Consider the following 144,179-nt stretch of genomic DNA (forward strand, 5'->3'; position numbering starts at 1 on the left):
CAACCAATCCTGGCGCGGCGCGGCTTAGGGCACGATTATTCTTCGTCCACCGCCTGCCCATTAGGAGACCGAAGGGCTCCTAAGGGGCATGTGCAAACAAGTGAAAACACAAGTGCGCATGACTGGGCACAGGCAAAAAATTCGCCCTCCGTCCCCACTCATGCGCACTTGTGTTGTGCTGCAGCCTGTTGCCCCCCCCTGGTCTGACAATCATGTCAGTAAACATGACGCCAGACAGCCCACCCCCTTCAGACTCTGAAGGGGTGGGCGGTTCGACATCATGCTGACTAACATGATTGTCAGTTCTCCCTCGGCGTCTTTGAACTTAAGTAAACTGATTCAGTTTGCTTAAGTTCAAAGACGCAGAGGGAGCTGCGGGCGGGGGGGCTACGCCCCCACGCCCCAATGGACTCACTTTGCCTGCAACCAGCTATGAACACCTTCAAACTTCAATCCTACTACAAAGAGCATTTAATTCCATCCCATCTACTGACTTCCTGGTGCGAAACTAGCTTTCTACCCAGAAACATGTTTTTGAAGACTTACACCTGTCAGGCGATATAACAACCATGAATGTGAAGTAGTGCCTATAATAAGTGTAAGCCACCACTGACATCTTCCATCTCAATGCACCATCAACCAGGGCCGGTCCTAGGACTTTTGGGGCCCGGGGCAGAAAGGGAATGTGTGGGGCCCTTCTAATTTGCATAAAGTGTGAAATCCCAGAAAATGACATTAGAGGAAGTCCCGTCAATTGACTATTGTTGAGCGACTTGCAAGAAGCACTTATCTTGGTGCTCATTACAGTAAAACAATAAAGCATAAATATTAGAACTAATAAAACAAGTATAGATATTTTAAAGTTCAATACATGGAAATACATTATATTAGTCATGTGGTATAAATCCTGCCTCCCAGTTATCATGTTAGCAAATGCTGGCCACCTCTGCATAGTGGTTGTTCCCAGAATCAGTGCTGTAGCATACCGCTGGGATGGGCTGCCCCAGACTTACCAGCTAATCTATTTATTTTGCACCACATATTGATTATCCTGCTTGCCTACATCAATCCATTGGCCAGCAAAAAAAGGTGAAAATTTGGCATCCACAGGAGCTTGCAGTAGGATCCGGGACAAACATCTAAGATAAAGAACAATCCTGCACCCTGCCACTCTACTTTGGTAGGCCTCAGAGCACTGGATCATGGCTGTGATGTACAGGCGAGAGGAGGACTCTCTTGGGCCATGCTGAACTGGATAATGCTGCGTGGTGCAAGAGAGCGGGAACAGTGGTGCAGCAATGCCATGCACCATCGTGCAAGCAAGGTTAATTGTATCTTTCCACTACCTCCTGGTCACTGACTGGACAATAAAATACAACCATAAGTTGTGTGCATTGGGGCTATAACTCTTCTAGACCACGGTCCCAATGCACTTCCTACACTAGTGCTAGGGACGCCCTTCAGAGGGCTCCTCTTGCCCTTGGCATGGAATCCAGGAACTGTGCTGCAAAGCCGCAGGCAGCAGACTCCCTGACTCGGGCCTCCCAGCACTGGACTACGGTTGTGAGGTTTAGGGGAGATCAGCCTTGTCTGAACTCCGCAGTTCTGGATCATGGCTGTGCAGTGCATGAGAGAAGGATCCAGTGGCAAAGTAGTAATGTAGACATCAGCCCTGATGTAATAAAATGATGCCAGATGGTAAAACAGCCATAATTTGAGTGCATGGTGTCCCTACCATCCTTGAGCCTGTTGCAACTTCACCTGCTGCACTATTGTCAAGTCAAGTCAAGTCAAAGAATTTATATAGCGCACTACATACCCAGAGGGTTTCAAAGCGCTTAGGGAAGGGAGGAGGATTACTTGTCAAATATCCACGTTTTAAGTTGCTTTCTGAATGCTAGGTGGTTCTGGGTAAGGCGGAGGTAAGTGGGGAGTGAGTTCCATGTTTTAGCTGCAAGGTATGAGAAGGATCTTCCTCCCATAGAGGTCTTGTTGATGCGGGGTACAGTGGCGAGGGCTTGGCTGGAAGAGCGAAGTTGGCGGGAGGGGGTGTAGAAGGACAGTCGAGAGTTGAGGCATTCTGGTCCGATGTCGTAGAGTGATTTGTGTGCGTGGGTCAGCAGTCGGAAAGTGATCCTCTTATCGACGGGCAGCCAGTGGAGGTCTTTCAGGTGGCCAGAGATGTGTTCATTTCGCGGGATGTCTAGTATGATCCTGGCTGAGGCGTTTTGGATTCGTTGGAGTTTCTTCTGGATTTTAGCGGTAGTACCTGCGTAGAGGGTGTTTCCGTAATCCAGTCGGCTCGTGACCAGAGCATGGGTGACTGTTTTTCTGGTTTCGGTGGGGATCCAGCGAAATGCTTTTTTGAGCATGCGAAGAATGTTGAAGCAGGATGAAGATACGGCGCTGGCTTGTCTGTTCATTGAGAGTGAAGAATCCAGGATGACGCCTAGGTTCCGAGCGTGGTCTGTCGGGATCGGTGCTTTTCCAAGGGCTTCCGGCCACCAAGAGTCATCCCATGCAGAGGGGGATGTACCTAAGATGAGGACTTCTGTTTTATCTGAGTTCAGTTTCAGACAGCTGTCTTTCATCCATTCGGCAACTTCTTTCATTCCTTCATGTAGGTTAGTTTTGGCGGTGCTGGGGTCATTGGTGAGAGAAAGGATCAGTTGAGTGTCGTCCGCGTAAGAGATGATGTTGAGATTGTGTTGGCGAGCGATGGCCGCAAGGGGGCTCATGTATACGTTGAAGAGGGTGGGACTGAGTGATGATCCTTGTGGTACACCACAGATGACTTCAGTGGCCTCGGACTTGAATGGTGGAAGGCGGACTCTCTGCGTTCTTCCGGTGAGGAACGAGGTGATCCATTCAAGTGCTTTTCCTTGTATTCCGATGTTTTTGAGGCGTTGTAAAAGGGTGCTGTGGCAGACTGTGTCGAAGGCTGCAGAGAGATCGAGGAGGATGAGGGCGACTGTGTCTCCATTGTCCAGTAGAGTTCGAATATCGTCTGTTGCTGCGATGAGGGCGGTCTCCGTGCTGTGTTTTGCTCGGAAGCCAGATTGTGAGGAGTCGAGGGATTTGTTGGCTTCGAGGAAAGCGGCGAGTTGGTTGTTGACAGCTTTCTCGATTACTTTGGCCAGGAAAGGAAGGAGCGATATGGGGCGGTAATTTTTGAGTTCGTTGGGGTCCGCTGTGGGTTTTTTCAGAAGGGCGGTGAGTTCAGCGTGTTTCCAGCTCTCCGGGAAGGTGGCGGAGTTGAAGGAGCAGTTGATGACGTCTCGGAGGTGCGGTGCTATGACGGAGTCAGCTTTGTTGAAGATGTGGTGAGGACATGGGTCTGTGGGGGATCCTGAGTGGATGGAGTTCATCAGGCGGATGGTAACTACACTTGGTGATAGAGGACTCATGGGCCTCACAACCATGGTGTCCACATGTGCTAAGCTCATGGGTGCGTGCCTCCTCCCCTGAGTTTCCAGCCATGGCTGCGAGAACCAGGGAAGGGATGGCCTATTCCAGGCCTCACAGCTCTTGAACATGGCTGTGAACCCCATAAAAGAGAGAGAAGAACCACAACAAAGGTGCCACAGTGCAAAGTAAAAGTAAGTGTTCCTTCACCCTCGTCCACTGGCTGCCCAGTAGAGTAAAGCCATAATTTGGGAATATTTGGATTCTTTCTATCCTTGTGCCAGGTGACAGTGCACCTGCTGCACTACCGACTGCTATACCCCTCACATAGACCCATACACAGGGCCAGGATAAAGTGCTGTGAGACAAATACAATTGGGCCCACGGGGGTCCCAACCAAGCCACCCTCCTCTCCTGGGCTTATCAGTCATGGTGTAGCATTGAGAATTAGGAGAGGGAGCCCACTACCCATGGGTCTGACAGCACTGAACCATGGCAGCAAGGCCCAGGGAAGAGAGGCCCTCTGCAAAGTGTTTCATTGCCCCACCATGGCTACGAGGTGTAGGGTAGGGGCCTTCAATACCTTAGGCCTCGCAACCACGGTCTAGTGATGCAAGATCAAGGGGGAGAGTCCCAGAATAGGAAGCCCTCTTCCATGTCCCTTGCAGCAATAGTGTAGCACTGTAAGCCAAGGGAATGAGTGCTCCCTCCTCTGAACTACTCCACTATGATCCAGAGTGGCGGAGTGCAGGGAAGGTTGGTCCCAACCCCTTTGCTTAACAGCTGTGGTCTAGTGCAGCAAGGCCCATTGGATGTGGCCTACTGCCCTGGGCATCACATCCATGGTCTGGTGTTTCAAGGCCAAGAAGAGGAGAGGCCCATTCCGTAGGCCCCGCAGCCTTGGTCTCCAGACATTGTTGTGCAGGCCAAGTAGGGTGACCAATTTTCCATTATCACTTCACAGGACAATAGAGGGTGTTCAGTCGCATGGTATAGTCATGTAAACGCATCACAGTGGTAAATATATAGTCTTTCCCCATGTAGGAGTGCAATGCAGTCCTGGTACTACTAATGTAACCAACTGTTTGATATTCTGCAAATAATTATTTCCCTCTGCCTCATCCACTGATTTGACAATATGGCAGTACTTTAAAACATGTTTGAAATGGATATTAAAAGCATGCACCCTGGACAGGTCCTGAGCATGGGTAGAGGATGGGAGAAGATGGAGCTTGAAGTCAGAGCTGCTGACTTTGGAACTGAGGAATCAGGCTCGAATCTTGTCTTGGCTCAACATCCTGTGATCCTGGGCAAATCACTTAATCTCTCCCTATCTAAATAAGGAATCTGTCCTTATGAAATGTAATTAGTGCTCATGTAAAGCACACCAATACCTTTGGGTTGCGCTATATAAAAACTGCAGGAACAAGCATTTACAATGCAATAGGTCTCGCAGCATTAAAGTTTGAGTTATTGGCATTGTGTATGACAATGCCAATAGTTATAACTTTTGCAAATGTGACACCTATAGAATTTGTAATGCAATATGTGTTGTATTTAAGTGACTTAGATGTATTGATATTACAAATAACAATGGCTTTTAATTTTTTTAAATAATTAATACTTAAATAAAAGTTATTGTAATTGTCTTGCCTTCTGATCTTATACCTTAGGTGATAGTTATGACGATGATGGGAGCTGATGTGTGAGTCAGCCAGGTGTCTATCAAGATAAGCAGGTAATTTGAGTTGTGTGGAACACACAGTTGCCATAAACACCAGGACCTCAAACTTCCCACAAAGACTATAACTTGCTTTGTAAACTGGCGAGCTGTGTAAAGAGCACAGTGAACGTAATGAAGCCAAGGGGAAAAAAATGTGTTTGTCTATTCAAGTCCACAGAAGTAGGGATGAAGAAGGCCAGTAAACGAAAAGTGCATGAAGCCACTAACCAGCAGAGGGACAGGGTGGTTGGTAAGTGACGCACATCTGGTGCTGCTTCCGTCTCCATGACCTGCTGTGATTTCACAAGCTGCACAAGTGAGACACAATTAGAGAACTGAAACAAGAATCGGTGCCCTCTTAAATTCACACCAGTGGTGGTTAAAATAAAAGACGAGTGCTTCCTGTCAAATATGCCTTCCAGCTTAAAAAAAAAGTGAAAGCACACACCGTCAGCATATGTATACCGCGAATGTACGGGTAAATCGGCAGCGTGCATTCAGCTTAAAGAGCTTACTTATCTGGCAAAGTATAGTTGCAAGATTTGAGCACGGAAAAAAGAACACGGGAAAAGAAGGACGAAAAAGGCTGTTCTGCGTTTTTGCAACGTGTTTTTCTTGCAATGCTCAGGATATATAGCCCTGAGCGATAATAAAATAATTTGTAGATCTCTAAATTCGACTGCAGGTCTGTGAGCAGACTCAGTGCATTTTACACCCCAGAAACGAGTGCAACACCTCGCACGTTATCAATCCCATGATTTAAAAAAGCAACAAAAAAAAGGAAGCAGCCTGCTAAGTGCCATCTGTGACTGAATAAACAATGGTCCGTAAGTATTCTGGAGACAGCATACAAACATTAAAGGGGAAAGTATTCATGTACTGCAATCTGAAACGCCCATTAAAAAGCTGCGCTTACTGTAGCCAGGGAACTTCACAAACAAAGGTGAAGGTTAGCGTTGGGTTTTACATTTCTGCTTTCGTTTTTCTGCTGCACAGACCGTGTAGCCAACAGTCAGCTGTACATTCTGTCATTACATTTTCTCAGCTATCCGCCGTCAGAAAATCGTTTTTGTGGGGGTCCATATATAGGCGCAGACCCCTTTGCAGCAGAATTATGCAAGTCCTAAGCTTTATTTTATACTGTTTGTGTGTAAACACATTTCACACAAATTAAACAAAACGTTTAGAGCTAGAACTGCAACGGAAATACGCGAGAGCACCCAACACAATGCGTGTTGATATTTTCTCCACTCCCTCCCCTCAATCCTTTTGTAATCTAATTCACTTACTTTTTTCATGCTAGCTTTCGCTGTGGAAGGCTTTCTTCCACCCCACATGCAGAGTTCCAAATAGAATCAGCCAACTAGCCAATCAGAGAGGAAGTTGAACCCTAGGCTTGCTGGAAGCTGTGTTTAAATACAATGGTTTGACATTTATTTGATGACTGTTCAGTGGAATTATGTTTTTTTGCTGGATTTTTATTCTTATTCATATCTGGAGAAAATCGCGTACGTCTGTTTTAGACCAGTATATACACACGAATAACATCACGTCATACAACAGCAGATGCCAACAAAAAAGTACGACAACTGTTTAAAAACGAACTGCATATTTATCTCTTAACTTATGCGTTCAAGGTTTCCCCGTCTCACGAGCATAAATCGGGTGTATATAGTTATACTTCAATTAAGATATGGAGAAAAAGTTACTCTTAACCTTCAGATTGTTTAATCTATCACATTACCCAAGTGTTAACCTCTTTGCTCTGTCTAAGCTGTCTCTCTTTTAACAAACAAGGGTGATTAAATCAGAGCTGGATTCACCTGCTGCTCGAAATGCCTGAGACACGCAGCTGCGGAGGGAGCGTCCTACGCTGGCTGGAGCTTTCAGCTGGACGGCTCTGCTGCGGCGGGCTCTCTCCTCATTTCAGGTAACAAGCATTGGCGGCCGCACAAGCATTTGCGGCCGCGAAATTAATTAAATACAAGCAGAAACAAGTGAAGGACGTGAGCATGCACCTCAGCTGTACGTGAGCATGCACCAGGGCCGGACTGGGAACTGAAAGCAGCCCTGGCAAATTTCTGCAGACCAGCCCCCACCCGGCGCGTAGCGAGCGAGCGCGCTCGACCGCTACTAGGGGGTTTTAGGGGGGTTCTCCCCCCAAGAAAATTTTGGAAAATGACAAACCAAAAGGGTGAATTTTACAGCACATTTTTCATTACATATTCAATTGTATCAACTTTCAAAGTACAGTAAATAGTAGATGATGACCTTAAAGAGCACCAGGTTAGCCACCCAATCATATGTACCCATAGACATTCTTTCAGAGAGCACCAAAAACACGAGTAATGAATCAGAGAAAACAAAGCTACTACTAGGGGGAGTTTGGGGTGTTGAACTTGTCCCCCCCCCCAAGAAAATTTGAGACTCAAAGGCCAAAACAAAGCATTTTTCAACACATTTTTCATTACATATTAGATTGTATTAACTTTTAAAGCATAGTAAATTGTCATTCATGTTGTCACAAATTAAGCACTGATGTGATGTCACACATGAGCCCACAGGCCACTGACTGAGGCCAGAAACTGTGGAAATGTCACACATAAGCACCAAGGCACTGACCCAGGCCTGGTCACACCACCAGGCCAGTAAGCATGCAAACGTCACATATAAGCACCCAGGCCGGAAGCATGGAAATGTCACACATGAGCCTCCTGCTGCAGGTCACTGAGGCCAGCAACTATGGAAATAGCACACATAATTGAGCACCCAGGCCAGAAAGCATGCAAACGTCACACATAAGCACCCAGGCTGACAGAAGGCATGGAAATGTCTCAAATGGCACCCTAGCCAGAAAGTATGAAAAATTAACACAAAGGCCCTGGCCTTGACATGACACATCTTTAAATAGCCTACTTAAGTGGGTGGCACAATAAGTGTTGCAGGCCCACTAGCAGCATTTGATGTAAAGTCCCTGGGTACATGTAGATCCACATTTATAGGGACTTACAAGTAATTTAAAATTGCCAATTCGGTGTAAGACAATTTTACCATGTTTGAAAGGAAAGAGCGCAAGCACTTTAGCACTGGTTAGTGGTAGTAAAGTGCACTGAGCCCTAAGAGCCAACAAAAATGGCCTTTTTTGAAGCAATAAAGCAGAAGAAATCGGATTATAATTTAGAGGAATCTGAGGCTGACAGGGACTTATCTAACAATGTCTCAGCAGTCAGTAACAACAATATGTATCTAAAAAACATTTTACATGTGCTAATGGCGCTGGGACTTTTTCTGTAGCTTCTCCTTTTCCGCTCAGCTGTTTCAACACCTACAACGTGCGCATCTGTAATTCACATGCAAACAGTGAACAATGGGTTATGGGCTACATGCCGGAAGATATCGACTGGCTTCACAAGCTGTACCACACCCTGATCATGGAGAAGATCTCAGCTACAGTAAACCACCAGCTGCAACAGTTTGAGAAGCAGTAGAGCCCCTGCGTGAATTTTCTCACAAATGCATTTGAGAACTCTCTTGCCAGGATTATCTATGAGTGCTGCACCTCACAGACCTGGGTTACTGTACAATGGGGTACATGGACCTGCTCCTAAAGGGTAAAATGAATCCTTTATCAAGCTTATGAGTGAACAGGACGTCTTTCTTGTTATCTCCCCCTACTTTCTCCTCCCAAATTTCCATTATTCACCCCTTTCCTTTCCCTTCTCCCCAGCATTTCCTGGGTTTAATGGCGTCACTGGGTTTTAGATACGACACCGGCCTTGTAACCATAACATACAATTATCTCCTACTTTATCAGTACAATTCAGTGATCTCATGTGTGGGGGGGTCGCAGTGGGGGCATTTAGTGTGGTACTGTAAATCTGGTCCCATTCTCAACAGATCAGTATTACAATTATTCAGAGATAGCAACGATATTGTTGAGCAGGCAATGCAATGCAAACTGTAATGGGAACGTTTTGAAAAGTTAGGTAGAAACAACAACGCGGAAGGCCGGTGTTATTTCTACGAGGCTGCGTGTTTTCTGCTACTGTACGGTACCTGTACCAATCAATGCCTCTTAAGTGATGGATGTGGTCTGGCCTCAGGCTCTCCTTACTGCAGCATGATGGTTTCTTTATACCATTTTGTAGTGGCAGGCAAAATGGAGTGAGTCCGTGTAAAATTGCTATAGATTTCGCGTATTTGTTTGATTACATATTTGACTGCCGACCTGAGTGAGGTAGCAGTACTGATGAGATAAACAACAGTGCGGAAACAGAAGCCACTGTTTCGGGGCAGATCACAGACTATCTTGTTGAATCAATCATTGTGCTGCTTCAACATGTAGAACTGCATAAAAAGATGCATCGTATAGAAGTGCGCGATGCGGTCCCTCCCCCCTCCTCTTTAGATACTGCTGTGCAGCACCAGTAGTCTGAAACAATTCAAATATTGTGTTTTATTAGTCGCTCTTGCTTCTGTGTTGTTATTCTAAGTGTAGAAACAATACATTTTTTTAAGCTACTGAGTGCACAGCAAGTGAAATGAGTTGCTATCTAGAGCGCCTTGAAGATTACTAGGAGAGTTTGAATTATTTATGCTGCATGGAATCTCAAATTATGCGGAATATTATTCGATGAAATAAGCATTGGCTTTATTATGTAAATACATTTACATGTCCTCATTCAGGAGAGAGCAAAGTGCTATACAGAGTACACACGATCCTTAAGAAATAGCCCTGTAATAAAAGGTTTTATTTGCTCATCGAGTCCCAGTTATGGGGAAACGGTTATGTTATGTAACTTAAGGCTAATTTGATCTTGATTATAGAGGCACCTACTTAAAACAGCCTCATTTAAGATGTATTTAAATCCAGAAACTAGGGGCCATGCACGAATAAACAGTTGCTTTCTATCGTGCTCATTAAGAAATAACTCCTCAGGCAGCCTAGCTCAGTGCATTTATTTGTATAGCGTGTGTGGCAACAGTGGCACTCGGAGACACGTTTAGGGTTTTAGCTCTTCAACCTTTCAAAAGAAAGTTGGACACGTTTGGGGTTCTTTTCGGGTGCACTTTCGAGATACCGGCCGGCTACTTGGAGAAGTGTCCAATAGCAATTGGTTTCATCATGACAAAGATACCCCTCCTGGAAAGGTATTACTTCTTTCCTCCCCTTTAACATTGAAGCGAACTATTTCGGCTTTAACTTGCTGGTATAGAGGAGACGCAAAATGCTCGGGGAAGCACCAGTGCACTGTGGGAAGCACTTACTGCCCCACAGGGCTCAGCATCCCAGAGGAGACACAGAATGCTCAGGAGAAGCACCAGTGCACTGTGGGAAGCACTTACTGCCCCACAGGGCTCAGCATCCCAGAGGAGATACAGAATGCCCAGGGAAGCACCAGCGCACTGTGGGAAGCACTTACTGCCCCGCAGAGAAAGGGGGAGCTGACAATGCAACCAGCGGGGCTTTGGTACTTACCTAAAGAGCGGTAGAATCTCGCTGAAACCGTAGAACGGTCCTGACCAATGTTCCCTCTAATTTTTTTCTCTGTGTGCGGTAGTGTATGGTCTCTGTGCGCCGCAGCCAAGGCTATGTGCGCCAACTATCTGACCATGCAGGCGAGTGCAGCAACAAATTATCAGGGCAAATACTACTCCAAGCTTTTACTTAACGTGAAAAGAAAGTGAATTTTCACATATACAGCACCATATGAGGGGTCTTAAGACAGATTTGCAATTTAGATATGCATGCCATGGTCTTGATGGGACAGTCCTTCCAAGAAATGGCAAGCCATGAACGCCCCACAAAAAGCACTGATTGAAGTGAGCCGACCCAAAGCCCTCTCTCTGCATTAATTCTGGTCCATCACAGAAACTGCCTAATAGTGCTGATTCACCTGGATAGAGCTGATGTCATTGGCTTCACAAGTCACTCTCTGTGGTATGTGGAGAGGCCAAAGTTTGGAGGTGCATGTAGTCTTGACACCTCTAGGACCCTTTGACAGGCACTGTACGAAACTAGCTCTGCATTCTACCTCAACTCCAGAGCTCTCAACCAAGTCCTGCCATAAAAATGCACCCACAACTTCTTTTCAAGACACTTGAAAGCATCTCAGTTCACAGTATGCATAGTACAAATCATATGCTGCATAAAAAAATACCTATTCGCATCATCTTGAAAAGCAAATCCTCTTAGGAAACTCATGATGAAAAACAATGTGAAGCATCCATATACCGCTATGTATTTTGTTTTAAATAGCCTTTTAATGGGGTGACAGAAGCCATGAAGCAGCGCACAACTGTTGCCCATAACAAAAATTGAAGTCAAGGGACCATAAGGCCTCTTGTTATTGGAGTATCCTGGCTGGGAGCCTCACACCTAGATGAAATGGAGGGGAAACAAAGGATATATATATATATCCCTGATGAGGCATCAAAGCACTTTTCGGCGAATAGCACACTACTCCTGAACCTAAAAAGGATTAGTGGTGGGTTAGTATAAGAAAATCTGTAAATATATGTTCATTTGAGTGGTGGACATGTGAGTCTGTTGGATTGAATAGTATAATGGAGGGGTAGAAGAGGGAAGAGTCTAGAAAGTGTTATTTGGGAGATCATAGCCGTGAGATGAGGATTGTGAGGTGTAAAAGGAAAGATGGAGGTGGGACGAGTTTCTAGAAAGGGATTAGGGAAATCACAGTAGTAAAATGAGGTTTGGGATAAATGAGGGGTGGATTCAGAAAGAGTTGTTTGGGAGATCATAGAAGTAAAGTTAGGTTTCCTTAAAGTGAATATATTGAGAACAACACCAGAACATACTTCAACTAATTAAGCTTTCAAAGTCTCTGCCCGTCCTAAAACCCATAAGATGTTTTAAAAATAAACTCAATGAAAGAAATTCAACACTGGAATTTACGTGCTTTTACGCTGTGAACAGAATAAAATGTACCCCCATGTTAAACCGACCCATGTGCATAAACCAATTGTGACAGCTTAATTTGATAACCGTTGAACCAACTCAATGGTGCACAAAATAAACTGGTCATTGATTACCAATTTCTAACACTGCAAGTGACGCTACTTCATTCAAACTATGTGGTTTAAATTAAACATGTGACTCTAAAGGATATACAAAACATAAAAAAGACCAATCCAAATCATGAAAAAGGAAAGAAACATTCAGACACACCCTTCACATCATACCCAATAATGAATCAAACGTGCTGTGATGATAGGATATTAGCATAACATTCCTTTGACCTTGACATTAACAAAAACAGTACTCTGTAAATCACGGTTCAAAGCTTTGATGATGTAAAGATAACTCCCACTGATGGACTAGGTGCAGCCCAGTATTTCCAAGAGGCCTCCGTGATAGCATTTTCCTTGTTTATTCCGTCTTCTCTTCCAGAGAATGTCAGAATGTCAGATTTGTTGGTCTCCCTCGTATTTACACAAATTATAATTTAAATACCACTATTTTGTTTTATTTCTTTTATAGCGGTTTAGCACTACAGAAATGGTAAAGTGCTATAAAAGAAAAAGCAAAATAGTGGTATTTAAAATATTTGTTTACTTGTGATGTAAAGTGCTCTGACATCCTGCATTGGGATGGAAAGTGCCACAACTCATCCCAATGCAGGGTATCAGAACGCCTTACATAACACAACAGCCTTTTCATAAACATTTGCTGTGATCTTTATCTTTCCAGGAGCAGTTAGTGGATCGGTTGCCAACTCGTAAATCACACCACAAGTAGAACGCTTTTTTTAAAGAAAAAAAAGACAGACGTGCTCTGCAAGAAGAACGCGGTGCAATGCAGATTGTGTGGCCTTTTAAATATATTTTGGGATTGTGAAAGCGCATCATGCTTTGAGACAGCGCAGCGCTGCTATTGGGTGACTTTTTAAATATATCAGTGTTCATGAAAGTGCTGTCTCAAAGCATGATGCGTACTTTCATGATCACTAAGATATTTACAGGGCCATGCAATCATTTGTTTCACAAGCCCCGCAGCCACGTTCCAATTACTAAATAGAATCGACTCCTGACCCAAACTCGATGGAAACTGGTAAAAAGTCGGTAAACTTTCGAGGAGCGAACAGCATACAGCTTCTACAATGGTTATGAAAGCAGACAATCAGCGTTCTGGGGCTTGGAATACGAAGAATGGACCCGACTTCGGTGAGTACATAGGAGGGATTTTCTATTTGCAAAAATATAACCACACTCACCTGGCGGTGGGAGGCACTGGCAGGCATTCAGCGGCAGGGACACTGGGACAGGCAGGGCTAGGGGGAAGCTAGAAATAATTAAATTATGGTGCGGTGAGAGAAGGCCTCTCGTCACGGTCCCGCGCGAGCCCCAATGCGCATGTGTCACCTCCAACAGCCGCGCCCGCCCCCTCCCCAGCCCTAAAGTGGGTGAACTGAAACTAAGAGCAGGCAGTGCGGAGGTGGAGACATCTGCGCACACGCAACCCATCCCCTAAAATGGCACTGCTGCTCTCTCAGATTAGATTCACTAAATTGTGCTTTTTTTCACACGGACCGAGGAGAGAGGCGGGCACGCAGCAGTGACTACTACTGTACCGAGTGTCCAAAAAATCGGCCCCACCCACACCCAGCGACAAAACCGGCCCCCGTCCCAAAAACCGGCCCCCACCCCTGGCAGCCGACCGGGGGATTGCCCGGTGCCCGGCATTGTCAGTCCGGGCCTGGCATGCACCTCAGCTGTACGGGAGCAAGTCACGCTGTGCGCGTTTCCATGTGCCGTGAGCATGCACATCGGACGTCTAGGGAGCTCGTCATCACCTTCTGCGTCGCCTGCTGTTGCCGAGCCTGAGCCGCTAACCCTGCACACCTGAGGAGGAAAGACCGGCCTCGAGAGCAGCGGGGGACTCCTGAGTCAGCCCGGTGAGTGGGGGGGGGGGGGGACGACGACGTGTAAATACTGTGTTTTTGGTGCATCAGGCTAGCGAGACAGGAGATGGGCACTTCGAGTGTGTGGATGCGCGTGTGTGACTGTGTGTGTGTGTGCGCGTGAGCCAGTGAGTAGGTGAGGGTGTGTGTATGCAGTGTGTGTGCCTGCGTGTGTGTGTATGCAGTGTGTGTGTGTCTGCGTGTGTGTATGCAGAGTGTGTGTGTGTGTGCGCGCAAACGAGAACTGAGAGAGGCATGGCTGACTCTGACTGAGAAGTGCACGGCTGGGGGGGCGGGGGCTGGGCGTGCGCGGTCACGATGGGCAATCGGCGCTCGTCCACCTGTGAAGGTCGCTTCACAGGCAACTCGGCAGCAATAGGTCTACGAGACCTAAAAATGGGTTTCATTTACTCGTTCAAGGCTATTTGCACCTAAATAACAGAAGGTGCTCCTGACCCCACAAGGAGCATGACCCCTTCCTTTCTGTCTATGACAAGCATCTCTTTCACAGCTCATCAGCGGCTGAAAGAGAGATAGAGATAGGCCTGTCTTTTTAAATGGTTAAAACTGCCAGGCGCTAAAATGCTTGATAATGGGCATCACGTTTTGCCTTTCAGTAGAAAGTGGTCTGGATCTCAATTCGCATGCCAAATGCAGAGGGGCCTCAGAGCTATGTCTCGAGCTGCAAGGCCCAGGTGAGGAGGGGCACCTCCCCAGTGTTTAGCAGCCACAGTGGAAGTGGGCCCTTTCCCCTATTTCTTGCAGCACTACACTTGCCTGCAAGGCCCAGGGAAGAGATAGCCCTTCCCTGGGCCTCCCAGTGCTCCACCATAGGTGCCAGTCCTAAGACGGAGACACACTTTTGCTGGGCCCTATGTTGGGGGTAAGAGCTGAGGGCCCTGGGCAGCTGCCCATGCTGTACAATAAAACAAAAGAGCTCCACCTGTATTAAATCAATAAGTGCTTATAAAGTCACTTGATATGTAGGTCTCCCTCCCAGGAGAAAGAAGGTCAACAATGTAACAAAGAGTTATGGATACATGGGTTAATTTAATCAAAATTCATGGAAAAACAATTCATGCATTTGCAAAACATTAAATGACAAAACACATGAAACGGTTAATGATCCCCCACACAAGAATAAAACATTCACACAAAAGCTTACACTCTCACTCATTCATTCACATGCCTCCCAAAACTATAAAGATCCATTCATTCAAGGGAACTAAAATTCAAAAACTAATCAAAGAGGGGCGAAAACCTTTGAGTTAAGGTACAGTGAAGAAAATATAAATTGAAATACTCCAAACGAGTAAAATGTTGTAGCCTATCATTAATGAATCAAAATCCAGACTAAAAGAATTTATCATTTCAATAAATATTGTCACAAAGTAAAAATAAGGGTAGACAATAGGGAATATCTTTCTCCACATGTAGTAACAATGGGGATGTAGGGAGAAACTGCGGTTAACATAGGTTTTGCCAGATAAGGTTCGTAGTGCCGACGTACGTTTCGGTGTGCAACCTCAGCGAGGTCTCACCTTCATCAGGGCACGTTTCAGTAAAGAGACACCGGTGGGGGTATCTGGAGAGTCAATAGGAAGGCGCGCAAATGTACAGGCGGCAGGAAAACAAATCAGAGCACTTGGGAAGGGCAAGGGTGGCTGGCTCGGGAGATACGCTGTCAATTAACTATGCGGCACGTCAGGAGGAGTAGGGAGATTCCCGAATAGGAAGGTCCTTATAGGCAGTACAGGAGTTAAAGCTGGAGCAGTTAGCTGAAATGAAGGACGATGGAGGATACGGGTCGGCCGTGGGGCGGAGAGTTCAAAGGGCAGAGTAAATCTGGTAGCTCTTCAAGAGGCCCAGGTGGGGTCCTCCTGAAATCAAGGAGCACTGGCATTCGATCTGAGTGGGAGGTAGTGTTTGGCTGAGTATGAGAATCGTCAGGTCCGCGAAATGGATGGCTCATGCTGCCCATGCCTAGCCCCGGTCCTGCCATCAACACAACTCTGTCTAACAGCACATGCCAACCACGCTAGCCAATTTATTGATTAGGCCAATCACTTCAGCATAGCATCTGATCTTGTACATAATTCAAGCACCTTAAAAGGTCAAACATATCCAGCTAAAACAATGATCAGATTCATAAAAAACTTCCCAACCACTTCACCTAACATTAACCTGACTTCACATACAACCATTCTGATTTAAGTACAAATGTTGAAATACTCCTTAAGACCATAGACATCCCTGTCCCACTCAAATTACAAGCCATGAAATCCAAACACTCCAGACCTTGATTCAGGCAATCAATCAATCAATCAGGGGTTGTAGAGCGCGCTACTCACCCTTGAGGGTCTGATGGTGCTGTAGGGGGGAAACAGCTCTGGGTCAGCCAAAGAGCCAAGTCTTGATGCTCTTTCTGAAGGTGTGCATGGTAGGGGAGCATCTGATGTTGACAGGGAGTTTGTTCTAGGTTTTGGCCGCGATGTAGGAGAAGGCTCTTCCCCCGGCTCTGGATCTGGGGATGCACAGGGTGGTTTCTAGGGTGAGGTCGGCAGAGCGGAGGTGTCTTTTGGGGGCGTGGAAAGAGATTCTTTCATTGAGGCATGTGAGTCCGATGTCATGGAGGGGTGAGTAGCTTGAAGATTACTCTCTTCTCGATGGGGAGCCCGTGTAGGTCTCGCAGGTTTTGGGTCATGTGTTCCTGTCGTGGCGTGCCGAGGTTGAGCTTGGCTGCGGTGTCTGGATGGGCTGGAGTATCTGTAGCAGGGATTTGTTTTTTCCGCTAAGAGGGCTTTTCCGTAGTCCAGTATTCTGGTGGTGAGTGTGCGGGTGATGGTTTTTCTGGCTTCCGGTGGGATCCACTTGAAGGTCTTGCGGAAGGAGTTGAAACAGCGTTGACCTGGCGAGTCATGTTGAGGGTGGAGTCCAGAATGATGCTGAGGTTCTGGGTGTGGTCTGTCGGGGTGGGTGCGCTTCTGAGGGCGGCGGGCCACCAGGATCTGTCCCATGCGGTGTGGGAGGGTCAGAGGACGAGGACCTCTGTCTTCTCCAAGTTCAGTTTTAGGCAGCTGTCATTCATCCAGGCTGCAACATCCATCATCCCTTCTTGGAAGCTGAGTATGGTGTCTTCAGGGGTCTTCGTGAGGGAGAGGGCAAGCTGGGTGTCATTGGCGCAGGATACTATGCTGAGCCCATGCTGTCTGACGATGGCGGCAAGGGGGCTTGTGTAGATGTTGAAGAGTGTGTGGCTGAGGGATGATCCAAGGGGTACTCCACAGTTGATGTCTGTGGGTCTGAGACAAGATCTTACTTAGACCAAACACACACTCAGATCATAGATAAGAAATGTATAGAGAATAGAACCAGCACAGCCTGACAGCATTGAAGAATTTGCACCACACAAGCAATTCATTGCAGAGGCCAGAACTTCCTACTATATAATTATAATCATTCGAGCCCCAAACAGAAGCAAATCCTTTTGTTATGTTATAATATGTTATATTGATTGTATAGCGTACTAACCACCCAAAAAGGTATCCAGGCACAAGGGCAGAAGTGTCGGTTTGTGGTCTTCAAGGTGCTTATACAAAGAGACAGGTCTTCAGCCTCTTGCGGAACTCAAGAAATGAGGAGGCTCTGCTGTGTTGAGGGAGGTCGTTCCATGTCTTTGCCGTGATGTAGGAAAATGAACAACCTCCAGTTTTGCTTCTCCAGATGCGGGAAATGTGTGCGAGTGAGAGTGAGGCAGAGTGTAGGTATCTGGTGGGTTGGTGAAAGTGTAGGCGGATGTTCAGGTATTCTGGTTCTGTGTTGTGTAGGGCTTTGTATGTGTGTGTGAGAAGTTTGAATTGGCTGAACTTGTGACTGGGAAGCCAGAGCAACTTCCTGAGGTGTGGTGTGGGTGTGGCATTGGAGGTTAAGAATGAGTTTTGCAGCAGTGTTTTGGATGATCTGGAGTCTGTGTATGAGTTGTTTGGAGATTCGGGCATTGAGAGTGTTGCCGTAGTCCAGTCTGCTGTGGATGAGTGCTTGCATGACGGTCCATCTGATGTTCTGAGGCAATCATTTAAAGATTTTTTGCACCATGCATATGAAGTAGAAGCAGGAGGTGCACAATGCATTATTGACTTGAGCCATCATGTTGAGCTTGTCATCCAGGATGATCACTAAATTTCTCTCATGGTCTGTGGGTGTTGCTCTACACAACAATCAAGCATTGTGTCAACCCTGATCTATCTCAACTCTTATCTCTGCCAAGTAGAATACATCATCTGCAAAGCACAAAAGGGTCCAGCTGGAACACTTTCTCCTCAAATCAGTTGGCCAAGCTACTTCGATCCACGAAATCCACTTCCTTTGCAGTGGGTCTCAGTTAATCTTCCTTTGCAAACGAAGCACCGGGGGGAGGCATTGTCATCACTTCTGAACATAAGTAATGCTTCATTAGGCCTAGGCATCTTGCTGGATAGCATAAAGACGAGTCACATTCTATCTGGAAAAACCCAGCTTGAACACAGATAATTTCACTAGCTTGATCTTATCACTAACCTACCATTCCTGGGGAAAATCATCAAAAAAGCAACTACCTCCCAACGGCAATCCAAAACCACCACATCAACCAATTAAAACTAAATTGCCAATATTCAAGCAAGGATGGTTACATCTTTCCTCAAACTGAATCCTAACAAGAGAACATTTATTATCATTGTCAATGACAGCAAGCAATATTAAAAACAAATCTGGGCAGCTTTTTTTCTTTGACTCCTCATTTCTGTAGAGTCCCTGGACATTCCCATCAAAACCAACCTCAGCTTCAACACTCACAGTACACACAAAACAAAAACCACCTGGCACCAATGCTGGCTGCAATGATTTGTTGGCTGGCATCCCATAGAATCACCTTACATTCTTGAGTGGTATCCACTGTATAATCCCTTGTCACATCAACTGCCATTGCACACTAAAGGGGAGTGGATTTTTATAAAATATCTACTTCAGAAATCGACTTGTCCTGTGAAAAAAAATCCAATTATCCCTTTTGGTGTCAGTCAATAAGGTGATGAGAAAAGAAAGAATTTTGGTAGTTAGAAACTGTAGAGGATGAAAAGGAGAATGCAGAAGGTGAAAGTATTGAAAGGTGCAAAGAAGGAAGGACATTGGAAAGTGAAAGGAATGGTTGTTGAAAAGTAAAAATGAAGAGTGAGTGCAGGGATGGATGGTTGAAAGGATGAATGGATGGATATAAGGGGAAAGGATCATTTGGTGCAAAGATTGGAAGAAAACATTGCAAGAGAGATGACTAAGTGGATGGAAAGGGGGACAGAAGAGTGGAAGAATGAATTGAAAAAAGATTGAAAGTATGACCGATTTTCATTTGAAGTGAATGGTCATTGATTGGCTGGATGGATGGAAAGGTCAAAAGGTGGATGGATGGGTGAAAGGATTGATGAATTTGGGCCCCATTCACAGAATTATCTTAAGACAAAATCCTAAACTTACTACTTTTGGTATTCACAGAAGGCATTTATTAGCAGTAAAGTTAGGATTTTGTCTTAAATCTGTCTTAAGTCTGTCTTAAGTCTGTCTTAAGTCTGTCCTAAGTTTGTCTTAAGTTTGTCTTAAGTCTGTCTTAAGTCTGTCTTAAGTCTGCCCTTCCTATTTCAAGGCATTTAGTAGTAGTGAAGTTAAGATTTTGTCTGAAGTTTGACTTAAGACAGACTTAAGACAGACTTAAGACAGACTTAAGACAGAATTAAGACAAACTTAGGACAGACTTAAGACAGATAGATAGATAGAAAATGCTTTATTCAATTTCACAAATTGATAAAAAACATAAAAGCAGCAATTCATTCAGTAATTAATACAGTCGTGGAAGTTGCAGTTCATTACACAGACAGACTTAAGACAAAATCCTGACTTTACTACTACTAAATGCCTTCTGTGAATACCAAAAGTAGTAAGTTTAGGATTTTGTCTTAAGTTAGTTCTGTGTATCGAGCCCTATGTGATCAAAGTGATGTACTAATTTCAGTAGCTGGTTCGAATAATGAAACATCAGATGGAAAGGTAAAAGCTTGATGGATGGGTGGGAGAATGGCAGGATGAATGGACAGATGAGCGGATGCAAGGGTGAAGCAAACAAATATAGGTAGGACCAGGCTTGCTTTCTTCGGTCGCTCAGTTTCATTAGAGGTTTGGTTCAAAGTCGGGGATATTGGAATTTTCCGCCTACTCCCTTGATCAGTAAGCATTATAAACAAACTCAGGGGTATATTCCCAAGAACGTGTGATAACTACTGCAAGAGTAGCGTAACGCAACTTTCAAAATCGCGGCCCATCGCGGGAAAATAACCCTGTGTCAATGTGAAATTCACAACAAGGGGCAAGCATGCGATAGACACCAGACAATGCAGCAAATGTCTGCGTGAAAATGAACGCCACACCGCAAAAATGCGATACACGAATGCAAAAAAACATGCGATGATGTCAACCGTGGAAAAAAAATGTATCAAAAACCGGCCACAGGCCTACAAATCCCATGCCTCTGGCTTGACAATGCACCATAAAAACCCCGATAAAAATACACCATAGACAAGCTAATGCGCGTAGCAACATGGATGCACCCTGACCCAGCACAGAGCCCAACTCGAACCCCAGAATCCCCACATACTACCAGCAAGGAACAACCGGCTTGGGGAAAGCCAAGGAGAAGAGGGAGAAGAAGACGGGGTGCAGACCAGAGGAAAACAAGACCAGTGTCACGGAGTTCACAGAACACTACCAGCAACTTACCCACTAGCAGAGGAATTCAGCACCCACCAAACAGTCACAATGTACACTGCCAAACAGTCAGCATGCAAACTAGCACAGTGAGCCAACATATATGCTAACACAAAGGCAACACTCACCTCCCCTTCATATCTCAGAGGGCCACACACACCTGCAGCAGAGCACATAATATAACACATCAGTGATGCCGGAGAGGACCACCACACCGTTGACACTGGCGCCTTACAATAGACCATGGATATCCCACGGAACCCCCCACCAGGACATGGACAGCCAAGATACACAGAACAGAACACCGAGCCTGCAACAGACCACACAGCAGGAAGCACCCGCAAGCACGGCTGGCACACAACACTTCACCGACCCACACATGGCACCCCAATGGCATGTGTCAGCACGCCAAAAGGAGGTGGCCCAACAGGTGTGGGAGGGGGCCGAACTCATGGAATGCGAACTACAACACATACGTAGGGGTCTATCATCCTACAGGGCCCATCCACACCCCACTAAGGAGACCCACGCTGCCATAGAGACCCATGCAGATGCACATGCACCGCACAGAACCACGCCCCGGTGCGCGCAATTAGCAGTCACACATCCATGTTGGCTGTGCGTACGTAGGCCCTGGCCACTCCCCTCAAGAATGGAGTGGGTGACGACAAAGCTACATTTCCAAGCCCCACCCCGCTGGCTCTGGTGTCATGTCTGCATCCGTGGTACACCGCACAATGTAAAGTCATAGGGCCCAGGGACCAAATGTATACTACAAGACCACATGAACATATGCAGATATCATGTTGAACTGGCTATGGGTATGTGTGCCCGGCCCCTTTATTGGCAGGTCCACATGCTCAGTGATGCCTGTGCTGGATGTGTGTGGGGTGAGAGTAAGCCGAGCCGCACGGAATGTCTGGTGTTGGCAAGCACTTGGAAATTGCACACCAGTGTAAAGCAAACAGAAAGCACATGCAATACAGAGTCAACTGATGAGCAGCATGGGGTGATCGGATTAAATCCAAAGGACAGCCAACGTGCAGAGGTGTCCGTGAGTCACAGTGCACTGGGCTGTGAACAATAGAGATGAACGCGCTCATGTGCAGAAAAAGTCTTGGTTTGTGTCCCTTCGATATATTCCTGATGCAGATGCAGTGGTGTGTGTCAGACCTGCCTCATCTTCACCATCAACGTCTCAGGCCCCCCACACTGTCTGAGGTAATATACCTGCACAACCGCTCCACAGCACAAAACACGATCAGCTACGGACAATGACCTGCGGTGTACTGAGTCAATTGCACCTGGAGTGCTGAGCAGGGTAACATGCAGATGAGGGCAGCCACGACAGGCCTGAGCAACCACAAGGTCTGTCTAGACCACCGCTTCAAATCTGGCATATGGCATTTGGAGGTGGTCCTTGCGGTGGTGGTGTGTGCCTCCCGCAGTGATGCGTCGTCCAAGCCGGTCTGGACTCACTTTGGTGTGTGAGCCCTGGTGGGACGCATTTGGGCATGGAGGCTGTGTACAGCGCAAGGCCACAGAGTCATGGGATTGATGAGCCCAAAGCCCACACCTCAGGGACCAGCCTATGGCCCCCGAGAAGGGGTCCCGGATTTGAGCAGCACAGAGTTAGTGGCCCCGGATGCACTGCAGCCGGCACAGGCAACCAGCCATGGGACGGTGACTTGAGGTGCAGTCAGATGGGCCACGCGACCTGAGCGGGTAACCATCATTGTCCGAGATGTATGTTTCGGAGTGTTTCGTGGTACAGTGAAAGGTGTCCTCCAGGGCAAGACGCTGAAAGGTTTGATTTTTATCAGTAAGCAGCAAATGGAGGAGTGGAATGCGACAGCCCTTTGCCACCACCAAGTCCGTATCAGTACATGAGGGTGAAAACTGCCCCCTAGTCCATAGACTCAGACGCCCCCCTACTCTGACCAAAGTGTGTCCATGAATGTCGGGGAACAGACTTAGTGGCACCGGGGCTCAGTGGGGATGCTGACTGTAATGATGCCGGTACACCGATGTGGACTCTGCCATTGCTGAATAATGACTCTGTGACCTACAGGACCGCAGCGTAGGCCGTAGGCAGTGGTCAGAAGTGGCCCATAGATTCGTGTCTTCGGCTCGCAATGCACAGCGTTAGTGACACCATGCAGTTGTCAGTAGTGTACGATCTCCTCCGTAACGCTGATCCTTTTCTCTCCGCCAAGCAGCAAGGCGACATCCTCTTAGGCCTATCCTTGCGTGCAATGATGTGTAATCTGCCTTTGCATCATCGATGTTCAGTTCCAAATCTGTGGCCTACTCGAGCACAGCCTAGGCCGACAGCAGTGTAGGCCGGAGGCAGCGGACTGCATGGGCCATTCACCGAGTGTCGCCGGCACAGGTTGGTGGCCCCACCGGCCTACATTGTTCAGGTTTAGTGGCACCACGTGTTTGGTCACCTCTGTGACTGTGGCCCGGCTTTCGTCGGGACTGAGCCGCATCTTCCTCTTACTCCTCTCCGTGCGACCACTGGTGTGGACTCTGCCATTTGTGATTCGTGACTAGGTGCTGGATGTGAGACCTACTGGTCCGCAAGGTTGTCCTGGTCCCTCATCTACGGTTTGCCGGATGGGGCTGGACAGGGTTTGTGGCAGCACTGCTCGCCGGATGGTATTGGACAGGGTTTGTGGCAGGATTTATCGCAAGATGAGCCTATGGGACTATGCCTCACTGATTGAAGGGAGTTTGGTGCTGTGGCCGCAGTCCCGGATTTTGGGTCATAGCCATTCAGGAGCCAGGACACAGTCTCACAAATGGGACAAACTGGGCTGCAGAGATTGCAGATAGGCCATGTTAACGAGAAAGGAGTAATGTGGGCCAGTGGCGAGGGGACAGCGGTGGTCTGAAAGGTTGGCTGGGTCACGGGCCTCGGGCTTGGGGCTTACACTGGCACGTGGTAGGCCCTCCATGACACATGCCAGTGTCGGATTCTGATCAGTGTGGCCGGGCTGAGTATGGTCGGCCTTGATGGGTTTGTGGTCCAGCGGGCCGGGGTATGGCAGGCACACAGGATCTCAGGCAACGCCGCTAACAAGGACGGCGACGACCTCATGGCGGGATGGGAGGCGCTGTCCTGGCAGAGACGTTGGCCTTTCTGGATGAGGACAACGCACACGGCTACATGCTTTTTATTCACACCCCTAGCTGGCCTGGCGTACGCCAGCCCACCCCACTCTGCTCACGCTTATGGGTGGGGCATAACAGGCAGCTTTTCCGCAAGGATCCCCACTGACTGGGGTGACATGGTTGTGTCCCCCGTCCACTGCACTCAGTTCACCAGAGGTGTATGTTGCTGTGGATATGGGTGTGTTCTGCATACTGCGGTTTCTTTTGCACTTCGCCGCCACTCTTGGCACTGTGTACTTTCCCAATCATGGTTCTACTGCATCCTTCACATATGCCTGGTTGCCAACTCTCCCAACATTCATCTTTTGTGTGGCTGAGGTGCCATGCCGTAAATTGGTCATGTTTACGGCTTGCCCAGGTTACCATTGTGAGTTGTTATATTGTGTCTGGTGGGTTGGCATGTTGTTGCGCATCTTGGTGGTGGACTTGTGACGTGTGCATTGCCAGAGTTGTGGATTGCATGGATCTGGAGTTGAGTTGAGTGGGGTGTTAATTGGGAAGTTGTCAAGGGGCTGTGCATTTCCCTTTGTGCCTTGCTGGGATGGCTGGTTGCTGTTGGACTGTCGGAGGGAGAAGGGATCACCCACACTTACTGTGTATTTGGAGGCGACATTGGTGAAGGTCCCATGGTGTTCGGATGTGGCCTGCACATTGATGTGTCACGTGTGCTTCATGTTGCATAGATTGTGTGCTGTGTCACTAGGGGGCACAGGTGGGACATGTGTGCAGTGGATTTCCCTCTACACGTGCGTGCATCTGGCTGTGGCGTGTGGTCCTTGCTTGGTCTTCAGTGGTTCCTGCGCATTGTGTTGGCCGTATGGGTACTGGGTTGCTAGGATGATGGGGATGTCCAGGACAGGCGTGGGGGTCTTGGATGTCGCTGGCTGTGAGACTCCACGGACTCTGGTGGGTGTTGTTTGGGGTGTGCCAGGGGCCAACAGGTGGGGCACGGCCAGCAGCTTAGTTGGGGCGGGGTGTTGGTTGTCCGCTGTGTTGGTGGTGTAGGCCTGTTAGGCGATTATGGCCAGGTTGCGTGGTATGGTTGTCCCATTCAGCCCATAGTGGACAGTGACATTATCAGGTGTTGGGCCTGTGATGCACGTGCATTTCCTGGGGGGCCGCTGTAATTATCTGCGCTGAATCTCCAATAAAAGAGAGAGGGACCCCAGAACCAAAGGGATAGGGTTCCACAATTGACACAAATCAAACTATAATTCCCTTTGGGCGAATTACCGTAGAAAAACAAATTCTTACAAACATACACATATAAACTCACCAATATCAAATCATAACAAGGAAGCAAATATAAAATATATTTAAAAAAGCAGTGAAAACACTATAATAAAAGTAAATCTGCACAGTTTATTAGCATACACTATATTTTGTTAAAAATGGGAAACATATACAAGACGGAACACTATAAGAGATATAAATCCAACATTCCTATAAAAAAAGGAGGTACAAGTGAAGGACTAAATTCCAACAAATACTCAGAATTTTCCTTACTTAGTCTTTCTCGTATTACTCCTTGTGCATTGACGCGTTTCGGCGGTTGTTTAATGTTTAACCACCTTCATCAGGACAATTAGAATAAATGTTTCCCAATGGTTCTGAAATTCAAACAAAACCAATCTTAGTTACGGTGTTGCACCGTTACAATGCAACTTTTACAACGCACTACTATTACATCGCAACTTTTACAACGCAGGATCCATTACAATGCATGCCTTTACAACGCATGACATTACATAGCAGATGCTATTACAACGCATGCCATTACAACGTAAGTATAGGTAAGTATATAATTTTATTTTATATGTTATTTAACATTATTTAATTAATTTAATTAATTTTTAAATTAAATAAATATATTTAGTTATGTATTTTAAAAAAATAAATTAAATATATTTATTTAAGTAATTTAAAAAAATAAGTATTTGTAAAGGAGTATATGTTTTGGGGTACTGAGGTATATGTTTTGGGGAGTTTGGGTATTTTTAGGGTTCAGGGCTAGGTTTGGGTTATGGGGTACAGGGGTATTTTTAGGGTTCAGGGCTAGGTTTGGGTTATGGGGTACAGGGGTATTTTTAGGGTTCAGGGCTAGGTTTGGGTGTTGGGGTACAGGGGTATTTTTAGGGTTCAGGGCTAGGTTTGGGTTATGGGGTACAGGGGTATTTTTAGGGTTCAGGGCTAGGTTTGGGTTTTGGAGTACAGGGGTATTTTTAGGGTTCATGGTTAGGTTTGGGTTTTGGGGTACAGGGGTATTTTTAGGGTTCAGGGCTAGGTTTGGGTTATGGGGTACAGGGGTATTTTTAGGGTTCAGGGCTAGGTTTGGGTTTTGGGGTACAGTGGTATTTTTAGGGTTCAGGGCTAGGTTTGGGTTTTGGGGTACAGGGGTATTTTTAGGGTTCAGGGCTAGGTTTGGGTTAAGGGGTACAGGGGTATTTTTAGGGTTCCGTTTTTTAAACAAAACCACTTTAAATAAATTAAATTAATTAAATTAAATTAATTAAATTATATTTTTAAATTAAATAAATATATTAAGTTATGTATTTTTAAAAAATAAATTAAATATATTTTTTAAGTAATTTAAAAAAATAAGTATTTGTATAGGAGTATATGTTTTGGGGAACTGAGGTATATGTTTTGGGGAGTTTGGGTATTTTTAGGGTTCAGGGCTAGGTTTGGGTGTTGGGGTACAGGGGTATTTTTAGGGTTCAGGGCTAGATTTGGGTTATGGGGTACAGGGGTATTTTTAGGGTTCAGGGCTAGGTTTGGGTTTTGGGGTACAGGGGTATTTTTAGGGTTCAGGGCTAGGTTTGGGTTTTGGGGTACAGGGGTATTTTTAGGGTTCAGGGCTAGGTTTGGGTTATGGGGTACAGGGGTATTTTTAGGGTTCAGGGCTAGGTTTGGGTTTTGGGGTACTGGGGTATTTTTAGGGTTCAGGGCTAGGTTTGGGTTATGGGGTACAGGGGTATTTTTAGGGTTCAGGGCTAGGTTTGGGTTTTGGGGTACAGGGGTATTTTTAGGGTTCAGGGCTAGGTTTGGGTTTTGGGGTACAGGGGTATTTTTAGGGTTCAGGGCTAGGTTTGGGTTTTGGGGTACAGGGGTATTTTTAGGGTTCAGGGCTAGGTTTGGGTTAAGGGGTACAGGGGTATTTTTAGGGTTCAGTTTTTTAAACAAAACCACTTTAAATAAATTAAATTAATTAAATTAAATTAAATTAATTAAATTATATTAATTACAATTTTTAAATTAATTAAATTAAATTAATTAAATTAAATTAATTACAATTTTACAATAAATTTAATTTAATTAAATTAAATTAATTTAATTAAATTAATTACATTTTTTAAATTAATTAAATTAAATTTATAGAATAAAATTAATTAAATTAAATTAATTTCAAATTTAAAACTAATTAAAATAAATTAATTAAATTAAAATAATTATATTAAATTAATTACATTTTTTTAAAAAGATATACTTACCTATACTTACGTTGTAATGGCATGCGTTGTAATAGCATCTGCTATGTAATGACATGTGTTGTGAAGGCATGCATTGTAATGGATCCTGCGTTGTAAAAATCGCGTTGTAATGGTATACGATGTAAAATTATGCGTTGTAACGCCATACATCCCTTAGTTACATATAATTCTATCTTTGTTTTAAAAAAACATAATGTATACAGATTTCTACAACCCTGAGCACATACAGTATAAATAACATTGCTTCCATGTTACACTAGACAAACAATACATTCTATTACAACATAACAGTTATTACTATCTCATATATATAAAAAACTAAATCATAGACAGTACATTCATTGGTTTTGGTCACATTGGTCTATTCCTCGTCATCACAACATCTCATAAGATCTATACATGTTGGTCATCTATTTTTAAGTACCTTATACAGTGCTCCAGTCACTGAACCTACAACATTGAGTCCATAGCTATACACTTCTTTAAAACACTATAGCCAGATTGCACCTATTAGGTTTATTTTGGACAAGAGAGGCAGCTATAAAAAGAACTTGATACATCACCTACCTCAATTATTCTATGTCATTCAATAAATAAATTCATCCTTCTCAGTCTCAAAAGATATTCGTCCAGCGAATTAGCTCTTCAAAGTTAAAATAGTGTTATCCTATATAAAGTAGATAAACAACTTATTTTAGTATCAGCAAACACCGTTGTCTGTGGGGGGTGGTATTTTTTATCACACTAAAATATTTTCTAAAGATATTCGGGTTCTATTAATAATAGCCCCATTAAATATCTATGTTAACTAATGGCGAGCAGTTATATTAACAATCCACACATCAGCCTAAGAGCGACAAGTATCAAGATATATCTATATTGCACCTGCGACTTTTAAGATTGACAAAAACGGTGGCAGGGAATTAAAGTTTTCAATCGCCACAAAAACGCTCACCTCCTAGTGTGTCTTGATAGAAATTAGAGGACAGCGACACTTGTATTCTGCGTCGTTTAAAAGCTTTGTGACTGGCAACATGTGCTAATATAAATCTGTGGACATATAAACAACGCCTTTATGGACTGCTAAGGATGCATAGTTCAAACAACTCTACCTGTTCCCTATTGTACTTACATCAGTGTAGAGTAATAAAGCCAGGCACGCGGTATCAGTGTGGTCGTTTACACACACTCGATCAAAACTTGTATTTAAAAATCCACTGAAAGAAAGAAGAAGAATCCGTATCTTACTCCCTCATCTATACTTAAAAGCTCGCTATTTTTACAGATACCCAAATCTTTTATAACAGTTACGAAATGATGTAGCTTACTTGCTGATTGACAATCCCAGGATCAGGGAACCATTAGTAACACGTGATTTTACCAGCCTGCACTCCCTGGAAAACATATAAGCAAACACGACACGCTGTCAGTGACTAATTCAAAGTTAATAGCATTTGCCAAAGCAAAGCACCGCCAGTTCCTTACCTATCGGCGCTCAGGCAAAAGTGTCCCGCGTGCTGGCAAACGAAGCTGGAAACGGCAAACAACAACGCTGTTCCAACCGCCGGTTTAAATACCCGGTCCCTCCAAATTGTTTTTCAGTAGTTCCTGTCACATGACCTGATAGGTAACAGGCACAAATGACGGACTTCAAGACGGAAAATGGAGGCAGAGCTAAAAATACTCACTTCCTCCCAAATTTCAACAAGACATCGTAATCTGCAATCGATGCTATGACTGCTTATTTTTTCATTTGGACATTGCGCTATATTTAAGAACAATTTTTAATGAACACAGAATGTTATTGTAGGTTTCAATCAACACACAGTATTGTGCTGTATTCGTGCTGTATTAAAAAGTAGTTTGTATCCGCCACAGATGGAGTCGACAGGTTACATTGACCAACACTCCTAGACTTGTTTATCATTAGCTGCTTGTCATAAGCTGCTTGTCATTTGTATGTCGGGCTATATTAAAAATACACTATTCAATCGACACACAATATATATTTTTAAGTGAGAATAATTAGCACTTATAGGGATATAGTGCTGTGTTCAAAGCGGTTTTTATTTTACATAGGTGTTTGTAAATAAGGTTGCCAAACACTCCCAAGATAATTACGGCTTATTTTCAAGGAATATAGGTCATATTAAGAAAGGGATTATTCATCATTGCATATTCAGACTTTTATGGATATAAATCCTACTCCTAACTACTTTTAATTTCCTATGTTTAGTTAAGCCATACTTCAATCAGTATCAGAGACGTCAGTCCGGTATACATAATCCCTATCAGGCTCTCCCAGTTCAAACCAAGAATTGGGAAAGGACGGAGGGAAGGTATTATAAACTAACAGCTCTTAAATTCTATAAGATGAGTCAAATCAATAAGACCTAGTTAGACCACTCCAATAATACGGTCCCATTCTTCTCTCGAGTTGAGTCCCCTTCTTACCGTATCGAGATAGGAGATATACCATTGCTCTCTCTCTTTTCTTCTAGAGACAATATTGCCACCTCTCTTGCCTATTTTGATTTTCTCCAAAATAAACCAATTGAAATCAGATTCTCTATGTCCTTTCTCTAGGAAATGGGCAACAATTGGAGCAGTGATCTTTTTTGTCTTAATAGCTGATCTGTGTTCCTGAAACCTCATGCGTGCCTCCCTCCCTGTCTCTCCAACGTAACAGAGGCCGCACGGACACATGAGGAGATAGATAACATTCTTGCTCCTACAGTTATTGTGGGTCTTACATTTAACTGTCATGGTGTTACAGACGATTTCTGACCCTACAATACATTGAGCACAGATGTTACACATACCGCACCTAGTTGTTCCAACCACCTTCGTACCATCTATTGTTCTTTGATTTTCCAACACCTCATCTTTATATGTGTGTACCAATAGATCGCGCAGGTTTTTATTCTTTTTAAATGCGAACAGCGGTTTCTCTAGGGTTGATTCCTCCTCATGATTTAAAATATGCCAATGCTTGTTCACCACATTTTTTATCTGGTTACTTATGTGGGAAAACTTACTGACAAACACGACTTTGTTTAGAGGGCCCTTTTCTTTCTTTACATTCCGAATTAATGCCTCGCGGTCATAAAACCTTGCTCTCTTCATTGAATGCGACAGAAGTTTTTTCGGATATCCTCTCTCTTTAAATTTTGTTTTGAGGACCTCAGCATGTTTGTAGTAATCATTGATATCAGAACAATTTCTCCGGAGACTGAGAAATTGGCTGATGGGGATGCTTTCCCTTTGTGATTTAGGGTGAAAACTAGAAAAGTGCAATAGTGTGTTTTTTGCCATTGGTTTCGTGAACAGTTCGACAGCCAGGACGGATTCTGATCAGTGTGGCCGGGCTGAGTAGGGTCGGCCTTGATGGGTTTGTGGTCCAGCGGGCTGGGGTATGGCAGGCACACAGGATCTCAGGCAACGCCGCTAACAAGGACAGCGACGACCTCGTGGCGGGATGGGAGGCACTGTCCTGGCAGAGACATTGGCCTTTCTGGATGAGGACAACGCGCACTGCTACATGCTTTTTATTCACACCCCTAGCTGGCTTGGCGTACGCCAGCCCACCCCATCCCACTCTGCTCACGCTTATGGGTGGGGCATAACAGGCAGCTTTTCCGCAAGGATCCCCACTGGCTGGAGTGACAAGGTTGTGTCCCCTGTCCACTGCACTCAGTTCACCAGAGGTGTATGTTGCTGTGGATATGGGTGTGCTCTGCATACTGTGGTTTCTTTTGCACTTCGCCGCCACTCTTGGCACTGTGTACTTTCCCAATCATGGTTCTACTGCATCCTTCACATATGCCTGGTTGCCAACTCTCCCAACATTCATCCATTGTGTGGCTGAGGTGCCATGCCGTAAATTGGTCATGTTTACGGCTTGCTCAGGTTACCATTGTGAGTTTTTATATTGTGTATGGTGGGTTGGCATGTTGTTGCGCATCTTGGTGGTGGACTTGTGACGTGTGCATTGCCAGAGTTGCGGATTGCATGGATCTGGAGTTGAGTTGAGTTGGGTGTTAATTGGGAAGTTGTCAAGGGGCTGTGCATTTCCCTTTGTGCCTTGCTGGGATGGCTGGTTGCTGTTGGACTGTCGGAGGGAGAAGGGATCACCCACACTTACTGTGTATTTGGAGGCGACATTGGTGAAGGTCCCATGGTGTTCGGATGTTGCCTGCACATTGATGTGTCACGTGTGTTGCATAGATTGTGTGCTGTGTCACTAGGGGGCACAGGTGGGACATGTGTGCAGTGGATTTCCCTCTACACGTGCGTGCATCTGGCTGTGGCGTGTGGTCCTTGCTTGGTCTTCAGTGGGTCCTGCACATTGTGTTGGCCGTATGGGTACTGGGTTGCTAGGATGATGGAGATGTCCAGGACAGGCGTGGGGGTCTTGGATGTCGCTGGTTGTGAGACTCCACGGACTCTGGTGGGTGTTGTTTGGGGTGTGCCAGGGGCCAACAGGTGGGGCACGGCCAGCAGCTTGGTTGGGGCGGGGTGTTGGTTGTCCGCTGTGTTGGTGGTGTAAGCCTGTTAGGCGATGATGGCAAGGTTGTGTGGTATGGTTGTCCCATTCAGCCTATAGTGGACAGTGACATTGTCAGGTGTTGGGCCTGTGATGCAGGTGCATTTCCTGGGGGGCCGCTGTAATTATCTGCGCTGCCCCTGTAGTGGGATGGGTGGTGCGTGCTGGATGGGTATGGTGGCCCTCTTGGGTGTCCGTGCTGCATGTTCACTTGCTCCATTGCATCTATTGCGCTTCCGATAACGCCCTAGTCTGTGCTCCCTTTTGTAGTGCAGACTTTGGTCTGACTTTACACCAGGTGTAAAATTCCTGCTGCTAACGCACCTTATCGTGTGTTTTGTGTTCTTATCTCTGATCTGTCATTGTGAATGTTGAGGTGTGGTGTTGTTGCGGCTTTTTTCACGGGAACGCCTACTCTGCATCTCATTAGCGATAGTTGCGGGGGTCCTCTGTGGCAATATTTTTTGCGGCTGCTATCGCAGATAAACTGGTGCTGTGGGATGTTAGCACCAGCTTGTAAATGGTGGGATAAATTTATCACAACTTTGGCTGCGATAAAGAGCTGTTAACCCCGCAATGGCTCCTTGCGAATATGCCCCTCAAATTGTTACATTTTGCAAACATGAATACATGTTTTTACATCAGAATCGCTGTCAGTAATGCAAGTTGAGCTCACAACTCACTCCATTCACTTAGAGTGCCTAAACTATAGTAGAAGCTTTAGTATTAATGAGTCATTTATGGAAATTTGAGCAAAGTATACATATGTAATTCAAATCTTTCTTTTAGTAGCAGGCAATCCTCCTTCACAGATCCATTCTGTGAAATAGTAAATTGGCAGCTAAATGATTTGTGCTGCAGGTGACGGCCTACTTGTGCAGTGGTCAAAATAAACATTAAAACTTGTTGTCTTTGATCTTAAAGAATATGTCCTGGAATTTCAGACCCCTCTACAACATTGGGTACTCCTGATAGCAGCCATCTCACTCAAACCACCTACAAAGTTCTCAACATAAATAACCCGCTATATATTGCAACCAAGATCAAGACACCTAGGCGAAACACAGACAACACACAGCAGCATCTGCAACATCTCCAACACAGAAGGAAGTTGTTGGAAAATATCCCTCTCTGAAGAGTTTCCCCAAGCTTTTTGCCTTTCTCCTCTTCTTTTTCTGACCTTGCTTTTGTTAGTTTTAGAGCTCTGAACCCTTTACCACTGCTGACCAGTGCTAAAGTGGATGTGCTCTCTCCTCTAAACATGTCAACATTGTTTCATACCTAACTGGCATATTTAATAGACTTATAAGTCGCTGGTAAAGTGCACCACAAGTGCCAGGGCCTGTAAATTAAATGCTAGTAGTGGGCCTGCAGCACTGAGTGTGCCACCCACCTAAGTAGCACCTTAACCATGTCCCAGACCTGCCACTGCAGTACATTTGTGGTACGTAAACCAATGTGGTCCTATTGTCACGTAATTCAAGAGAAATACAATATTGAATTTGCAACGTAGGCGAGCAAAAAAACAAGATTATAAATAAATCACACTTAATACTGAGTCGAATAATCAAACCAAATTTTACATATAAAAATCATTCATGTTCTATTCAATACTCCTAGAGTTTATTCTACAGTGGTTGCTCCAAATAGAGTGAAAAGAAAAGTGTCTATAGAAGTGCTCATGTCCTCAGTGATCAGAAAGTAAAGTAAAAAGAATTAATAACTGTTCACACAGTAATCATAGTTCAACATCCATGGCTATGAGAAACTAAAGTCAGCCAAAGCCGAGAAGCCTGTCAGAGATTTATACACTAATATTTATTCTCTTTGTTCAAAAATGGGTGGTGTCTCAATCAAAACCACACCCCTCAAAGGTATATATATGGTCAATCCAGGCTTGGATGGTCAAGTTGTCGACCTTTTGACCCGACTGTTCCATGAGGTAAATTAGGCCTTGCATGCTGGTCTACATTAGGACTGTAGAGAGTGGGGTGGTTTACATAGGGTAACCTAAAAAAAGACACACTTAATTAATTCTAAAGTGGGTCCCATTAAAAACATTTGCATCGCCATTTGCACAGAGAAGTACTGACTTCACAGCAGTGCAGCCGCACTGCGTGTTGGGGAAGGTGTGCCTTCACTATACACCCTTACCTCTTGATCAGAAATACGAATAATAACGTCTTCCACGTCTCAATCTCTGATTTAAAGAGAAGTGTAAGTTGCTCAAGATAGCCATCAAAAATCAAGTATCAAACACATGTGGTTGGCAACCTAACATGCGGGTTAATTCCAAACATGCGAGTGGTTCACTGGTTAGAGGCGGCAGACCCGAGAGCAGAGGACGGCCCGGGACCAGGGTTCGATTCCCGGCGCGGCAGGTTTCTGGACCAGGGTCAGCGGACTCGATAATTCTCTCGCCTCGGTGCCCACTCTGATCAGCGATCACACTCGGCAACTCTGGGCATTAGCTTGCCTCATCTTCACTAACGGCCCCACCAGACCGCCGGGGATGCCTGGTCTCACCCTGGAGATACCCATTAAGGGACCATCTCTCAGGGAAGCCAGGAAGGGTTTCGCAGCGGTCGAAGCGCCTTGGGACCCTACGGGTAAGTAGTGCGCTATATAAATGCCTATACATTTACATTTACATACATTTACCTCATCAAGTGGGCGATCCCTTGAGGATTCCAGTAGATAACTAGCAATTTTCCATTTGTGGTGGCTGTAAAATGAAGGTCTAAAACGGGCTGCATACATGGAGCAGCACCAGTATTTAAACATTTGAAGCAACAGCACTCACCCAGTGGTTCAGTGAACTTCATGGCATTTCAAATCCCTAATCAAGCCTTATACTCTCCATCTATAACATATAAGTCACCCCTACGGTAGGCCATAGGTAATCAATAGGGCAGGGTGATGTGTAATCAAAGGGTAAGACATGCTTTTAAGTTTTGAATGCTTGGTAGTGAACAACACTCAAATTCATTTTTCACTACTGTGAGCCCAACCTCTCTCATAGGTTAGCAGTGGGAATTCCTAATTGCACTTATAATAATTCCTGATTAAGAAGGGGTACATCTGTCAGTTTGTCATATTATTGGAAGGGTCATATTAAATCATCTTTACTGGTAAAGTCGAATTTATCATCACCATCTAAAAAATGCCACTTTTAAAAAGATGCAAAAGGAACAAATGATTTACGGAATGCTAAACTATGCAAACATTCACCCCCAATAACAAAGATATGGTTTAATCCATTGTTCTTTTGCTCACCACGCCACCCCAGTGTGGACCCAGCCATATGCAAATCAGTCATGACCCTTTGCCTCATGGGAACGGTCCAGCCCAAACTGCCAAGCCAGGTCCTCCCTGGACCAGAAATAAGCATCCTTGGACGGGTTTCGGGGCATCACCCCTCATCAGCCAGGCTAGCTTGAATCCATTGCTGCAGTGAGCACAGGACCCACGCTGGGCATACCCTTTCATTTAGGGTGACAAATGCAAAAGGAACAAATGATGGATGAAATGCTGAACAATGCAAACATTCACCCCCAGTCACAAAGATCTGGGTTTAATCCATCGTTCTTTTGCTTACAACGCCACCCCAGTTTGGACCCAGCCATATGCAAATCAGTTATGACCCTGCCCCTCCCTGGACTGGAAACAAGCATCCTGGGATCGGTTTCGGGGCATCACCCCTCATCAGCCAGTTTAGCTCGAATCCAGTGGTGCAGTGAGCATGGGACCCTCATCTGGGCATATCCTTCCCACTTAGGGCGACAAATACAAAAGGAACAAATGATGGACGGAATGCTGAACAGTGCAAACATTCAGCCCCAGTCACAAAGATCTGGGCTTAATCTATTATTGTTTTGCTAACCAGGCCACCTCAGTTTGGACCCAGCCATATGCAAATCAGTTATGACCCTGTGCCTCATTGGAATAGTCCAGCCTGATCTGCCAAGCCAGGTCCTCCCGGGACTGGAAACAAGCATCCTAGGATTGGTTTTGGGGCATCACCCATCATCTGCCAGGTTAGCTCGAATCCAGTGGTGAAGTGAGCATGGGACCCATGTCTTGGCATACCCTTCCCACTTAGGGCGATAAATATAAAAGGAACAAATGATGGACGGAATGCTGAACAATGCAAACATTCAGCCCCAGTCACAAAGACCTGGGTTTAATCCATTATTGTTTTGCTCACCACGCCATCCCAGTTTGAACCCAGCCATATGCAAATCAGTCATGACCCTGTGACTCATGGGAAAAGTCCAGCCCGAACTGCCAAGCCAGGTCCTCACTGGACTGGAAACTGTTCCCAGTGGGCGCAGGGTCAAGACTGATTTGCAAATGGTTGGGTTCAAACTGGAATGGCATGGTGAGCAAAAAAACTATGGATTTAGGCCCAGATCTCTGTACTGGGGTGAATGTATGACATTGTTATGCAAACTGTCCATCAATTGTTGTTTTTGCATTTGTCACCCAAGTGGGACTGGTATGCCAGGTCCCGGGCTGCCTATGCCACTGGAGTCAAGCTAACCTGGCTGATGAGGGGTGAAACCCCAAAAACGGTCCTAGGGTGCTTGTTTCCAGTCCAGGGAGGACCTGGCCTGGCAGTTCGGGCTGGACTGTTATCATTGGGCGCAGGGTCAAGACTGATTTGCATATGGCTGGGTTCAAACTGGAATGGCAAGCAAAAAAACAATGGATTTAGTTCCAGATCTCTGTACTGGGGTGAATGCATGGCATTGTTCTGCATTCGGTCCATCAATTGTTCTTTTTACTTTTAGAAAGATGCCACTGTTCTGCTCTTAGCCCTGTGTGCCTGCAGCCTATCTCCAATATCTGTCTGGGGAAGGTGACAGATGGAATTTGCGCATTCCCTCTAGACAGCCACACATAAAGGGGGCGTTTTGTGTGACTGCCCATCCATATCCTGATGGGCCATCCTGAGGAGGAAGGGAGGAAGGAGCTGACACGTATACCTGAATAGGCTGTGTCCTTTCCCCACACTCTCCGCATACCCCCTGAAGGGAGTCTGGAGCCAGAGCTGGGAAGGAGGGCCTCTTTGCTCTTCAAAGCCCCACTTGGAAGTCACCTCTACTTCAGCTGGGTATAAGTACCGGGTCTCTGACCCCACCAAATCAGACACTACTGGACCGGTGAAGAAGCTCTGCCGGGAGGAAGGACTGCTGTGGTGCTGCTACAAGGACTGCCACTCTGCTGGACTGCTGCTCTGGAAGAACTGCTTTTCTGCTGTGCTCCCCTTCTGCCTGCTACCCTCTTCCCTGCTGAAGAACCTGAACCTAGGGTGAGATCCAAGGGCATGCTGGCTTGCCTAGTGTTTTAAGACTCAGGGATATCAAAGTCTTACCCCATGCTCCTTTCCCTGGTCTATTGGAAGTGGATCCAGGTGCTTGCTCCAGTGGACCCGAAACATCCTCTGCTGCATGAAGCAAAATTGATGCATGGCTACTGTTGTTGAAACATAACCTGCGTATTGCACTTGAAACCAGCACTTTGCCCTCTGAAACACCACATCGCTGCCACTGCAGAGAGACGATCGACGCATCCCTTTGACTGCTTGGAGAAACCCAGCACATTGGCTTTGGAAACAACTCATCTAAGAACCAGCAGTTTGTCTTCTCAACCGGTGCATTGCTATCACTGTGTGGAGAAAATCGACACATCATCTTGACCGTGGGTTTGACACAGACACACTGCTCGTCTGCACCCCGCTTCTCAATGTTGTGACCAGGATCATCATACTTTTGTTCAGCTGGCCTTGCTTGGCTCCTGTATCCAGTCCGCGCTCCATTACAGTTGGCCTTAACTCTTGATTTTGCCCCAGTCCAGCACGACCAGATAACCCCACAGGCACTCATTGCTTCTCAGCGATATTTTTTACCTTTTATCTTAAAAATTCACATCTCGACTTCTACTTATTGGATGTTTGTCATTTTGGTCTTTTTTATTTTTGTGGTGTTTTCACTGTTTTACTGTTTGAAGTGTTGCACAAACACTTTACACATTACCTCTTACTTTAAGCATGCCTGCTCTGTGTGAAGCTACCAGAGGGTGAGCAAAAGTTAATTTATGGTATGTATCTGGCTTACCCTGACTAGGATGGTGGTTCATGCTCAGACAGGGTGCATACCTTTGCCATCCTTAAACCATGTTTCTAACAGAAGTCTAAAAAAGAAAAGACTGCATGGCATACCTCTCCTGCTATGCACCTAGAATCTAAAACACCAATGCCTTTCTCCAGGTCTGGGAAGAGGTGAAGTCTCCTCTCTGTTCAAACAGCATTTGAATGACTTCAGAGCCCCTAACATCCACTCCTCTGAAATACAACCATCCATCACCTTCCACAGGGAGCACTTTTGGCACCCAGTGCGACAATCATTTTTGGTGCCCCCCCCATGAACTCATTGGATTCCCTCATGACCACTGGGCAAAAGTACCCCTCATCTCTTTATAGACACTCACTAACGTGCACTTAATTTGTTTTAAAGCACTGATAAAGGCTGACTTTAATAATAAGAATGTATATCTACCCAAACAAACCCTTTTCAGCAACATTAGGAACAGATACTGAAACACTGGGGCAGGGGGGAAGTTAAGTCCTAGCCCATTTTAAGCAGTTTACATGCAGCTCTTTGATTACAGTTCATAACAGTCACTGTTCTATATTAGGTTTGTATCTAATGAACAAACTGCGGTGACAAAAGGATCACTGTGGCAAAAGCCATAATCCAATCAGCTATCCACCTAAAATACAGATCGGTGATCTGTAGGGTATGAGTTCTTTGCATCAGGCCTATTAACCGTCTGTGCTACTTTATGGCAATTGAAAACTGCCACTAGACAAAGGTTTAATGTTGCCTGAAAACTTGACTCACAAGTAACTCTGTAGCAGGTGTTTTTAAATCATGTTATTGCTAAACACAGCGTTCCCCACCCCCCCTGAGGTCAGTGCCCCCTCTCCAGGTCAGCGCCCAGTGCAGCCGCGCCAGTCGCACTGCCCTGATCTTCCATTCATTCACCTTCCATCATTCTCCTCTTCGTCCTTACATTCTGTACCCTTCTGGGACAGAGTTCCACCTGATCTTCTAAACAACCTCTGCTCTTCAGTCTCTGGGCTTTTACCACAACGTAAAACAGACCCATGAACAACACTCTGTATCAAGGATGGGTTTGAGCTATATAAACCCAATAGATACATACATACGTTTATACATATCACATTACAGTAGGGGCTGCAGGGGCACTTCTATGATTGCTAATGAGTGACAGCTCTGTCAGTGGAACACATTTAGAAGGTGGCACTGCTGTTCAAATGAGGGAACCAGGAGTCTTTCTGCATAGATTCTGTAGGGCAGCATGTTTTGGGCCATAGAGCTCCGTAAGTGAAGTGCTCATGGGTGTTTGGAGGGGCTTCGGAGTGCCCAATGCACGCAACCTGGGCTTCATCCTGGACTCCTCCCTCTCCATGACCAGACAAGTCAATGCCATCTCCTCCTCGTGCTTCAACATCCTGCGCATGCTACGTAAGATCTTCCGGTGGATCCCCACCGAGACCAGGAAGACGGTCACCCAGGCCCTCGTCACCAGCCGTCTGGACTACGGCAACTCCCTCTACGCCGGAACCACCGTCAAACTCCAGAAGAGACTCCAGAGGATCCTGAACGCCTCAGCACGACTCATCCTGGACATCCCCCGTGGCAGCCACATCTCCGGACACCTGAGACATCTGCACTGGCTCCCGGTCAACAAGAGAATCACCTTCCGTCTCCTCGCCCACGCACACAGGGCCCTACACAACCAAGGCCCAGGATACCTCAACAGCCGCCTCAACTTCTACGCTCCCACACGCCAACTTCGATCGAACGGCCACGCCCTCGCCGCCGTCCCCTGCATCCGAAGAGCCACCACAGGAGGAAGGTCCTTCTCCTACCTGGCCGCCAAGACTTGGAACTCCCTCCCGAACCACCTCCGCCTGACCCAGGACCACCTCGCCTACAGGAAGCAGCTCAAGACCTGGCTGTTCGAGCAGTAGCGGACCCCCCCTCCCCTAGCGCCTTGAGACCCTCCGGGTGAGTAGTGCGCTATATAAATGCTGTGATTGATTGATTGATTGATAGTTCCTCAACAAATGGGATTGCAAGGGCCTAGACCTGAAAGGTTTATGCAGCCATGTTTATTTAAGTTTATTAGTTTGCCATGATGCTTTGCTTGATCTCCGGTACACTCACAGACTGGAACAATATTCGCATAGGGAGAGCTGCTGTAATGGAGTTTTGATGGGAGCAAATGGCAGCCGTTTGTACAGGGTTATGCCGTATGTGCATGTCGGCACCTTGTGTGCGTCATTGCATACATTGTCCATCATGCACTGCTGAAAACAGTCTGAATAAAGGGCTAAACTGTCAAGTGCAATCACACTATAGCATTCATCAGGGGCGCAACTAGGTCTTAATTTCGGGGGGGCCTAACATGGCAGATGAAGGGGCGTGGCTAATGTAAATCAATGGGGCGGAGCTAAAATGGCAAATAATCAGGATCGGTTAATGCTCAGGCCAAGCTGAGAAAAAAATGTGGTGAATTCTGCATTTGAAACTGGACAACAATTAAAGCACACATTTTTGTCAGTTTGATGCATTGCCCCCCAAAACCCATACTCACCCTGAATCGTAAAATTACCCCTGGCACACCAAAACACATACCCACGCTGAACCCTAAAATTAACCCCCTCACACCCTAAAACCCATACCCGCCCTGAAATCTATAATAACCCCTGGCACCCCAAAACCCATACCCATCCTATCCCTAAAATTATCCCTCCCCGGCACCCCAAAACCCATACCCACCCCACACCCTAAAATTACCCCCTGGCACCCCAAAACCCAATACCACCCTGAACCCTAAAATCACCCCCCTGGAGCCCCAAAACCCATACCCGCCCTGAACCTTAAATTACCCCTGGCACCCCAGAAACCATACCCATGCTGAACCATAAATTCCCCCTTGCCCCCCAAAACCCAAGCCCACCCTGAACCTTAAAATTACCCCAGGCACCCCAAAACCCATACCCATCCTGAACCATAAATTCCCATCTGGCACCCCATAACCCATACCCACCCTGAACACTAAAATTGCCCCTGACACCCCAAAACCCACACCTGCCCTGAAACCTAAAATTACCCCTGGCACACCAAAACACATACCCACGCTGAACCCTAAAATTAATCCCATGGCACCCCAAAACCCACACCCACCCTGTACCTTAAAATTACCCCTGGCACCCCAAACCCCATACCCATGCTGAACCATAAATTCCCCCCCGGCACCTCATAACCCATACCCACCCTGAACCATAAATTCCCCGCTGGCACCCCATAACCCATACCCACCCTAAACCCTAAAATTGCCCCTGACACCCCAAAACCCACACCTGCCCTGAAACCTAAAATTACCCCTGGTACACCAAAACACATACCCACGCTGAACCCTAAAATGTCCCCTGGCACCCCATACCCACCCTGAACCCTAAAATAGCCCCCTGACATCCGAAAACCCACACCTGCCCTAAACCCTAAAATTACCCCTGGCACCCCAAAACCCATACCCATGCTGAACCATAAATTCCCCCGGCACCCCATAACCCATACCCACCCTGAACCATAAATTCCCCCCTGGCACCCCATAACTCATACCCACCCTGAACTCTAAAATTACCCACCAGCACCCCAAAAAAAATGAACACTACATTTGCATATTTGGAGGGGACTGTCCTCTTTGACGTTTCTATGTATGTAAGTCAAGAACAACATTCACAGTAACCTTGATATGCAGGCAGTAGGTAATGCTGTGCTGAAAAATGCATTAAAGTTACTGGAACTTACACAAAAAAACTGCTGCCTGCTCTTCTGATACTATACTTTGGAGTCTGGCTGATCAGCAGCACTGTGTCCTGGCATCCAGCCCCTCCCAAAGGTCTCACTGTGTAAATCAATGTGGGTCAAATGCACAGACAGCAGGGGGAAAGGGATGGCCAGTGCAGGTGAAGCTTTTCCTTTGTAAATTAATTCCTGCTGGCGTCATAGCCAAGGGTTTGCTGTCTGTGCAATTGTATGGAATACACATCTATACAAGTGCACAGACAGCACACCCTGGGCTAAGATGCCAGCAGAAATTCCTTTACAAAGGAAAAGCATCACCTTAACTGGCCATGCCTTCCCCCTGCTGTGCACATCTTCACACCCCATGCTCACAACCCATCAAGTGCTTAGGTGAAATCCCTGCCTTCAGGCAAGGATTTCACCTCTGCGCCACTCTAAAGTAAACACAAGAGGTCAGGGCAGGGGGGTTCACTCGCTGAAACTTTTCAGAGGCTCGCTGTCTGGTTCGGGCTGCTGGGCCTCTCAGAAATCATTAAAACAATCACATTCTCGGATCGGATGCGCAGCCTTCTTGCACCATTTCAGTGGTGTCATCTTAGCCCGGGCAGAGGAGGCGAGGGGGGGGGGGGGGGGGGGGTCCTGAAGCCCGGTGAGCCCAATGGGTGTTGCGCGCCTGGCATTCATTCACTCGCTACTCTTTACCATGCACAGCCAGTCCTGCAGTGTTGTCAACAGCACCGCTCATGTTGGGGCTTACAGTCACTCCATTTCCTCAACTACGAGTCCCTGCATGGAAATTGTCTTTGGCTAGCAATACCAAGACCGGCGTATGCAGTCCCTCGCAGTCTCGTGCCTTCAGGATTTCTTCTTCCTGGCCCACAAGGCTCCAAATCCCCACTGGTCGAGTGGTCACATGCCTCCAAAAAACACAACTTAAAAGCCAGCCCCCACCCAGCTCCGGTCGATTGATCGCAGAGAGTGGTGACACGAGAGCGCAGGAAAACACATGCAGAGGAAGGCTCGCATTCCTTGCCAAGGAAGGAAGTAGCGCAGCGCAGAGACTATTCTTATCGCTAGAAAAAAGCTGCTCAAAGAAAAGTAAACAATATGAGAAGGCATGACACAGATGGCTTTGTAGTAATCATAACATTTAGAATCAGCTGGGCTGGCAGTTTTAGGCTAAACATGTTTATTCCATTTTTAGTAGCCACTGAACACATACGGGTGGTGTGAAGGAGGGGGCATCTTCAGCCCACACTACCTTAAGCAAACATTAGGGTTTGACGCGACCGCTCAGTGAACCTTTTGTTTGACAGCACTTTTACTATATTTCTAGTGCTCCTACTTTATTGCTGACAAAAAAAATCGGTTGACTGTCAAAAAATCATTAGGAAAAATGTAATCTGGCAAAAAATATTGTGTTCTAAATAACATTTACAAAAATATTGTCCCACTGGATGTAAGATGTATTTTATTAAGTCCAGTTGGCCAGTATTTTTGCAAAATATATTTAGGACACAATATTTGAGTCAGATGATATTATAATTACGGTATTTCGGGATCATGTCAGCAATAACTAAAAGTATAATTTATCACTAAGTGTGGCCAGTGAAGATAAGGTATTATTTAGTTGTAGAAAACGAATTGCAGTTTATTCTTTTTAATAAAGTAAATAAGTTTGTTACGTGTTTTTAAATGTCGACATTAGTATAAATCCAGGGTGTATTCCCTATCAAAACAGGCTGTTGACAGAGAGCCCGCCCTTGCCAAGGAGTCAGGCTCAGCAGAGGTGAACGTGCACACGAGCACGAGTCCCCAGCACAGCCCTGACATGAACACTGCACACCTCCAGGGCCCGAGGGCCGCTAGTACGAACGCCTTCAATGACTCAACGCAGCTACCTCAGGACAGCCACATTATTCCTGGAGGCACCTTCTTCACTGATGAGCGCCTAGAAGTGTCAGCATATGTTTTGTGTTTCCATGTGCGCCTGTGATGTTGGCATTTGTGACTGTATGCGTTTCCTCTATGTGAGCCTGCAGTGTGGCTTCTGTGCATAAATGTAACAAAGCCAGGCCTACTGTCTTTGTCAGTGTTGCTCCAAATTTCCTACCACAAGTCAGTGAGAGTGATCTACAACAAAAATCAATCGCGTCTGCTAGAAAACACACATTTTTGCTTCTCGGGAGGTGTTTACTCTTTCAATTACTGCATTGTTGCCACCTCTGCAAAAGTGTTACATTCTAAACAGTCCTCATACCAGCCGTAAATATGTGTTTCTTCTTTTTGCAGTACTGTCTCGGTGTGAACATCAAATGTTTAAAAAACAGTAATAATGTCAATAAAGCGCACAACAGTTTCTCGTGTACCTTTTGAAAAGAACAGGCGTTATTTATGAACAATAGGAAGTTGTTTTAAAATGTAACCATTGTATTGGCTGTCCTTTTCCCACACACGCTGTTAAAACCTCATTCCCTTTACCTTTTAAAAAAATTCCCTTGAAAAGTGTCTTCAGTAAATGTAACTTGTAATGTAAATACTGCAGATATGAACCTTTTTAGACGCTGCCAACATGACTCATCTCTACAGGTGCCTAAGCCTCTAGTAAAAGGAGCTGTATTTTGGTGCATGTGTTTGTAGAACAGTTGTCTTGTTCAAAAATTACTTTGTAGACTTACCACAGGAATTTTCATTAACGTCTTTCATCTGCATGACGTTTGCAGCACTATTTCAAGGCTGGGATAATGTGATCCTGTTTCTTCATAACAAGTGATATGGCCATTAGAGACAGCAGTCTCCAGGCCCTGTCTGAGGCTGAGGGCTTGGCCACCTGTCTTTTTGTGGTTTCTGTATAGAGACATTACGAGCATCTGTAGTATAGGCTTGTACCTTTAATACCCCGTTGATTATCATTTAAAGGCGAGACAGGTGGACTTAATTCTGGGCTACTATCACCATTTGAAATGTAACAGAAAAGTACAAGACCACATCAAATCCAACTGTTTTAACTCTTTTTAGTACATTTGAGGTTATTTTCTCTTGGATTACATATTTTTCTACATGCCTCAGCAGTATGTGACCTTTAACACACAGGACTAGCTAAGGTTAAGAGAAGTAGGAGACTCAGAGCAGTACGTTAAATAAGGAGAAACGTTGTTTTCCTTATAAAGCCCTCACCCACCGACCTAGTCGGTGGCATGCTTAATCATCGGGCCCACCGCAGTGGCACCGAATGTGCCCCGGGTGTGCTTCAACGCCAGGTGACTGCGGAGCTGGTATGTTGCTGAGTGTGCAGTGAGTTGGGTGAGTAGGGTGAAGTTTAAAAGCTATACAGCTGGTCCCAGTACCCGAGGGTAAAATATTTTAATGAACTGGGCCTCTGTTAGCGGATAAAAGGCAAGTAGACGTTAATTGAGTGCTAATTATGACCTCCAGCGTATAGTGTGGTCTACATGTTTCAGCCAGTGCCTTATAGATTTTATACTGGCTTTCCTCAGGACCATTTTAATATGTGCAGAACGTGCAGATTAAATAATAAAAATAATAAAAATAATAAAAATTAAATTATAGTGGTTGTGTTATCTTTAGGCTAAGTGAAGCAATAGAGAATTGGGTACTGGAAACAGTACTTACTCTATGAATGGAGTGGTTTAGAAGTTTACTTTATACCATACTGTTTGTAAACAGTGAAACAGTCCTAAGAAACAGACCACAGAGTATTAAAAATATCTATTAAGTGTCAAGCGTTCTCACACGAGGTTCCTGATGTTTCCTTCCTGGCGATGCACGTTCCCAACTCCTCTGTGAACTAATCAGCCAGCAAGGAAGGAATCACTTGCCAAACTATTTTTATTTTTAAACTTTATTTTCAATTTTAATGACACTAAAAACATACACAGCTATTCAACCCCGCCTCCCCCCACCCTCCCTAGGCATCATACATAACATTTGGTCACAGTTCGATAGGGTCCACATGGCACCATACAGGGCTGGACATCACCAGAAACAGCAAAAAAAGCAATTATAGCATGAATTCAAGGAATATAGACATTGTGAAGGTAGATTAGGCACTCCCCAAACTGTCTATATACCAACGAGAGAGATAGGGCTCGAGTAAACACTCCTGTACCCCATAAAGTATATCAAAAACAACTAAGGAGTGCTTATGTGAAACGTAACATACGTGAAAAGCAAGAAACAAAATCAAAGCGACAGGTTGTTCCAGGACCCCTACCTGGTTCAGGCAAAACTGGGATTTAGCATGTCCAATCCTAACAATCAGGAGGCAACAACCCTGTGGACAAGAATGACTGAATCCAACAGGGCAAGGCAAGTAACCTCTCGTTTAGAAGGACCCTCACTCACCACTAGTTGGTGACAAGCTTCATCATCGGGTCCCCGCTGGGGTGGCCGAATGCCGCCCCAGCGTGCTACAACGCCTGAGTTACAGCGGAGCGGGTTGATGGTGAGTGTAATAGTGATTCAACTCAAAAGAATGTGCAAAATATGTGAGTGCCTGGTTAAAAAATACGAGGTTGGAACCCAAAATATTTAATGCGGACCAACCCGTATTAGGGTTAAAAGCGTGAACGGACAACCAAGGGTTCTTTATTAGGAGACCTATGTCCTTAATTACAATATCTGGTCAACATGTCTCTGCTGTCAAAAAGCGGGATCGCACAGCATTCGTCAGGACCACACCTAAATGGCACTCCGGTGGTATGTACGCCCCCAGGTCCACCTCCCAGGCCGCCCACGCCGGCGGAACCGGAGGAGCGGAATCATGCTTCATAGCCGCATATAATAAAGTGATCAGCCTGCGTCCTTGGCCACAGGATAGCAGGATATGTAATGTGTTAGTCATCGGGGGTATCTCCGGGCACTGCGGCCAAACCGAGCGCACCACCGAACGCAGCCCCTGATAATGCAAGTATCAACCCCTCCCGAGGCCGAACGACTCCTCCGCCTGCTCATAGGTTAGAAAACACTCCGAGGGGTACAGGTCGGCAAGGACCTCACATCCCCCCTCCCTTCAAGCCTGGAAGGACATGTGCTGTTCCAGTTCCACCATAGGTGCCAAGATCCAGATCAGCAAGTCCAAACAGCAGCAGTCTGTCTCACCATATAGGGGAGCGCCTTGCCGCGCCGGCCCCGCTCATCAACGCCACTCGGAGCTCCTGTACCAAGGCTCTACCCGCCAGCAATCGCGACTTCCACGTGTCCGTGTCCACAAACCACCGAGCCGCCGGGAGGAGCTGCGCCGCATAATAATAAAGATCAAATCGTGGGGCCTCCAGACCCCCCTCTTCAAAAGACAGCACCATGGTTCCCAGGGCCACTCTACTGCGCCGCCCCGCCCAGAGGAGGGACGTGAGCAGTGTGTTCAGGGTCCGAAACACCCTGGGGGGAAGGGGACACAGGGAGTTTTGAAGGACATACAACATCCTAGGCAGCATCACCATTTTGGCGATCGCTAGCCTCCCCATGAGTGACAGGGGTAAGGTATTCCAAAATGATATGGATTGCCGGAGGGACGCTAGCACCCTGTCTCCGTTACGAGCAAGGGATTGTTCCTCCGTCGAGGTCACATGTATACCCAGGTATCGGAAACTATTCAGGTCCCATTTTAGTCCAAGCTCCGGTAAGTCCTCCAGCAGCATTGCCCCAAAGCCGGATAACGGGAAGACGAGGGACTTCTCCCGGTTGAGGCGAAGACCCGACACGTCCCCAAACTGATCCAGAAGTCGCAACAGTCTCTGCAGCGCCTCCCTAGGGGCCCTCAGGTAGAACAACACGTCGCCTGCATATAAGGAAAGGACATTACAGGTGTTATGTTATGTTATGTTATGTTATGTTAATGGGTGACTTATATAGCGCACGGCTACTCCAAGGAGTGTCCCGGCGCTTTCTGACCCATTACTGAAAAAGGAGAGGATAACAGACATAACAGTATTATTGATTAAAAAGCCACGTTTTCAGGGCCTTTCTAAAGGCAAACAAATTGGAGATGTGGCGGAGACCAACAGGAAGAGAGTTCCATAGTTTGGGGGCAAGATGTTTAAAGGAACGTCCACCAATTCTGGCTTTCTTAATGGGAGGCACCATTGCCAAGCCAAGATTTTCCGACCGGAGAGATCTGGTGGGCTTGTAAAAGGAAAGCCGTTTCCTAATGTAGGAGGCCCCTACCAGATGGAGTGCCTTATGGGCCAGTGTAAGAGCTTTGAATATGATTCGTTTTTTAATCGGAAGCCAGTGCAGGGAGACTAGCAACTCAGATGCTCTGGCTTGCCGGGGTAGGCCGAAGATGGCTCTAGCCGCAGAGTTTTGTACAACCTGGAGTTTGTGCAAAAGATAATCCGGCAAGCCCAGGTAGAGGATGTTTGAATAATCAAGCCTGGAACAAATCAGAGCTTGTACTGTCAGCTTCCTATGGGCAGCGGGGAGCATAGGAAGGAATTTACGAATCATTTTTAGCAGACCAAAACAGGTACCTGTGAGGCCTGTGATCTGCGTTTTCAAAGCAAGGGTGTTATCAATTTTGACCCCCAGGTTTTTTGCAACCGAAGAAGAGGAGGAAGGGGGGGACATGCTCACTGGCCACCATTCCTGCCAGGGCGGCTCTGCCGGACATCCGAAGAAGAGCACCTCAGATTTATCAGGGTTGCATTTGAGGCTGCTTCGCTGAAACCAGTTGAAGACAGCCCCAAGGCAACCACGGATGCTCTCCCCGTCAAACTCCATGCCCTTCTTGCAGGTGAAGAGTAGCTGGGTGTCGTCAGCGTATGATACGATCTGGGCACCCATTGACTCCGCCAGCACCGCCAATGGAGTCATGAAGATGTTAAAAAGGGTCGGGCTCAGCACCGACCCTTGCGGGACTCCGACATCCATGGGCGGAACTTCGGCGGAGTACGGGGGGGCCCAGACCACTTGACGGCGACCCGTTAGGAAAGATCTCAGCCAGCTCAACACCGTCCCTCTGAGACCGATCTCGTGAAGTCTTCTCAAGAGGGCCTCATGCGGGACGGTGTCGAAGGCCGCCGACAAGTCCAACATCACCAGCATTGCTCTTCCGCCTGCGTCGAGAACTTCCTTGATGGCTTCGCTAACTTCCAAAAGAGCGGTCTCCGTACTCAGATTGGAGCGGAAGCCAGATTGGGTAGAGTGGAGTAACCCATGGTCTTCAAGGAAGGAAGACAGCACAAGGTGAACGTGCTTCTCGACGATCTTAGCCAGGGTGGGTAGGAGAGATATGGGCCTATAGTTGGCATGTATCTCTGGATCGAGGCCTGGTTTTTTTAAAAGGGGAACAACCATAGCCTTCTTCCAGGCTGGTGGAACCATGCCGCTGGACAAAGAAAGGTTTAGGACGGGAGAGATTATGGAATTCAGAGTCATGGCATTCCTGGCTAAAAAGCTCGCCGGACAAGGGTCAAGCGGGGAGCCAGATTTAATTTTGAGTAGAAGATCCAGAGAATTAGATTCCAGTAAGGGAGGAAACTCCGATAGAGTGGGACAGGAGTCAGGAGATAAGAACGTCAAATTAGATTCATACATTAAAGCAGTTGGAACAGCAGGTGGAAATGATTCTTGAATCAATTTGATTTTCGTGTTAAAGAAAATGGCCATCTCCCCAACCCAGGGTTCAGAGAACTTGTGCTGAACTATGCTAGATTTAGGAGAGGTAAATTCTTTGACAATGGAAAAAATTTCTTTACTGGAATTTGCCGCAGACTCGATTCTATCTGAAAAATAGTTTTTTTTGGCCTCAAGAATGTCAGAGTGGTAGGATTTAATAGCTAGTTTATAGGCAGACTTAGTTTCTAGATCATAATGCTTCCGCCAGAGTCTTTCGGCTACCTTACAATTACGGCGTGCTAGAGCAAGTGATTTAGAAAACCAAGGGGCCGAACTACGCTTGACGGATGAAGAAGGGGTGGAGAGAGGCGCGAGATCATCAAGCCTGTCCGTTAACCATTCCTGGAAGGTTTCAAGGTCCCTCTCCAGATGGCCGGATAGGATACAGGGATAATCCTGAAGCGTTTGAGCCAGATTCTCAGGAGTAATTTTATGTAGGGGTCTTCTGGGATGTCTGTGGTGGTCTGAGTTAGTATATGTAGTTTTACTTCTGCCCTGGATCAAAAAACTGATCAATGTGTGGTCAGACCAGAGAACAGGGGTGGGCTGGGACATAACAAGGGGAAAGGTGGAAAACACTTGATCAAGCGTGTGACCCTTGTTATGCGTTGCACTTGAGATGTGAGGAATTAGACCAAGAGGAGCAGTAATGTCCTTGATTTTAGTCGCTTCACTATCCAACTCAACGTCCATATGGATGTTAAAATCCCCTAACATTATGCAGTTTTCCACCTTCAAGCAAAGAGAAGTGATAACCGATTGAAGGTCCTCAAAGAAGGAACCCCGCAAACCCGGAGGTCTATAAACAAGAAGCCCGGTAAAAGATTGATGCGGGGAGAGTGCAATGGAGAAGGCGAGGGATTCGCAGCCAGGAATAGACAGAGATGGAATTATTGAGCAGGCAAAAGATCTTAGAACTGCAAGTGCAACACCACCACCTTTTCCCACTGTCCTATCCTGTCTGTAAACAATATAGTCTTGCGGGAAGGCTACCGTGATGTCCCCCACCTGCACGCCCCACTGCTGTAACTCCGCCCGAACCCGGACCGCAAACGGCTCCATGGCCAGGGCAAAGAGATGCGCCGAGAGGGGGCACCCCTGTCTCGTGCCCCTACCCAACCGCCACTCCTCAGACCGAGCGCCCCCCAGACGAACCCGGGCCCTAGGGAAGCTATAGAGGATCTTGACCCAGTGCGCGAAGTTGGGCCCGAAGCCCATCGTTCAGAGAACTTCTTGCAAATAACCCCAGTCGATGGTGTCGAAGGCCTTGGCGAGGTCTATAGAGACCAAAACCGTCTGTTCCTCCCTGGTCCGTGTTTCGTGCTGGATGTGCGCCAACCTTCGTAGGTCCATCGCCGTATTGCGCCCGGGGATAAAGCCGCACTGGTCCTGGTGCACCAGGTGCGTCATATGAGGTGCTAGCCTGTTTGCCAACAATTTCGTAAGAAGTTTAACGTCCGAATTTATCATTGTAATAGGCCGATATGAGGAGGGATCAATTTACAATTTACAATACCAGTAACTCAAACTTTAATGCTGTGAGACCTATTGCATTGCAAATGCTTGTTATTTTAGTGAGCTGCCACAGCATGTTTTGACACACACACTTTTCCTGGGATTTTTTTCTAGACAGTGATGCAGACGTGGGCCATGTTTACAGACTTTTACCACCAATGTCCTACTTTCTTTATGATACACAGTTCACTGTAAATCGCTGACACTGAAGCTGTAGCAAATCACAAAGCCGACTGTGGGTTTAACACATCACTCTTCGGAATACTGTGGGGTTTGTTCGCCTGGATGTGTGTCTACAATCAATATGAGGTCTTGGCAGGCCCTTGAAACCCTGATTGTCTTTGACGAAGCCGGGCTCCTCGGAGTGGCGCGCGCCTGTAGCTCCACGTGCTGCTTACATGAAACATTTCAAGTGAGTTTCTTTATTAATCAAGGACAAAGGGAGATGCGCATCTGCTGATAAAAGTGCTTTCACCAGAGTTGTCAACTCCACCTCCCCCTCTTGGAGCGACGGATTGATTAAGTGTCCAGAAATGATAAATTCATCTGCTTCCTCTCCGCAAAATGTTCTCCATTCTAATGGATTTCAGGGCAGGAAAAATAAGCCCCTCTCTCTCGCTAAACGTTCATTTTGCTTTTAGTAAACCCTGGAACATCTACCACCGGGTTTTGTGACAGGGAGCGCAGCGCTGTCTGCCTTAATGAGAAGCGATTTGTATTTGGTGTGTCAATGCTGGCAGTGTGTTTTATTGTTTGGACAAACACTGAAAGGTGCGGGGAAACAAACCCTTTATCATGTACCCAAAGGGGCCCTACACAGTCAAATGGTGTCTGGGGCGCACTTAAGCGGGTCGCAAACATTAGCCACCACAGAGACTGCAAAAGTGGCGTAACTGCATGATAATTCATCACCCTCTGTAAGCTTCCGGAGTCTGGGCAAGGGGTGGGTAGTGAGGGGATGACTCGATTAGCACCTAATACTGAATAGACTCATTGTGGGAATTAGCGCACCCTTGTTCAGGGTAATGAATCGCTCCTAACAATGTCGCCCAATCCTTCAGAACCTGCCTCTACCCATAAACCCATGCAAGTGAATGTTACCGGATGACTGCATGCTCTCAGACACGCTATTACCTCTACGTCCCTCGTCCTCGACCCAGTCATAACACATGAGGTATCCCACCCGACAGGAAACAAAACGGGAAACACTTTTTAGACTCCACCCACCCTCCTGTCAGGTGCTATAACACACCTCACCACCAGAAGCAAATCCTGTTTTGTTTCCTGTCGGATGGAATTCTGATGGGGGACGCTTGGGTAGGTGCCGGGCACTTACCTGCTTCGCCTGTCCTGTGGTTTCCTCCTTTGCTGGGCATTGGGGGTGCTCATGGACCTCCGTGGGATGTGGACACCGGGCTGCTGGGCTTCCTGTGTTTCCTGGATTACTGGGGACATGGGTTGCGGGGCCTCTCGGGTCCCCAGGGATTTCATCGGTTTCTTGCTGGGAGTGTCTCTGCCTCTGTCCTTGGACCTGGCTGCCGGTTGGTGCTCCCGTTCTCCTTATGCCTTTGTTCTTCTGGCACTGGGGGCTGCAAATGTATGGCTCTCGGGACCATTTCCGGGTTTGTGTTGTTCCTGTTGCCGGAGCCCCGCCCACCGCAGTTCTGGACTCCGGAGGCTGGCTCCCGGTCTCTCTCTTTCCAGCCGCTTGTGCCTCTCGGCTGTGTATGCTTTCCCTCCTGGACGGGTGGCGGGGGGGGGGGGAGGCTGATTCTGCCTGGGAGCCCGTTTTGGCATGTCAGCTGTGTGCGAGGGTGTTTCGCTCGGCAGGCGGGGGCTGGAGTCTCCTTCCCGTGTCCGACGGCGGCCGTGGTGCCAGTTGGATTTCCTGCTCCGCATTGGCATGTCCAGGCGCCTGGGTGGGCTCCGGGCTGCTTGGGTTTTGTTTCTGTTACTGCTGCTGGTGATGTCAACGTTGTGTGGGAGGACTCGTTCCCAGTCCGTGACTCGGCTCCTCCTTCCTGCCTTCCTCCACATTGGTTGGTGAGTGTTTCCTTAAATATTTGGCGGGATTCTGCTGGTTTGCCATTCATCTCTGAGGCTTGTGGTGCTTTGGATTCTCAAGTCTGCTCTGCTTGCTGTTTGATTGTGCTGCTTGGCGATGGGGAAACACCACAGGAAGAGAAAGCATGTCTCTCCTGTTAGGTCTCCTTCTTCCTCCTCGGGTAGTGAGGATTCTGCCCCTGCTGCTCGGAGTGCCGGTTTGGGTGACTCTAAGCATCTGAAGCGCCTGATTTTGGAGACACTGTCTGAGCTCAAGGCTTCCAGTAAGGGTACTGGGGGATGCTCTGAGGCTGCTACTCCTCTGTATTCGGATATTTCCTCCTCTGCTTCCTCAGATGAATCCACCTTAGGCGCGGTGGATCTGCAGGGCAAGTACATTTCCAAGGACCTGATGCCTGATCTTCTTGGTCATGTCAGGGAGAATATGGGATTCCCCGAGGTTTCTGTGCCGGGCTCCTCCCAGGACACTGTTCTGCCTCAGTTTCGGAAGCCTGTGTCTTCTTCTATGCCCATCCACCCATTTGTTATGGATGTCCTCCTTAAGGAGTGGAAGGACCCGGATCGTATTTCTATGCCAAGATTTATGTCTAGACTTTATCCTTTGCAGGATATGGAGGTTGCCCTGCCTGATTCGGTGCAGGTGGACTCCATTGTTGCTTCTCTGGTGGGTCGGCCCTCCATGGCTGATGATAATATCCTGAAGGATGGGGTTGATAAGAAGGTGGACTCCGCTCTGAAGAAGTCCTATGCTGGTTCTCACCTGGCTCTTAGGTCGGGGGTCTATGGTGCGTATGTTGCGCAGTCTTTGCTGGCTGACTTCAAGACTTTGTTTTCTGCTATGCAAGAGGGGGGCACTTGTCCGGAGTTGCTGGAATCTATGGAACGTCAGTCGGAGTTCCTTTCGGACATTGCCTTTGACTCGGTCAGGGCTTCTGCGTTATCTTGTGGTTCCTCTGTTGCTGCCCGTCGGAACTTGCTTCTGCGGGGTTGGAAAACGGATGCTGCGCAGCGTTCTATGGCCATGAGGTTGCCTTTTTCTGGTACTCATCTTTTTGGGGACACCCTGGAGGACAAGCTCCATAAGGTCTTCAAGGAGAGGAAGCATACGTTGTCATTTCGTCATACTCCTTCTCGGAGGGGGTCCTCCTTCTCGAATGCCCGGTCCTTTCGCCAGCCTTCCAGATTTCAGCAGTCCTCGTTTAAGGGCCAGCGTGGTGCTCGTAGGTCTTTTTCTGGGAGGTTCCAGAAGAAGCCCCAGACGGATGGTGGGTCTGGCGCTCCTCGCTCCTGACTACGCCATTCCAGTGCCCATTCTCGCTGGTGGTCAGCCCGCGGTTGGTGGGAGACTGAGACTGTTCTTCCATGCTTGGCTGCTGACGACCTCGGACCAGTGGGTGCTGGATGTTCTTTCCCGGGGGTACCGGATAGAGTTCCTATCTCCCCCTCCTCCTTCGGGTGTGGTGGTAACCCCTGTGCCTTCAGACCCTTCTCGCCGGCTGGCGTTGCTGGAGGGTGTTCAGTTGCTGTTCGACAAGCGGGCGATTGTCCCGGTTCCCGCTCTGGAACGGGGTCTGGGGACTTATTCCATTGTGTTTGTGGTTCCGAAGATCACAGGGGGTTTCCGTGTTGTCATCAATCTTCGGGCCCTGAACTTGTTTGTACAGAAAATCCCATTCAAGATGGAGACTTTGCAGAAGGTGATTCCGCTGATTCAGGAGGGTTGGGTGCTCACCTCACTGGATCTCCAGGACGCCTACCTGCATGTTCCGATGGCGTTGGGGGATCAAAGGTTCCTGCGCTTCTGCCTGGAGGGTCATCACTGGCAGTTCTGCGTTCTTCCCTTCGGTCTCCGGTCAGCCCCCAGGGTGTTCACCAAGGTGGCTGCTCCCTTGGTGGCTCATCTCCATCTCCTGGGGGTGTCCGTGTTTCCGTACCTGGACGATTGGCTGCTGCAGGCTCCGTCTCCGGGGGTCATGTCCCACCACCTTTCCTTGACTATGCGTACGCTAGACGATCATGGCTTCCTTGTCAATCTGCCAAAGAGTCACATGGCCCCTGCTACTCGGAGGACCTTCATTGGGGCAGTTTTCGACTCTGTGCAGGGCAAGGTCTTTCTCCCGGAGTCCCGGATTCTGCGTCTTCAGTCTTTGCTGAGGAGGTTGCTTTCCAAGGTTTCGGCTCCTCTCTTGCAGTGGCTGGTGGTTCAGGGCCACATGTCTGCGACTGTGTTCACGGTGCCCTGGGCCAGGGTTCATCTTCGACCTCTGTTGTGGCATATTCAGCGTTGGGTGCCCTTTCCTGTCCAGGACTTCTCGATTCCTGTTCCTGTGTCTCCAGAGTTGGTGTCTGCTCTCCAGTGGTGGCTGGAATCTTCAAATCTGGCGAGGGGCATGTGGTTCCATCCTCCGCCCCCCTTGGTGTTGACGACGGATGCCAGCGCTTCCGGTTGGGGTGCGACTCTGGGCCCTTGGGCGTTGCAGGCACGTTGGCTTCCTTCGGAGTCACACCGTTCATCGAATTGGAGGGAGCTGTCTGCGGTGGAGAGGGCTCTTCGCCTTTTCAAGGATCATCTTCTGGGGTGCAACGTGTTGGTGAGGTCGGACAACACTGTGACCGTGGCCTACATCAACCACCAGGGCAGTACCCGCTGCCTTTCCCTGAACTTGGTGGCGTGTGCAATTGCGAGTTGGGCCGAGTGTCATCTGGTGGCCCTTTCTGCTCGGCACATCCGGGGTGTGGACAACGTGGTTGCAGATTCCTTGAGTCGGCGGTTCCCGTCCTCTCTCACCCTGTGTCTGTCCCCTCGGATTTTCCGGTTGCTGTGCCTGAGGTTCGGGACTCCGGTGCTGGATCTGTTTGCCTCGCGGAAGGATGCCCTGTTTCCCCTGTTCTGCTCCAGGACTCCGGAGTCGGGGGCTTGGGGAGTGGATGCATTGGCTGTCCTTTGGCCTCCTTGGTTCCTCTATGCATTCCCCCCCTTTCCTCTGATCCCTGCCTTCTTGCTGAAGGTCCAGCGGGTGGGAGCTCAGGTGGTGGCTGTTCTGCCTTATTGGCCTCGCCGCTCCTGGTTCCCTCTACTGCTGAGTCTGGCGGTGGGCCCTCCTTGGATCCTGCCCCGCTACCCGTCTCCTCTGAGTTCCCCGTCAACCTCCCTGTTGGTCCCTCTCACCTTGGCGGTCTGGAGGTTGAAAGGCTGTCTCTTTGTGTCCGGGGTTAGCCTGATCACCTCATCACTGTGATGCAGGCTTCTCGTAGGAAGTCCACTCTTTCCTCCTATTCCAAGCACTGGGTTTCCTTTTCTTCTTGGTGTGCTTCCCTGGGCCTGTCCCCTGCCTCCTGTGATGTTTCTTCTATTCTTCAGTTTTTTCTGGATGGCTTTCAAAAACACTATGCTTTGTCCACTTTGAAGGGTCAGTGGGCTGCTATCCGGGCCTTTCGGGATCCAGCTTCTCTTCTGCCTTCGGACGGGTTGTTGGTTTCCCGTCTGTTTCGGAGTTTCTCTCTTTCTGCTCCTTCAGTCCGCTCCCTGGTTCCTCCCTGGGATCTTTCTTTAGTTTTGAATGCCTTACAGTCCCCTCCCTTTGAGCCTTTGGAGTCCGTGGACTTGAAGTTCCTCTCTTTCATGGTGGCCTTTTTGGTCGCCGTTACGTCTGCTCGGAGGTTGGGCGAGCTTACGGCGTTGCGCTGTTCTCCCCCCTTCTTGAGGTTTCTGGACGATGCGGTGGTCCTTTCTTTGGACCCCGGGTTTTTGCCTAAAATTCGTTCACGTTTCCATTCCTCCCAGGAATTGATTCTTCCTTCTCTCTGTCCTCCTTCCTCGCCTTCTGACATCTTGCTCCATTCTTTGGATGTGAGGCGTGCTTTGTCTGTTTATGTTGCACGTTCTGCTGGGTTTCGGTCTTCTGACTCCCTCTTCGTTACCTTTGGTCTGGCTGGTAGGGGGAAAGCTGCCTCTCGCCTTACTTTGGGTCGTTGGATCAAGGCTGTGATCTCTATGGCTTACCGGGGCTCTGGTTTGCCTTGCCCTTCTGGTGTTCAGGCGAGATCTACCAGGGGTGTTTCTGCTTCGTGGGATGCTTTCCATGGGGTTCCCCTTGATGAGATTTGTAGGGCGGGGACGTGGGCGTCCGAATCCACTTTTGTGCGACATTATCGCTTGAATTGGGCTCTATCTGGCCGCCCTAATTTTGGTTCTGGTGTGTTGCAAGCTGTGGGGGTTCCCCCCCTGTTTGATTCTGTTTTGTTTCTGTTTATTATTAAACTCTGTCTTGCTGCACTCCTTTGTGTCTGTTCTGTTTCTGTATCTGGTGTGCCAAAGGCCTTTTTGGGGTTGCTTTGGTATGCCTCATGTGTTATGACTGGGTCGAGGACGAGGGACGTAGAGGTAATGCTTGGATTACTGGAGGTAATCCCCATTACTCTTAGTCCTACTCGTCCTCGACCCAGTCATACAACCCGCCCGCCCTCCCTTTCCAGGCCTTTGGTGCTTGGTACATCAGGATTTGCTTCTGGTGGTGAGGTGTGTTATAGCACCTGACAGGAGGGTGGGTGGAGTCTAAAAAGCGTTTCCTGTTTTGTTTCCTGTCGGGTGGGATACCTCATGTGTTATGACTGGGTCGAGGACGAGTAGGACTAAGAGTAATGGGGATTACCTCCAGTAATCCAAGCATCACACTGGCAATGGGAAAAATATTTCTAAATATTAAATATTAACGTGAATGATTTCCAGTAGTAACCAGCTTGTTGCATACTGCAGACTGCGGCCCCCGGGGAAAGCAGGTCGGCAGATCAGTCTTTTCCCCGGGGAGTTCGCGCGAGGCTAGGACAGGCAGGAAGTTAGGTAGGGGGTTAGTTCAGGGGTGGGAGGGGTTAGGAGGCTATTTAGGGGGACAGGAGGGGAACGACTTCCTTTTCCTGTCCCCGGTGCCTCAGGGAGAAGTTCGTTTTTGGAGTGCAGGCGGAGTGTGATTTTAGATAGGCGGAGTGCTAATTGGTGTGGTGGACGTCGCAACTGGTGCCCCGGTGCGACGATTAGCTTAATTTACAGTGTTTATAGTTAGGCGGGGTGCTATTTCGCATTACAGTCAGAGTCTCGCCGCTGGTGCCCCGGTGCGGCGTGCGTAGGTGCCAAACCTCACGCATCTCGCGGTCGGACCGAACGCGGGTGCCAAACCTCACGCATCTCGCGGACGGAACGAGCGCTCGGGGCCTATAATGGCAATGCCTGATGCAGAGGCGGTGCGGGCTGCGCTGCTAGTGCTTGGCCGGGCTCGGAGGGCGGATCTCCTCCAGCCCCGTGTCCTGGACCAGGCGTGGGCGGTATAACCCGCACGCCCAGGTCAGCGTCTGCGGGGGTGGCTGCTGTGGTCGCAGAATGTATGGACGAGCCCTCTGGGGCTCGTGAAGGTGTCCGCAAGAAAGGGAAGGGCAAGAAGCAGCAGGAGGCCCCCAAGAAAGGGGGGAGGCAGCTGAGCCTCCCTGCCAGGGTTGAGGCCGGGGTAGCAGTGCCGGAGGAGGAGGGAGGGGCCGAAGGGTAAGGGCATAAGGGCCCCAAGCGTGCTGTTAGAGAGCCCGGGCAGGGCCAGGCTTCGCTGGCGTCACAGGCCAGGGTGTCGAGGAGCATGGGCCAGTTGGTAGGGTATGAAGAGAGCAGTGAGAGCAGTGGGGGGGAGGACCTGGATGAGTGGGAGGTGGTGGCTGGAGAGGAGTTTGCTCTCACGCTGTCTGGGGGAGAGGAGGAGTTCACCATCCTTGAGCAGCCGGTCGACCTTTCGGGGGGCCGGAAAGGGGTTGTTAGGCCCCAGGGTTTCAAGGGCAAGGGCCCTCTGAAGGCACAGCAGCAGGTGGGGGTAGGGCAGGAGGCGGGGAGTGCTGCGGCACCCGTGCACGGGAGGGGAGGCCTGGGGGAGTCAGGGCAGTCTTCCATGTTCGACAGGTGGGTGCACATGACCGAAGAGGAGAGGGCCCGCGACCAGCGTCGCGTCATTGCTGAGTACGAGAGGGAGTGGCAGCGCTTAAGCGACGCCAGGGAGGCGAAGTCGGGTGGGGTGCCCAAGGGCGATGGGGCCCAGGCGCCTGCGCGCGGTCGGGGGTCGGCTGGGGGTCGAGGAAAGGGGGTCCCAGGGGTGCCAGGCCAGTGGGTATGGGTGTGGGTTCAGGGACTGCCTTGACGGATCAGAGACCTGGTGGCACCGGGGCCTCCCCGAGCGCATACGGCTCGGGGGGTGGGACCAAGCCAGCAGGGACAGCTGGCAGAGGCCGGGGTGGGCCGGCGGGGCGCAAAACGGCCTCCAAACGCCGGGACGAAGACGCAGGGGGGTCCGCGGCGGCCTGCCCTCCAACGAGGGAGCGGGCACCGGCGATGTTGGAGTGCGTATTTATGCCTGGAGTGAAAGGGAAAGGTGCTAAGAGAGTTGTGACGGAAGTGGTGCCGCTGGATGTGCAGGATGAGTAGTTGGACTATGTGGATGAAGAGGATACATTTTATGTCTGGAGTGAAAGGGAAAGGTGCTAAGAGAGTTGTGACGGAAGTGGTGCCGCTGGATGTGCAGGATGAGTAGTTGGACTATGTGGATGAAGAGGATAAATTGGAAGAGGATGAGTTGCTTGAACCTGAAAGTGTGTGCAGAGCTAGGGTGGCAACGGCCAAGGTTGGTGCTTTCCAGGAGGCACGGGACGGCGCCAGTCGGGCCAGTAGAAGGAGTTCGAAGCCGGCAGACGCACGGCGGCAGGAGAGGGACGCTCCTGCAACTTTGTCAGGTGAGGGCGCTTGGTGGGACGCCTGGACAGAAGGGGGGAAAGGGGGAAGGAAGAAGCCCTGCCGGTCGGTGGGGGTGGGGGATGGGTCTGTGCGGTCAGGGACCCCAGGTGGGGTGGTGCCTGTGACGGCTGATGGGGGGAAGCAGGTCGCGATGGCCAGCGCGCAGACTGACAAGGCGGAAGACATGGAGGGAAAGGATGAAGGGGTTGAGAAGCTTCGGAGGAAGTTGCCATACATGGGGCTGGCGATGCCTCTGGGATCACATTTGTCGGACAAAACGAGGGCAAGGATCTGGAGGCATGAATATGTTGATGTGTTGATGTGTTTAAGCTCCTGCATAGGGAGATTCAGGCAAAGGAGGGGTCTAAAGAGGAGGAGTGGGAGTTGACCAGGCGGCCGAGGGTGCCGGTAACGATGGAGAATTGGACGTCGGCCTTTTTGATTTATGCAAGTATTTATTGTGAGAAGTATGGGGATCGGGCAATTGCGTTGTTCAAGTATATGGATGTGATCAGGAAGGCGCAGCTTCATTTCGGGGGTTTTGCGTGGTTGAGCTACGACGAGGAGTTCATGGCTAGGGTCAGTGTTAATCCTAACAAGCCATGGGGGGACGTAGATCAGGAACTCTAGATTCAGTGGATGTCTTCGACACAGGCGGTGGCGTCTACGCATACGGCCAGCGGTCTTTCGGTCACTTATCGGTCTTTTCAGTCGCGCCCCGCCCAGTCTGGGGCGGGTAGTCAGGGAGCTGCAGGTGGACAAGGGAACCAAACTGTGTGGTCTGGGGCAGCAGGGCAACAGTACAAGCCAGTGGCTTCCGGGGCCTGCTGGGGGTTCAATAAAGGTTTCTGCAACCGTCACTCCTGTAAGTTTAAACATGAATGTTCGAAGTGCGGGGGGGGTCACCCAGTTACGCAGTGCCTCACCCTGGTTACGCCATCAGAGCAGTGGAAATTTGCCAAGGGTAGGGTCCATGGCTCTCCCGGTGCGCTGCGTTTGTACTGGGGTTTCGTGGAAGGTTTTCGAATTGGTTATCAGGGGCCTAGGAAGAGGCGTGGGTCTGTGAATGATTTTATCGCGGAGGAGGACTCCAGGGTGCTGTATGCGTCGGTGGATGATGCCATTGGTTTGGTGAGGTCCTGCGGGAGGGGGGCAGAGTTGGCCAAGTGTGACATCAAGTCGGCCTTTCGCCTTCTCTCCATTCATTCGGCAGATTTCCCCTTGTTGGGCATGCAGTTTGACGGGGCCCTCTTTGTGGACATGGTGTTGCTGATGGGTTGTGCTATTTCCTGCGCGCTCTTCAAGACTTTCAGCTCCTTTTTGCAGTGGGCCTTCGAGGACCGCAGTGGGCACCGGCTGGTGTCCCACTATTTGGATGACTTTCTGTTTGTGGGCGCGGGTCGCCCAGGCGAATGTGGAACGGCTCTGCAGCAGTTTAAGTTGTTGGCACAGGATTTTGGGGTGCCGTTGGCACTGGAGAAGACGGAGGGGCCTAGTTGTTGCTTAACATTCCTTGGTATTGAGTTGGATTCGGTAACTTGGCAGGCGCGCTTACCAGTGAAGAAGGTGGCGGAGATGCAGGATGCCTTGAGAGGCGCGCTAGAGGTCCGAAAGCTGGATTTGCGGTCTGTGCAGCGCTTGTTGGGATTGTTGAACTTTGCCTGCAGAGTGGTGAGGGCTGGGAGGACGTTTTGTAGGCGGCTCGGCATGGCCATGTCGGGCGTGGTCCTCCCACACCACAGGGTCAGGGTCACGCTGGGAGTTCGGTCGGACTTGCGAGTGTGGCTGGTGTTCCTGGAGGACTTCAATGGTGTGTCTTTGGATTTTGCGCGGGACAGGATGGTGTGGCAGGTTCAACTCTACTCGGACGCGGCGGGAGCGGCAGGTTTCGGGATCTTCTGGGACGGTCGCTGGTGTGCGGAACAGTGGCCAGCTCACTGGCTGCGCCAGGGCAGGAGCATTGCTTTTTTGGAGTTTTTTCCCTTGTTGGTTGCACTGCTGGTGTGGGGCCCAGAATTCAAGAACAGGTCGGTGTTGTTTCATGTGGACAATATGACGGTGGTGGACTTGGTGAACAACCAAAAGGCGAGGGACCTGGGAGTGCTGCGCTTGCTGCGAAGTTTCATGCTGCTGTGTCTGCGTTTCAATGTGCTGTTTTGCGCGCAACATGTGCCTGGCGCGAGTAACCAAATTGCGGATGCGTTATCTCATTCACAGTGGCAGCGCTTCAGGAAGCTGGCGCCGGGAGCGGAAGCTTGCAAGACCAAGGTGCCGGAGGGTATCTGGGCATAGGGGGAGTGAGAGTGATTGGTTTGGTTGAGAGGTCCTTGGCGGAGTCCACTAGGCGAGCGTACAGGTTGGCGTGGGCTGAGTTTGGGGCCTTTGTGGGTTGGGGGAAGGATGAGGGGAGGTTGCCCAGAGAGGTGTGTGAGCAACTGGTGGTGCACTTTGTGTTGGACTGCATGGATAGGGGATTGTCGCAGACGACGATTGCTGGCAAGTAGGCGGGAGTTTCTTTCTACAGCATGGTGTATTTGGGTTTTGATCCGGCTAGATCGGATCTGCTGAGTCGAATGTTAATGGGTTGGGGGCGGGTGCGGGCGGGTGCGGGCGGGTGCGGGCGGAGATGGGTGGGGGGGAGTTGCCCCATGAGGCAGTCACGTTTGACTTGTTGGAGAAGGTTTTGAAGGAGTTGCATTTCTGTTGTTACGACGGGGAGGAGGTGGTGTTGTTTCGCCTGTGCATGATCTGGATGTTTTTTGGAGCATTTCGGGTGTCAGAGTTGCTAGGGACCTGTGGGGCGCTGGGTCGGATGTTTGCAGATGCGCGTGTGGATGGGGTTCGGTTGGGCATCTGGTTGGGGCGTTCTAAGACAGACCAGGCGGGGCGGGGCAAGTGGGTATGGCTGTCGAAGAGTGGGTGTGCAAGTGTGTGCCCGGTGTGAGAGTGGCTGGGGTTAAGCATGGTCGTAAAATCCGTTCCGCTCGCGGATTTTGCGGATTTTCGGTAAATTCGCAATCCGCGAGATTCGCGAATTTCCCACAAAATCCGCAAATTCGCACGCAGCGGATTTTTTTTTTCTTGGTGATACAATTTTGCGGCGCGCGACTTTACTTATCATCATTCATCGTTTGCCGAGTTATTTTTCTTGATATTTTGCGAGTGCTGCGCCATTTTGGATCTTGCTGCGGGATCCTGCGGGAATTTGGCAAGCGCGATTACGTAATCGCGGCTTGCCAACTTGTACAGCGAGAGTTTGTCAACGCGAGTACGCCGTGATCACGTATCGCGGTACTTCGCAATTGCGAGCTTGGAGATGCGGCGAGCAGCAACAATCTTGCACTCGCGAAAATACAAAACTTGCAATTCTGCACAAGAAATCCACCAGCAAGCAGCATAAACCTTCTGGAAATGATGATTTTTATCTGAATAACTCCTCAGGTTGACATGTGCCTGCACTTTTTTTGCGAGGAGTCCATTTTGGGGAGGGGGGGGGTGGGAGGAAGGAAGTGCCCCACAGTCTTCAACTTCCTGTTCCTGTCCAGCAGGCTCCTCCCAGTCCTTTGTCCATCTCCTGGTCACTTTTCATTTGGATCTGGAGCTGGAAGGATTACTTTTTGTGGATGCTGCTGGATATTTGGATTTGAGGCCTTTTTGACTTTCTTTGGATCACTTTTGGATTAGAAATTTCACAAGAAAGTTTGTCTGGGGCATTACAGTTGCTGCAACTACAATTTGGGAATTTTCGATTTTTGGGCAGTTTTCGGGCCTTTTGCCCAGGGGTATTCAGTGGTGGGTGCACTGAGTCTTTCTGTGGGGTGTTTTGAATTTAAACATCATGGAGGGGCTGGATGGCTTGGGATTGTGCTGATTTTTCTGTGATTTTCTTTTTTTGGCCTGTTGTGGCCTTTTCACCAGGGGTAGTGAGTGTTGCATGGGCCTAGTCTTTCTGTGGGTTTTCTTGAATTTAAACATCACGGAGGGGCTGGATGGCTTGGGATTGTGCTGATTTTTCTGTGATTTTCATTTTTTTGGCCTGTTGTGGCCTTTTCACCAGGGGTAGTGAGTGGTGCATGGGCCTTGTCTTTCTGTGGGTTGTCTTGAATTTAAACATCATGGAGGGGCTGGATGGCTTGGGATTGTGCTGATTTTTCTGTGATTTTCGTTTTTTTGGCCTGTTGTGGACAGGCCATGTGGTTGGGGCCATTTTGAGTGCTGCTACAGGCCCTGGCCATGTGCTGTGAGGGAGGGGCCATTTTGAATGCAGGCAGTGTTCTCAGGCCTGCACCCATTTTGCCTAGCTTTCATCCATTATGCCCAGGGGTAGTGAGTGGTGCATGGGCCTAGTCTTTCTGTGGGTTGTCTTGAATTTAAACATCATGGAGGGGCTGTATGGCTTGGGATTGTGCTGATTTTTCTGTGATTTTCGTTTTTTTGGCCAGTTGTGGACAGGCCATGTGGTTGGGGGCCATTTTGAGTGCTGCTACATGCCCTGGCCATGTGCTGGGAGGGAGGGGGCCATTTCGAATGCAGGCCGTGTTCTCAGGCCTGCACCCATTTTGCCTAGCTTTCATCCATTATGCCCAGGGGTAGTGAGTGGTGCATGGGCCTAGTCTTTCTGTGGGTTGTCTTGAATTTAAACATCATGGAGGGGCTGGATAGCTTGGGATTGTGCTGATTTTTCTGTGATTTTTGTTTTTTTGGCCTGTTGTGGCCTTTTCACCAGGGGTAGTGAGTGGTGCATGTGCCTAGTCTTTCCGTGGGTTGTCTTGAATTTAAACATCATGGAGGGGCTGGATGGCTTGGGATTGTGCTGATTTTGTCTGTGATTTTCGTTTTTTTGGCCTGTTGTGGACAGGCCATGTGGTTGGGGGCCATTTTGAGTGCTGCTACAGGCCCTGGCCATGTGATGTGAGGGAGGGGGCCATTTTGAATGCAGGCAGTGTTCTCAGGCCTGCACCCATTTTGCTTATCTTTCATCAATTATGCCCAGGGGTAGTGAGTGGTGCATGGGCCTAGTCTTTCCGTAGGTTGTCGTGAATTTAAACATCATGGAGGGGCTGGATGGCTTGGGATTGTGCTGATTTTTCTGTGATTTTCGTTTTTTTGGCCTGTTGTGGACAGGCCATGTGGTTGGGGGCCATTTTGAGTGCTGCTACAGGCCCTGGCCATGTGCTGTGAGGGAGGGGGCCATTTTGAATGCAGGCAGTGTTCTCAGGCCTGCACCCATTTTGCCTAGCTTTCATCCATTATGCCCAGGGGTAGTGAGTGGTGCATGGGCCTAGTCTTTCTGTGGGTTGTCTTGAATTTAAACATCATGGAGGGGCTGGATGGCTTGGGATTGTGCTGATTTTTCTGTGATTTTTGTTTTTTTGGCCTGTTTTGGACAGGCCATGTGGTTGGGGGCCATTTTGAGTGCTGCTACAGGCCCTTGCCATGTGCTGTGAGGGAGGGGGCCATTTTGAATGCAGGCAGTGTTCTCAGGCCTGCACCCATTTTGGCTAGCTTTCATCCATTATGCCCAGGGGTAGTGAGTGGTGCATGGGCCTAGTCTTTCTGTGGGTTGTCTTGAATTTAAACATCATGGAGGGGCTAGATGGCTTGGAATTGGTCTGATTTTTCTGTGATTTTCGTTTTTTTGGCCTGTTGTTGTGGCCTTTTCACCAGGGGTAGTGACTAGTGAGTGTTGAATGGGCCTAGTCTTTCTGTGGGGTGTCTTGAATTTAAGCATCATGGAGGGCATGGGATTGTGCTGATTTTTCTGGTTTTTTTCCGATTTTTTGGGGGTGTATAACTGAACTGATGTTCCTCTGTCTTCCATTGCTTTTAGGTGCACAAGACTCAAGAGAACCACCAGTGCCAGGAAGAAGTCCTGCAGCGGTGTGTGTGTGCAGCATAACGTCACGCGACGTCACATCTGGCCACAGACAACTCTGCAACTCGTGCAACTGCGGCCTGCTGCTCTGACCTGCTCTGAAGAAGATGGCCCCAAAAAAAGTTCTCCGTAGCTCCTCTAGCAAGAAAGTTGCCAGTAAGGAGCAGAAGAAGCAAGTTACCAAGGAGGCTGGTGTGCCGTTTTTTGGGAGTAAAAAAAAAAAGAACGCCTGCAGCAGCAGCGGGATCTGCTGGGGACCAAGCTGGGAGCAGCACCCCCGCTCCATTGGGCTCAGTGCCTCCACCACCACCACCACGCCAACTTAAGTCAAAGCCCTTGAGTGCTGCAGAGGCAGTCATTGTACTTCTTCAATCACCATCGACCAGTGATGTTGGCTCATCGCAAGAAAGTAGCAGCAATGTCCCTGAATCAACACAGGTTGTTGTAACTCATCTGACAAGTGTTGAACAACCACAGCCGCAACAACAACAACATGTGCAAGTACAAGCCTAAGTACATGTGGAAGGAGAGGCAGCGCAAGGAGATGCGCAAGCAGAGGTGCATGGAGGGTCACAAGTGCCCACAATAGTTGTTCCTCCCGAAGTAGGGGCACATCAGGAAATTGACATGGAGTGTGATGAGGCTCAACAAGAAGTGACGGATACTGCTGCTGATGAAGCCTCTCACGACGACGAGCCAGTCATCATAAAGGTCACTGCAGCCCCAGCGGGCATGCAGCAAAGAGACATTTTGTCCCTATCTCGAGAAGCTGCTGAGCGTGATGATGATGTCGACGAGGAGGCAATGGAAACACAACAATCATTGGAGTTAACTAGTACACCAACACCTACCGCTTCCATATTTCTTCCTCGCAAGAAGGGACCTCCATCCACCTCGACCTCAATTAGTGGTGGTGAAAGTTCAAAACGTACTGCAGTTCGGCAATCCACATCCTCCACTTAATCTGGCATTAGCAGCAGGACCACCACCACCAGTATCGCCGCCTCCTCCGGCCCCCAAAGACATTTCAAGTCTGCAGTTTGGGACTTCTTTAGTGTTTGCCCAAAAAAGGAAAACGTAGCCATTTGTAGCATTTGTAAGCTTTGAGTTAGTCGTGGTAAGTTTGGTACCAACTATGGTACCGGAGGCCAGAGAGGTCATCTTAGGAGACAGCACGCTGTCCAATGGCTTGCGCACCTACAGGCGATCAAGGAAGCCAGAATTGCACGTAATTAAAACGTTGATGTTTCATCTGATGATGACGAGGAGGAAGAAGACGTGTCAAACACTTCACTTACACCCAGTACCCCTGTCAGCAGCACACCCCATGCAAGCCACACTAAGAGTGTGGGATAGAGTGATACCCCAATGCGAAAAAGTTCATCAGCGAGCGTAACTGGGTCGAAGATATCATCATCATCATCCCGTAAATCCTTGGTCCAGGGCAACATTAAAAAGATGTTGTTTACAGAAGCGCAATATGAACGCAACCACCCACTGACGCGTCTGTATAACACTAAGCTGGCTAAAATGTTAGCTCTGGACCTTCTCCCTTTTTCTTTTGTAGAAGGGGTTGGTTTTCTAGAATTAGTGGCAGTGCTCTGCCCTAAATGGAAGGTTCCTAGCCGGTTCTATTTTGCCCGAGTTGCGGTTCCAGCACTACATGAAGATGTTCTGGAGGTGATAGGGGCAGCTTTGCAGAAGAGTGCTGTTCACACTATACATCTGACAACAGACATGTGGACCAGTGGCGCAGGCGCTGATTACATGTGCATCACTGCACACGGGGTCTCTTTTTCAGGGGTTAAAGCAAAGCTAAACGCAGGTGTTGACCCGGACCAAGTTTTTAAAGCTGCTCGGAAACATGCAACACTAGCCATGTTTGGTTTGGAGAAACGTCACACAGCAGAAAACATTTTGGATGTGTTTAACACAAATTCCTTGACTGGCTGTCCCCAAAAAAACGCCAGGTTGGTTATGTTTCCACGGATAACGGCGCCAATGTAGTTAAGGCCATGGAGCTGGGTGACTATTTCAGAGTGCCGTGTTTGGCGCACTGTATAAACCTGGTTGTCAAAAAATTCTTGAGTGATAAAGACAGTGCAGCGTACAGGGTAGTGGACACCTACCGAAAAATGTGCAAACATTTCAGCCATTCTTTTAAGGCCCGGAAGCATCTGAGAAGCCTGCTATATGAACGTTGAATGCCAGTGAAAGCACTCATCCAGGAGGTGGCAACACGTTGGAACTCAACCTTCTACATGCTTGAGCGTCTGTATGAGCAGAATACGGTACTCGATGACTATTTCTTAACACAGGGTACAGCTCAGAAGGAGGACCTGAGGATGGGTGCGGCGCAATGGGACATAGTTAAAAGCCTGACACGCATGCTTCGTCCTTTTGAGTTCTTCACGCGTGCAGTCCGCAAGGAGGACTGTAATTTGGGAAAAGCTATCCCATTGTTGTACATGCTGGAGCACCAACTGAAGGAGGTGTGTTCTGTGTTTCAAAAAGATGAAAAAAACCAAGACCCTTTTGTTCTGGCGGAGAAATTATTAGAGCGCCTACAAGGTGATAAACGTCTTAAAATGATCCACTCAAACCAGCATTACATTTGTGCTACTATTCTAGATCCACGCTACAAAAAGGCGCTGGCAGGCCAAGCATTCTTTCCTTTTGCTGATGAAGATGTTACAAAGTACAAACAGTGGCTAGCCTCCTCAGCCAAGAGGTTTGAAAGAGAACGGCAGAAAATTGAAGGAAAAGGCAGTACATCAGCATCAGCAGGCCATCCCCAGTCACAACAATCCACTTCTGCACCTGTGGCTGCGGCACAAGTGACCTCTCAGCCGTTAAAGACACCGGCAACCGGATCATCTGCACCACCAGACACAACAGTAACATTGGAGGCTGAAGAGGATTGGCTAGCTCGGCTTGGGTTTGGTTCTCAAAAGGTCACAGCAACAGCTAAGCAAAGTGGAGGAACCTTGGAGGAGCACCTTGAGTCGATGGTGAAGGACTATCTGAATGACTCAACAGAGGTCTATGTTAATGCTGACCCATTGGCGTATTGGAATGGGAAAAAAGAATTGTGGCCACAGCTCTCCAACCTGGCTTTAAACTACTTGTCTTGCCCACTCGCAAGCGTGTCTTCTGAACGTGTTTTCAGTGCTGCTGGTGGCATTGTAACTTCCAAACGGAGCCGACTCTCGCCCAAAAATGTGGAGAGGTTAACAATGATCAAGATGAATCAGCACCTCATACCACCAGATTAGAGAGTACGAGAAAGCACGCCGGATGAAGACGAGGTGGACAGCAACATAGATGAGGGAATTTCTTCTCTTTCAGGTGACACTGAGCTCACCCTGCCTGAATTCGCAGAGTATGATGACGAAGCCTTATTCTTATTCGTGGACCGTGACACCGAGCCCTGAAAATGAGACAATGAATCAATAACTTTCTTTTTCGTCCTTATACACTTTTATTCCTGTGTGTCTGTCTTTCTTTGTTGTGCACAGTTAATATAATTCAAACTTTAATCACCTAATCATAAAAACAAGCTGTTGGACAGGCCACATGAAGGGCTTGCTCCCTACCCGCATGACAGGGCCCGAGCCCCGGCCCTCCAGGTGGTACCCACAGAAGCAACCCGCACCCCGTCCCCTACGGGACTCCTGCCCCCGGACATCTCTGTATCATGGGGCCGAGCCACTACCAGCTCCATCGCCCGGCCCGGCCGCCATCTTGGACACTGCACCACGAGGCCACGTGGCCTCGACTCGACCCTAACCCTGGGCCTGGCCAGGCCCCGACATCCCGGCACCACCATCCTCCCAGGAGGTGAACGGACCACTTGGCAGGTCAATGGGAGAAAGAAGTGTCGATGGCTCTCCCCCGCCAGGTGCCGATCGCCCCCAGCTCCCCCGGGCGCTGGCTCCACCCCCCTGCTGGGTGTCTGGACTCCCTCATCCCGGACCTCCCGACCTCCAAGTACGAGGGTCCGGACATCAAAGGGCGCCAGACCTATAACTGGGGCAGCTCCAGAGCAGGAAGGCAGTTGTATCCTGGAGTCGAGAGACACCGTGAAGAACTCATCCTTGACGGACTACTGGCGCTGCCGTAACCCTGCCTTGTGAACTATCGTCCTGCCTGCTGGCGCTGCCGCAACCTTCTGCACCCTTCATCCTCGTCGGGACCTGCTGGCGCTGCCGCGGACCGTTATAACTACCACCTTCACCGGGACCTGCTGGCGCTGCCGCGGACCGTCGCTACCTACGATCATCTTGGGACCTGCCGGCGCTGCCGCGGCCCGTCCACCTAGAACGCCGAGCTCGAGGATTGTGAGCTATCCGTCATATCATCGCATCTACCAGATTGGTAACAAGACTGTCCCGCTACCCCCTTTCCCATCCAAGAGACTAGAATCGAGGGGACCCCTGAGTCCTGACCTCCTTGTACCATTCTACCGTACCTAAAGATTGCTTATAAAGAACGTTAAACCTTATCTTTGTGTGGTGTACATCTGTGGGGGGGAAGTTACTCGTCTGTACGATCGCTGGAGACGGCTCTCCCCGGAGACCTCTCCCCTTGTCCTCGGCCGACCCTCCAGGTCCGTCTAACATTGGTGGCCAGCGGCGCGATCTGAATCAACGCGTAATCGTACAGAGAGTAGCTCACCCCACGACTAAACCACAATGACAACCAAAGAGAGCGGATCCACCGAGAAATTCCAGATAGAGAAATTGGAAGAGTACAGCCATCGTGAGTTGAAACAATTTTGCATTGAACTAGGCATTGCTACCAGCGGTCTGAGCACTAAAGACGATTTCAAGCACGCCATTGAGTCTTGGGCAGAAACCGGGGCCGTCAGACCCTCGGACCAAAACATTGCAGCATCAGAAAGGAACACCACGGCTCCCGAGGAGCGAAGAACGGGTCTCTCGCAGGAAGAGATCCAAGAGAGAGAAAAAAGCAGACTACATGAGTTAGAAATGGCACGGCTCAAAATGGACGGTGAACTAAAATTAGCCGAACAAAAACTGAACCTAGAACATCTGCGGCTCCGAGAAGAACGGGAAGAAAAACAGAGGCAAAGAGAACTCGAAGAAAAGAGACTAGCGTACGAACACGAGCGCAAACTGGCAGAATTAGACCTACGGAAGCAAAACAAAGATCTGGGGGTGCCCGAGCAACCGCGCACCCCAGGAGCGACAGAAAAAAAGGTCCACATCCCCAAGGATGTCGTCCGAGAGTATTTCCGAGACGACGACATACAACAGTGGTTCAAGGCCTACGAGATCGCCATGACCTCCCACCGGATCGACCGAAGTGACTGGGGAGCCGGTCTATGGGGGAGGTTCGTCAATGAAGGCCGCGCTGCCCTGTTACAGCTCCCCGACCATCTGATGACATCCTATGACCACATGAAGGCTGCCCTCCTCACTCGATATGGGCTCACACCCGAAATGTACCGCCAGAGGTTCCGAGACTGCACCCGGATCCCGGGTACAACTTGGGTGGAATATGTAAACTATTTCAGCCGAGCCTTCGAGGGTTGGATCAAGGGGAGCCACGTAACGACCTACGAGCAACTTTTTAATCTCATGGTGTGGGAGCACCTCTCCAACAACTGCTTCGTCGAGCTCAGGCAGCACCTCCTCGACAGTAAATTGACTGATCCACGGCAGCTCGCCGCCGAGGCTGACCGATGGGAGAGCACCCGAGTAGGCCGGAGTGGGCCGCACGAACAGAACAGGAACAACCAAGGTTAGCACTGTCCCCGAGGAGGAGGAGGAGGCCAGGGACGGGGAAGAGACACCGCCCCGGCCGCTCCCGCTACCAGCACCCCGCCCCCGGCCAGCCGGGGCAACCCCCCGATGCGCCCGGGGTTCCGAGCCAATGTCACGTGTCACCGATGCCAGCGAGTCGGCCACTACGCCAATGACCCGAACTGTCCACAGAACCAGACTCCGAGGCCCCGCCAGGTAGCTGCCGCCGCCCTGGGGGGAGAGCAAATCTCCGAAGAACAGGAAGAATGCGAGCAAGAACAACAAGAGTGGGAACCGGCCGCCATGGTTCTAGCGTGCCTAGGGGGAAGAGACATGATCCCGCGGGCTCCCCTACCCGCCAACACCAGAAAATACAGTCAGTGGGTGAACATTAATGGGCGCAGGGCCGAAGCACTACGTGACACGGGGGCCAGTGTTACGGCCGTCCGCTGTCACCTGGTGACCCCAGAACAGATCCTGCCGAACATCCTCTGCCCCGTCCGTTCAGCCGACAATTCCGAGAGTCTGTGTCGGATGGCCTGCGTCCCCTCCGAATGGGGAGGAGTCTCCGGCATGTTGAAGGTGACGGTCCGAGATGATGCCCCCGTGGACTGTCTCCTGGGGAATGATCTTGAGAGTTCCCCGTGGGCCGCCGTTGAAAGAAGAGAACACCTGGGGATGTTGGGCCTCCCGGACTGGGCATGCGTAACCACCCGGTCCATGGCCGCCCGTGCCATCTCCCGACCTGAGGAACCAGAATGGCCAGCACCTCCTCCCCCGGTCGCTCCAGTGGAGGACACCGACCACACCAACCCCCCTGAGCAAACCCCCGAAGGGCTCGCTCAGCTCCAGGACCTTCCCGACCTGGCTCAGTGGCTTCAAGAAGGGGGGCCCACCCAGGAGCAGTTCCGTCAAGAGCAGAAGACCTGTCCCTCCCTCGAGGGACTGCGACAGCAAGCCCTCGCCCAGAGCGCGGGAGACACCGCCGGAGCCCATTGGATCTATTGGGACAACGACCTGTTGTATAGTGAACAGATAATCGCGGAGTTAGGGGCCAGTCGAGTGTTGGTGGTGCCCCTCCGTTTTAGAGACTTCTTGTTGAATTTGGCCCACGATGTCCCTCTGGCTGGACACCTGGGACAGGACAAAACCTACAGTCGCCTGGTGACCCACTTTTTCTGGCCAAAGATGAGAAACGACGTCCTCAACCACTGCCGGTCCTGCCCCACGTGCCAGGCCAGCGGGAAGAGCGGCCGCAAACTCAAAGCACCTCTGCAACCCTTCCCAGTTGTCACCACCCCGTTCGAGAGGGTGGGAATAGACATTGTGGGGCCCCTGGACCCCCGAACAGCACAAGGACATCGGTTCATCCTGGTACTGGTGGACCACGCCACCCGCTACCCCGAGGCTGTTCCCCTGCGAACTGTAACAGCCCCGGTGGTCGGCCGGGCCTTAATGGGGATCTTCTCCCGGGTGGGCTTCCCCCGAGAAGTTGTCAGCGACAGAGGCACAAATTTTATTTCAAAATATATGAAATCCCTCTGGCAACAGTGCGGGGTCACCTACCGATTCACGACCCCCTATCACCCTCAAGGAAACGGACTAGTCGAGCGGTTCAACCGCACGCTCAAGGGAATGATCGGGGGTTGGAAGAGCCCCTCCGTCGCCAGTGGGATGTGCTACTCCCGTGCCTCCTCTTCGCCTATCGAGAAGTCCCCCAGAAGTCCCTCGGCTTCAGCCCTTTCGAACTCTTGTACGGACACCCTGTTCGAGGGCCCCTCAGCCTAGTCAAAGAAGGTTGGGAGATGGCCCCCCTGAAGACCCCTCCAGACGTCTTCAAGTACCTCCTGACCCTACGCAATCAGACCAGACGATTCAGAGAAATGGCAAAAGCGAATCTTGAGGCCAGTCAGGAGGACATGAAGAAATGGTACTATCAAAATGCCTCCTCCATCGAATTCGAACCTGGCCAACGAGTGTGGGTGATGTCCCCCACCGAACCGTGTGCCTTGCAGGACAAGTGGACGGGGCCCTTCCAAGTGGTCGAGCGCAAGAGCCCCGTCACCTATCTCATCGATATGGAATCTCCTCGGAACCCCCTCCGGGTCCTCCACACCAACAGACTCAAACCCCACTTTATGCGCTCGGAGCTCAGCCTCCTGATGTCTACAGACAGTGGAGCGGAAGAAGACTCCGAGCCTCTCCCTGATCTCCTAAAGACCTGTGAGAAAGATGGATCCGTAGACGGGGTCCGACTCTCAGATGCCCTCACCCCGGAACAGCGCCAAGACTGCCGGGACCTCCTGCTGCAATTTGCGACCCTTTTTTCCCTCACCCCAGGGGTCACCCCCTGGTGCTTGCACGACGTGGACACTGGGGACAGTCCCCCTATCAGACATCGGGCGTACCGCGTACCAGATCGGGTACGTGCCTGCATCCAAGAAGAAGTGTCAAAGATGCTCACGCTCGGGGTCATCGAGCCCTCGGACAGCCCCTGGGCCAGCCCGGTCGTGCTGGTCCCCAAAGCTGCTGCCCCTGGCACCACTCCTGAGCTCCGATTCTGCGTCGACTATCGGGGCCTGAACGCTGTCACCAGAACCGACGCACCATCCCATCCCCCGAGCAGATGAACTGATCGACCGCATGGGGGCTGCCCGCTACCTCAGCATCTTCGACCTGACAGCGGGCTACTGGCAGATCGGTCTCACACACCGGGCTCAAGAACGATCCGCCTTTTCCACCCCCGATGGCCACTACCACTTCAAAGTCATGCCATTCGGCATGAAGAACGCTCCAGCTACTTTTCAGCGACTGGTGAACCAGGTATTGGCGGGACTCGAGGAGTTCAGCGCCGCCTACCTGGACGATATCGCTGTGTACAGCCGCCACTGGTCAGACCACCTCCGCCACCTCCGAGAGGTCCTGCAGGCCCTCCAACAGGCCGGCCTCACAATCAAGGCCAGCAAGTGCCAAATTGGTCAGGGGTCCGTGACCCATCTCGGACACCAAGTGGGAAGCGGTCTGGTGGCCCCTCTTCAACTCAAGATCGCTGCCATCCAGTCCTGGCAACCTCCAGTCATGCAAACCGAGGTCCGAGCCTTCTTGGGGCTCACCGGCTACTACCGGCGGTTTGTGAGGGACTATGGCAGCATTGTGGGGCCCCTCACAGAACTCACATCCAAAAACCACCCGAAGAAGGTCAACTGGACTCCAGACTGTCAAGCAGCCTTCGAGAAGCTGAAGGCCGCCATGTGCACTGCTCCTGTGCTCCAGGCCCCCGACTACAGCCGGGAATTCATCGTACAAACAGATGCCTCCGACCATGGCATCGGGGCGGTCCTCTCCCAGTTGAACCCCGAAGGACTTGACCAACCGGTGGCCTTCATCAACAGACGCCTACTGGCCCGAGAACAGCGCTGGAGCACCATCGAGAGGGAGGCCTTCGCAGTAGTGTGGGCCCTCAAGAAGCTCCGGCCCTATCTCTTCGGTACCCACTTCCGGGTGCAAACAGATCATCGGCCCCTGCAGTGGCTAATGCAGATGCGGGGGGAAAATCCCAAACTACTGCGTTGGTCCATCTCCCTGCAGGGGATGGACTTCACTGTGGAACACCGACCTGGCCAAGACCACGCCAACGCGGATGGCCTGTCACGCTTTTTCCGCCTCTACGAGGAGAGTCCCCAAGAGGATGGGTGACTCTCCCCGCCTTCAGCTGGGGGGGACGCATGTTGGACAGGCCACATGAAGGGCTTGCTCCCTCCCCGCATGACAGGGCCCGAGCCCCGGCCCTCCAGGTGGTACCCACAGAAGCAACCCGCACCCCGTCCCCTACGGGACTCCTGCCCCCGGACATCTCTGTATCATGGGGCCGAGCCACTACCAGCTTCATCGCCCGGCCCGGCCGCCATCTTGGACACTGCACCACGAGGCCGCGTGGCCTCGACTCGACCCTAACCCTGGGCCTGGCCAGGCCCCGACATCCCGGCACCACCATCCTCCCAGGAGGTGAACGGACCACTTGGCAGGTCAATGGGAGAAAGAAGTGTCGATGGCTCTCCCCCGCCAGGTGCCGATTGCCCCCAGCTCCCCCGGGCGCTGGCTCCACCCCCCTGCTGGGTGTCTGGACTCCCTCATCCCAGACCTCCCGACCTCCAAGTGCGAGGGTCCGGACATCAAAGGGCGCCAGACCTATAACTGGGGCAGCTCCAGAGCAGGAAGGCAGTTGTATCCTGGAGTCGAGAGACACCGTGAAGAACTCATCCTTGACGGACTACTGGCGCTGCCGTAACCCTGCCTTGTGAATTATCGTCCTGCCTGCTGGCGCTGCCGCAACCTTCTGCACCCTTCATCCTCGTCGGGACCTGCTGGGGCTGCCGCGGACCGTTATAACTACCACCTTCACCGGGACCTGCTGGCGCTGCCGCGGACCGTCGCTACCTACGATCATCTCGGGACCTGCCGGCGCTGCCGCGGCCCGTCCACCTAGAACGCCGAGCTCAAGGATTGTGAGATATCCGTCATATCATCGCATCTACCAGATTGGTAACAAGACTGTCCCGCTACCCCCTTTCCCATCCAAGAGACTAGAATCGAGGGGACCCCTGAGTCCTGACCTCCTTGTACCATTCTACCGTACCTAAAGATTGCTTATAAAGAACGTTAAACCTTATCTTTGTGTGGTGTACATCTGTGGGGGGGAAGGTACTCGTCTGTACGATCACTGGAGACGGCTCTCCCCGGAGACCTCTCCCCTTGTCCTCGGCCGACCCTCCAGGTCCGTCTAACACAAGCCCATCAGCAGAACTATCTTGACTTGTTTGCTTATTGATTTGAAGGTGCCGCGGTCTGTATTCCTCAGGTTCACAAGTTCAGAAGAACATGCTCCTCTATCCTCCTCCTCCAGACTCCTATTTCCATCAAAGCAGAGGGCTGGTTTACGCCCAATGAACAAAGACTCAGCACTTGTGGGGGTGTTCTACTTCTTTGCGGGTGAGTTGACGGCTCTGGGGCCATTGCTGGGAAGCTCTAATACCAGATAAAAGTGAAACTAAATGGTTTGGCAACCAAGTCAAAGGTCAGGCGCACAGCTCTAAGTATAAGAATAATTAACAACTCCAACAAATCAAAAATGTGAACTCCAAGAGAGAAAGGTGCTGGTTACCCACAGTGCCCTAGAAACCCCGGATCTCCAGGGAGTTACGCAATCAAAACAGTATCTCTCTGAGCTCAACAAAATTAATGATTAGGTTTACAATTCACCCATCAAATACAATGCCCAATAATATTTAGTGCAGAGATGATATCTTCCTTGTCAAGTAAAGTCTTTGATAAATGAAAATTTCAAAATTCCAGTATTCAGTCTCCTTTATTGATTTTTCTTCACTCCAAATCACAGTTGTGTCAATAGATTTTCAGCCAACACGTGTTTCGTCTGATGCTAATCCTTGCATCAACAGACTTCCTGCATTGAATTTGATGTACCCCATAGAGGGAACACACCTACAATATAATAGGCTCTTCTAAACTGGTTTTGACTGATTAGATAAACCTTTTTTGAACCATTACTTTTGCCCTGAGGAAGTCTGTTGATGCAAGGATTAGCATCAGACGAAACACGTGTTGGCTGAAAATCTATTGACACAACTGTGATTTGGAGTGAAGAAAAATCAATAAAGGAGACTGAATACTGGAATTTTGAAATTTTCATTTATCAAAGACTTTACTTGACAAGGAAGATATCATCTCTGCACTAAATATTATTGGACATTGTATTTGATGGGTGAATTGTAAACCTAATCATTAATTTTGTTGAGCTCAGAGAGATACTGTTTTGACCAGATAAAAGTGGTTTGGACCAAATCGGAGGCGGAATTTTTTTTGTGTTTTTGCTGACTTGCTTGCCTTTGAGGAGCTCTTTGGGGGGGTTCTGGCTGTTTGTGGGTGAGTTTCGGGGTCTGGGAGCACTGCTGGGACACTCTAATCTTGATTGCATTTGCTTTTCAGGAAATCCGTGGTGGTAAACCGGAGTTATGGCCTAGCTACACAGCGCGTTTGGACCGAAGGCCGAGAAATATTGTAAGTATGAGATTTTGCTTTTGGGCTGTTTGGGGGTGTTGTGCTTTTGGCGGGTGGGTTGGCGGGTCTTGGGGCATTCCTGGGAAGGTCTAATACCGGATAGAAGTGGTTGGGACAAAATCCATAAGGATTTTTTTTGTTGCTATTTTTGACATTTTGCTCAATGTAGCGTTTTTGGGGGCCTGTTTGGGGGACTTCCTGGTGTTTGTGGGTGGGTTTCGGGGTCTGGGAGCACTGCTGGGACACTCTAATCTTGATTGCATTTGCTTTTCAGGAAATCCGTGGTGGTAAACCGGAGTTATGGCCTAGCTACACAGCGCGTTTGGACCGAAGGCCGAGAAATATTGTAAGTATGAGATTTTGCTTTTGGGCTGTTTGGGGGTGTTGTGTTTTTTGGCGGGTGGGTTGGCGGGTCTTGGGGCATTCCTGGGAAGGTCTATCACCGGATAGAAGTGGTTGGGACAAAATCCATAAGTATTTTTTTTGTGCTATTTCTGACATTTTGCTCAATGTAGCGTTTTCGGGGGCCTGTTTGGGGGGCTTCCTGGTGTTTGTGGGTGGGTTTCGGGGTCTGGGAGCACTGCTGGAACACTAATCTTGATTGCATTTGCTTTTCAGGAAATCCGTGGTGGTAAACCGGAGTTATGGCCTAGCTACACAGCGCGTTTGGACCGAAGGCCGAGAAATATTGTAAGTATGAGATTTTGCTTTTGGGCTGTTTGGGGGTGTTGTGCTTTTTGGCGGGTGGGTTGGCGGTCTTGGGGCATTCCTGGGAAGGTCTAATACCGGATAGAAGTGGTTGGGTCAAAATCCATAAGGATTTTTTTTTTGCTATTTCGGACATTTTGCTCAATGTAGCGTTTTTGGGGGCCTGTTTGGGGGGCTTCCTGGTGTTTGTGGGTGGGTTTCGGGGTCTGGGAGCACTGCTGGCTATGGATACTTTACTTTGCAAGAGGTTTGAAGAAAATCCATGGTGGCAGAGGGGAGTTAGGGCCTAGCTGCAGAGCGCGCGCGGAGTGATTTGGGAAATTGGCCAAAAAATGTTGTACTTTTGCTCTTTGGCTGTTTGGGGGTCTTCTACTCGTTTTCTCCTGGGTTGACGGCTCTGGGGCCATTGCTGGAAAGCTCTAATACCGGATAAAAGTGGTTTGGACCAAATCGGAGGCGGAATTTTTTTGTGTTTTTGCTGACTTGCTTGCCTTTGAGGAGCTCTTTGGGGGGGTTCCGGCTGTTTGTGGGTGAGTTTCAGGGTCTGGGAGCACTGCTGGGACACTCTAATCTTGATTGCATTTGCTTTTCAGGAAATCCGTGGTGGTAAACCGGAGTTATGGCCTAGCTACACAGCGCGTTTGGACCGAAGGCCGAGAAATATTGTAAGTATGAGATTTTGCTTTTGGGCTGTTTGGGGGTGTTGTGCTTTTTGACGGGTGGGTTGGCGGGTCTTGGGGCATTCCTGGGAAGGTCTAATACCGGATAGAAGTGGTTGGGACAAAATCCAGAAGGATTTTGTTTTGCTATTTCTGACATTTTGCTCAATGTAGTGTTTTCGGGGGCCTGTTTGGGGGGCTTCCTGGTGTTTGTGGGTGGGTTTCGGGGTCTGGGAGCACTGCTGGGACACTCTAATCTTGATTGCATTTGTTTTTCAGGAAATCCGTGGTGGTAAACCGGAGTTATGGTCTAGCTACACAGCGCGTTTGGACCGAAGGCCGAGAAATATTGTAAGTAGGAGATTTTGCTTTTGGGCTGTTTGGAGGTGTTGTGCTTTTTGGCGGGTGGGTTGGCGGGTCTTGGGGCATTCCTCGGAAGGTCTAATACCGGATAGAAGTGGTTGGGACAAAATCCATAAGGAAAAGCCTTTTGGCACTTTTTGTAACTTAGGGTTCGTTAGGGTTAGCCCTAGCAGCAGGATTGCATGTGTTTTGGGGTGTTCTAGATTTTTGCAACTGAGTTCTGGGGTCTTAGAGCACTCGTGAGAATGTGTAATTTTGGTTGCAAGTCATTTGAAGAAAATCCATGGTAGGAAAGGGGGGATTTGGCATAGTTAAAGAAAGCCTCTGCCACTATTCTTAACTTAGGGCTAGTTAGGGTTAGCAGTATTTCTATTGCATGTGTTTGGGTGGGGGGGTTTTCGAGTCTTGGAGCGATGCTGGCTATGGATACTTCTGCTTGCTTGCAAGTGGTTTGAAGACAGTCCATGGTGGGTAAGGGGGTATTTGGGCCTACTTTTACTTTTGAAGTACGTTTTGTCACCAGTTTTCTGCTAGGCCTCGTTTTTTGAGATCTGATTGGGGGTCTTCTACATTTTTGCAACTGGCTTTAGTAAGGGTCTGGGTGGAAGCACTGCTGGTAAGGTCTAATTTTGCTCTAAAACACAGTTTACAGTACACCTAGCTTGAGGGGAAAGATCCGCTAAATTAATTTGCCCATACTTATTTATCCTTGAAAAAGTGACTCAGACAGAGTACGCACTTTCAAAAATGTTGTACTGTCTATTAGGAAAATCAAAGTGTGACTTTTTGCACTACACAGCGTACATACCTTATATTTATTTATCTGTGCTGTTTTTCGTTCAATAATTACAGGCCGGGTTTCAGTGTGCAATGGGGAAAAAAGGATGGAGTCAGGCTTCACATTAGCGAGCCGCAATTCAGCATCCGCCAGGCAGGCAGTGTACAGGGTGTCTTCTGGTCACCAACATTGATGGACGAAGCGTCAGCTGGAATGGAGGAGTGCCGCTAATAAGAGGAATTGTTTGCTGCATGCAACTTACTTACCAAATTCAACAGGACAACTACAACAATACAGATACAGTATCCATTATTTTATTCAATGAGTGTGTGTGACTGCATTTCTTGGATCTCTCTCTGCTTCTAAATTGATGCCTACAGCCATTCTATATGTTTTACTTCGGCTATTTTTTTAACCTAATTTAATGTAGCCCTGTACTGTCGCATTCTGGCATTCACGGTTGTCGAAAGTACTACTTACTTTTCTGTAACAATGCATTCAGTAGTGCATGCACTTCCTTTATGTCACGTAAAAGATTTATGGTTAGCTTTGTAACTAAAAATTTCTTTATGTTCAATTATTGTTTGTCCATGCTGTGCTTTTTTTTTTTTTCAACAAAACCTACCCAAAAAGAAACCCCCATTCCTATCCATTTTACAAACCCTAACCCTCTTCCCCCGGGTTGTGTGGTTTTGCTTGATGTGTGACTAACTGACATCAATAATTCCACACACTTGCTGGGGAGGATAAGGTCATAGCAACAGGCTGGTGAAGGAATCCGAGGATATATTCTAGACTTACTCAGCTTCAGTACTATTTCTTATAGTATTAGCCAATGTCAAAGAAATCCCACGCAAGTACAAGTTATACTATAAATACTTTACCATTTGTTAGGCTACATTGTGGCACTGTTGTAGTCTAGTGTACTGTCACCTGCTATATTCTCTATCGTACCGTTGTAATGCTACAGTAAGGACAAACCAGGTTTCATTTTCTTTTTTTCCATAGGCATGCAACTGCCACTGTGTCACACCACTAGTACCACCGCAGTGAGGACATTTCATCCGCCCTGGATTGCCAACCTTATTCGCTGTTTCCCGTGGAGCCAGCCCTGGGCCTAGCCCTACTTTCAAACACAAATTACAGGTAAGATAAGCGTTTGGTTGGAGGTAGTATAATGGAGTATTAGGAGAGACAAGAGATTGACGGTAGTACTACTAAAGTCCTGGGACTATTCAGGAAAACAAACTTACCTTAAACCCCCACCCGCCAGACTCAAAAGCAGTAAAAAACAGGTATGCTCAGATAAAGTTTGAAAAAGTATATTTATATCCCTAACAAAATAATCTCCCGCAAGACCCTCCCTAACCCCAACGGTTGTCCTTTAAAAGTCCCAAACCCAACTCCCGATTCCCACCCCCCAAAAGTCTCTAAAAAAAGGGGCAAGGGACACTATGGGTGGATGCTGTTGACTTTTTGGGCCAGGGCATCAAACTCCTCGCGGAGCAAGGCGTGCTCTAAGCGTAGACCCTCCAACACGCTGGTAAAGTGGTGGAGCTCCTGCTGAAGGCGGGACACCCTCAGGGTACTGCGGCGCAGGCGTGCCTTGTAGTTGCAATGGCTGTGAGAGGCAGCTGTTGTCCTTGCTGCTCGGCGTCGGCGTTTGGCTTTGGCAGCCCGGCTCGGTCTGGCTGGAGCACTGTGCTGGGTGGCAGCCCGTGGGGGCACGAAGGCCGATGCAGCCGACGTTGTTGTCATGGTCGACTGCGCACTTTCGTCGTCCTCCAGGGCCACCAGCCGCCGATATTCAGCAACAGTGGCATCGATCCTCCGTTGCCGGGCCGCTCTAGCCAGCTCCTTCCTCCTTGTTGGTTTGGAAGGAGCATCTATATGAAGAAAGAAAGACATAGTCTGTAACCAATGCTCTTTAAGATTAACTCAATCATTCAGCAGAAATTTGTGTTACAGTACAACTAGCAACTTGCAAGCGCATTACATAACTATTGAGGCCAGTATCTATCTAACCTCCCACTTCTTCATCCTTGCTCTAACATTAGTGGGAGTTTAAGGAACAAATTCTACGAGCACTATGGACTTCCATTGGAGTAGACTATGAAAGTACACCAGTCTTATTCTTCTTCTTGTCTCTTGTTTAGGAAAATTGGTACGTTATCTTCTGCAAGCCGGCATAATGCCAGCGCAGTGAACTTGCACCCGAGAAAAAGAGCCGCACGCCATGATGAGTGACCTAGACTTGCGTTACTGTACCGGTCCAGTACATGCAGGTGGTGAAGCTCTTACTTTTCTATTACGGGTGGCACTGAGAATACTCTGTTACAAGGGCTACTGCTTAAATAATTTAATTTTCACCCTACAGTTCAAATGAGTACTAGAAATGGAAAATGAGGAAGATAAATAATCTGATTATCTATCACTTCACATGGGATGTTTTTGCTTACATATGGGATGACTTTAGGTGCTTTGCTTTTTATTGAGTGACCAGTGATACATCCACACATGAATGACTGAGTACTACTAAACTTATTAAGAGAGGTAGGGAGTGGCCACCGTAATAACCGGATCTATGCTGTGCTTGCAATACAAACTACTGCTACTATTGATGGTAGTATTTGGACAAAATTACAACTTCTTTTCCTTGCCTTTCCTACACTGGAACGGATGTGCGGGTGCAGTGTTACATGCTCTACAAAGTTACACTTAGTTCATCCACTGACCGTCTACTCTCTCTAGATCATGGGTACTCACAAACTTTCTCTTGGGGGCTACATTTACAGTGTAGTTTGTGGCCGAGGGCCGCACTGGTGGGGGCGGAGTCAGAGGGGGCGGGGCTAAAGCAAAATGAAAACTTGTGACCATGAGGTTGCACACAGGTCCCTGCAGCAGATGTCTTCATCCACTGAGCCACCAGACCCAGCATTTACATACATCTCTCTCCCTCCTGCTCTCCCTCCTGCCCTCCCTCTCCATCTCTCTCTCCCTCCTGCCCTCCCTCTCCCTCCCCCTCTGTCATCTCATTGTGTGTGTGTCTGTCTGTGTCAGCCTTCAGCCGGGGCTGAGACAGCTTCCTCAACGCGCACACACAGACAGCCACACCAAAGTACTTAACAGGTCTTTAAAAGACCATTAACATATTATTGAGGCTTTGTTTGTTGTAGCGCCCCTGCATCTCCACCCTGACAATCACTGCTTGCCCGGCCCCACAGAGCAGAGGCTTTGTTCTATTTCACCTCTTTGTTGCCCTGCATCTCCACTCTGCTCTGTGGGGGCCGGAGGAGCAGTGATTGTCAGAGTGGAGATGCAGGGGCGCTAACAGGTGAAATACAACAAAGCCTCTGCTCTGTGGGGGCCGGGGGAGCAGTGATTGTCTGCAAGGTCTGCGCACCGCCAAGGAAGGCTTGCCGGGCCGCCACCGGCCCGCGGGCCGTACTATGAGTACCCCTGCTCTAGATACACATATGCTATCTAAGAGTCAGATAGTAGCATGATCCAGGTATATGGACACATACAGTTTCTGTGTCACCCACCCGGGCTGTTGTCCTTCCACCCATCATTGCTTCATCATTCACCCAGCCATGCATCTCATATTCTTTCCTTCCTAGCCACGTCTTCAATCTCAATAAGTAAGGAATATATAAGAGCTTACCTCTGCCCGCCACCACCACCGTCTCAACTCTCACAGCCGGCACTACAGCCGCCGCCTCCTACCCTGAAGAATTGCCCTCCGCCTCCGTGTCGAGCACCACCACCTTCGCGCTGGCCCCGCCACCAGATGTTCCACCTACAAAGTACATTTAAGAATGTTAGAATAAACCACTCACTAGTATTTGGTCTAGGAATGAAGACATGTGAAAACAATGTAATTTGTGATTGTTTACTCTAAATTAAAAAAAATGTCCCTTTTTCCAGGGAAGGGTGTTGTCTTGCTGCACTTTTTGGCACAACTGATGAAGGCTGGCTTTTTAACACGCACCATTTTTCTCCACACAAACAGAAGATGGACTTCTAACAACAAGATCAAGTTGAAACCAGGTGAGAGCTCGGCTCGACGACAAGAAATGTCTTCAATTAATCATCAGCACTAACCACTTTTCCATTATCAGTTAAACGTTTAGTTTTATTATGACTTCATTTTAATAAATGTGTTTACTTTTAATAAAGCTTTTAAACTTAAATAGACTGTGTTTTTTGGTCCAGACTAGAGTGACTGAGCGAAAGGTTTTGCAATTTTTGCAAGCATGAGTCCGTGCCTCTGACACTTCTTAACTCTGACTCCGTACTCTTGAGCTGCGTTGGATAATCATCATTGGGGATCAATCATCGATGAATTCGGGAGGTAAATGACTGTGCCACACTATGTAGTCAGTCAGTAAGGACATTGGGGGTTCAAAGTCTGTTATCACAGAGGTATGTGGAAACTCTAACAGCGCCTATTATAATTGATAAGCAATGCACTATTTATTGTCCATAGTTTTGTTTCTGCAGAAGAATTGTCCCCGCAACAGTAGTGGTATGGATTGTCCTCCTATCCAAACCAAAAGGTAGTATCTTATTCTTTCTTGGTGGTCATTCACATTTTATAGTTGGGAATTTTCAAAGCAGATAGAACACTTCAAAAGACATTATGGACAATCCCAGAGGACTGCACTAAGTTGATAGAGCTATTGCTGACTAGAATGGGAGTTTCGCCAACCGTGCAATCTTAGTTAGCTACACAGACAGACTAATAAGAATAATCTAGTAATACCACAGGGAGTCATAGTAGAGGCAGGATAAGAATTTAGATACAGTCTACAAGAAGATCAAAGACGATTTTGAAAAAATAAAATGAGGAACGCTAGGAAAAATAGGTACTAGTCTAAAATGAAAATTTACTGGGGCCAGCAAAGGAGCCCTCGCCTGCCCGATCCTGGCCCTGTTCAACAGCATCCGCCGCCGCCTGCTGCTCCTGTGTCCCCTCGCCCCTGGGGGGAGCTGACGTATAACATGAAAGAAAGAACAGAAAACATGGATGATTGTTGCTTGTCAATGTCAACCAAATCAAACATTTCAAAACAACAATAACAAAATATTTCCGCGAAATTATATTGATTAGGGTTAGTTTTGATTGATTTGCGGAGCTGCGACTTCGAAAGTCACGTAACTCACTAAACAAAGTACTGAAAGGTTCACCTAGGACTGGCAGGCAGCAGTCCGCAGGCAAGACGCAAAGTGACAGACAAACTCCATTGTGATTTCAGTCAGATCAGTGACAACACTAACAGTTGCCTGCTACATAACCAGTCATTTAAATAGTCAAACTTTCAATCCACCGCCACTATTTTTCTTATTGTCAGGGGTACAAAGGAAGGGGCAGATTTAAGCCCCTTGCAGCTCTTTTGCTCCGTTCTTGCGTGACTTTTGTGACGCAGCAGCTGAACAAAAGAGGCGCCATGGTGCGGCGTATAATATTATAACAACGTGATGCATTTGGGAGATGCATCCCGTTATAAAGCCCTGCGCCATCAGGGGGCGTTCCGGCGCAAGGGAGGGCATTCCTGCACTGGAACACATCCTAAAAGTGGCTGAGGGAAATCTACAAAATTTCAATCAGTCACCTTTAGGACAATGATGCGTCACACAACCCTGCACCTGCTTGAAGCAGACGTACGGCTTGACCCAGCATTGGGGAACTAGGGTACCCCAGAGCATTGCTGGAGCTGTGCCATCATTGCGACGAAACTCCAGCAGTAAAGCTTCGGTGACGTTTTGGGCCCATGGTGCGCCGCATTGCAAATACAGCGCACCATGTTTGGTGGTGGTAGCGGGCCGCACAATTACTGGCGCATCCCTGCTACTTTGCAGGGATGCGACGGTAATTGCAATTCTGCCCCTTAGGGGCATACTTACTTACGCGTTCTGGCGCATCTCCAGAGATGCGCCAGATCAAATGCGTCACGCAAAACTACCCTTGTGACATGGCAGATGCGCCTCATTTACAATGCGGCGCGCCCTGGCGCAAGGGTAGGCACTTGCGTGACGCATCTCGTCACGTAAGAGCGGCACATCGCTGGAGTCACGTCACCAACGCAATGCAACTCCAGTAATGCACAGGACCACCCAATACTTAACATGCTGTGTCAGTCCTTACGCCTGCTTCAATCAGGCATAAGGAATTGAATTGACGTAGCAGCGTCGCAGAAGTGGCTGCGTTAAATCTTGTAGATTTCACGCAGGCACTTTTGCGAGGCGCACAGCCGCCGGACCGCTCACCCAGCGTACTAGGAACGCACCCATTGTGGCGCAGGCCCATGGCTTTATAACGTGACGCATCTCCCTAGATGCGTCACGCTGTAAATGACTCGCAGGGATGCGCCACGTTTACGTCGCTGTTGCGTCACGCAAGGCAACGTAAACGTGGCGCAAGGGGCTTGTAAATGTAATCTGCCCCCTAGTGTCTAGCATTATGCAGTTCTGTAAAGTACACTCATACATAATAGTTACTCAGGCCAATGAGATCACAAAATAGAAAACAAATAAGCATAGTAGCAGCGCCACTGAGAAGGAGAGCAGTGCACCTGAAATGCACAGAAGACTTTGAAATATACTTTAACTACAATGTAATTGTCAGCAGCATTATTGGCTTGCTCCATGTAAAAAACAAATATTTGCAATACAACAACACAGAGCAGGAGAAAACATAGTAGTGAGTGATGAAATAGCTACTACCACTCACCAAGCCCGGGGATCTCCAAGCCGAGCTGGTCCAGCAGGTCGCGCTCCCGGTCCAGGAGGTCCGTCCAGCGGTGGGTGGCCTGGCTGTAGGTGCGCTGGACCCCGGAGAGTTGGGACATGGCCCAGCACACCTTCTGCCACCGCTTCCGGTGCTCCCGGATGTTGTAGCCGGCCGCGATCCTGCCGTCTCCCGCGATGGTCCTGGGCAGGCGGCGCTGGACGAAGAAGACCAGCGCGCCCACTTCCTCCGGGCTGAAGATCTCCCGTCGCGTCACCTGCTCCCCCCTCAATCGCCCGCATGCTGTCCTGGCACAGGGTCCAGGACTCCTCCTCCCCGCCGCCACTGCGGCCCTCAAGTGCCTGGGCAGCGTCACGGCGCCAGGCTTCACCATGGTCAGGGCAGGTAAGGTAGGAAGTAGAAAATTAAGAAGGAAGAGGATAGGGAAGAAGAAAAGAAAAGAGTTTAAAAAAGTAGTTTAAAAGTAAACAAAAATAGCAGAAAAGACAAAAATATACAGCTAGGAAAAGAGAGGGATAGATAAGAAGCAAAATCGTTCGAAAAAAAAACTGAAAACAAGCAAAGGATGGCAAAGATAGCAAGAGGATAAACACCATACCCAGACACAGGAAATGAATGAAAAACAAGATGGCCGCCCGTTCACGAGCGCGAAAGTAAGTTTGCACGCGATTTTCCTCGCAATCTTGCGCGAACTTGTACTCGCAATGCACTTACTTCGCGAGATTATACATAGCGGGCAGAAACGGAAATACGTCACGCAAACAAAATGGCCGCGCCCATACTCGACCTTGGGGTAAATTCGCGTGTTGCGCTGCAAGCGGCTCGCGAATACTGCAAAAAACATCGCGAAATAACACGCCGCAAAAAATATAAAGCTCATTCGCACGAATTGGCGGCTTCCGCGGTCGGTTTCGCATGACGCCGAGCCTCGCGAATAGCGCGAAATTACCGAAAAACGATTTTTGCAAAAGCAAAACCAATGAGCAGGTGCAAAAGGTCAATCTCATGATTTGTAACGATTCCCTGTAGTGCTTCCTGAGGGGGCCCTCCAGAATTCGGTTGCCTACTTGCAACTATTGTGTGACCCTGCTCTGACCTTAACTGTATGCCACAAAGGTCCTGATTTACAGCTAAGGGAGCAGACAAGCAGGTGCCAGGCTGGAACTTCAAATTTAGTGGCATATTAATTAGCCCCTAATTCATTATTGTCAGTTGGGGCAGGGCAGGTGTTGTTAATAAACTAACCCCAAATTAATTCATGTCAGTTGAAGCAGGGCAGGTGTGCTTGCTTTTCCCCCCCATCTTCTACAGTGATGATGAACCAGAGGGTGGCATTGATGTAACAGAGGGTGGCATGGGTGAAAGAGATGGTGGCAGTGGTGAAACAGAGGGTGCTGGGAGGCTGTGATGATGAACCAGACGTAGAAACAACATAGTCGCGACGGTTGCGAGCCGACAAGTAAGTTCGCAATTGCGAACTAGTACCAAATCCTCGCGAACTGGCAGAAACCCTTGCGAACACACAAAAAAAATTCGCGAGAATTCGCGGATTTTGCGGATTGCGAGTTCGCAAATTCGCAAAATTCGCGAATGCCAGATTCGCAAAATTCGCCCATGCTTAGCTGTGGTTTTGTGGCCAAGTGCGGAGGTCAGAGGGGGAGATTTTTGTGCACGCGTCGTGAAAGCGCTTGATGTCATTCCAGTTGCTGGCTGTTCTGCGGATGGCTTTGAGGAGACTGGGCAGGGATCCGGCTCGCTTTGGCACGCATTCGTTTCGGATTGGGGCAGCCACTGCGGCGACAGATTTGGGTTGGTCGTGGGAGGAGACCTGGAGGATTGGTTGCTGGCGGTCGCAGTGCTGTGAGCACTATGTGCGCAAGTGAGGGCGCGGGGCGTGCTGCTTGGACGGCTGCGCTGCTTGTCATTTTCCTTGTTATGCTTGGGTACTAATCTCTTTCTCTTCGTAGGTTGTGTTCGTGGACCAGGGGCCAAGACGGTCATTTGGGTCGTTGGGCATTCTTTTGTGCACTGGGCTTCGAAATACGCTGACAGGCAGGTGTACGGCCGTAGCCTGGGCCTGAGGAGCAGCCATCACAAAGTACAATGGTGGGGTAAGAGTGGAATGCGCTGGGGTGAACTGTTGCCGTGGCTAACAAGGAAAGTGTCGCAGCTGGGCTGCCCGGACATGCTTATCATCCACCTGGGGGAAAATGACTTGGTGAAGCAATCGGGGGTGTCATTGTTGCATTTGATGCAGATGGATTTGGAGGCGATGAAACGCAATCTGGCTGGCGCCTGTATTGTGTGGACTGAATTTATTCCACGGAGGATCTGGAGGGGTGCACTCAAGCCTGCGGCCGTTGAAAGGGCCCGCAGAAAATTGAACAGGGCTATGAGACTCTTTTGTGCGGATCAGGGTATCAAAGTGCTGGCTCATGTCAGGCTTCAGCTGGAACAGCCACTTCTTTTCAGGGACGACGGCGTGCACCTTACTCACATGGGAAATGCATTTTACCTGATGGAGCTGCGGGATCTGATTAGTTTTTTGTGGAACGAATCGATATGGTGTAAGAGGGACTGAGTTCGAAAGGTGCACGCTTGGTGGGGCAGGTAACCGCCCTCCGGGGGTTCCCTGGGTGGCGGGAACTGGGAGGGGTGGGGAGTCCATTACGGGCAGAATCACCCTTCCAGGGAGGGGGTTACAGGTGCAGGATGGGGGAGAGTGGTAGACGGGAGTGCGATGGATGGAGATGACGGAGGAGTTGGAAAGTGAAAAGGGGAAGTGAATGAGATGCAAAGAGGTCGTGGTGTGATTTGGGAGTGGCTGTGGAACACGTGAGTGGATGATGGGTGAAAGGCAGGATGATGGGGGGATTGTTTAAGTTAATGATGTTATGTTTATTTGTGAATGTCATGCCTGTCCTAATAAATGGCCTTTTACGCAAACTGATGCATGGAGTGGTTATTGCGCGAATGTCTTTTCCTTAGATTGGCCAAACTAAGCCCTGACTACATTTTGGGATTCAAAATGTAACCGTTTTTTTTATTCTTGAGGTCTCTACATGCACCACAATGCACACTGAAAATTGTTTTTGTTGTTGTGATTCTGCCATTTCCCTTAAATGAGACGTGGTTCTTGGCAACCTCTAGAAGAGGCTGCCCTCTCACATGTTACCATTCAAGGTTCTTCCTAAGAGAGTCATTGTTTTACGGGTGTAACACAAGTAGTACCGTCACATTTGATGACACTAGGGAACTGATTATTATTCATTTAGGGGATGGAAGTAGGTATTGTTGCATTGTATTCTGTATTATGAGGTCTATGTATCATTTTGCTCACCTCCTGCTGACTGTAAGATTTTACTGTACATTTTGCCAGAGGGCTCATTCTGAAGGACAGCCTAACTTGCTTTGCCTGTCTCTTAGGGAGAGTTTAGAGCTTTATGCTAATTTACTGTATACTCTTGAATGACTAATCATATTTTTGCCATCTGTAATAATTATACATTTTAATAAACCGTCATGGTCTTTAAAATGATTTAGACTCAATAAGACTCCTTTTAGTGACCATGCTATATGATTTGTCGACAACTTTCATGTAATAAGGGGCTTGTAGCAGCCACTTGCTTTCCACAATGGTGACAAATGAAAAAAGAACAATTGATGGACAGAATGAAGAACAATGTCATACAGTACAGAGATCTTGGTCTAAATCCATCGTTTTTCTGCTCACCATGCCATTCCAATTTGGACCCAGCCATATGCAAATCAGTCTTGACCCTGCGCCCAAAGGGTACAGTTCAGCCCGAACTGCCAGGCCAGGTCCTCCCTGGACTGGAAACAAGCATCCTAGGACCGGTTTCGGGCTTTCAGCCCTCATCAGCCAGAATAGCTTGACTCCAGTGGCATGGAGCGCACAGGACCCACGTCTGGGCATACCCGTCCCACTCGGGGTGACAAATGCAAAAAGAACAATTGATGGACAGAATACAGAACAATGTCATACATTCACCCCAGGACAGAGATATGGGCCTAAATACATCTTTTTTTTTTGCTCACCATGCCATTCTAGTTTGGACCCAGCCACATGCACATCAGTCTTGACCCTGTGCCCAAAGGGAACAATCCAGCCCGAACTGCCATGCCAGGTCCTCCCTGGAATGGAAACAAGCTTCATAGGACCGGTTTCAGGCTTTCAGCCCTCATCAGCCAGGATAGCTTGACTCCAGTGGCATGGAGAGCACAGGACCCACGTCTGGGCATACCCGTCCCACTCGGGGTGACAAATACAAAAATCACATTCATATATCCCTCCTCGGTAGGAGTTCGATCCCCCCATACCCTTTCCCACTTTTTCAGGCATCCCCTATGAATATAGACCGACCGCTCTGCAACCATGGCTAGGTCCATATCTCTGCACCACTGAGTGTGGGTGGGCCCAACCCTAGAACCCCAGCGCTGCGCTACGTTTCTTTTGGCGAGTGTCTTACCTAAAGTCACCCAGTCCTGGGTCATCGTGTTTAAGTCTGTTGGGTCCCAAATATTGATTAGGCAGCACCTCGGACTCGGCAACACAGTGTTCTTCGTCACCTGGGAGATCGTCCTCATTACAGCCATCCAGTATCCCACTATCTTGGGGCGACTCCAAATGGTATGGTAGAACGTTCCTGTTTCCCCACATTCTCTAAGACAGTGCGGCGTATCCGCCCTCCCTATCCTATGGAGAAGTACTCATGTATAATACGTGAGATGCAAGATTTTGAGCTGCACTAGTCGTAGCCTTGAGGGAATGGCGGCTTCCTTAGGGGAAGCGAGCGCTTCTCTTCATTCCGCCACATCGATTTCTCCTACCTCCTGCTCCCACTTAGCTTTCAGGGTCACTGTAAGATCCGGTCTATTGTTTATTATTTTCTTATATGTTAGCGAGATTGCCTTTTTTCTGCAGGTGATCAGTCAGGAGTCTGTCCTCCAATGGCGAGGAGTCTTCCAGGTTCGAGTCTGGTGGTATCAGTGTCTGTAATGCATGTTTAATCTGTATATATCGGAACTTCTCAGTCTCCGCCAGATCATATGTGACTTGTAAGTGAGAGAATGTGACCACCCTTCCTTTCTGCCACAAGTCCCCCACCGTCGATATACAACTCTTTATATTATTAAACTATTTATAGACATAATGATAGAAAGAGCAAGATACATCACAGAACCGAAAACAATTATTATCTCACATGGGCTACAATTACAGCCAAGTAAGTACACGCATGGAAACTATCATTTGGAAATGTACTAAATATTATATATTGCTATGGAAGGGCCACTCCAGAAGATGTTGTAACTAATGTGAGGAAACATAACCACCCCCAAATGTCACTAAAATCGAAGTATGTCATGTATTGCTAGATTTAAAAGAGGCAATAACTAGCCCCCAAGATCCCGCAATTAAAATACTAAAATATATACTCCCTAAAGTCCCTAAACACAAGCCAGCTATAGCCATATAAATGCTCTTACTTGCACAAACTAAAAAAACACCATTGAAATCCCTCCTGCCTCTAGAAGATACCAAGATATTCAAATTCTAGCACTTACTACAAACTAATAATTCATATCAAAATAAAAACAAACAACTACTCCGCACATAAAATAATACATTGTGAACTATCCATAATTCTAACTATCTTAAAATGTACCCACACACAGCCGTACAAGTCTGTTACCACCATTTTAATCAAAACATATAGAGACACCTCCAACAATCTGCAGTGTGGTGTATGCAACAAACAGCCAATGTGACTTTGAAATAAAAACAATGATTGCACTAGCCTATGTCCCTGTCACTGAAGTAACTAACCACTACAACTTACTTATAGAAAGTCCCTTCTACCAACAAAACAAATAAAAACGAAACCCACTAATGGATTATTTGGAAGACATGTGGGGCCTGATTTAGATCTTTGCGGTACTACTACAGTCTCACTGCAGGGGAAGACCTAAGCACTCTCTCAAGCTGACAGCGGTCAGCCTGTCCTATTTAGATACATGATGGCTGACTCATCCATGTCATAAGAGTGTTTACTGCCGTGTATGCGTTTTACAGCTGCTGATGGGGTGGACTCCTCAGCTGGCGAATAGTATTCTGTTGGCAATAGGGTAGTGGGATTGTGCCAAGCAGATTTAGATTTTACATTTGTGCTGGTGGTGTTCTAGTGGTGGGGTGCTGACAGAGTGATTCCACTGTGGGATGCAGTTAATATTAGACAATTCCTGTGGCTTAGACTGGATACAAGCATGACACACCTGATGTGTATTGGGTAATTGTTTGCACCTGGATATCACACTATAATACACACTTAAAATCAGACCACTGCACCAAAACATTGTTACATGGTGATTTCTCAGTCAAGTCAGGTTTTCTTTCTGCTTTTCCTGTTACTTGTTCATTCTCTCTTTTGTGAAATATTTTTTGGTGGGTAATTGCACTCAGTTAGGTTTATCATTTCTTAATGCCAGGACACAAAACTCCACGTTTTACTTAGGGAAAATTGTCAGTAATGTGAATAAAATCATAAAAGTAGAGCCACAATTGTTTGGTACCTGAGTCCAAAATACTCCCTCTCAGAAAAGGGTCAGAATAGTTAAAATAGTGAATGCTGTTGCAAACAACCTGTGCACAGAGGAGGAAATTTGGAAGAGGTGGAACAACCTGCGGGGAAGAGTGCATTCTCTGGTCTCCAAGCATCACCTGGATTCCAGAGGACTGGTGGTGGTTGTTCTCCCAGTCCCCCATACAACTATATCCCTGGGAGGAGAATGTCTTGCAGATCCGATATCCTGAAGGCTTGACAGGAATCTCGGTGGAGGGGAGACTGGTAAGTTGCACTTTGCAATCACTAAACCTAAATGTAAAGTTTACTTTGACGGTTGCTGTTGTTAATGTGTTCAGTGCTATTTATTTTACATAGAAACCTAAATTTATCAGTAACATCTTGTTTGGCTTGTCTATTCAGATGTATTGAGTTGTATTTAGGATCCAGGTTTCAGCTTTCAATAGCCAAGACATTTCACATGATTTTATAGTGTCTGTAAGTATATGTATTCCAAATCACAAATACCATATATGTGTTTCACATGTCACATGTCTGTTATCTTTTAAATGCAGATTTACACAAGGTATGTTGAAGTTACAATTTTGCAATTAAAGTGAATGTGTCGTTGCAATAACTACAACTTCCAAAATGCCTTGTTTCTGTTTTGTGAAAATCATAGTGCAATGTAATTTTGCTAATTCTCAATTTTTAAACTTTTTTGACATATGGCAAGGTGTAATTTATTGATCAGTAACTATTTAATTTTTTCCATTGAAAACGTTTGTGTTGAAGTTGTGTATGTTGTCTTTTTCTTGTCATGTAATTGAATTGATGTCATGAGTTGCACAAATCAAAAGTTTGTTGACATAAAAATGTATTATTCTAAATGTGTATGCTGAATATATTAGTGATAAATTTACTCGCCACTATTTATGTGATGATTAAGGCTAAACATCCATCTAAAGTTGTGCCAGTGTCTGCTTTAATGGTGAACAGTCAAAATAGCGAATTCTAAATATTGAAATGGCAAAATATCGATTTTAAAATATTGAGTGGACATAATATCGACTTTCAAAAATATAGTGGTGCAGAATATCGAAATTGCAGGTAAGAAATATCCTTTGTTATAATACCGAAGTTAGTAATATCGACAGTCATAATATCGTTGTTAAAAATATCGTTTTTTTTTGTGTTTTAATTGTTAGTATATGTGTTAAAAGTATGTATTTTATTCGTAATGTATGTTTGAATTTTTATTAAGTAATGTATTTTATGCAAATTAATTTTGGTGTTTTTTAATTCTGTAGCAGAGTGTGGGTTTATAGGGGAATAGGGTAGGAAGTAATTTATTTACAATATGTTTTTTAAGAATTATTTAGAATTAATTATATGTTACTTACGTTGATAGGGAAGTAGGGTAGGAAGTAAATTAGTTTTAATGTAATTTTTATTATTTTTTATATTATATTTATTTTAAGTTGTTTTATTGTGTTAATTGTGTGAATTAATTTAGATTTGATGGTTATTAATTTTATTGTTAATTGTTTTTAATTATTTAATTAATTGTTAATTAATTATGTTAATTCATTAATATTTTACAATATTGTAGGTGACGTTTATAGAGGAAAATGGTGGGAGGTAAATTAATTTTGAAAAAAATGTACTTGTTTATTACTGTTAATTATATTGCAGGAGTGGGTATACTAAATTATTCCCCTACGCTATCCAACACTTTCCCTACTGTTACACTTAATGGAGTGGGAATATCAAATCATTCCCACCCGCTATCCATGACTTTCCCTACTGTTGCACTCCCTGGAGTGGGAATAGTAATTTTTACCCACCCGCTATCCAACACTTTGCCTACTGGTGCACTCACTGGAGTGGGAATAGTGATTTTTACCCTCCCGCTATCAAACACTTTCCCTAGTGTTGCACTCACTGGAGTGGGAATAGTCATTTTTACCCACCCGCTATCCAACACATTTTCCCTACTGTTGCACTCACTGGAGTGGGAATAGTAATTCTTTCCCTCACTCTATCCAACACTTTCCCTACTGTTGCACTCACTAGAATGGGAATAGTAATTGTTATCCTTCCGTTATACAACACTTTTGCTACTGTCACACTCGGTGGAGTGGGATTAGTATATTATTTCCACCCGCTATCCAACACTTTCCCTACAGTTGCACTCACTGGAGTATGAATAGTAACTTTCACCCACCACTATCCAACACTTTCCCTACTGTTGCACTCACTGGAGTGGGAATAGTAATCTCAATCCTTCCGCTATCCAACACTTTCCTTACTGTTGCACTCCCTTGAGTGGGAATAGTCATTTTTACCCACCCGCTATCCAACATTTTCTCTACTGTGCCACTCACTGGAGTGGGAATAGTAAATTTTTATCCACCCGATATCCAACACTGTTCCTACTGTACCAGTTGTTGGAGTGGAAAGAGTATTGTTATATTTAATGTAATGTAAAATATTTTAATGTTTTAACCTTATCATATTTCATTTTTGTTCTATTAATATTATAGGTTTATATATATATATATATATATATATATATATATATATATATATATATATGCAATTAATTTTTAAATTATGTTTTTTACATTTTATAATTAGAAATAATAAATATTTTTTTATCTTATTAAGTAAATATATACAATAAATAATAGAAATGCGTTTTTTTAACATTACATTTATTTATTAATGTTAACGTCTTTTAATTATTTTTAAGTATGTTTTACTTAATTATATGTATTATTTAATTAATTTTATATTACTTTTAAGACATTTAAAAAAGTCGATATTTCAGCAAACTATATTATTGACAACAATATTTAGGATTCAATATTTTGTGCTTAACTGTTTGTACATAGGAATTCGATATTTTGTCACTCAATATTTTCTCATCCATATTCTGGCAGCTCGATATTCTGCTCCTCGATATTCTGTCAGTGATCCCTGTTTAGTTGCCTGGTAGGCCTTGGACTGGTCTATTTCACATATCAGCTCTCTACTGTGTTGTGTTGAACTGTTGGTACATTTCATGTATAGTTACTGATTTCTACATTTCAAGACATCCTCTTACCTGTTTTTTCAAAGATTTTTTTGCATGAAATGTAAACTCTTTGGGGCATATTCACAAGGAGGCATCGCGGAATTAACTGCAATTTATCGCAGCCAAAGTTGTGATAAATTTTCCCCACCATTCACAAGCTTGTGATAACAGCCCTCAGCACCAGTTTACCCGCAAAACCAGCCACAAAAAACATCACCACAGAGAACCCCCACAACTATCGCTAATGAGATGCAGAGTAGGCATTCCCGTGACAAAAGTCGCAACAACACCACACCTCAACATTTATTATGACCATACAGATCAGCGCTGTGAACACAAAACATGCGATAAGGCGCGTTAGCAGCAGTATTTTTACACCTGCTCTGACCTTGTGCAAAATCAGACCACAGTCTGCACCACAAAAGAGAGCACAACACACCACACCTGAAGACAAACAGACGCCATGGAGCAACTGAACATGCAGCACGGACACCCAAGAGGGCCACAACACCCACCGACAAGAAAATGGAGAACCAGTCATACATCAATGCAATCACCAACACAAAAGACCATACAAACAAAAATAATACAACCATTCTGATGAGTCCTAGCGGGTCCACAATGGACAATCGGTAGGACACAGCCTGGAAGACGAAATACAGAAGAAGGTGTGCCTGCACCCAACAAAGGAAAGGGAGTGAGAGAGGGAGGGAGAGAGAGGGAGTGAGACTGCGCAAGCAGCGCAAGGCCTTGCAGGGCACCTGGCACCACATGACAACGTGTGTGTATGGCCCTCCGTACACCATGAGCCCAATCTGTGTCCCAATCGCAGCCACATCACATGCCGAAAATGCAAGTAGTAGTCAGACAAACCTCTAGGATGAAAGCTCCATTGTCCCAATGCAGTAGGCGGGAGGACACCTGCACCTCTGACCTCTGACCTTGGTCCATAACGCGCCTGGAACAACCTGAGAGAGATGCCATGGCAGATGCGGACGACTCCCACACCCCGCATTGTGCAAAAGAACTATCTGACTCATCCACACCCCACACACTGAAGCCCTTGCCTGAGGAACCCCGGCATGGGATGGCCTTGACTCACACAGAAACAGCAACAGCAACCCATGCTGCCAAACGTTGCACACACATTCAAAACATTGCTCAGGGCCGTGGCATATCCTCCACACAGCTGCCTTAGCACAGAAGAGTGAAGGTTCCTAGAGACGCACCAAGGCACTGGCAGGCCATACCGGGCACATGCACAAGCCCCATCAGTGGAGAAGTGTGGCTCAATGGTTAGAGCGGCAGACCCTGATGCAGAGGTCTGGCCCGGGACCAGGGTTCAATTCCCGCCTCGGCGGGTCTTGGGCTCAATTTCCTTGGACCTGATAATTCCCGTCTCGGTGCCTATTCTAATCATGGGTCCCACTCTGCAACTCTGGGCAATAGCTTGCTTAATCTCCACAACGGCCCCAACAGCGCTGGGATGCCTGTCTTTACCTTTGTGGTGCCCAGGAGGGGACATTTCACAGGGAAAAGCCAGGACGGGTTCCACAGCGGTATGAGTACAGTGCCAGGACTCCCCGTTGTTGTGGCAGCAGTACGCTTTACAAGTACAAATTCAGTTCATTCATCACGTGGGACACTACAGTGCACACATACTGCATTTACTGGGCACAGTGCCACTCGCAGTGCTACAGCTCATGCAAATTCGAGTGTCCCATGGAAGTCTGCCTATCCAACACAACCGTAGATGAATTGGACTATGACTTGAGAATACGCACCCTGTTGGAACACGAACAGGAATGTAACCCAGACAGCCAAGCATGGCATGCCTTGACATCCTGCGTATGCATTGGCAGTTGTGCATGGGATATTGTACAATTCCTCGTGTGCAGTGGCCACATCGAGGCGCTACCCTATTGGGCTGTACTGCAGATTGGTGAAACAGCGTGTGCTGAGCACACCTGCCCGGACCAATTAATGGATTGGCTCACCCTGGTGTTCCTTCAACACGACAACAACATACTATTGGAACACATTATATATGAAGCTGCATGGGCATTCATGGACGAGTAACTACGTCCCTGCAGTCACATCCAACTGTCACTCACAACACAGGTCCCAACAACATGGGGATTGCTCACATGTACCACCACAACAGAGGACACGTCTGCCTTTGTCTGATCCCTGGATGCATGTGTGTGTAACAACGCATGTGTCCACACACCTGTGCAAGGTGAGGTAGGGCCATGGTCATAGCAACACAGCTTTGTTTGGCAACGTTGCCAATGCGGACGCACTGCTGGGGGACAGCACACAAACCGCACTGTGGCACGACATGTGAACACCTCGGACCCTTTCACCTGAGCACTGTCAGCAGAGCAGACAAAATGCACACCCCGGTGACAGAGCACCATGCAGATCCCATGGGTAGTAAGTCGTGCCCCCTCACACGGGACAATGGGCCGACCCCAATCAACACATAGCTCATCCAGCATGGCAAGGTGGGCTGGGAGCGTTGCCATCCATGATGATCTTCATCCATAAAAAAAATTCAAGTCTGAAACTCGACATGTACCCATGCTGCGTGCAAGTGTCGTAAGTAGGGCCCTGCCTGTTGTGGACTTTGCCTCATCTGTACTGACACGCACATCCCAATAAAGCTCATGTCACCCCACTGGTGTCTAAATATGTGTGTTGTGTTCATTTGATTGTCCACTCATGGGCCACAATGAGATTAGTCCCTACACAGGGAGGAACTGACTGACGCGTGTGCAATGGTGGTGTGTCCGTTTTGCAAGTTCAATCTCTGTGAGCCAGACATTGTCATGGGATAGGTGCTGGCCGACATGTGCACTTATGTGACTACAAAAATGTGAGTGTGGTGTGCAACCCCATACCATGTCGAGTACTGTCATACATCATAACAGAATGTGGCCACACAGATGTGTGGAAGTGGGTTTGCGACATGCAGTGCTGTGGTCACATGTGATGTAGAACAGCATTCCTGGGCTGCTACAGATTTGGTCATTCCTACCCACAGCTCCATTCAACACATGGACAAGGGGCTAAAGTGTGGGGGGTCGTGAGATCATTGATGAGGTGCAATGGGGACACAGATAGTACTCACCTTCAAAGTCATCCAATTTGCCATGTGTCTCAGGGATACACATGTCCATAGACGTAAGTTATCATGGTGTACCTTCATGTGGTATCATTGTACCCACATTCAGACATACTTCCACACGTGAGAGAACATAGTAATGACACATTTGAGTGATTCAGAATGTTTTATTCACATTCAGGTGATTGACAGAGCTGGAGCTGTACAAGGCCATCCAAGCCCACATAACATGGAAGCCCAGTGGCGTGCCAAACACAGTCCTTTGGGGCTTAAGCAGTGATTTGGAAGTGGCAGAGTGCATTTCACAGCAGGAATGCTGTAAAATTGCTCAGCAGGGATAAATGGCATCCATGTCGGGGTTCCGGGTGAATGTCGCAGAGTTTTCCGGGGTTCAGTAGGAGGTTTTCCCAGGGCATACTGCATAGGTCATCACCAGGCAGGGACAGGGCACAAGGTAGTGATGGATGCGTAGGATCCGCGGCGGTCCAGGAGTAGGCACGACTAGTGTTGATGTCCTTCCGAACAGTTGTGTTCTTTGGAATCCTCCCTGCGGGCGCCCTATCCAGTTTAATTCATTGATAAACTCGTATGACGGGACTATCCTCCACACGTTTTTGATCGATTACGATCCTTTTTACTCTATCTATTTGCCTGACTAAGGCAAGGTGGACAATAGGACTGGGACAGATAGACGTCCTGAAGAAGACCGGGGTGACCAGCTTATTAAGGGCACAATAAGTCGGTCAAAACATGTTGGCACTAGCAGTTTAAAGAGGGGTGTTTTGGGAACTTAACATTCTCTACAAACACTGCCCATCCTTCACTATTTTAATCCTGGTCGTGTAACCTATAAATAAAGGTCTTGCTTGTATCCATGAGCCAGTTTTAAAGCACTTTCTTATGCTGCACTTTGTTCTATCACTATACCCAGTTACAGGGTGATACTCACTGTGTTAACACTGTTCTGTCACGTTTGTGTTGTTTTGTGTATGTTTTTTGTTTCCCCTCCCCTATGCTACGTCCTGTGCGTGGATACGCCAGGGCGTTTTGTAAGCAGACCCGATGATGAAGCATGTCACACATATTTATGTGTGAGTGAGGGCAGTTTTCAAAACATATCAGTTTTGTCACTTTATATTTATATTTATTCTGCGTCTGGTGTTTTCTTTCTTCCTACCCCTCTTTGTGTTTACATATTAGTTTAGGGGGGTTGGGGTAGTGGAGAATCTTTTCGACCCTCTCCCCTTTTGTGTGAGTTATGAGTACCCATGCTTTTTCATCACACAGTGATATGCAATGCCAGATATGAGTGGACTGTTATTATGCACTTCCGGGACCTGTTGTAAGTCGTGTACTATGGTGCTGGGGTAGCACTTTGTACCTCATTGCCATCATTGCAGTTGTTCTGTGATTGCTATGTGTGTGCTGCATTGTGATGTTGGGGATCTGGAGGGGGCCCCTCTGCACATTGTGGATGTGGGCCAACTTGGTGTTTCTATGTGTGCTGCAGTGTGTCAAGGCTCTTAGTGACATGTTCCATGATGAATGTGGGGGTGCAGTGCGCTACACGCATTCATGCATGTGTGCCATTGTGCCCATCTCCCACCGCCCCACCGTCCCTGCTCGTTACTCACCCTATTGCTGTTGAGTCAGGTCGTCTCGTGCTGTGTCCAGGCCCCCAATTCCTACCACCAACTCCACACTGCTGACTGAGCACCCATTTCTTCCAGATCATCAGTCACCTCCTGTGTCGCAGGACTCCCACCTCCAGTCACCCTTGCTGCCTTCCTGTTGGCGGTAAGCTTCTCCTTGGTTTGGCTGTGCACTTCATGCAGGTGCCTCTTGACCTCCTCCGGTGTCCTCCTCGCCACTCTGACTGATCTGTCGCTGTTGACGATGGCCTGCCATATTTCCATTTGGGTTTCCTGTGCTGCAGTGAAGGTGCCGAACAGTTGTTGGTAGTGTCCTGTGACCTCCGTGACGATGGTCCGGTCTTCCTGCGGACTGAATCCTCTTGTCCCTGCCTTTCCCCAAGCATGGGGTTCCTTGCTGTTCCTCCGTGGGGATTGTGGGGTTCGGCTTGTCCTCTGCACTTGGTCTGGGTGCATCCATGGTACTACGCAGCTTGAAATGTAAATTTTTTCTCTTTCTTTTATAGTGCAGTTTCCCGCCTAACACGTGGGATTAGCAGGTCTGTGGCTTGTTTACTCTGATTGTTGTACCCTGATTGGCCTCATCGTATGTATTTTTGTGTTTGCATTTCGCATTTTTGCGGCATGGTGTAGGTTTTCACGCTGATTTTTGACGCGTTATCTGGTGTCTCTCGCATGCCACCGCCTTATTGTGAAGTCCACGTTGACACTGGGTTGTATTCCCGTGATAGGCAGAGTTGCTGAAAGTTGCGTTACTCTACTCTTGCGGTAGTAATCACATGTTCTTGTGAATATACTCCTTTGTGTAAAGATTTACAATACCACAGAAAGGTATAATCATGATATTGATTTCCTTTTCCCTTGTATGAATGACTGGGGTGATGCATGACATTCACACAGACACATGTGCAGGGCTTTCCCATAAACATCTAACCCTTTCTGTGGGCCTACATCTGGCTCAAGTCCATCTGCCGCAGGCACAGGAAGGGATGCCTTTCCACTAGTAGAAACACCGGCACCCACCCCAGTTTCTGCAACTGTGTTCTTCTCCCTGCAGGAGGAGACGTACATCCAGATTACCAGCAGGAGATGATGGCAAGACCTCTAACACAACCAGCAAGAATATGAACCCATTCACTCTGTTGAATATTTCTTGACACATTTTAGTTTCTAATGCCACTTGTATTTTGGACATAGGACTTCAAACAATTTTTGATCTTCAAGAATGGTTTCATTCACCATGACTGACTTTTCTTATTTTTGGGCAGCTTGTTTCATTTGTTCATCCTGTTGTAGTTCATTAGATGTTGTTTAATAACTCACAACTCACAAAGTAAAATACTGGAGTTGCATTTACCAACTCAATTATTTCATTTGTTTCCTTCCATCATAAATTTACAAAGTCAAACAGCAAAGCTTGTGTTATCATAAATGAACTGCAAGTTGGTAATGTTTCTCTCAATTTCTCAACCATGGCAACAAAATACAAATACCAATAACTCATCAACTAGTAATGTACCACATTTGTCAAAGATTTGTGTCTACATGTTCACACACATAACAGTACATATATGACACTAATACCATTTCCGCATTGCCAATTCTAGACCTTGCGAAAAGGGAAGAAGGGGATAGGACAAAAACAACCACATTCAATAGGCAAATCATGATTTGTTTATGTCATCAGCTGGAGCTGTATCATCTGGCTCACAAAAGAAATCCCACATCAATAACACCAATAGTCAAAATCATGGCAGTACTATATTTGGTAGATACAATATTATTCTAATACACTGCCCAGTATTTGAGAGAATGTCTCAACCAATGCTTAAGTGGTGTGCTACAAGACGTTTGTCCTACAATGATGAGACACATCAACAGCTTCATACATATAATGCTGACTGAGGTTAGGCAATGTGATGGGATTTTAGTATGCTTTGGCTCCACAACCACATGCGATTTGAGCAGTTGATAGCACACATATTAGCTTAGTACCAACTTGCGACAGAAAATGTGTCCAATGCAATCTTCAAAAAGTCCATACAATCACTGTGCAAGTTGTCCTGGTATAAGATATGTACACCAGAAGGCTGTATCTGTCTTTCCCAGGATACCCCATGGTCCCTTTATATGTAAAAACAGCACCATATAACTGCAAATTTCACAACTTTGAAAAGTTCAAATGAAGATGACATGGTGAAGATACCTAAACCAGATTAAAACAAAAAAATGAGGAATGAAACATAATGAAACTTACACATTACAAAGTTATCTTTTTGAGGACACATTTTCAAAAACACAATCAAAATGAACACAAAAGTTGATGTGTCAAAACTTTGATCAACAAAGACCTGTGGCCTGGATTTCCCAGAACTTGCCCTTCCTAAAAAATGTGCAGCATATATTTTTTCCTCCTTACATCAATAGTTGGTTTAACAGTTATTGTGATAATATATAAAGAGATACTTACACTCATGTGAAAACATTTACCTGACATAAGTCTACTCCTTCTCACCACTATCACCTTCATTTGGACTTTCAGGGTCTTCAACTGATGACTCTTCATGGTCTCCATCCTCTGTGATGTAAGGTATGTTGTGTTGCACTGTTATGTATGACGGAACAACAAATTCTGTTGTAACGCATGCCGTTACCAAGCAGCCATTACATTGTGAATGCCATTATTCCAAACAATAATCTCTTTCGCTTCAAAAGATTGAACCAGAACTCCAAAGGTTTCTTCACTCGATTATTTATATATAAAGTGTTGACACACACACACACACATATATATATTGTTGGATGTATACCTCTTTAAGAGATATAGATATACTACCGGTCATGTGACCAACTTTGCTATTTAAGCTACCTCCCTCCTTCTTTTCATGACATGTGATCAAGCCTCGGCTGAGGTGAAACGCGTCATGGTGACTGGTGGGCTGTTTATTCATCACGAATAAAAGGCACTGATAACGAGAGCACGGAGTCTGTGGCTTTACTCAACTTTCCGGTTTTGCTGTGTGGCGTGGCGTGGCTGCGCTCTGCTGTGCTGCATCGGACTAAACTCAATATATAAATGTATATATACACATATATATGTGTGTGTATGTATTTGTATATATATATATATATATATATATCAATCCAAAGAGTGCTCCTCATATCCACAAAGAGTCGAAGGGACACAACAGGGGACCATGCAAAGTTTCTTTATTGCCGCACAGAAGGCATGACGCGTTTCGACGTAATGTCTTTTTCAAATGCCTGCACGCTGTGTCCTGTTACTGCCGTCTTTCAAACTAACCATCTTGCTCCCATTGGTGGAAGCCCAGCGAAGGTCATTGGTTTTCCTGAGCGCTATCTCACAGTCTCATCAGAGGACCACGACTCCCAGAAGGCACCATCTCGGCCATCGGGTAAGCATCTCTTAGGCCTTCTTTGTAATCACAGTGAGTGCTGGCGTTTTGTTGAAAAGGCGTGTGTGGTGCAGGAAAAATAATTGTACACAGTGTCTCTGCAGCTCACGATCTTTGCTCTGGCCCCCATCGACGCCTCACCGCAAAACCTCCAGGATATTGTAGCGTCGGGTGCTCACTGCAATGAGCTCGCTCCTCCGTGAAGTCACAGACTGCTACTCGCAGTGAACAATCCACAGTTCCTGGCAGCGGGGGCCACAGCTACCAATACCTTGGTTGCCACTAGAAGGCTGCACGAAGTACAGCCAGTACCCTTGAGGCTGTGGTCACAAAACGAGGCGGGTCCCTTCAGCGCGCACAGGGCTGGCGTGCAAAATATCTAAAGAGTGCTCCTCATATCCACAAAGAGTCGAAGGGACACAACAGGGGACCATGCAAAGTTTCTTTATTGCCGCACAGAAGGCATGACGCGTTTCGACGTAATGTCTTTTTCAAATGCCTGCAAGCTGTGTCCTGTTACCGCCGTCTTTCAAACTAACCATCTTGCTCCCATTGGTGGAAGCCCAGCGAAGGTCATTGGTTTTCCTGAGCGCTATCTCACAGTCTCATCATAGGACCACGACTCCCAGAAGGCACCATCTCGGCCATCGGGTAAGCGTCTCTTAGGCCTTCTTTGTACTCACAGTCAGTGCTGGCGTTTTGTTGAAAAGGCGTGTGTGGTGCAGGAAAAATATTGTACACAATGTCTCTGCAGCTCACGATCTTTGCTCTGGCCCCCATCGACGCCTCACCGCAAAACCTCCAGGATGTTGTAGCGTCGGGTGCTCACTGCAATGAGCTCGCTCCTCCGTGAAGTCACAGACGGCTACTCGCAGCGAACAATCCACAGTTCCTGGCAGCGGGGGCCACAGGTACCAATACCTTGGTTGCCACTAGAAGGCTGCACGAAGTACAGCCAGTACCCTTGAGGCTGTGGTCACAAAACGAGGCGGGTCCCTTCAGCGCGCCCAGGGCTGGCGTGCAAAATATCCAAAGAGTGCTCCTCATATCCACAAAGAGTCGAAGGGACACAACAGGGGACCAAGCAAAGTTTCTTTATTGCCGCACAGAAGGCATGACGCGTTTCGACGTAATGTCTTTTTCAAATGCCTGCAAGCTGTGTCCTGTTACCGCTGTCTTTCAAACTAACCATCTTGCTCCCATTGGTGGAATCCCAGTGAAGGTCATTGGTTTTCCTGAGCGCTATCTCACAGTCTCATCAGAGGACCACGACTCCCAGAAGGCACCATCTCGGCCATCAGGTAAGCGTCTCTTAGGCCTTCTTTGTACTCACTGTGAGTGCTGGCGTTTTGTTGAAAAGGCGTGTGTGGTGCAGGAAAAAATTTGTACAGAGTGTCTCTGCAGCTCACGATCTTTGCTCTGGCCCCCATCAACGCCTCACCGCAAAACCTCCAGGATGTTGTAGCGTCCGGTGCTCACTGCAATGAGCTCGCTCCTCCGTGAAGTCACAGACTGCTACTCGCAGCGAACAATCGACAGTTCCTGGCAGCGGGGGCCACAGCTACCAATACCTTGGTTGCCACTAGAAGGCTGCACGAAGTACAGCCAGTACCCTTGAGGCTGTGGTCACAAAACGAGGCGGGTTCCTTCAGCGCGCCCAGGGCTGGGGTGCAAAATATCCAAAGAGTGCTCCTCATGTCCACAAAGAGTCGAAGGGACACAACAGAGGACCATGCAAAGTTTCTTTATTGCCGCACAGAAGGCATGGCGCGTTTCAACGTAATGTCTTTTTCAAATGCCTGCAAGCTGTGTCCTGTTACCGCCGTCTTTCAAACTAACCATCTTGCTCCCATTGGTGGAAGCCCAGCAAAGGTCATTGGTTTTCCTGAGCGCTATCTCACAGTCTCATCAGAGGACCACGACTCCCAGAAGGCACCATCTCGGCCATCGGGTAAGCGTCTCTTAGGCCTTCTTTGTACTCACAGTGAGTGCTGGCGTTTTGTTGAAAAGGCGTGTGTGATGCAGGAAAAATAATTGTACACAGTGTCTCTGCAGCTCAGGATCTTTGCTCTGGCCCCCATCGACGCCTCACCGCAAAACCTCCAGGATATTGTAGCGTCGGGTGCTCACTGCAATAAGCTCGCTCCTCCGTGAAGTCACAGACTGCTACTCGCAGTGAACAATTCACAGTTCCTGGCAGCGGGGGCCACAGCTACCAATACCTTGGTTGCCACTAGAAGGCTGCACGAATTACAGCCAGTACCCTTGAGGCTGTGGTCACAAAACGAGGCGGGTCCCTTCAGCGCGCCCAGGGCTGACGTGCAAAATATCTAAAGAGTGCTCCTCATATCCACAAAGAGTCGAAGGGACACAACAGGGGACCATGCAAAGTTTCTTTATTGCCGCACAGAAGGCATGATGCGTTTCGACGTAATGTCTTTTTCAAATGCCTGCAAGCTGTGTCCTGTTACAGCCGTCTTTCAAACTAACCATCTTGCTCCCATTGGTGGAAGCCCAGCGAAGGTCATTGGTTTTCCTGAGCGCTATCTCACAGTCTCATCAGAGGACCACGACTCCCAGAAGGCACCATCTCGGCCATCGGGTAAGCGTCTCTTAGGCCTTCTTTGTACTCACAGTCAGTGCTGGCGTTTTGTTGAAAAGGCGTGTGTGGTGCAGGAAAAATAATTTTACAGAGTGTCTCTGCAGCTCACGATCTTTGCTCTGGCCCCCATCGACGCCTCACTGCAAAACCTCCAGGATGTTGTAGCGTCGGGTGCTCACTGCAATGAGCTCGCTCCTCCGTGAAGTCACAGACTGCTACTCGCAGCGAACAATCCACAGTTCCTGGCAGCGGGGGCCACAGCTACCAATACCTTGGTTGCCACTAGAAGGCTGCACAAAGTACAGCCAGTACCCTTGAGGCTGTGGTCTTTATATATATAAAGCGTTATATATATATATATATATTCAATGAAAAAACCATAGGTTTTAGCCCATATATAGTTAGGGATTAGCATTTTCAAAACCTTATTTTACTCGCATAAAACCATTGAAATTCGCATATATAGTTAGATGCGCTAACTATATATCGCGCACCCGCAATCCACTGCTGATGATGTCACATATTACATCATTCATGACATGCTCAGTGACATCACTGATGACATCACTGATGACATCTCAAATGACATCACTGATGACATCACTGGTGATATCTCAAATGACATAAATGATGACATCACTGATGACATCACTGATGACATCACTGAAGACATCTCAAATGACATGTCTGATGACATCTCATTTGACATCTCATTTGACATTACTGAGCACATCACTAATGACATCATTCATGTGATAATACGATGAACCTCTTCAGACTCTAATATAACCTTAGATACACTCAGTGTAAACAGACACTCACAGACTGTCACTCATCCATGGAGTTACTCACACACCTAGTCAGTCATGCAAAGAATCAATCGCACCTCCATGTCCTCTACTATACAGTTATACACACCTTACTTATTCAAACATATACTAACACATATTTACTCTCTTATACAATCCCTGATACAAGTTCACAATGATCCATACAGCCACTCACACATTCACTGGCTCTTATGCACAGTTATTTATATATGTCAACTCTCACATGTACTGTGTTTTACATATGTACTTACTTTGACATGTAGCACTGAGATATCCATTCACTCACCAATACACTCATGCACACAGTTAACCGCCCATACAGCTGTTTCCACATGCACTTTTGAACCCATACATCTAGTGAATCAACTGCTCACACATCTATGCACAGAGTCATACACCTCCCAGCCACCCACACACACTCAGTCTCCCATACAAATACTTGGGCAACCAATCAATAACCCATATAGTTACTCATATAGCTGCTGATCAACACATGCAGCAGTTTACAGAACAACAGACATAATGATGCACAAATTAAGACAGTTTAGTCACTAACCCATTCACTCAGTGAGACACATTTAATCACTCACTCATACAGTCAGTCATGCACCTACTAAATCCTTCATCCAGACACTTATACATCCACTCATTCTTCAATATGTAAGACATATTTTAACTTTACAGAAACATAAAGTCACTGGATGTTGTCATCAGTGATGTCATCAGTGATGTCATTTGAGATGTCATCAGTGATGTCATCAGTGATGTCATTTGAGATGTCATCAGTGATGTCATCAGTGATGTCACTGAGCATGTCATGAATGATGTAATATGTGACATCACCAGCAGTGGATTGCGGGTGCGCGATATATAGTTAGCGCATCTAACTATATATGCGAATTTCAATAGTTTTATGCGAGTAAAATAAGGTTTTGAAAATGCTAATCCCTAACTATATATGGGCTAAAACCTATGGTTTTTTCATTGAATTTCAATGGTTTTTTAATAACAAATATCAAAAGCTGTCAAATGTCAAGTACGTGATAGGTAAAAACATTTTCGTGTTTATGCAGGTTGATGTGCTTTAAACGCTGCCCCCCCCCCTTTTCTCTTAGAAGTACTCTCTCTTTGCAGATAGTGAAGGGTAGTTAACGCAGGCCTTTGCCCCCGTTGTAATCCGTCGTGCCTGCTTGTCTCTCCATTTGATTGATTGTTATCCAAGCATTTACTATTTTAGAATTTATTCTCTTTGTTTCATTCTCTATTTACTAACAAGCACAAAGCCGCAATACTCTGTTTAGTCTTTGCAGATAGTGAAAAATCGTGTTAAAAAAAAAAATAATCGAGCAAAATCAGTAGGCCACTAATGGGATCTCTTTTTGACCTCGCTAAAATAGGAACATTAGGAACAACCCTTCATGAGAAATACGAAACTAGTGAGATGAACTGAGCTCCACACCATGATGGCTGCAAGACAGCTCGGCTCCGCCACCCACCCCGCCCAAAATAACGATAAACTCTATGCAAATATTATAAATATATACAACACACCAGCAAAGTAACAGGGTAAAACATTTTATTAAATAACTATTTACATAACTATTTTATACTTTATGTTGCCTGATCCGGCTAGCTCAATCGATCGAGCATGAAACTCATGCATTCTGATAGCAAGCGTTGCTGCTGATGCTATGCAAACAAAAACTGGTTTTCAGTTTGTACATTCTTCAAGATTTTTCATCCAAGGCTGGTTGAGAGTTTGTAGAACGATGGCTTCAGATTTTCAACATACAGTGTGGTGGCGCGGACTGGGAGAGTGCGCTTGACTTCTGCCCCCTCCCCAAGTCGTGTTGCCTTGGCGTGGCCTAAGATCGCCCCCGACATAGGCGGCCGGCTCCCGGGGTCCGGCAGAACTTTTTGCCTTTTGATGACTCTTCCATTCTGGACCTTATCCCACAATCCGTTTGACCTGAAGACACGCTGTAGTGGGGCGCCCCTTTACCGTTTCAGTTGCCATTCCGCCCGCTTTTGCTACACTGTGCCTCTTCCGCCATTCAGCTGTTTACTGCCCGCTCTTGCGACTACAGCGTCTCGCTCACCATGTAGTTGAGTTGCTCCCGCTCTTGCGATGCAGCTATAGGCGGCTGCCACAGGACTCTCAAAATGGCGGCTGCCTCTTCAGATTTGGGCGTGGTCCACTAAAATAGCCATGGGACACCTTGGAACTCGGACGCTTGTCTGCTAGGGTTTGGGCCCCATTCTCAAAAGCGTCTACTGAGCCCTGAAGATTCTACAAAAGTCTTGGGGGCCCCCGACTCCCGCAGGCTTCTGGTGGGGAGCGGCTGCCATGATTGCTCGTGGAATAGCCACGACTGAGATACGAGATGGTGGTGCTCTCATGCTAACGCCAGCTTCAGTCTGAAACATCCAGAAACACTGTAGACTACCAATTCGATCAGTTCCGGTAGCGCCCCAACGTGACCCGGTAGGGAAGAACTTGCCCTCCCCTCTTTGACTGATGGTTCTTGTTGCCTGTCCCTTCTGTTGTCATTTAACAGAACTTTTTAGACTGCTGAAAGGGGTTGTGTTCCGACCGCTGGTTGGTGGAGACATTTTGACTATATTCTGGACCTACGTTGTCGCGTAATGCGTTATATGACACGCCGCGTTAGCGCACCCGGAAGTACTCCAGTGCGCGAAGCGCAGCTTCCCGGAAGGGATCCGGGGCGCGGCGCGCAGCGCGTAACGTAAGCATAACAGGTCATGTGACTTGTTAATAAAACTTTTCATTGGTTCATTTTACTTTTGTTATTCTAATGATGAAAGGCTTGGTCATATGACCTAAAAATTACGCTTTTTATTGCTTTCGAACATTATTTTTTCTTAAACATATATGTTATAATGTTCCAGGCTAATGTATTTTCCCGGAAAATTTACAACTGTCCTGCAAGTAAAATATATTCCTTTTTCTAGCAAAAGGGCGTTTCTTCGTCCCATGACAGAGCCGTTGAGCAAAAGATGCTCGGCCTGCTGTCTTAGTCGCCGATACGCCCGAATATCAGATTCTTATCGATCACTTTATGTTGCAGGAGTAAAAAACACAACAGCCCTTGACCATTTATCTTTACTGCGTTCCTGCGTATTATACCTTTTATCCGTCATGTAATTGGACTGCTTTATTTCACTTGCCTTTTACTGATTTGAAAACAGTGACTAAAATTAAAAACTTTACCAATGTAAATACTACTACCATGTTTTGTTTTAAAAACCTTTATTGTGAAAATGTCAGTATACAAATACGGGCCTATAACCACGTGGGCCGGCCACGGAGCAAACTGGAATCGTATATGATGAGGAGACATTTACACTGTAGAGGAACGCAACGAGCGGGCCATTAGGTTGCAAGAACTAAGGTGTCTAACAGTTGCGGAATCGGTGGACGTACATTTTGTAATTAAAATACGACAGGGCCACTTACAATAAAATTATCTAGATATACATTTGCGGGCAAGTACCATGGGTGACGTTAATTCGAACTTTCAATAGTACAGTAATCAATAACACATCAGAACTTAATATCAATAGGGATGTCGAAATATTCAATCAATTCTCATTCCCGCCCGCCATGTGCTTCAAAACTGCATACGTATCTCGTGATATCAAGGTTGTGCAACCAGTACACAACAAGGAGGTACGAGTCCCATTTATACCGGCGCCATTTTGGGCGAGGCCGGGCAGGTCCAGGATATAGTCAAAATATCTCCACCAACCAGCGGTCGGACCAGAACCCCTTTCGGCAGTCAAAAAAGCTTCCGTTAAATGACAACAGAAGACATAGGCAACAAGACCAACAGTCAAAAGAGGGGAGGGCAAGATCTAAAGCCATTGTTCTACAAACTCTCAAGCAGACTTGGATGGAAAAATCCTGAAGACTGTACAAACTGAAAACCATTTTTTGTCTGTATAGCATCACCAGCAACGCTTGAGTCAGCTTTGTGTGAAGCCGCCATTTTTTATTCAATCAATAGCGTCCCCCTGCACACATTCAGGGACCTGGTCGTGCCTAAAGGTTAAACGGATTGTGGGACAAGATGCAGAAAGGAAAAGGAAAAAAGTTCCGCCGGACCAGGGGAGCCGGCCGCCTATGTCATGGGCGATCTTTGGCCACACCAGGGCAATAGTGAAGCTGCAGCAGGTGCAAATAACTCAGAACTCTCAACTATGACACCCAACATCCAGGACTTGCCATCCGGATCTTGGCTCTCAACTATGGCACCCAACATCCAGGACTTGCCATCCGGACCATGGAACTTTCGGCGCAGCATTGCAGGATGGCCACACCAGTGCGGCAACTTGCTAGACACCACCTCGGTGCCATCCAGATCTCGGCGCGTTGTGCTTCCTTCGGCCTACTGTAGCCGCAAGTGCGGACGCAACTCAGCTGGATAGCGAGTGAAACACCAAGGGGCGCCCCACTGCAGCCGAGGAGCCTCCATCTTGGGGGCGACGCACAGCATCACATTGCTTTCTCAAACAGCCCCCACTGACTGACGCAACCTCACAGGCCAACGGGGCGCCCCACGCCGAATTTCGGCGCAGCATTGTAGGATGGCCACACCAGTGCAGCAATTTGCTGGACACCACCTCGGTGCCATCCGGATCTTGGCGCGTTGTGCTGCGTTCGGCCTACTGTAGCAGCAAGTGCGGGCGCAACTCTGCTGGACGGCGAGTGAAAAGATAAGGGGCGCAGCACTGCACATCAGGTGCCTCCACCTGGGGAGGCGAGAGAGGCCAGTTTGCGCCACCTCCCCCCCCCCAGGCACCCCACGCCGACTTTCGGCGCAGCATTGTAGGATGGCCACACCAGTGCAACTTGCTGGACACCACCTCGGTGCCATCCGGATCTCGGCGCGTTGTGCTGCCTTCGGCCTATTCGCACATCGGTCCGCTACTGACGCCGCCTCACGTGCCAACGGATTTTCTACGCTTTTTATAGCAGCGCGTAACGTAAGCATAACAGGTCATGTGACTTCTTTATAAAACTTTTCATTGGTTCATTTTACTTTTGGTTTCCTAATGATGGAAGGCTTGATCATATGACCTAAAAATATCACTTTTCATTGGATTAAAACATTTTTTTTCCCAAACGATGAAAGCCCCACCTTGTTTCTAGATGTTTCAGACTAAAGCTGGCATCAGCCTGAGAGCACCACCATCTCGTGGCTCCGTCGTGGTCATTCCGCGAGCAATCATGGCAGCCGCTCCCCACCGGAAGCCTGCAGGAGTCGGGAGCCCCCAAGACTTTTGTAAAATCTTCAAGGCTCAGGGGTCGTCCGAGTTCCAAGGTGTCCCAGGGCCATGTTAGTGGACCAGGCCCAAATCCGAAGAGCCATCCGCCATTTTAAGAGTCCTGTGGCAGCCGCCTATCGCTGCACCGCAAGAGTGGGCGCAACTCAACTACATGGTGAGCGAGACGCTGTAGCCGCAAGAGCGGGAGATAAACAGCTGAATGGCGGATGAGGCACAGTGTAGCAAAAGCGGGCGGAATGGCAACTGAAACGGTAAAGGGGCGCCCCAGTACAGCCGATGAGCCTCCACCTGGGGAGACCCGTTCACGCCGCCTCCCCCCCCCCCCCCCCCGGGGCGCACCACGCCGTTTTTCGGAGCAGCATTGTAGGATGCCAAAACCAGTGCGACAACTTACTGGACATCACCTGGGTGCCATCCACATCTCAGCGCGTTCTGCTGCCTTGGGACTAGTCGCACAACAGACCGCTACTGACGAGGCCTCCCCGCGCACCCCCCGGGACGCCCCACGCCGTTTTTCGGAGCTGCATTGTAGGATACCAAAAACCAGTGCGGCACCCAGGTAACATCACCTGGGTGCCCTCCAGAACTCAGCACGTTGTGCTGCCTTGGGACTATTCGCACAAAACACAGCTACTGACCATTGTTGCTTCTTTTTTCAAAAAAATGTTTAAATGTATTTACTGTTTTTGTTGCGTTCTATATATTTAAAAGTTATTAAAGTGTTATAATCCTACTTTGTTGGAGTACTATATATTTATAATGTGACACATAATTGTAAAAACTTTGATGTACAAAGAGGCATCCCTGGAATCTTCCACTTCAGGCTCGGTCCCACACACCCTCACAGTGAGAATCCCCTCCCCAAGCACAATACAGGATGGTTATCAGATAGTAGGAACGCGTGTGGTGTGACAGATCTACTGTAACTCCTTTGAAGAGGGGTGATTCTCTACAGCTGGGGCCATAAACTACATCTGCAGGGCTAGGTGATAGCCTGGGACCGGCCTGAACAATCGGACACAGAGGAAGAAGAGTGTCAGAGGGTGCGGTAGTGAATAGGGTGAAAGGGTGGTGTCGGGCGGGCACAGGGTGTGATTCTCAGGGAAGAGCAGCGCACATGGGAGGAGGTTTCTGGCCCATGCATGAGAGAGAGAGCGGGGGTGACCAGTGCGTGGAGGAGATGCTTGCGAGGGTGAGGAGCCATGCTGAGGATCGGCGGCGTGCAGAGAGTGGGTCTGGTCAAGGTATCTAAAATGGCTGCTGTGCTCAACAAAAGTGTGGCATTGCAAAAAAGACAAGATGGCGCAGACAATGTTTATCAATAAGGATTAATTTATAACAATTATTTAAAACAAAATATTTACTCGCAGTGACAAAATGGCGGTCAACACTTCCTGATTTCCATCGAATCGAACGTTAACAGACGTCACGCAACAAAAAAAAAACGCTCACGCACAGCCACTGGAAGACATGTATCAACATATATGAGCCTCCTCAGCCACCCTCAGAAAACAAAAGGGGTCAGGATACGTCTCCCGTACCCCCTTATACCTAGTAATTTAATGAAATCGAAACACAAAATGGCGAATTCACGTTTCGCTACCAGTTTGCGAACCGAGAAGCGCTTCTACCTCGAAAAATCAAATTTTTATTATTTGCCCCACGGGACCCTTTAATAACCCCAACATCATTTCTAGGGGGTCAAGAGAGGTCTACCTAGCCCCCTTTCATTAAATTCCCCCTTCGTTTTTCTCCTCCTCTTGTCTCTCGATCCTACCGACAGACAAGATGGCGGCCGCACCGGACTGTTTAGAATGTTGACAGACACCGGAGAGCCAATCAGCTTCGCTACGCAAAGCTCCGGTACGCGAAAAGTACGCGATCTGGGACGCTGTCACAGATATACCTGTTTTTTAAACGTTAATTTCTCAAAATCCACTGGAGCACAGATATTGAGACCCAGCAAAGGCACATCGGGCTAACAGTCCCTATAATTTTGCCAAGTTTCGTGCAAATCCATTCAGCCGTTAATTTGCGAACCGAGAAGCGCTTCTACCGTGAAAAATCACATTTTTTAAATTTTCCCCACTGGACCCTTTAATAACCCCAACATCATTCCTAGGGGGTCAAGAGGGGTCTACCTTGCCCCCTTTCATTAAATTCCCCCTTCGTTTTTCACCTCTTCTTGTCTCTCGATCCCACCGAGAGACAAGATGGCGGCCGCTCCGGACTGTTTAGAATGTTGACAGACACCGGAGAGCCAATCAGCATCGCTTCGCAAAGCTCCGTGACGCGAAAAGTACGCGATCTGGAGCGCTATCTGGGACGCTGTCACAGATATATACATTTTTTTAAACGTTAATTTCTCAAAATCCACTGGAGCACATATATTGAGACCCAGCAAAGGCACATCGGGCTAACAGTCCCTACAATTTTGCCAAGTTTCGTGCAAATCCATTCAGCCGTTCGAGCTAAAAGTGAGGCCAAACGCCCTATGGAAATTAACATGGGAAAAACGCGTTTTGGGACCCCCCTTTTTTCTCGGCCCCCCCTTGACGAACCCCCCCCCAAATTTTCAGGGGCTGCTCAGAAACAAAATGTGCCATTTTCCTGAAAATTTCAGCCGATTCCGTCCACAAACGCCAAAGTTATTAGACATAGAATTTTCAAAAGTCCCATACAGAAAAAATCCTAACTATATATACCTATTGGCGATAGCCAGTATGTAATATATAAAGCGTTTATATATTTCAGTTAAATACTTACATTTCCGTGGTAAAAACATAAATGGTAAAGGCATATGCTTGCTAAAAAAATATACAGGTAGGTACAATATATATATTATATATTTATAGAATAAACCAAAGGTTGCAGGGTCGTTATAGTTAGGGTGACATTTCACTCGCACAAAACAAGAGAAATTCAGCAATTATAGGTAGCTGAACTAACTATAACTCTCACCCCTGCAATGCACCACTGACGACGTCACATATTGCATCACTCATGACATGGTGAGTGACATCACTGATGACATCCGTTATACGAACGTAAGTCTAAAATATGTACTTACACTGAAATAACATATTTTTTAAACAGAGGTTTAATATTGAATCACAAAAGTTAGTGGTACTGTGGTTGAAAAATATTTTTAAGATCTTAAAACACATTTTTGTGTACATTGCACCATCAAGCACCGGGCACGAAGAGTCGCAAACCCTGCCGGCAGGTATTTATGGGATCACGTAGGGGTCACAACTCCGGCGTAATTTAAAAATTTATGAAATATCAATGTTGCAATTTTAAATATCTGTTTTGCTTAAAGACTTTCCACTAAAATAGTGTCAAACACAATTTGCTAATAGCAATGTATACTTTTAAATTACATTCAGCACATTTTACTGGCCCACGACGTATACGCGATGGGTACACGCCTCCTACGTGACTCCATGTGACACGGAAAGAAAGCTTTTGATTGGTTAAAAAGCTTTTCATTCTCTTAGAGGGAGGATACAACACCTTTTCTATTCCTCTTTTTTTGAGTGTGTCACACATTATAGGTCAGAAGGGCGACATAACCTGGGGACAAGTTAGCTGATTTGTATCTCCCTGGGAAGAGAAAACTACTGCAAATACACTGCACAGAAACTCTTGAAACGACTGGGCAGAACCCTTATGTTAGCCAACCTTCTATTTAACACTTGGGGCCAGCAGAAAATCACCCCTGAAATAATGGGGCCTGTACATTACCCTGTGGAATTTAATGTCCTGCCACACATTTTTCAACTCCTATTCACTTTTGCCATCTTGAGCTCATCCTTTTGTAGAGAGGTGTCATTAACACTATATGTCTTCTGCATAAAAATCATTTGAAGCAACTTTCTGTTGTGCATATTATGAAACATGAAAAATAACCCGCATGTCTGGCTGCACACTCCCTTGGTGCAATGTCTACCATAAACGCGATTACATGTACCATTAGTAAATACTTGCCCAGACCTGGTTTACTTTATTTTTAATATTATTATTATTTTTTTCATTATCCGGCTGGTCCACATTTTACGCTCGGATAGTTAAAGAGTTTGGAAGAGGTAGTGTCCTTTTAGTTTGCGCAGTAGTCTTTTTTGCTCCTAGGGCTATACAACTGGCATCCTTGAGCAACAGGAAGTGAGGAACAAACACATTCAGCCGGAGGTGCCATTCTAGGGTACCATCTTGGATTTTCTGACGGTCTAGTGCTTGTACCAATTAGTGCAATTTTTCGCAGCAAAACTACCAATTATGCTCAGTATTTAAGGACACTGCCCATACTGGCTCAATGTTCCAAAGAGCCGCAGTGATGCAGTGTCCTGTTGAGGAGGTAACCTTGCTATTGTAAGTACAGCACAGCCGATTTGCAACAGTAAAATGCTGCTCAATTAGGAAGGATCTCAAAAGCAACAGTTTTTCTTTTTCTTTTTCCATTTCTTTTAACAGTGTGTGATTATAGGTACCACTTCCCTCTCGTTTTGAAGGATCATGGGGCATTATCTGAGTGATATAAGAGTATGTGAACAGCCTAAACTTTGGAGGCTTCTTTATCTGTCACTAAAGTGTTTTTTGAAGGAGAGATATATTTAACAGATACTCTCAGTTATACTTATCATATGGATACGCATGTGGTCCTTAGATATAAAGTGTGTGTTTTATGTTATGTGTGTGTATGTTATTGTATTGTCCCATCTCACCAGCATAACACAGCACTGATTACCAATCATAACTGATAAAGATAAGAAAAACATATCATAGAAATATATCACTTTTCTTTACAGGTCAACACCACATATGATGCCGTTTGAAAGTGTTATGTTATTTTAACTCTGTTTTTATTCTTCCAGAACCCATTCAGCAATATACCTACTGGGGTATAGTATTATGTGCATGTTAAATGTATGTGCACCACTAAGAATGATTATATGTAAATACACAGTTGTTTTCATTTGAGTGTAGAAGGGATCTCTTGTAAGTCCTGAAGAGAAGCCAGGGGAGGGCTACGGAACGTGTCGACACAGGAGACACTGCTCATTAAAGCATAGTATCTCCATCTCATATCCCACTTTTAAGGATAAAAGCTCAAAGGAACATTAACATTTATTTTTTTCCACATAGCCAGGTATTTTTTTATTTTTAACCATTCACCATTCACTCACTTCTGACTCTTCCACTCACACTCCTACACCACACATAGGGGCCCATTAGGATCGCGGACGGACTTGCGTCCATCCGCGAACCCAGAGTAGGAGGGAACCTCCGCATGGCCTGCGAAGTTCCCTCCTGTGCAATTAGGATGTGACCGCCACCCTGGCGGTCACATCCTCTATTTTTACCATTGCGGCGGGTGCAGCTTCAAGCTGCACCCGCCGCAATGGTAAAAATGCATACATTGCATTTGTATGCAGAAAGCGGCAAGCACTGTGCTGTGCCTGCCGATTTCTGCATACAAATGCAGGGGCGTACCTTAGGTACCCCCCATGTGCACCCCCCACACCCCCCTTCACCCAGGGGCCCCGCAACGGGCTTTTGCAGTGAAGGTCCACATGCTTTTCCACGGCGGAAAACCCGCCGCGGAAAAGCATGTTTTGAAACCCATCCTAATATGGCTGGCGGTGTCTGAGAGACACCGCCTCCATATTAGAGCTTTTCCGCCGCGGTTGTAAGCCAACCGTGGCGGAAAAGCAGCGGACTGAAACCAGGCCCCACCAGCCATCCTAATGTGGCGGTGGGTCTTTGGTGGGTCCGCAGCGGTTTTCCGCATCCTCCGGGCCGGCAGTGGCTTCCGCCGGCCCAGAGGATGCGGAAAATCCGCTATCCTAACAAGCCCCATAGTATTGTTTTTCATAACCAGTGCTCCCACGTAGTCGTAGGTCGTAACACGCCCTGTCCCACAGCGGGGCGGGAAGACCCCAATAATGAAGCATGCCACCAAGGGTCCTTTTGGTGGGTGAGGAGAATTTAAACAAAGATGTGTGCTTTCCACCATTGTAGGAGACACACATGCTCTGGAGGAAAACTTCTGTACTTCCCATAAGGGTGGATCCCTTTGTTTTTTGACAATATAACTTGAGGAGGACGTATGACCTACAACGTGAGTGGTCGCTCCCCTCGCCTCCTCCCTCAGCCTCCAACTGTGGTATCGTAGCGCTGACCTCTGCATCTGGCTCTCAGCTAGCACGCTCGTTTGTTTGCTAATTATTTTCATAGCGCTTTGACTGAGTGTAGCGCCGACCCCCGCATTTGCCTCTCAGCTAGCGAACTAGTTTGTTTGTTCAAATTTGTTCATAGCGCTTTGGCTGAGTGTAGCGCTGACTTCTGCATCTGCCTTTCTGCTAGCGCGCACGTTTGCCTAAACATTATCCTAGCGCTTTGGCAGACTGTAAACTATTTTATACTTGCTGTGCATATGTGTTTGTATTGGCTGCTCATTGTCCGTGATTACATTGGCTGTGTTTAACCCTGTCTCCGCGCTGTTGTTATTGTTGCGGCCATTTCCCTGGTTGACCCGAGCCCTCCCTCGACCTCGCTCCCGCCTCCCAGCGGCCCCTCCCACGCTCCGCCCCCTCCACCACCCATTTATGGCCAATGCCCCCACGCACAGCGTCCACGCGCTACGGCCACGCCGAAGGTGCGCCAAAGGTAAGCCCGTCTACGCCCGTCCGCGCCTGGACCGCGCCCAGCGCCAGACCCCCCGCCCCTCGCGCTGCCCAGCCCTCTCGCATTACCTACGATGCCGCCACCCTCCTAGCCCTTAACCCCGGTCGCGCCCCCAACTGCATCCAAGCCGCTCCTGGACACACCCATGGACCTTTCTCTTGCTACTCCTGCAAATTCATCGGCACCGACAACCTCTCCGCTACGACCACACCACAGATTCCCGACCCCAATCACCTACAATGCATCCTTCTCAACACCCGATCGGTCCACAGACACGCCATTGACCTATGGAATCTACTAGACACCATCTCTCCAGACGTCGCCTTCCTAACAGAAACATGGATGAACGCTTCCTCCGCCCCAGACATCACCATTGCCATCCCTGAAGATTATAAGATCACACGCAAGGACCGTACCGGCCACACAGGAGGAGGAATCGCTATCGTCCATAAAAAATCAATCCACATCTCTACCAGCTCTGACGTCAACCTCGCCAACTCTGAACACCTCCACTTCCAGATCCACATCGACCCCAAGACCACACTCAGAGGCACCCTCCTCTACAGACCACCAGGACCCCGCGCAAAATTCAGTGAAGACATCACGGACTTCATCACTCCACACGCGCTCCCCTCCAAAGATTACATCCTTCTGGGAGACCTCAACTTTCACCTTGAAAAGAACAACGACCACAACACCACCACCCTCTTGGACAACCTCGCCAACCTCGGACTTAAACAACTGGTCACTTCCCCCACCCACATCGCAGGTCACACACTCGACCCCATCTTCACCTCCAGCAATCATGTCTCCTTCAGCCATACTACGGATCTCCTCTGGACTGACCACAGCTGCGTTCACTTCACCTACAACAAGCCGAAACCCATCAACCACCTCCAACCAACTCTGCAAAGAAACTGGAACAAAATCACCATTGACCAGATCTCCTCATCGCTCCTCCTAAACACCCCAGCCCACTCTTCTAACCCAGACCAAGCCGCCACCAACTTCACCCTATGGTTATCCAACACCGCCGACACCTTAGCACCACTGAAAAAACGTCAAAGCAAACCTGGCAGCAAGAAGGCCTCATGGTTCAACGATGATCTTAAGAAGTCCAAGAAACTCTGCCGCTCCCTTGAAAAGGCCTGGAAAAAAGACCCAACCACTAGCACCAAGAACGCCTTCAAAAACGCCACCCGCTCACACCACCAACTAATCCGAAAGGCCAAGAAAACAGCATTCAAGGATCGACTAGACAACAACGCCCACAACAGCAAGGAACTTTTCAACATCGTCAAGGAATTTACCAATCCCTCGGCCAACTCCAACGACATCACCCCCTCTCAAGCCCTCTGCGACTCCCTAACCTCATTCTTCCACAACAAAATTGCAGACATCCACAACAGCTTCGACAACCAACCCGGAGACCAACCCACCCAACCATATGATGCACATTCTCCCCCCTTGAACACCCTCAACGACTGGAACCCAATCTCCACTGAGGACACCATCCGCCTGATGAACTCCATCCACTCAGGATCCCCCACAGACCCATGTCCTCACCACATCTTCAACAAAGCAGACTCCGTCATAGCACCGCACCTCCAAGACGTCATCAACTACTCCTTCAACTCCGCCACCTTCCCGGAAAGCTGGAAACACGCTGAACTCACCGCCCTTCTGAAAAAACCCACAGCGGACCCCACCGAACTAAAAAATTACCGCCCAATATCACTCCTTCCTTTCCCGGCCAAAGTCATCGAGAAAGCTGTCAACAACCAGCTCGCCGCTTTCCTCGAAGCCAACAAATCCCTCGACTCCTCACAATCTGGCTTCCGAGCAAAACACAGCACTGGACCGCCCTCATCGCAGCCACAGACGACATTGGAACACTACTGGACAATGGAGACACAGTCGCCCTCATCCTCCTCGACCTCTCTGCAGCCTTCGACACAGTCTGCCACAGCACCCTTTTACAACGCCTCAGAAACATCGGAATACAAGGAAAAGCACTTGAATGGATCACCTCGTTCCTCACCGGAAGAACCCAGAGAGTCCGCCTTCCACCATTCAATTCCGAGGCCACTGAAGTCATCTGTGGCGTACCACAAGGATCCTCACTCAGTCCCACCCTCTTCAACGTATACATGAGCCCCCTCGCGGCCATCGCACGCCAACACAACCTCAACATCATCTCTTACGCGGATGACACTCAACTGATCCTATCTCTCACCAATGACCCCAGCACCGCCAAAACTAACCTACACGAAGGAATGAAAGAAGTTGCCGAATGGATGAAACACAGCCGTCTGAAACTGAACTCAGATAAAACAGAAGTCCTCATCTTAGGTACATCCCCCTCTGCATGGGACGACTCTTGGTGGCCGGAAGCCCTTGGAAAAGCACCCATCCCGACAGACCACGCACGGAACCTGGGCGTTATCCTGGATTCTTCACTTTCAATGAATAGACAAGTCAGCGCCGTATCCTCATCCTGCTTCAACATTCTTCGCATGCTCAAAAAAACATTTCGCTGGATCCCCACCGAAACCAGAAAAACAGTCACCCATGCTCTGGTCACGAGCCGACTGGACTACGGAAACACCCTCTACGCAGGTACTACCGCTAAACTCCAGAAGAAACTCCAACGAATCCAAAACGCCTCAGCCAGGATCATATTAGACATCCCGCGTAACGAACACATCTCTGGTCACCTGAAAGACCTCCACTGGCTACCCGTCAATAAGAGGATCACTTTCCGACTGCTAACCCACGCACACAAATCACTCTACGACATCGGACCAGAATGCCTCAACTCACGACTGTCCTTCTACACCCCCTCCCGCCAACTACGTTCTTCCAGCCAAGCCCTCGCCACTGTACCTCGCATCAACAAGACAACCATAGGAGGCAGATCCTTCTCATTCCTGGCTGCTAAAACATGGAACTCACTCCCCACTTACCTTCGCCTTACCCAGAACCACCTAGCATTCAGAAAGCAACTTAAAACGTGGATATTTGACAAGTAATCCTCTTCCCCTCCCTAAGCGCCTTGAGACCCTCTGGGTATGTAGTGCGCTATATAAATTCTTTGACTTGACTTGACTTGACTATCCACCTCTTTTGCTCTTTTGAGCATTACCTCTTCACTCCTTTCTTGTGTTAGTTTGATGTCTGCATGTGTAGACTGATTTTTTGTAGGCTCTACCAAGCTGTTTAATTTTTTTAGGTGATTTGACTACCTAAGAAACAAAAATGACAACATCACATCCTGAAGAGGACCAGCAGGAGGAGATTGACGAGATTGAACAGCCAGTAAAGAAACTCAAGGAGAATATTGTTTGGGTGTTTTTCATCGTGCCTGAAGATGAAAAAAAGGCGAATGCAAGAAAAGTCACCTGTACCATCTGACACAAAGTCCTCTCCACAGGTTCAGAAATGAAAAATTCTTGTGGCACATCATCAATACACAAACATCTCGAGATGATACATCCAACTGGTCTTGCGTGTGAAGTGATGGCTCAGGAGAAGAGGGAGCAAGCTGCAGCAGATGATGGGAATCTACCTCCAACATCAGCTGGAGCTGTTCTTACAGCTCCTCAACCCTAGATCTTCCCAGAACTCAATGCAGGAATACACTGCAGGAAGTGTTTGACAACTCCCTGTGTCGGTGAACTTTCCATTGATGCCATCATTATTCTATTAAAAACACCTGTTAATTTCTTTTTTCGTTTTTGAACCTTGTGTTTCTTTGTTTTTTAGAAACACTATTGTTAGACTTCTTAAGTTGTTTTCACTTTACAAAAAGTAAAAAAATATCCCAAAAAATCAAAAATGGTTAGAAAATACAAAAAAAAAATCAAAATAGTTTTAAAAAAAAGTTTCTCACGGAACTACCTATAATGGTTAAAAATATAAAAATTGTATGTAGTGAAACTGATTGCTTGCATAAATGTGTGTGTGATGAATGTTAGAATAGTGCCAGGATGATTGAATGAGTGCATAGTTACTACGTCCGTGAATGCATGAGTGTAAGGATACTGCCTGAGTGAATAGCAGAGTACAGGGGTACTGCCTGGGTGATTGCATGAGTGCATGCATCAATCAATCATATAATTTGTAAAGCGCACTACATACCCGCAAGGGTTTCAAGACACTGAGGGGTAGGGAGGAAGGCGGTGCTGTTGCTACTGGTCGAACAGCCAGGTCTTGAGTTGTCTCCTGAAGGTTAGAAGGTCATAGGATGAGGGGGAGGGTGTTCCAGGTCTTGGTGGCGTGGTGGGAGAAGGATTTGCCTCCGACTGTGGCTCTACGGATGCGTGGGATGGTAGCCAGGGAGATGTCTGCGGAGCGGAGTTCCTGTTGGGTACGTAGAAGGAGAGTCGACTGTTGAGATAGGCTGGGCCGGTCTTGTGGATTGCCTTGTGTGCGTGGATGGTACGTGGGTGAATTAATGAGTGTATGGATACTGCCTGGGTGATTGGATGAATACATGGGTAGTACCTGGGTGAATGAAGGAGAGTATGGGTAATACCTGGGTGATTGGATCAGTGCATGGGTAGTGCCAGGGTTATTAGATGAGTGCATTAGTACTGTCTGAGTGAATGCATGACTGCATGGGTACTGTGTAAGTGAACAGTGGAGTCAAAAGATAGTGTCTGAGTGATTCAAAGAGTACACGGGTGATACCTGGGTGCTTGGATGAGTGCATGGGTAGTGCCTGAGTGAATGGATAAGTGAAAGGGTAGTGCCTGGCTCATTCGGTGAGTGCATGTGATTTGAGAAATGTATGGGTATTGCCTCAATGATTGCATGACTGCATGGACAGTGCCTGAGAGAGTGGATAAGTGCATGGTTAGTGTCTGGGTGATTGGTTGAGTGCATGGGTAGTGCTTGGGTGATTGGATGAGTGCATGAGTACTGTCTGAGTGAATGCATGAGTGCATGGGTAGTGACTGAGTAAATGGATGAGTGCATGCATAGGGCCTGGGAGATTGGATGAGTGCAAGAGCAATGCCTGGGTGATTCCAAGAGTGCATGGATAGTACCTGGATGAATGAATGAGAGTATGGATAGTGCCTGGGTGATTCCATGAGTGCATGGGTAGTACCTAGGTGATTGGATGAGTGCATGATTTCTGTCTGAGTAAATGCATGAGCGCATGGGTACTGCATAAGTGAATGATAGTGTCTGAGTGATTCAATGATTGGATGAACGCATGGGGAGTGCATGAGTGAATGGATAGGTGGAAGGGTAGTGCCTGGCTCATTGGGTAAGTGTATTGGTAGTGTCTGTGTGATTGGATGAATGCATGGATACTGCCTGAATTATTGCACGACTGCATGGGCACTGCCTGAGTGGATGCTTGAGTGCATGGGTAGTTCTTGGATAAATGAGTGAGTGGAATAGCAGTGCCTGGGTGATTGCATCAGTGAATGGATAGTACCTGAGTGAATCAATGAGTGTATGGGTAGTGACTGAGTGAATGGATGAATGCACGTATGCGTGGGAGATTGGATGAGTGCAAGCGCAATGCCTGGGTGATTTCATGAGTGCATGTATAGTACTTGTATGAAAGAATGAGAGTATGCTTAGTGCCTGGGTAATTGGATGAGTGCATGGGTAGTACCTAGGTGATTGGGTGAGTGCATTAGAATTGTCTGAGTGAATGCATGTGTGCATGAGTACTGTGTAAGTGAATGGTTGAGTTGAAACATAGTGTTGAAATAATACACTGAGAGCATAGGTAGTGCCTGGGTGAATGGATGAGTGCATGTATAGTGCCTGGGAGATTGGATGCCTGGGTGATTCCATGAGTGCATAGATAGTAGATGGATGAATGAATGAGAGTATGCCTGGGTACTGCCTGAGTGAATGCATGAGTGCATGGATACTACACAAGTGAATGGTTGAGTTGAAGGATAGTGTCTGAATGATTCAACGAGTGCATAGGTAGTGACTGAGTGATTGGATGAGGGCATGGGTAGTGCCTGAGTGATTGAATGGCTCCTTGGGTAGTGTGTGAGTGACTGGATTAGTGCTAGGGTAGTGTGTGGCTCATCCAGTGAGTACATGGGTAGTTCCTGGGTGACTGGATGAGTGCATGGCTACTGTCTTGTTGACTGTATAGGTCCATGCGCAGTGTGTGAGTAAATGTATGAGTGCATGGGTAGTGTCTTAGTGAATAGTTTAGTACAGGGAATTTGCCTGGGTGATTGCATGAGTGCATGGATACTACCTGGGTGAATGAATGAGTGTATGGGTAGTCCCTGGGTAATTGCATGAGTGCATGCATAGTATCTGTTTGGTTGCATGAGTGCATGGGTAGTCCCTGGGTAATTCCATAAGTGCATAGGTAGTGCCTGGGTGAATACAGCAGTGCATGGGTAGTGCCTGGGTAAATGGTTGATTGTATGGGTACTGCCATGGTGATTGGAACAGTGCAAGAGTAGTGTCTGGGTGATTGAATGTGTGCATTAGTAGTATCTGGATGATTGGATGGCTGTATGCCAAGTGCATGAATGAATGAATTAGTGCAAGGATAGTGTTTGAATGATTGGATGGGTGCATGAGTTGTACCATATACAGCAGTTTCTATCCATTAAAATGTTGTCCTATTAGCTCTATAGTATAGCTGAAAATACTTTTTTCAAAGGAGAAGATACATCATACTTCAAAAGTGTCAAATTTTCAAATATAATAAAAAGCACTTTCAATACCCACCTGTCCTGTATAAGGAGGAGAAAGTAATACATATAGCTATTGTACACAAATTTCGAAAATATGTGGTGTGAAACAGACATATTCTAGTACGTGTAGGCCTCTACGTGTATTCTGACACATGTTGTCCATCTGTTGACTCTAACGACAAAACTATGTATTTAACAGAAGAGGTGTTTAAAGAGATATGAGACGCTCATATAAAATTCACATTATATTATTCCACTTCACAAAATCTATTTTAAATCCTTTTCATATAGCCGTGCTTGCAGAAAAGGAGAGTAAACACCCAATCCCTCCTAAAGCTCAATCCACGATTGAATATAGTTTTCTCAATTCTCTGTAGCACAGGCCAAAATTACAAATAAACATCAGTACACTCTGGTCATGGTGTAATGAAAATATTCTTACTCTTTTTTGGTGCACTTGATCAAGTACTCCCAGTACAAACTCACACAGGTGTGTTGTTTGGGTTTTAAGATAACATTTGTGAATATGATTTCAAACATACAAATTGGTGAATGTATGTATTACTTCCAGCCCTGAGGAAGTTGTGGGGATACACCCTATACGACGAAACGCGTTAGCACAAGGGAGTGGAAGACTGTGACCCAGACTTAAGAAATAAAAGACAAGACAAGCACAGACGTTTTGTTTACTATTTGAAATGTTTACTTGTGATGTACCGATGTTTATTTGTGATTTTGGCCTGTGCTACAGAGAATTACAAAACTATGTAGTTTATCATACAGGTGCACACATATTATCAGTTGTACTAGAGTATTGCGTCACAAAAGCAGACCTCTGTTATCTAAGTATGTGTCTGAAAAGTCCTCGGCTAGAGATATCAATACACACCTGCCCTGTATAATGAGGAGTAAATAACTTGCAATAAAAGCACTTTTATTGGTTTATGCACTTTTGTAAAACGTAAGTGTGATACTGATCCTCAGAAATATATTGAAAGTTTTCATTAGTCTAAAGGATGAACAATATTTATCTTAAAAATAAATAACATATACTTACATTTTAAACTTTTTTCCAGGTTATCATGCATATTGTGTTATCTATTCTTACCTTTAAAGTAATTTAGATACATCATTCAGTAAATCTATTTTAGAGTAGTAATATTCTAAACAGTATTAAAACTGTTTTTAAACTTTAACAGTAGCTACTATAAAGAAGAAAAAGAAGAAATGTTATTTAATAATGATATATTAGAGAAATTATAGTAGTATATTTTTGCGAACACAAAATTAATTTAGAATTACATAAGATTCTCAATTTTCCTTTTTTGCTGTTCTCAGATTGCATATAACTTCTCCATACACAGTGATTTCAATGTACGGTCATCATTGAACAGTGGGAAAAAAACAATCAAATTAATTGTCAAAAAAATAAAAAATCAGCATAGAACATCATTATCAATATGTGTGGCTATGCTTTCTCCTTTCTATACATTCTTAATCAGTTCTTTCGTCTACATTAACTATATTATTTATCACAAATACATTTCACAAAACGTATAATCTCATTTACATCTGCTTCAAAATAGACAAGAAATATATAAACTATTTGCTTTTAAACACAATTCCAAATGAAATATCAATTAAGGAAAATAATAATCCAAACTCTAATTATAAACACTAAGGGGCAGATTTACAAGTCCCTTGTGCCACTTTTGCGTCACGTTTCCCCTGTTAAAAGTGACACAATAGTGGCAGAAGCGGCTTGATAATTTGCCCCTTATAGTTTTGGGTGCTGTCTACTTTCTCTTTACATCTTTCCCAATAGGCCGAATGATGCACTCAAAATGTTGGCTGCAGAAATAGCATATAAGAATTTAGTAATTCATTAGGCAATCTAGCTTTGAATTCCAAGTGGGCATCATTGCAATGCGTCCATCCATTATTACACTTTAAATAAATAAACAGTATAATATCCAGATGTTGTAGAAGGTCCATCATGGAAAATAATAGCTACTGCTGTAAAAGTTATCCCTGAAATAGATATTTGACTTCCTTTAAAATGTGTAATTTTTGTTTCCAATTTTCTTCCACTTACTCTACAAGGTTGTAGCATTAAAATAAGATATTTTCCAAATCTGAGATAATTTCCAAATCTTTCTGTATGTAATGTAGACAACACCCCTGATCTACAATGTGAGCATCTCATATCCTGATTTGCTGTTTTTATCAGTTTGTTAAAAGAAACTGATATGCAGTCTGGTATTGAAAATTATAGGAATCGTTCCGTTTGTATTTGAGTGTTATAAGTAAATGAACACTCTTCACACTTATGATCCCATCTGTAACTTAGCCCAATACGTTTTCAATGTGTATTCCGTCATGTTCTAATACTCCAAGCATAAGCATTAGAAATTTTTGTGCATCTTGTTGTATGTTAAGAGTAAATGTCAATGAACCAGTACATATACCTAAAATATGCTGAATGCCAGAAGCCGTATGCATATTACTTCTCTCAGTTACCAACTGTTGAAATACATGACGTAGTGCAGAACAGAATCTTTTTTTCGCGATTTACCATGATTTCTTGATGAAGATGTTGTAGATGAAAGACAATATTCAGAATCACATTAGCATAACAGTTGATACCTGAAATATTTTCCAACTGGTATCCTACAATTTCATCAACACTTTCCATGTTTTTTTTCTTCAAACCTTTAGGTTTCTCTTCAATTGTTTTCTGTTTTTGAACCTCAGTTGAATGTTTGACATATTTCCGTTTTGGATACACAACACTTTTCTAGTATAAGGGATATTCACCTAAATTAGGAGCATAAAGTCTTTTTTTTTACATAGCGTCATTTGAGTTACATGAGGACACACATTAATTTTTGTTAGGCACGAGGAGATTCAGCAATTTGCCCAGAATCACAGGATGATCAGCATCATTGCAGAGACTCGTACCCGGTTCCCCAGATTCGAGGTCGACCGCCCTAGCCGTTAGGCCAACTCCCCTCCCTCAAACGATCATACTCTATTACACAATTTGCATCAGCACTAAACTTTTTCTCATCAAAATCTATCAACTACAAACGAGACAATGCAACGTATGCCATTCCCTATTTGACCACTGTATTTGCAATATTTATAATAGCTCTGTCTATACTTAAATCTTGAATAGTTATTGCATATGCTAGAAATAGAGGAAACAGTTATCTCCATACATACAAGTCTTTTAAAAGCAAAAAATGTACCACACAACACCCAATCTATCTCACCTCATTTATCTGATCATAGTTTATGATCAAATATTCTATTCCATGTCTATTTTTAAAATGTACAAAATCAACAACTTTTCTCATTGCTCAATTAAGTAATCCTTCTTATACATTCTAATAAAGCGACACAATTACTTGACAGGTGTTACATACATGTAAAGTATTTTTTTATGTTGTTGTTGCAGATACAGACTTTTCCAAAGAATCCAATTTAGTCTGTAGTTTCTCAGTAAGAAGAATTGTTACTCCCTGGTGTTAATTTTTGTCAATAGCTTTAATTTCCACAATTTCTTATTTTTTCAGTTTGAGAAGTTGTTGATTAAATATAGAACACTCTTGCAGTGTAGACATTAGACAAACTATAAACTTGTTTTCTGCAAGCATATTGTACATTACTTCAGCTGAAGTTCTCCAGTTGTAAACAAGTTCCTTAGTAGTCGACTTTCTAAAGCTTGTTTTCCATGATCTGTCAAGACGCCAATTCTTATGTCTTTCAGAATATTTCCATTATCTTCATCACTTGCTTGTCCCATATTCTTATCAATTTCCTTATATTCAAAGTGTAACCAAATATTTACAATCCCAATACTTCTCAAAGTTTTTCTTGTGTCATCAGGAAAAAGTTTTAAAAATAGGTTGTCCTTTTACGGGAGTAAGTTGTTGTAAGTGTCCAAATACAATTAAATGTTTTCCTCCAAACAGAATATCATAATCTGTTTTCAAAATCTGCTGCATTCGCAAGTGTGCAAAGGCAAGCATTAGGTTTAAGACCATGCTCACCTCATCAATGATTAAAAGTTTAATTTTCTTCAGTACTCTTGAGGCTTCATAACAAGCTTCTCCAGATAGCTTCTGCTATTCCAATTTATTATCTTGTTCAATAGGTAGCATAAGTAATCGATGTAAAGTAATACCTTTATTGTTGTGTGCAGCTAATCCAGTTGGAGCTGTTAAGGCACAAGATAAATGTAAATCTGTAGTTTTGCGTAGATAACTGGTCAAAACTTTAAGTAAGAAACTCTTTTCTGTTCCAGCTTGAAGAATAGGTTTAAATGATGAGCATTGATATTCTTTTTTTCATGCAGCAAACCATGTTCTACCTGCTGTTTGACTTGTAGATATATTTGTTTTATTTTCAATGTTTAGTTGTTCTGCTAACTTTTCCCACTGAGTAATACCCTGTTTTGCTTGTTGCATGCAGTTTCTACCTCATTAATGGTTATTGCTGCTTCATTTTCAATAATTGGTTGTCCCAGTGGATCTTGACTAAGTGGACCACAACTTTGACTGCTTTGTCAACTTTCTCTAGCTAATTCAACTGCAATAGTACTTTCTTGTTCAATCTCATCATTTAACATTTGTAGATAAGTTGGGGAAATTGTACACTGAATGCTGTCTTTAGTTGCATTAAAAGAATCTTCATAGCAGTCAAAATCTCCAAGTAATTCTGTTTCACTATGCCAAGGCCTGAACAGTTGCAAAGGTGCTAAATAGAAATAATTCTCTTATCTGGACTTTTCAACTGAGTTTTCTGTGGGTAATAAGATTTCCTTTTGCCCGTTTCACTAAACATCCATCAGAGCCCATCACTGCATATGTTTCATCTTTTATATTGTAACTTTATTTTTAAAGCAGTAATGTTGAAGAATGTCATACAGACATAGCTTTTTTTAAAGATGTGGACTCCTTTTGGGATAGTATGTATCTAAAATATTAGTTTTAATAATATCTGTACTTTCTGGATCATACTGTGGTAAGTATTCAATTTCTTGTAAAGATTTCAATACTATTTTGTTTGGAGGCAAGACCTAGACTTATCCAAATGATTCCTCTTGACTTTGAATATAAACTGGCTGAGCTCAAGTGATCTGAACATTCAAAGAATCCAATCTCTCTATGGGAAAGCATTTTCAAGTTGAAGCCATACAATTTCGTGCTGAGACTCTTCTCTGCTGCCATTTCTTTCCACCTTTCTTTCACCTCAGTCTTTTCAGATTTTGTAATATATGATGTAACATAGAGAGCAACAGCAATTGAATTATCTGCTACGTATTGAATGTCCACGTTTGCATTCCTCATTTTCAAAATAACTGGATTGTAGTCAATAATTTACTTTGAAGCTTCTGTTCTTTTAAAATTGTATGTATTCTTGGGAGATATCCCAGTTATTGCAAGCCTCACTGATGACAAAAAACTATTTAGTCTTCCTTTAGAACTTATAGGACATGAGAATCCAAAATGACATTTTGTATAAAATTTCCCTTTACATTTGTATTTCTGTCTGCAGTATTTTTCATATCAATGACTTAAAAGGCGTAAAACTTGCTGTTTCAAACTCTATTCTCCTCCTTCTCTTGGAATGGCACATGTAACATACTGTTTGATGAAAGACAAAACAGTTTCTGTGCTATCTGTTCCAAATTTTGATGCATGGTTTATCCATATTAGCATGTGTATATGAGGAGCACCTCTGGCTTGGTACTCTTTTCGCCAAAAGAAATCAGTTTCCCTCTCCAAGTGGTGGAACACTTTTATTTCAGATTAATGATACCATACTTTGGAACCTATGGTTAAGATACCTGCACACATTTACAGGATCCAAGGAACATAGTTTTCCAGTTGTCTTCAGTCCAATGTTTTTAACATTTGAATTTGCTTCTCGTAGAAATTCAAGTAAATCTTCCCACGCATATTCAGCACAACTAAGTGTTATAAACATGTAGGTGCACCTGTTTCTTAGCATGCATTTAAGTTCACCGTGATGACGATACCAATGTTCATTGGTACCACGTTAGCACAGCATCAAATTAATTAACTGACATTCTAAATTTTCATCTCTTTGTTGAACTTTGTCCATGCACTCTTTTGCAGAAACATGTTGAAAATGAAAGTGCAAATAAATCGCTTTCAAACAGCAGATGAATTATATATGGAATACACGCTCACTCATCAATTCGTCCAACTTCTCCTATGGGGAATAGCTGTGGAGAACAACAAGCTTCTAGACTTTTTTCCCATACACTCATGGAAGCTCCCTTTGCGTTTTTCATTTGATATAATTCAGTACTGTTTCCTATTATTTCTTTTGAACGCACACGATGCATTGTATAATGTTCATAAATGTCTTCAGTCTTGCACTTGTCTACTTTTTCAATATGGCCACTTGAAATTTCTGTTTCACCTTCTAAGCATATTGCCTGTTCACCAACATTTACATTCTTATAATAAATATTATTCTGTAGTAGGTATAGTGTAGCCTTTTGAAATGTATTAACATCTACAGACTCTTGCAAGATATTTCTACTCTTTGTTAGTACACCATTTACTAGAATAACTATTGACTCATTTTCCTCACTATCTACACCAACAGTTTCAACGTTTTTCTTAAAATCTAAAGGTAAGTACAAAATTCTTCGTTTTAGACCTTTTTGTAAATCTGTTGGTGGCAGCTTACATGTTTTAGACTCCGTACAAACTAAGGCCTGAAATGGATGTACAGATGTACAGAATGAATAAGAATAGACTCATTCTCATTTAAATCTGCCAGTACCTTAGGAATAGGCACCAACTCTAAGTTGTTTTGTACTGCTCTAGCTGGCATTTGGTTTTCTTCTAATTTGTTGTAACAGTGCTTACAAATAACTTGATCAGTAGCCATATCAAACCGGCCTACCAACAAATAAACACCAAATTGCTGCTACTTATCATTGGTTTCCTTTTCACTTTTTAAATATAAATCAACAATTTCTAGTGGGGCGTGGCTTAGCCGCCTAAGATGGCGGATCATTTTCCTTAGAGCTCCGACTGCCTGCCCACGTTAGATGCAGCTAACGGTGTCCCCACACCTGATGCAGGGGCTACGAGGGCTGAATCGGCTATCAGAATACCCCGGGGCAGCCCTGATCCGCCCTAGGTTCCTGAAGTAGGTCCATGTGAGGACCGCGGCGCTCTGCTGTCGCTCCCCATTCTCGGCCTGTCAAGATGGTGGCCTCCGGTTGGAGTGACGGTGCCTGAGTGCCCCCGAGCCTGAGATGCCAGGATCCCCTGACGGAGCACCCACGCTAGACTAGGAGGTGAGGAGGCGGCACTGGGGAGACGGCGGCCTGGCTCGGCCCGCGACCTGAGACACCCAGCGTGGAGAGGCCGGCCCGGCCTGGGAGAACCACGCTGCTGAGAGCGGCCCACCCCCGCCGGACCGCACCACCACCGTCGTGGCTCGTCAATGCCGAGCGGAGCTGTGCAGAGGCACACACAGCTGCCGGCACAGAGACACTGGGGGTGACTTGAGGGCGAAGATCACGACAACCCCGCCTCCTCGTGCAGCACTTGAAACGACCCACAACCTGCCTCATAGCCCCGGACGCGGAGAATGACGACGGGGAGAAGGCGGTTGGAATCACCCTACGTGTCACACCACGACCTTCAGGGCCCAGGACTCTGAGAGACGCTGCCAATCCACACAGCACGACTGACAACGGCCCACCGGGCTAAACCACCGCCTGTACACACCAGAAAGCGCTGCCAAGAGGCGGGCAAGACCGGCAGGCGCAGGGACATCAGTGATGGCCACGAGGGGAGCGTACAACGACCTCCCCCCCACGCGATGCCCCGGCGAGGCCCAAAACGGCCCCACCAGCGATGCAGACCCTGTCATGGGAGACCACGACGGAAGGAGCTGACATCTAAGAGCACAGTGACCCTGCGGGCCCGGAACGCTGGCCGGGACTGGCAAACCACGCAACACCGTCCGCTGCTGCCACCCCTCCATCCCTGACCGGGTGTCAAGGACTGACCCTCCGGGCAGTTGGATCACCCCTCACCTACTCCCAGCTCCTACTACACAATCCAGGGTCGCAGAGGGAGAAACACGGCGATGGAGACAGGCCACCAGGGTACGGCCATAAGTCTAGGTGGCTACCGTGAGAGACCCCCTCCCCGCCAAGATCCAGACGGCTCGTTGTTGCCGATGGCGACTGCAACCCCCTGAAGGCGACGGCTCCGGTGGAAAGCCCCCCCCCCCCTCAGAACGCAGCGACGAGTGTCAAGAGAACAGATGACTCCTGGGGGGTCGAACCGGCCGGACCACTGACCCGGGATTCCGTTGTCGCCATGTGGTCCCTCTCAGGACATCCATACCCCCACAATGGGCCGCCGTACGCAGAGAGCCTCAAATGGTACAGATCAGCAGAAGATTCCACCTCCACCGTCGACCCAGACTACATCGCGGGATGGGCAAGATAGCGCAGACCCCACGTCCAGAAAACTTGACCAAGGGCTCGCAGCGATAGAACACTCCAGGGTGACGATGGAGAATAAGTTTGACACCCTAGACACGGACCTGAACCTTCTCCGGGACGACCATAGGAAACTATCGGACAAAGTTGCCCAAGGAGAACAGGCAATGCAAACTATACACCGACAAGTGCAACAACACTACAGTCCTGGCTCAAGGCCCTAGAATACAAGACGGACGATTTAGAGGGGCGCTCCCGGTGGAGAAATATCCCTGCCGGAGGGGGCGGAAGGGACTGACCCAATACAGTTCATTATGGACTGGATTGCGACCTTCACACCGGCCAGAGATCTGACCCGGGCGCACCGAGTTCCGACACACAAGACCAAACCGGGCCTGCCCCCACGACCGTTCCTATTGAAACTCCTACACTTCCGGGACAGGGACGCTATTCTCCGGGCGGCCAGAACACACGGGAAACTACAAGTAGAAGATAAACAAGTGATGCTGTTCCCCGATTACTCCTGGGCCGTCCAACAACAGAAGGCCACCTTCCAGGCAGTGAAGCGAACACTCAGGCAGAAAAACATCCAATACGCCCTCCTGTTCCCGGCCAAGGTTAAAATCATCCATGACGGCACTACGCGCTTCTTTACAGACCCGAAAGAAGCAGACACTTGAGTGGAACAACACGCCCCTCGCGGCCCGGCATCACCGGGCACGCAAAATGGTTTGTCTGGACGACGTCCGCGAAGACAGAACCGCAAAGTCACCCTGACACAACTCAACGCCCGGCCCACTCAACAGGGGAGCGGCTCCCCAAACCTCCCCCAGATCAGAGCGGAGCGCAGAAGAGCGATCTAGGCGGTGTTCGCGCTCGACCCACCAGAGGGGGGATCGGACATAGACAGAGAGCGCCATCTATTCAGTTCTGAGGGTGAAACCAGTGATGCTCCGGCCTCCCGAGAAAGATCACAGACACCCCCGATAGTGACCCCACAGACCGCGGACCTGCTGATGTAACGGGGATATAAATACGGAGACCACCTGATACCGTGGCCCTGCCCGCACTGGATAGACCAGCGAAACGTCCAGAAGGATGGGCTGGCGGGTGCACCCGAGCTGCTTATGAGACTTTATCCTGGTGCCCCGAACCTCTGCTCAAAGGCCACTCAACATGGGACACCAGGCAGACAGTTTCCGCAATCAACGTGCCTTAATCATGGTGCCGGCAGCACCAGGTAAAAAGACCGTCTACCACCCGCAACAACAAACTAAAGACTTTCCATGTTATACTGTTTAGACGTATTGCCCCGAGCAATAGGTCCCCCTAGTTGGGAATGTTCCCCAGAGTTATGGTTTATCTTTCCCTTACGATATTATTTCCTAGACACAATGAGGCAGGCGGGCTTCAAGGGACAGTACCGCGGCATGCAACCCCGGGTCGACGGGATGGGATGGGGCCTGGGGGGACGGGACCAGACAGGTGGGAAGGTGGTTGCTACACAAGGTCCATACTCTACACGACTGAACCATGACACCTAATTTATCAAACACCGATGTTAAATTTATAACACTAAATGTCAGGGGTATGCACACGGCCATTAAAAGGTACTCGATCTATGCCTACATTAAACGACAGCAGGCACAGGTGGCCCTCCTTCAAGAGACACACCTGACAGAGCAGGAGGTTAGCCGCCTTCATAGAAAATGGTGGGGGATCATATGCGCCACCAAGTACTCCGCATTTGCCAGAGGTGCTCTGAAATGGATTAGGCCCGGGGTGCCATTCAAAGAACAGGCCTGGCTTATCGACAGTGATGGGAAATACGCTATAGTTAGTAGCCTGTTAGAAACCCAACAGATACTTATCGGTTGCATACATGCTCCGAATACGGAACAGGAACAATACTGGGACAAACTAACCGCTATACTAGCCCATCACACATCAGTACCCTGGCTCTTGGGGGGGACTACAATTGTGTACTAGACCTACACTTAGCCAGATCGCATCCTCCCCCGCCACACTCTCCGGCACTCAAACAATCAGAACATTTCCGCAAATGGGTTGATCACTGGACGCTGAAGGATGCTTGGAGAGCACTGAACCCGACGGCCAGATTATATTCTTTTCACTCCATCCCACATGACCTTAGGGTGCGACTTGACAGATTTCTGTGTTCCGCAGTCATCTTACCAAAAATACACCACACTGACTACTTGGGACGTATAGTATTGGATCATGATACACACACGGTTACTCTCGCCCCACCCCCCGATCCCCACGTGGAGGCTCCCTCAGGAATGCCTCACTGATCAGGTCTTCCGCCAAACGCACGGGGACTCCATTCAGGAACACTTTCAACGCAATGCGGGCTCTGCCTCCTCCAGGGCTACAGAGTGGGGTGCATACAAGGTTACCGCACAGGGACATTGTATTCAGTAGGTAGTGGGGGTGCGGAGGACACTAGAGCAGGCATTACATGAATCGGAAGTGGCGCTGGCGGGACTGTCCCGAGACTCGGACCAGGGAAGGGCCACCGTAGAACAGATTGAGGCAGCGAAACTCACACACGCAGAAACACTACGAGATCTGAGGAAATATAACTTCCGCATGTATGCCACACGAGCACACAGGGAGGGTAACAGGGCAGGAGCACTCCTAGCATGGATGGCCAAACAGGACACGACCCCACAATCCATCACAGACTTAGCGGATGAAACTGGACGGCTCCACACTTCACAGCTCGACATCTTGAATATATTTCGTACCCACTATACGAACGTGTACCGCAACCCAGCGCTGGCGCCGCCATGCACATTGCAACACTTCATGGGAACACACAGGCTCCCCACCATTTCCGCTGAGGAGAAGAAAGATCTAGATCACAAAATTACAGCCTCTGATATCAAAGGCGCTATCAGGTCCCTTGCGTGAAAGAAAACACCGGGGATGGATGAGCTCCCATTGGAATACTACAGCACTTTTGCAGCCCAGTTAGTGCCCCATCTCACGCTCACATATGAAGAAACCCTGCCCAAAGGGGTTTTACCTGCGTCATTCCGCGAATACACAATGGTGACCTTCCTAAAGCCCCACAGAAACCCCATACACTCGTCCTCCTATAGACACATCACACTTTTAAATACGGATTGTAAGATCCTAGGGAAAATACTTGCCGACCGGTATAGTCCAACTTTACCAGCCCTCATTCATTTAGATTAAAGCTGATTTGTTCCCGGGCGCAATACGTCACATAACTTAAGACGGCTATTCCACATCCAAGATAGTGTGCGGGGCAGATTCCCCCACGCGGCGTGCCTGATCTTTGACCTGCCTTTGCTATGGCCCCACCTGTTCGCGGTCCTTCGGACTTTGTTGGCGTACACCTGACTCCTCTACAGGGGACTCACTTCCAGAATTAGACTCGGCAAGCTTATCACTACTCCCTTCCCGATTGAGAGAGGTACCAGACAAGGATGTCCTCTCTCCCCCCTCTTATTCGCACTTGCCGTTGAACCTTTGGCTGTATGGTTACGGCAGGAGGGAGAAATATGGGGATTCCGATCGCGGGGACAACACACTGTGTGTCATTATATGCGGACGACCTGCTGATCTACGTCCGTGACGTTACGAGGGATCTTACCTCAATATGGGATACCCTACAGACCTTCGGGCCATATCCGGCCTCAAAGTCAATTGGGAGAAATTGACCATCTACCCTCTCGGCCCCCACCTGGCACCATACGAGGTGACGCTAGGCACTCAGACCTTACGCTGGAATGGGGATGCCCCTAGGTACCTAGGAGTCCGACTTTTCAATTCCCCGACTGATTTATATGAGGGCAATCATCGCAAGGTGCTAGCGGGTCTGCGATCAGCGGTGAACTTCTGGAAGACTCTGCCCCTGGCGCCATCGGTCGGGTGGCCATAGCGAAAATGATCATGGTACCCAGGATGCTCTGTCACTTTGTCAATCTCCCGGTGGTTCCGCCTCGGTCATTCTTCTGGGAACTAGACATCCTACTCACAACGCTCATTTGGGGTGCCAGCCGACATAGGGTAGCACTCCGTACGCTGTATTTACCCACCACTGAGGGAGGCCTAGGAGCCCCATCCTTCGAATCATACTTCCTGGCCGCCCAACTCCAATGGCTATCCCACTGGACAGCGGAACTGTGTGTTGGGGAAATGACAACTGAGACCGGCAGGATACCTCTGCCGATCATCAGGAGAATGCTCTTGCCTAGAACCAAACCGTTCCGCACCCACCCGCTCCAAGTTTCCATTGTGCGCAGATGTATGATGCGCATCCATCGAATGTCCAGAGACCGACCACTATATTCCCCACTGCTACCTTTGGTAGGTTTCCCTTGCGGAGAAAAACATTACGCTACCAGAACCCTACAAGTCTGAACCGACCACGAAGTAACGGAGGCAGGCGCATTGTTCCATGAGGGTCAATTGCACACCTACGCACATTTGGTCGAGTGGTATGACCTACCGCAAGGACAATTTCTCACGCACAGGCATCTCCTGGATAGCGTACGACCGATCTGGAACTTGCGAGAAGAAGAACAACCCACACACCCGGTACTCCATACGATACTCCGAATGGGAGCAGGCAGACACTTAGTTACATGGCACTACAAGGCCATCCGAGAATTGACAAACGCCTCCCTGGATACTTTACGACAGTCCTGGGAAGACGATGTAGGCAGGGTATTCCATGACACGGAATGGAAACACGCTCTGGAATATACGTAGAAAGTGTCCAGAAACGCGTGATTCAAGAACATGCAATTCAATATACTCCACTGAGCCTACCTCACACCGTACAAACTACACCGGTATTACCCAGATACACAATTCAGCTGTCCGCGCTGCCACCTATTGGACGCAAACTTTAGGCACATGTTCTAGGACTGCCCCTCCCTACTCCGGTATTGGACAAAGATACACAACACACTCACTGTGTTGGTCAATCTGCCGCACATTGATTCCTGGGAAGTCTGCGCATTAGGGACATTGCCATGTACTGGAGGGCTCCCTCGGGCCCCCCGGAGGCGGCCTGGATAGGGGCGGTAAATAAGTGGGGGGCGGCAGAGGAAGCTATCCTATGGGAAGAAGAAGTGAAGGGAACACGTAGACACCCCATCTCCCTGGAATGGGCACAGCTGCTCATACAATTTAAACAAGAGATGACCCCGGACGACACCCAGGGACCATCCTCTCCTCACACCCAGGCCTCCCCTCAGTACCCCAACCCCCCCGGTCAAATACCTGATGCTTGACTCCCCTGCACACGAGATAGGTCAGACTGTGGGCCGATCCCTCTAGGGGACGCGGCTCGTCACCTCCGACGAAATGCTCCCCTTCCCCCCAGCAACCCACGTGCGCCCCCCCCCTAGGCGCATGACCCCCGACATCTTCTACTCACCCTGACCTCAGCGAGCCCGCCTCACGCACATTCGCCGCACACAAATCTAGGAAAAGTTCCTCCCGCAGTTCCACGTTTAGTTCTGGTTGGTGGTTTGCGCACCGATGCATGTGTTCCTGGTTTGCATCTACTGTTCAGAGAAAGGTTCATATAGACTTGCATAGGGGCAACATTCACACATACCCCCCCGCCAGCATGCAGTTCCCAGGGTAAGACGTAAAAGGTTCCTATTAGATCACGATCAGACTCCGAACTCTCACGCCTGAGAACATTAGAATACAAATAAGCTGAACGGAGGGGCACCTACTTGTTGCAAATGTCTTCTAATAGTGAATCTCCATGTAACCCTTTATTGAGTGACATAATCGTTGAATATTTGATGTACCGTCCGATCCAGGGACTCTGAAATGTAAAAATCTGAATAAAAAGATTCAAACAAAAACAAATCAACATTTTTAGCTTGAGTTTTATAGTGAGTACGTCAGCACCAAATGCAAATAAACTTGTTTTTTCAGACAAAACTGTATTAAACTTTGTAATTTCTTCTGCAAACTCATTGATACTAATCTCTTTCTCGTGTTCTTCAAAACCTACACTTGTCAAACTGTCGGTTTCTTTCCACTCGTCTTCCGAATCAAAAAACAAAACTGTATATCATCACAAACTTTCTCTATATCTAATAGAGAGTGCATGCAAAACAGCTGTATTCATTTCACTTAAAAATAATGCAGGAGTTTTTACATAATCGAGCGCCATCTTCTCTATCCTGCATTGGTGGTTAGCATAAATATCCCATATGTTCATTCCAAGCGCTCCATATTCTGTCCCATTTCCGGGGACACCCCCGGTTCAGGTACACCGCCCTCTCCACCAACATTGCTAAATTGAGATCTTTACACCAATCCGTGAGCGCTGGTACCTCTGCAGATCCCCAGTACTTGGCTATGTTTCTTTTAGCGTACATAATACCCAATCTTGTGCAGCGTGAGTGAGGTCATTTGGGTCCCAGATGTTCAGTAGGCAACGCCGTGGTTCCAGGACGACCGAGACTGTCACCACCTGTGACATAGTTCTCATGACCTTAGTCCAGTATGTCGCCACTTAGGGGCATTGCCATATGGTGTGCAAGAACGTTCTCTCCTCCCCACACCCTCTCAGACCATAATGGTGCGTGAATCTCCCTATCTCGTGAAGTGTAGTCCTAGTGTAGTATATTGGGTGTAATATCTTGAGTTGTACAAGTCGAAGTCTGGACAGTATACATGCCAGCCACCTCAGTACCACCCCAGAGTCTTATGGGGGCCGCTGTAACAATATATGCAATCAAACACAGATAGAGAAGCATCTACCCCTCCTCTGACCATGGGCAATCAAGAGCAACATGGGGAACCCTCAACGCACACGCTCTTGGCATCTGCAGTATCCCCCTGGACCAGAAGTTTATGACCGGCCGTACTCCCCCTCCCGTCCCTCCCTCCCTTTCCCCCTACCCCCTCTTTTTTTTCTTTCCTTGATTTGTTGATATGGCACGTTTTTTTTTAATTAAAAATGCATCCTGAACTCATGCACTACTTGATCCGATTCAATTTTCTGGCAGTAAGGCCCAGCAGCGAACTTACAAAGAAACAATATTTGAGACGAGACCGCATTTTATTACCACTATTTTGTAAATCGTGAAAAGATTACTTATGGAGGTAGTGCATAACAAAAGTGAATGTAACGTTATATTATTGAAAAATTTGAATAAAAAGAATTATTAAGAAAAAAAAGTCAGGTTTTCAAGTGTTGTACATAAAATTAATTTCATTTATTTATTTATTTATATATTTATAAATATTTTTGTAATTCAATATTGAAGCAATTGTAGATAGTCATGATAAAATATTTACCTATTTATGCAGTCACTTATATACATGTAAAAAAACTGAATAAATGTAACTATCAGTAGTATGTACATTTGTTAAGCAGAACTAATGAATATCTATATATTTTTATAAACAATTATTCTATACGTTTATACAAAGCAATACAAATATATAGGTACATATCTATAGTACAAATAAATGCTTATATACAGAGGTATATAATATATATTTCTGTTTGCTTAAGGTGGTTATGTGGGGAAGAGCCAATTCTTGAGTTTTTTCTGAAGATAGCTCAGCAGTAAGGAACCAACGCATACACTCATTTGTCAGTAAGGAATCAATGTATCACCTCCTCTGCCTGTAAGAAATCGACTCATTACCTCCTCTGTGTAGTAAGGAACCAATGCATCTCTGTGTTTTCTGGTACCTCACCTCTCAGCGGTCCACTTCGTCTTATCTTTTAACGCATCTCAGGTACTTCATGCAATAACACCTGCATCCATGGATTTCTATGGATTAAGACTTATTGAGACTTTTAAAAGTGATATCTTGACATGTGTATGTGTGATGGTTGTCGTTTTGGTCTAATTTTACTCAGATACTTTTTCTAAACGTGCATTGAGTCCTATTGCATTATTTTCACTGTGTTACTGTGTGTGTACAAATACTTACACATTGTCTCTAGGATAAGCCTGAGTGCTCTGTGCCAAGCTAGCAAGGGGGCCGGGGGGAGGGATTATCTTAGCTGTGTAATATACTTACCCTGACTAGAGTGAAGGTCCCTACTTGGAAAGGGTACATATGGAATGCCAAGTAGAGAGACCCCATTTCTAACACACATACATCCTGGTAGTAGTGAATTCCTGCTCTCGATTCCTGGGTTTGGCCACTGTGATCGGCTGACGCAAAAACTGTTATAAAAGACCTACCTATCTTTATCAGGACATATGCTGTAGCCTCACTCCATTCGGATCAGGGTCTGGCATTTGCCTCCAAGGCTTACACGGACAACATGGGAAAATTGGGTGTGACTGCGCTGCACGCATCCCCTATCATCCAGAGGGAAACACGGTGGTGGAGAGGAAAAACCGTACCTTAAAGCAGCCTTTAACAGCTAGGGTATTAGGTTCAGGTCGCAGTTGGATTCACCATCTGCATGGGGTCCAGAGAGCCCTCAATCAGTTGCCTAGAACATCTGAAGGTGGATGGACTCCCTATGATATGATATTTCTGGTTAAGATGTGGGTTTCAGACCTCAGCAGTCCCAGTACAGTGGTGGCAGAAACACCATTTGATGTCAACAAACTTTTGGATGTTTTACAGGAACGGAACACCTTCTGAGATGCTCGGAGCAATGTCTAGCAGAAACATTCTGCTACTAGCAAAGTGAAGGAAGTCCCAGCAACTCCTGCTTGGATTCCAAAGAACGGGGATCTTGTCCAGGAGATGATCGTAGACAAAAAGGAATTTGGGCCATC

Source organism: Lissotriton vulgaris, unplaced genomic scaffold (genome assembly GCF_964263255.1).
Source record: "Lissotriton vulgaris unplaced genomic scaffold, aLisVul1.2 SCAFFOLD_1023, whole genome shotgun sequence".
Lineage (NCBI taxonomy): Eukaryota > Metazoa > Chordata > Amphibia > Caudata > Salamandridae > Lissotriton > Lissotriton vulgaris.